The sequence below is a fragment of the Pelophylax lessonae genome (assembly GCF_965119305.1).
Source record: "Pelophylax lessonae genome assembly, chromosome: 1".
NCBI lineage: Eukaryota > Metazoa > Chordata > Amphibia > Anura > Ranidae > Pelophylax > Pelophylax lessonae.
The window spans coordinates 464,124,116-464,268,294 of NC_138768.1; the positions used below are offsets into that span (position 1 = coordinate 464,124,116).

General features: G+C 45.2%; 1 protein-coding gene across 2 annotated transcripts; it reads left to right on the plus strand.

Moving 5' to 3' along the window:
• Positions 1-26,254: 26,254 nt before the first annotated feature.
• Positions 26,255-95,885, plus strand: TLE5 (TLE family member 5, transcriptional modulator). Of its 2 annotated transcripts, none has more exons than XM_082269355.1 (7): positions 26,255-26,600; positions 39,795-39,892; positions 55,689-55,752; positions 70,141-70,185; positions 76,048-76,110; positions 76,338-76,412; positions 94,921-95,885. In XM_082269355.1, exons 1-7 carry the CDS (start codon positions 26,568-26,570, stop codon positions 95,137-95,139), a joined length of 597 nt encoding a protein of 198 aa, XP_082125481.1. In that variant the 5' UTR covers positions 26,255-26,567; the 3' UTR covers positions 95,140-95,885. The 2 variants fall into 2 exon arrangements, with proteins under 2 accessions (XP_082125481.1, XP_082125482.1); XM_082269356.1 differs by having other exon boundaries at positions 94,924-95,885.
• The last annotated feature ends 48,294 nt before the right edge of the window (positions 95,886-144,179 follow it).

The following is a 144,179-nucleotide window of genomic DNA, read 5'->3' on the forward strand; positions in this document are numbered from 1 at the left end:
AGCCGTAGTGAGGACATAAGTTAGGGGGTTATTGTCACTATATACTACAAAGCATGGACAGTAGTATAGGTAATCTCGGAACCTATCACATATGGCCCACTTCATTGCTAGGAACTCTAGTTTTCCCAAATGCATGTGATAGTTCTTCTCGGCAGGTGTGAGAGTTCTAGACCCGTAAGAAATTACCTTTAACTTTTCCTCTTGCTCTTGGTACAGCACAGCTCCTAGTCCTTCTTGCGAGGCATCACAGTGTAGAACAAAGGATTTGCTGTAATCCGGGTAACCCATCACCGGGGGATGAGTTAACACCTCAATAAGCCGGTACAGCACTACCTGGTGGTGGTCAGTCCAGACTATAGACTGATGAGAGGGTAGTTGACCTCTTAGCTTTGGTGATGGCTTCTTCTTCTTCCTGGACTGGCTAGTTGGTGCTGATGATGCAGCAGGTGTTGTATCCGCTGACAGTAATTCATAGAGAGGTTTTGCAATTCTGGAAAAGTTTTGGACATAAGGGCGATGGTAGGAAATGAATCCTAGTAGTTTCCTGAGTTCTCCAACAGTCTTTGGTTGGTTGTTCTTCAATGCCAGCACAGGCACAGTGTCTGCTGGATCCACAGAATGACCATCTTTGGACACGATCTTGCCCAAGAATCTGACTTTGTTTCGGAAGAGTTCACACTTCCTAGCTGTTAACTTGACTCCATGTTGCTGATATCACTGCAGTACCAGCCTGACATGCTCCACATGTTCTTGGAATGATCTGCTGTGAACAAGGTTGTCATCTAGGTACGACAGACAGATCTTATCCCTCAGTCCCTTTAAACAGGTTTCCATGCTGCGTTGAAATTCAGCTGGTGCAGAGCTAAGGCCAAAGAGTATTCTGATCCACTCATACAGACCCCAAGGTGTGATAAATGCAGTCAGTGGTCGACTGGATTCTTCCACAAATCCTTGATGGTAGGCTTTCCCTTGGTCTAGCACCGAAAACCATGAACTTCCTCCTAGGCTGTCCAGCATGTCTTGGATCCTAGGGATTGGATGGCGGTCAGGGATGGACTTCTGGTTCAATTCTCTGTAGTCACAACACAGTCTTAAACTACCGTCCTTCTTCCTTACGCACACAATGGGTGATGAGTATGGAGATTTTGACTCTGCAATCCATCCGCCGTTCAGTAGATCCTGCAGGTACTCTTTCACTTCTCGGTGCAGTGGTTTTGGTACAGACATGTAAGTTCTCCTAACAGGTGTGTTGTCTTTGAGGCGAAGTTGCAATTGTAGGGAAGGAATACATCCTACATCAGAGTCATCTTTGGCGAAAGCATTGCATTCCTCTCTTAACATCGCCTTCACTACCTGTTGATCCTCTTCCGATAGGTGTTCGATAGCCACTGGTGGATCCCAGTGTTCTCGATTAGCATCGCTTACTGGTGATTGACTTGTGTTTAGGTTATCCACTCGACCTTCTGGCCCTGGTCTTGATATTGGTGGCCGATGAGTTACTGAGTAAGTGGCCACACTCACTGATTGTTTCAGTTTCACCTGAGCTGGGTAAGTTGCCTTTATGGGCTCAAGGCACCCCATCCTAGTCTGACCTGATAAAATAATGTCCTGCTTAGTTGTGTTCCAAACCAGGATGGATAGTTTGGAAAATCGTCCCTTTTGGAGTGATACTAATATCTCACCTACATGCAGTCCATCAGGCCAATGATGGGCCTCATCAGGTGTAAACAAAACTGTCTGATATTGCAGTGCTGGTTTGGCGTGAGCCCTACACCTGAGATACGTCCCAGTGTTTGCCTGAATTCTTTGGCTCTTAGTACCAGTCTTTAGTGTAGCACCACCAGTTTCCCTGTGACTTGCTTGTAGTAGACTTACAAGGATCTCTGTTTTGGTGGTCAACAGTTCCAATGCTGTCCCTAGTAGGTCTACAAAACCTGGAATGCCCATTGCTAACTGAGGCCCTCTAAGTTCATGATCTCGTCGAGTTCTCGAGTCTTGGAGAAGTGTTTTCATCTCTATCATCTCTTTTTGCATCTGGAGTATCAGCTTTTCCAGTTCAGAGTTGCTCTTTGAAAACTGTTGGATGGTTGGGCTACTTGATCTTGTGTCGGCAGTTGTTGTCAGGACATCTGATTCCTGAGGACACTGTAAGACATTGGACTGACACTCTTTCCCTTTCATCGAATTGCTGGGCTGAGTTTTCTTTTGCTTCTGTTCCCTTTTCATCTCCATATTAGTGGCTTCATTTGTTTTCTCTATGAGCACCTCATCTGGAATGGACAGATCGTCTAAATACTGCTTTAATTGGAACTTGATGTGGTCACTTCTCAGTCCAGTACCCACTGACCTTAGGAATTTCTTTTGTATCAGCTCAGCGCTGAAGTGTTCATCCGAACCTTCTCCTTGTGAGACAAACAACAGGCGGTCCTTCAATTCAATAGCTCTGAACAGGAAATTCTGAGGAGTTTCCTTACTATTCCAGATGTTTATCAATTGTTGGTACAGTTCGGAAGCATTTTCCTCCTTGTAATGGCTTTTTAGGATTCTCCTAAGTTGCACTAGAGTCAGTCCATTCTTCTTTACCAGCATACCTCTGAGACTTAGGCCGGGGGCTAATGGCTTTTACCACAGCTTCCACAATCTCTGACTCGGGATACCCTTTTTGTAGTCCCATGTCGATCTGGTGCATAAGGTTTGTATAGGACAACTTGTCTTTCTGTTCCTTTTCACCTATCTGACCAGCAATCTTAAAGTCCTTCCTGATTGTCACCTCTGGCAAGTTACCATGGTGAAGTCTCTGAGTAACTGGAATAGGTTCTTGTTTTGAATGACTGTCATTTAAGTCCTTGCTTTTACTACTCAGCTCTTTTATCTGTTCCTCGATCATTCTGGAGGTTTCCTGGAACTTCTCCTGCATAGCGTGGTATTGTCGTTTCAAATTGGTTAATTGCTGTTCTAATTGGGGGTCTTTCTCACTGGTGTTTGGTGCTTCAGCATTGTCCCTCTTCTTCTCTAGCTCACTGACAAATCTCTTAGTTGCTTGGAGAAATTGTGTCACCGCTTCTTCACTTTCAGTCTCGATTAGTTCATCTATCACCTCATTGACTATCCGCATGTAGTGGCGTCGGGTTTTTCCTTTTGCCATACTTGCTTCAGAGGCCTTGATAAACTGGCAAGTTTCAATGAGATCACCGACTGTCATGTGAATCAGATGCCCACTGATTTCGTCTTGCAACTTTTCTACATCCATCTGTGTGCCATTCCCATGCAGCAACGGTTTAATAATCTTAATCTTCTCTTAGCTTCGCCACGGACAGCGTAACCACTCTCTTCCACTTCCGTGACCTTTGCGTTTTCTTCACCCGGTCCCTGATCAGGGGCGAATTTTGTTGCACATATGATGAAAGTATGGTCAATAATTCCAATGTGCGAAGGGATCGGACCGGGTGAAACCAGAATTATTTTTATTGAAAACGTTTCTGCAATGAAAAGGACATGAGTTTTATTCTGAGGGACACAGCAACTGCTATTCTGTTAATACATACTATTACACATCTATATATATATAATAATATCAACATTCTGATATACAGGAATAACGTCCTCATAGAAAATAACCAATTAAACATGTGCTGATATGTTGTTACTCCTTCTGCATCACAGTGGTCTCATAGTACAATCTAATATGAGATATGAAAACATAAAACTATAATAACCACATTCCTGGTACACCTGGTCATGTGAGGCGACAGTGTGACCCACTAACATTTGTGCAGTGTTATTTAATCACACAGTAGTGACAGGAGCCTTTACTGATCACAGGGATGTAAATTAAATCAATTTTGTCCTGTTTATAGTCTTAAATATACTCCTTCTTACCTGCAATGATAAGGACATGAGGTATGACTTTTTATTCTGAGGGACACAGCCACTGCTATTCTGTTTCCCCAGGAACAAAAGGTCTAACTTTTAGTTCCTCCCATGCCTTGCTTGCAGTTGAATTTTGTGCTGCCATCTACTGGTGGTTTCATAGAAATGCCATAAAACGGAAATGTGTTTTTTTTATGGGGTACCTGACATCCCTTGCAGATGCTTCCTTTGGCCGCAAGCTTTTTGAAGGCTGCTGTTTTAGAGGATCTGAACCTTTTTGAGGGTGTATTGTTTTTTTTAGGTGAGCTCCAATTGTTTTGGTTGAGCTCCTGTTTACCTGGTTGGCTACTGTTAGCCATGGGAATTTATTTTTCGCTGTTCCCACCCCTCATGTTTAACACTGCTTTGGGACGTCACAATGGTTAACCACTTAAGCCCCGGAAGATTTTACCCCCTTCCTGACCAGGGGGTTTTTTGCGATTTTTTACTGCGTTACTTTGACGGACAATTGCGCGGTCGTGCGACGCTGTACCAAAACGAATTTCACATCCTTTTTTTCCCACAAACAGAGCTTTCTTTTGGTGGTATTTGATCACCTGTGCGATTTTTTGATCATGCGCTATAAACAAAAAAAGAGCGTAATTTTTGCAAAAATAACAATATTTTTCACTTTTTTTTATATGAAATTCCCCCCCAAAAAAATGTAAAAATCAAAATTTTTTAACATTTTCGGCCAAATTGTTTTACGCTACATATGTTTGGTAAAAAAAATCGCAAAAAGCGTATTTGGATTGGTTTGCGCAAAAGTTATCGCGTTTACTAACAAAGGGAAAGATTTTTGTCATTTTTGGTGTTTTTTTTTTTTAACGAGTAATGGCGGCGATCTGCGATTTTTTTTGCGGTACTGCGACATTGCGGCGGACAGATCGGACCCTTGACTGATAATTTTGACACTTTTGGGGGTACCAGTGACATTACTGCAGTAATCAGTGCTATATATATGCACTGTTACTGCAAAAATGACACTGGCAGGGAAGGGGTTAACTGTATTGGACAGGGAGGGGTTAAGTGTGTCCTAGGGGCGTGATTCTAACTGTAGGGGGACAGGTCTCCTAGTGTAAAAACAAAGATCAACGGTTCTACATAGTAGAACCGTCTGATCTTCATTTTTACACAGGGGAGAATGACAGGCGGCTTGTTTACATAAGCCGCTCTGTCTTTCTCCCGCTGTACCGGCGATCGTAGTGTGACCGGCGTACATCGGGTCCACTGGTCACACGCCCACACTCCTTTGTGAACGAGCCGAGGCGGGCGCGCGCCGAGGCGGGCGCGCGCCGAGGCGCGCGCGCGCCCGCCCGCTATTGGCTCTAAAAGGAGTGACAGGCGAGCGACGTAGACCTACGTCACTCTGCTTGGCCGGGGCTGACTGCCGCAGTAAATATACTCAAAAATCCCATTTTTTTATTCATACTGTCAAAAGTCAGTGTCCCTGATCACTGTCACACCAGTTATATGATGTTGCTGTACTGCACTGGTGACAGTATGTAGAAATTTTTTTTTAAAAAAATTGTGCATTTTTTTTTTTAATTTCTTAATTTTTTAAAACATTATGACAAAACATTATGACAAAAACAATAAAACTTCAAAAGACCCACAATGCCTCTTACTAAATAGGGATGATCGAACAGTTCGGGTCGACCATCAGTTCGACCCGAACATTGGGTGTTCAAAATTCGGCCGAATTCCGAACTTTTTGCGGTAAAAGTTCGGAATTCGGTCACCCGAACCGCCCAAAATGCAATGGGACAGGAGGTGGGCTTTAAAAGCCCGTGATTGGCCCAGAAACATCAGTAAAAGCCAATGAGGGGGCAGGAGTCTGCTAGGAACGTGATTGGAGCGACTACGGGGACCAGAGGCCAATCAGGAGTGAATACGCCCCCCAGTATATAACATAGCCCCGCCTATCCTCTAGCACTGTAATACAGAGGCTTTGGAAGAGAGTGGAAGCATTTGTGTTTCTCCTGCTGTGTTAAACAACGTTGCTGCATAGCCGATTGCTTGTAAGTCTCGGTTCACACTTGTGCGATGCGGGAAGGCTGCGAATTCGCAGCCTGTTCCCGCATCGCAAACGCACATCTGGCAGTTCACACTGCCATATGCGATACGCAGGGGGTGTCAAATAAATGTTAACGACACTCCCAGTTTGATCGCATATCGCAGTGCGATCTGACAGTTCGCACAGGATCGGATCGCACAAGTGTGAACCACTGTGCGATCCGATCCTGATGCGGCTGAAAAAAAGGGTCTTGTGCGAGTTTGGTGCGGATACAGTGCGAATTCAGCCATACAAAGTGTATGGCTGAATTTGCATCCGCACATCCGATTGCATGTAATGAAGGAGCAGTGCGCTCAGAATTACATTTAGCAACAACTTTGGGTCGCATAGCAGTGTGCGTCTTGCAGGTGATTTTCACATCGCACAGTTGATAAAGCCTCAGTGACAACTATACATAAATTAAAAGTCATCACAAAAAAAATTATTATTTTTCTTAGAATTTCAGTAGCGCAGGGATGGTGTTACCCTCCTTTCATAAAGTGCAAATAAATAAAGTGCATAAATTGCATAAATAATCCAAAACATCCAACTAAGCAAGAACAGAGTCCTTCAAAAGTCTTTGTTTATGTAGAGCCAGAGCAATACACAGTGCCTTTAATGCAGGGTCATTGGTGTCAGTTATAGGAACCACCGTACAATGTCACCACCACCAGCTCTGGCACTACATAATCAAAGAGGCTTTATCAACTGTGCGATGTGAAAATCACCTGCAAGACGCACACTGCTATGCTACCCAAAGTTGTCGCTAAATAAAGCAGATGTGTGTGACGCAGAGTAGCAAAGCCTTTTGCAGTGGACTTAAAGCCTCAGTGACAAGTTAACGCCTGTTCTTGTTGTAAGCGTTAAGTCCACTGCAAAAGGCGTCACACACATCTGCTTTATTAGGAGCAAAAGAAAGGCGCGGTTAAGCAAAAAAGTCATTTTTGAAGGTTTGGCATGCTACAATTCTGGTTCTGGACATGCTACAGAGCTGAAACTTCACAGGTACACTTTTTAGACCCCCCAGACACCAAATCCAAAGAAATCTCTTTTTTTTTTTCAATAATTTTTTCAATAATTGGCTCTTTATCAAAAACGACAATTTTTAAGAACTTTTTTTTGCCTGATTCATAGTCCCTGGGGCATGACCCAGAACCCTAGGCACTTTTTAGGGGCATTTATTAGGTTTTAGGGCTTCAAAATTGTGTTTTTTTTAACCGAACTTTCGGGAAATTCAGGTGTTCTGGTCGAACCAAACTTTTCAAAAGTTCGATCATCCCTATTACTAAATACCTTAGACTGTCTACTTTTCAAAAAGGGATAATTTGGGGGATATTTCTACTGTCTCTGAGGGCCTCAAGAAACGAGATAGGCCGTCGGTACATCATGATTGATTGTTTTTTAGATGTATCATAGTTTGTGGACCCTATAACTTTCCTATAAACTAAATTATATACACTGATTTGGGTTATTTTTACCAAAGAAATGTAGCAGAATACATTTTGGGCAAAATTTTTGAAGAACAATTATTTATTTACAAACTTATTTTTGGGATTATTTAGCAAAAAATAAAAAACCCAGTGGTGATTAAAATGAGTAGTAAACTCTGTTCTACCACTTTTATGTACAGGCAAGCCTATAATAAAGCTTACCTGTAGGTACTGTGAATATCGCCTAAACTTGCACAGTTTAGGAGATATTTTGAGTGCAAGCAGACGGTGACATCAGCGGTGCATGCGCTCTGAAGGTCCAGCATACAGTGCCGGACCTTCAGAGCCCATGTCGTAGACTATGGCTCCTGCGCGCATGTGCGTGGGAGTGATGTCATCGCGCCTTCGGCCACTCATGAAGCCGGAGGACGCAAACTCAGAGCGAAGACTAGGGGAAGATGTCAGCCCATTTAGCAGTCACAGCGCACGGCTGAAGGGCTTTGTTCTAAAGTAAGTCTCCCATAATGTGCTAGTATGTGATGCATACTAGCACATTATGACATTGCCTTGCTGGGTTTTTTTCCCATCAACGGCAGTTTACTACCACTTTAAATACCACCAAAACACAGCTCTAGTTGTGTGAATAAAATGATAAAAATTTAGTTTGGGTACAGCGTTGCATGGTCGCGCAATTGTCATTCAAAATGTGACAGCACTGAAAGCTGAAAATTGTCCTGAAGTGGTTAAAGCGGAGTTCCAACCTTTACAAAAAAAAAGACCCCCATGATGGTCACCTTTTGATAATACAATAATACATTCCGGCAAATTTAGTAAGTGAACCCTTTTTTGTTATTTGTGTAAATTAGTAAGGCTTCATTCACACCTGAGCATATAATTTTTAGGCGTTCTTCAGGTGTTTTTTCGAGCGTTTTTTCATGTGTTTTTTTGCATGTATTTGGAGGCAGGCATTGAATCTGACCAAAAACACTTGTAATCTGCCAAAAAAGAAGCTCATGTACTTTTTTGAGCTGCAGGCATTTTGCATCTGGTGACAAAACACTCATATGTGAACAGGGGCCATTGAAATTAATAGGATTTAGCTTGTTGGGCGTTGAACAGGTGAGGTGAGAACAGGGCCTTAAGCGTTTTTGGTCAGATGTCAATGCCTGCCTCCACACACCTGCAAAAAATGCCTGAAAAACATTTTAAAAAAAGCCTAAAAATTATACGCTCAGGTGTGAATGGAGCCTTAAGTCCTGTACACACGAGTAGAAATTTGGCCGGGAAATTTCGTCCGACGACCGATCTACCGATTTTCGGCTTATTAGTATGGTGCTTCCGACAACTGACTCCGACTTTTCGGCTGAAAAAATCCTGGTGTGCAGGCTATATAATTTTTGTCGACCGTAAAAACACGTCCGATTTTTGTCTCATTAGTACAGATTTCGATGGGGAAAAATCTTATGAGCAAGACTAGGCATGCTCAGAGATGAAAGAACACAAAGAAAGCAATCCAACACATGACATCACTTCTTAAGTAGAATTCTGTGGGAAAATTCGTGTGCAGTCAAGAGCACATTCCAACCAACAGACACCACTCTGGAAAAAAGACTGACGACCGGTCGGCGGAAATTCGTTGCGTGTGAACAAAGCTTTACTGTTGCCTCCTAAGTAAGCGAGCTCCCATGTTCAGTGTGAGCATCTGGTAGCTCCTTCTGGGATACCCGATTTCGCGCATGCGTACACAGCGCGGCGGACTTGTTTTGCGAAGGTTGCCCATTGACTCCTGGGATTAATGGCACATGCATCCCAGGAGCCAGCGGGCAGCCGGATATGATGTACCTCCTGCTGTGGCGAGGTACAGGGAAGTCTATCTGTGTAATGGGCAAAACTGGTAATAAGAACTAAAAAAAAAAAAAAAAAAGCATTCCGATGATACATGGCAATGTAATCAGCAACACGGGGGGGGGGGGGGGTGGCAACTTCAGAAAATCGGATGGAACTCCACTTTAAGGCATCACCCTGATACCATTTTTTAAAGAAAGCGGTCAGCTTTCTTGCAAGAACAACTGATGAGGAGAATCCGTGTGACAATAGCGAATATTCATTCGCTATTGTCACACAACTGAATGGGTTCTGTGCACAGTGCTCTGCGCCCTGAGCCTACCCTTTTTTGAAGCCTATTAGAGCCTCTGGCTCTAATCACATGCTTAAAAAAAAAAATCCCCTATTGGAATCCATGCGTCCGGCGCCCTGCATGTAGATTAGGGGGCTGGACACATGGATAGAGGGGCGGCGCCCCTAATGGATGGGCCGCCACTGGTTCCCACTATATTACTTCCCCTTAAAACTGTTTTCTCACTGTCTCATTGAAATTTATTTAAAACAGGTATTTACAGTATAGTGCTGTCAATTTATGTAGGGCTTTGCATATATTGATTATTATCATATATTCTATATTTACATCAATCCCAGCAATTAATGAGCTTACTATCTAAGGTCCCTATCTTACATGAATACATACACCAACCTAGGCTGTAAAAACACACACAAGAGGGTGCAAACGCCTAGTGCATTACCCCCATAACCATTTATTAGAAACGCAACAAAACCAGGGGGGTTCTAAGTAATTTTCTAGCAACAAATACTGATTTTTCACTTGAAAACAACAACTGTCAGAAATAGGCCTGGTCCTTAAGTGCTTAATGTTTCCCTCATTCATCTTTTTTTTTTTGGCACCCCATTTTTTTGGCTGTGGCCTCTCCATACTCCCCCTCTAATCTCTTCTCCCCTTTTTTTACTCACTGTCCCCCCCGCCACCTTTTGCCTTCTGTTCTCTTAATGTCCTCCTTACTGCCTTTTTTCCTACCTCCCTGTCCATGCTTTTGCCTGCATCCAAGTGATGTGTGTGTTCCCACCATCTCAGCTTCATGAGTTGGACATAGCACAAGCAGTGAGTCAGGCAGTGAGTGGGGGTGGGTTAGAGCTCTGCTGTCCGGCTTTCAGGACATTTGATGGATGAGAGGTGGTAGAGCTGCAGAAGGAAGCAATGGGGAGTTGGGAGACATTACACACAAATAATAATAGACATTAATCATTCTCTGACAGTTGCCAGTCCTGGTCAGTGTAGTGTAATGGTCAGTGTAATGGTTAGTGTAGTGTAGTGGTCAGTGTAGTGTAGTGGTTAGTGTAGTGTAATGGCCAGTGTAGTGTAGTGTAGTGTAGTGATCAGTGTAGTGGTCAGTGTAGTGTAATGGTCAGTGTAGTGTAAAGGTCAGTGTAGTGTAGTGTAATGGTCAGTGTAGTGTAATGGTCAGTGTAGTGTAGTGTAGTGTTCAGTGTAGTGGTCAGTGTAGTGTAATGGTCAGTGTAGTGTAGTGTTCAGTGTAGTGTAATGGTCAGTGTAGTGTAATGGTCAGTGTAGTGTAGTGTAGTGGTCAGTGTAGTGTAGTGGTTAGTGTAGTGTAATGGCCAGTGTAGTGTAGTGATCAGTGTAGTGGTCAGTGTAGTGTAATGGTCAGTGTAGTGTAATGGTCAGTGTAGTGTAGTGGTCAGTGTAATGGTTAGTGTAGTGTAGTGGTCAGTGTAGTGTAGTGGTTAGTGTAGTGCAATGGCCAGTGTAGTGTAGTGTAGTGATCAGTGTAGTGGTGTAACGTTCATGCGTTTTTGTTTGTGGATGGATTTACAGCTGCAGAATTATTACACTCAGTAGCCTTGTAGAGAATCTGTTGAACAACATATCCAACTCTCAGGACTTCATCAACGTGTACAGCCTGTTATATACTATATATATATTAATAGATGTTTAATGGAGGGATAGAGTATATGAGGATATATAGATGAGAGACAGGCTATTGTATGGTGAGCACTAGAAGTAGTATAGGAGAGTTGCAGGTGATGGTAAGCAGATAGGTTCTGATGTCAAGTATAGTGCAGATGGTAAGAGGACACAGATGGAGTATACTTTAGACAGAGTAACCTAGTGCAAGGATAGTTCAAGGTAGTCCCAAGAGCTAACAGTCTTATGCAGATGATAGTGAATAGATAGATACAGATAGTCTTGGTAATTGCAGTAGATGACAGTAGGAGATTGGTTAGTAAGAATCCCCTGCGGGGTACTTATCACTTAGATAGGTTAGGAATAACAGTGTCCATTGGAGAGGGGTGATCCCGTAGCGAGATACGGAACACCAGCGAGGTTTCCGGCTTTAGTTCAGCAAGGAAGGTATGTCAGCAGCTCCGACTTCTCAGGCGTAGGTGCGATGAACATGTGGGTTTGAACGAGCGATGAGTGAGAGCAAACCGGCGATTGAAATAGCCGCTCATAGCGGCGCTCGGCAGTGATGTCATCCGGTCTTAAAGGTATATGCGTCCTTTGTTATACAAGATGGGACGCAATTAAGAGAGGAGAAATATGGAAACAAGGGTACCAGAGGTACCGGAACATTACAGTACCCCCCCCCCTTAAGGCCGGCTCCGGAAGGCCTCTAGAACTGTTTTTTCCGGATATTTCGAGTGGATTGCGAATCAGTCTAGGGGCATCTTGGGGCCCATAATTCTTCCATCGTACAAGATACTGGAGTCTTCTTCTATTGAAACGGGAATCCAAAATTTCTTTTATCTCAAATTCTTCTCCACCTTCCACTTGTACAGGAGGTGGAGGTGAGATAGTAGGCCTTATTCCTTGGTTAGGAACATGGGGCTTCAGTAGAGACACATGGAAGACAGGATGTATCTTGAGGTCTACTGGCAATGTGAGTTGTACTGCAGCTTTTCCAATAAGCTTCTCTATTGGAAAAGGTCCCAGAAATAGAGGTCCAAGTTTTTTACTAGGGATCTTTAGTCTCATATTTTTTGTAGAAAGCCAAACAAGATCCCCAATGGCATATTGGGGAGAGGGTTTCCTACGGAGGTCGTAGTACTTTTTTTGTTGGCTATGAGCATGAGATATGGTATTGTTTAGTAATCCCAGAGAATCCTTTATCTGGGCAAGATAATCAGATGCCACTGGATTACTTGATGGCAAGATACGTGGAGGAAGGAGTGTGGGATGAAACCCATAATTCAGGTAAAACGGACTTTGCTTAGTAGTGCTATGAGTAGCGTTGTTATAGGCAAATTCCGCCAGTGGGAGGAGATCTGCCCAATCGTCCTGTAGATGCGAAGTATAGCAACGCAGGTACTGTTCAATGCACTGGTTAACTCTCTCTGTCTGTCCGTTGGTCTGAGGGTGGTAGGGAGAAGTGAGGTTACGCTCTATTCGCAGTATCTGACATAGAGCTAGCCAAAACTTTGAGATGAATTGTGAACCACGGTCAGACAGCAGTGTTTTTGGAATACCATGTAACTTAAAGACATGTTTCACAAGTAATTCCGCTGTTTGTTTGGATGAAGGTAGTTTTCGGATAGGGGTGAAATGTGCCATCTTGGTCAGATGGTCCACTGATACCAAGATGGTGTTGAATCCTTTGGAAGGTGGTAGTTCCACTATGAAGTCTAAGGATACCACTTCCCACGGAACCTGGGGTATCGGTAAACTACAAAGTAATCCTGATGATTTCGTGTTGTCAATTTTAGACCTAGCACAGATATCACAAGATGAAACGAACTTTTTTACGGTTGTCTTCATGTCTGGCCACCAAAATTGCCTAGTGAGTAGATTGAGAGTTTTAGTCATACCCATATGTCCTGCCATAGGTACATCATGCGACAATTCAAAGATCTTGGTTGGCATAGTAGGGGGTATGTGTAATTTATCATTGTAGTAGAGGAAGCCTTCTGCGTCAGTAGTTAGTTGTGGTGGAGGTGAATCCAACCCTATGCTGTGCAAAATCTCCTCCTTCAGTGAGTGAACGACTCCGATAATACGTTCAAGTGGTATTATAGGAACTGAGGGAACCTCAGTGCAATCTTTCTCGGCTAGTCGTGAGAGTGCATCCGCTTTTTTATTTTTGTCTGCGGGTGTGTAAGTTACTAAAAAATTAAATCTCAGAAAGAATAACGACCACCGTACCTACCGGTGGGAAAGAGTTCTATTAGTCTGAAGGTATTGGAGGTTTTTGTGATCAGTATATATCAGAATTGGCAATTGAGTGCCCTCAAGTAGATGTCTCCAATTCTCTAATGCCAGTTTTATTGCTAATAACTCCTTCTCACCTACTGGGTAGTTCACCTCGGGGCTACTTAATGACTTTGAAAAGAAAGCAACTGGGTGAAGAGGTGAGGTGTTTGTTGGTCGTTGTGAGAGAACTGCTCCTACTGCCATATTAGACGCATCTACCTCCAAGATGTATTGAAGGGATGGGTCTGGATGGCATAGTATGGGGACAGTAGTAAAGTTTGATTTCAGCAGAGAGAATGCTCCATTTGCTTCTGTTGTCCAATTAAATGGTCTCTTCGTGCTTGTAAGTTGTGTGAGAGGTTTCACAATCGCAGAGAAGTTTTTAATGAATTTCCTATAGTAATTAGAGAATCCTAGGAACCTTTGTAATGCTTTTGCGAGTGGTTGGCACAGGCCAATCCAGAATGCAGGATATTTTGCTCATGTCCATTTTGATTCCACTTTTAGATATAATATATCCTAGGAATAGTACCTCGTCTTTATGAAACAAACATTTCTTTGATTTAACATATAAGTTATGTGCAAGTAGTCTTGACAACACAAGTCTCACATGTTTTATGTGCTCAGGTAAGGAATGAGAATAGATAAGTATATCGTCCAAATATACTACCACACAAACATCAAGCAAGTCTCGGAATATCTCGTTTATAAACCTTTGGAAGGCTGCGGGGGCATTACATAGCCCAAATGGCATTACAAGGTACTCGAACAGTCCGTATCTGGTTCTGAATGCCGTCTTCCATTCATCCCCTTTACGGATTCAAATTAAATTGTATGCCCCTTTTAGGTCCAATTTTGAAAAGAAAGAAGCCCCACGCACCTGTTCGATAAGTTCAGGAATAAGAGGTAAAGGATAACGATCCTTTATTGTGATGGCATTTAATTGTCTGAAATCAATGATAGGCCTAAGGCTAGAGTCCTTATTGTGGACAAAGAAGAGCCCAGCAGCAGTGGAGGAAGTAGAAGGTCGGATGAATCCTTTTGCCAAGTTTTCATCCAGATACTCCTTAAGGTGAGAAAGTTCATCCTGTGAGAGAGGATATACATGTCCGTAAGGCAACTTGCTATTAGGGAGCAGATCGATACAACAATCATAGTCCCTATGAGGAGGTAGCATTTGAGCGTTTTTCTCAAGGAAAACCTCCGATAAATCTTGATAACACTTAGGAATAATGTCATCTGGCAGTACAGACAGGATCCTATCATGTGTGGGGAGATTACACGTCGTCTCGCAATAGTGAGAAGAGAAGGCTAACGTTCTTGTTTTCCAATCGATGATTGGTTGATGTATGTGTAACCAGGGAAGTCCCAAAATGATTGGAAAATGTGGCGAAGTTAATACATCAAAGGTGGTGGTCTCCACATGAGACTCGTCAGCAGTTACAAGAAGTGCCTGTGTCTGACTGGTGATAGGACCAGAGGATAAAGGGGTACCGTTAATAAAACTAACGGAGACAGGTTTGGGTTTTGAAACAATAGGTATTTTATTAAGGGAGACAAAACAAATGTCAATGTAGTTTCCACAAGATCCTGTGTCAATCATAGCCTTAGTGGTGATCCTAGTTTGGTCCCACTGCAATGTTAATTGAACAAAAAGATAAGGATTAGAAAAGGAAGTTGTGAGTCCCCCTAGCAAGACATTTGAACACTCACCCTCTTTTCTGCGGACAAGAGGACAGTCGTTTACCAGATGATTCGGGGATGCGCATTACATGCAAAGATGTTCGGTTTTCCTCCTGGCACGTTCAGAAAGGGTCAGAGGTGGACGTATCATTCCTACTTCCATAGGAGTAGGGTCAGCAGGCAACATCCGAGAAGGACTGGAAAATGGTGAGCCCATCTTCTCAGCCTTTCTTTCTCGTAGTCGTCTGTCAATATTGATACTGGTCTGGATCAGTCCCTCTAGAGTGCCAGGTAAATCCGCTCGGGCAAGCTCGTCTTTAACGGCCTCAGATAGGCCGAGTCTAAACTGCGTTCGCAAAGATGTGTCGTTCCACCCTGAATCAGGGGACCATCTTTTAAAATTCGCCACGAAATCTTCAACAGGTCTCCTTCCTTGTTTTAGGGCCCGTAACTGGGTGTCAGCGGTACTCTGCTTGTTGGGGTCTTCATATAAAGTAGCAAGTTGTGCTAGAAATAAGGGATAAGAATTAAGGAGTGGATCATCCTTTTCAAAGAGAGCATCTGCCCAGGCCCGGGGTTCACCCGTTAAATAGGAGATGATGGTACAAACCTTAATTTGGTCAGTGGTGTAGGTTAGAGGTTTTAACAAAAAAAACAATTGACATGCGTTTTTAAATTCACGGAATTTGCTCCGATCACCAGAAAACACTATAGGTGGGTTTATCTTAGGCTCACGGGGCTGAGCAGCAGGAGGCTGTGTGAGACGGCCAAGCTGCTGTCTCAAGGTTTGATTGTCATTTTTTACCTCTGTAAGCGCATGGATCAATGCATCTACTTGCTGTTTTAATTGTAGTACATGAGTGGATAATTCTGCTGAATCCATATTTTTTTTAAAAGCTCGTTCAAACTGTAACGTTCATGCGTTTTTGTTTGTGGATGGATTTACAGCTGCAGAATTATTACACTCAGTAGCCTTGTAGAGAATCTGTTGAACAACATATCCAACTCTCAGGACTTCATCACCATGTACAGCCTGTTATATACTATATATATATTAATAGATGGGAATGCTTTAGGAACATATTGGGCAAAGGCATCTTGCAGTGCATTCCTATGGGAAATAAATTTAGAAGAGACAAAGCCAAACCTGGCTGGTTAAACCGTAGCTACAAAAAACTTATTAGGGGAAAAAAATTGGCCTTCAAGAAATATAAATCAGAGGGCACAGTATCGACTTTCGAGCAATACAAGGAGGCAAATAAGAAAAGTAAACAAGAAATCAAGATGGCTAAAATCAACTTTGAGAGACAAATAGCGGAGGATAGTAAAAAAAACCCAAAGAAATTCTTTAAATATATCAACAGCAAAAAAACTAGGGCAGAGCATATTGCACACATAATTAACAATGATGGGAGGATGGTTACAGAGGACACTGAAAAAGCAACCGTGCTGAATGCTTTTTTCTCGTCAGTCTTTACACAGGAAACGGAGGGGTACACTGACCATGACTGTATGGTTAGTAGTAATACACAGGACTTGCCACTATGGCTAACAGAGGGTGAAATCAGGGAAAGGCTGGATAAACTCAACACAAACAAATCACCAGGCCCGGATGGCGTACATCCGAGAGTACTCAAGGAACTCAGTAAGGTTATATCCAGACCACTGTTCCTGATCTTTGCTGACAGTATTAGGACAGGAGATGTACCAGGGGATTGGAAGAAAGCTAACGTGATTCCGATATTCAAAAAGGGCCAGAGGCATATCCCGGGAAATTATAGGCCTGTCAGTTTGACATCAATAGTATGTAAACTTCTGGAGGGGATGATAAGGGACTATATCGTAGAGTTTGCTAAAGACAACAACATCATCAGCAGTAATCAGCACGGGTTTACAAATGGGCGTTCTTGTCAAACCAATCTATTAACATTCTACGAGGAGGTGAGCTGTGAGCTAGATAGGGGGAGATCAGTGGATGTGGTGTACTTGGATTTCGCTAAGGCGTTTGATACAGTTCCCCACAAGCGCTTAATTTATAAAATAAGGTCTGCAGGTATCGACAGCAGGGTTTGCTCTTGGATACGGAATTGGCTTAAAGGGCGTGTCCAAAGAGTGGTAATAAACAGCGCATACTCAGACTGGTCTGAGGATGTAAGCGGGGTGCCCCAGGGCTCAGTCCTGGGACCAACCTTGTTCAATTTATTCATAAACAACATTGAGGTAGGGATCAGTAGTTCCATATCAGTTTTTGCAGATGACACAAAATTGGCCAGAGCAATAACTGCACAGCATGAAGCAGATATCCTACAGAATGACCTGGACAAAATTACAGAGTGGGCAACGACATGGCAAATGAGGTTTAACGTGGAGAAGTGTAAGGTTTTGCACTTGGGGACTAAAAACATAAAAGCACAATACACATTAGGAGGGGAACCCTTGGGGGAATCAAAAATGGAGAAGGATCTGGGAGTCTTGGTTGATGATAGATTAGGCAACAGCATGCAATGTCAAGCGGCAGCTGCCAAAGCCAGCAGAATATTAGCATGCATAAAGAAAGGGATGTATTCCAGAGATAAGACTATAATCCTTCCACTTTATAAAACTCTGGTCCGACCGCATCTGGAGTATTCTGTCCAGTTCTGGTCGCCAGTCCTCAGGAGGGATGTGTTGGAGCTGGAGAGAGTCCAGAGAAGGGCAACTAAACTAATTAGGGGATTGGAGGACCTTGACTATGAGGAGCGTCTACAATCGCTCGATTTATTCTCCCTGGAGAAGAGACGTCTGAGGGGGGACATGATAGCAATTTATAAATATCTTAATGGGGATCCCAGCTTAGAAAAAAAGCTGTTCATTCGAAGGGATTGCATGAGGACTCGAGGGCATACAATGCGATTAGAGGAGAAGCGTTTTAACCTCAGGCAACGTGGGGGGTTCTTTACTGTTAGGGCTACAAGATTGTGGAATTCTCTACCACAAGAGGTGGTTTCTGCGGGTAGTATGGTGGCTTTCAAAAGACTCTTAGACTTACATCTCAAGGATCAGAACATTCAGGGGTATGTGAGATGATTACAGCCACACACACCTACACAGGTTGAACTGGATGGACTATTGTCTTTATTCAACCTCACCTACTATATACTATATACTATAATGGAGGGATAGAGTATATGAGGATATATAGATGAGAGACAAGCTATTGTATGGTGAGCACTAGAAGTAGTATAGGAGAGTTGCAGGTGATGGTAAGCAGATAGGTTCTGATGTCAAGTATAGTGCAGATGGTAAGAGGACACAGATGGAGTATACTTTAGACAGAGTAACCTAGTGCAAGGATAGTTCAAGGTAGTCCCAAGAGCTAACAGTCTTATGCAGATGATAGTGAATAGATAGATACAGATAGTCTTGGAAATTGCAGTAGATGACAGTAGGAGATTGGTTAGTAAGAATCCCCTGCGAGGTACTTATCACTTAGATAGGTTAGGAATAACAGTGTCCATTGGAGAGGGGTGATCCCGTAGCGAGATACGGATCACCAGCGAGGTTTCCGGCTTTAGTTCAGCAAGGAAGGTATGTCAGCAGCTCCGACTTCTCAGGCGTAGGTGCGATGAACATGTGGGTTTGAACGAGCGATGAGTGAGAGCAAACCGGCGATTGAAATAGCCGCTCATAGCGGCGCTCGGCAGTGATGTCATCCGGTCTTAAAGGTATATGCGTCCTTTGTTATACAAGATGGGACGCAATTAAGAGAGGAGAAATATGGAAACAAGGGTACCAGAGGTACCGGAACATTACAAGTGGTCAGTGTAGTGTAATGGTCAGTGTAGTGTAAAGGTCAGTGTAGTGTAGTGTAGTGTAGTGGTCAGTGTAGTGTAGTGGTCAGTGTAGTGTAATGGTCAGTGTAGTGTAAAGGTCAGTGTAGTGTAGTGTAGTGTAATGGTCAGTGTAGTGTAGTGTAATGCTCAGTGTAGTGTAATGCTCAGTGTAGTGTAGTGTAGTGTAGTGTTCAGTGTAGTGTAGTGTAGTGTAGTGGTCAGTGTAGTGTAATGGTCAGTGTAGTGTAATGGTCAGTGTAGTGTAGTGTTCAGTGTAGTGTAATGGTCAGTGTAGTGTAATGGTCAGTGTAGTGTAGTGGTCAGTGTAGTGAAATGGTCAGTGTAGTGAAATGGTCGGTGTAGTGTAATGGTCAGTGTAGTGAAATGGTCAGTGTAGTGTAATGATAAGTGTAGTGAAATGATCAGTGTAGTGAAATGGTCAGTGTAGTGTAATGATCAGTGTAGTGTAATGGTCAGTGTAGTGTAGTGGTCAGTGTAGTGTAATGGTCAGTGTAGTGTAATGATCAGTGTAGTGTAATGGTCAGTGTAGTGTAGTGGTCAGTGTAGTATATTGGTCAGTGTAGTGTAATGATCAGTGTAGTGTAATGATCAGTGTAGTGGTCAGTGTAGTGCAGTGGTCAGTGTAGTGTAATGGTCAGTGTAGTGTAATGATCAGTGTAGTGTAATGATCAGTGTAGTGTAATGGTCAGTGTAGTGTAGTGGTCAGTGTAGTGTAGTGGTCAGTGTAGTGTAATGGTCAGTGTAGTGTAATGGTCAGTGTAGTGAAATGGTCAGTGTAGTGTAGTGATAAAATGTACCTGCCTGATATAGATGCTAAGCTGCGAATGTATCTATCGCATACCAAGGATGATGGTACTGTTGGTGGGAACTTGGCATTATAAAGGCCTACTCAAAAAAGAGAGAATTGCAGGGAATTGTGGTTGCAGCTGAATGGGAGAATTATTCCAACTCTGCTACTTTGGCATTAAGTTTGAAATTCCCCTTTGAATTTTCTGTAATTCTCTCTTTATTGAATAGACCCTATAATCTGATAAGTAGGCGGAGATTATGTGGAATGGGGGGAGCTTCGGGGAAGTGGGTGTGGTAAGTAATTGACAGCTGTGCTGCAAAGTGTCCCTGGAATTTTTTTTCAAATGTTGGCAACTATGCAAATCAGGGACAGTCCCTTGAAATCAGGAACAGTTGGGAGCCGACTCGAGGACATACAATGCGATTAGAGGAGAAGCGTTTTAACCTCAGGCAGCGGGGGGGGGGGGGGTTCTTTACTGTTAGGGCTACAGGATTGTGGAATTCTCTACCAGGTGGTTTCTGCGGGAAGTATGGTGGCTTTCAACGAACTCTTGGGCTTACATCTCAGGGATCAGGACATTAGGGGCTATGTGAGATGATTACAGCCACACACACCTACACAGGTTGAACTGGATGGACTGTTGTCTTTATTCAACCTCACCTACTATGTAACTATGTAACTATGTAGCTATGAAACTCCCTCCCCCTCCCTCCTGGATGACGTATGACAAGCAGTGCATGGAATTATGGGCAATGTAGTCCAGAGGGGCGGGTTGCCTTGATGAATTGAGCTGCAGACTCAGAATGTAATGGCCACATGCTAGGAGGAGATGAGTTTCTGTTTTAAAATTTAGCAAAAAAGGTTTTTTTTTTTTCTCCGTCACTGATGAACACTGATAGGGATAGAAATAGATAAAACTATGAGAGAGTGCAAGTGAAGTAATAAGTCCTGATGTGCTTACTTCACTTGCACTTTATTCAATCAGAGACACAGTCTAATGCACTATTGCACTTTACTGGGTGTTTATTGTTTGAATTGCACATTATTTATTATTTATATATGTATTATAGGTTATGTCATGGTATGTTTAGCACTGTTTTAATCTTTATATTAATTTAGCAGTGCTATCACATAGTTTTATCTATTTTTATCTTAAAGGGACACTAGCACCAAAAAATTAAATGTTCCAGTGGCATACCAAGAAGGAGAGCAGAGGAGAGCCGCGTCACATCTTCACACAGGATGGCTTCCCCTACTGTTTCAGCTTTAATTTGAATCGCCGAGTGCCGCTGTCACCCAAAGTCCCGCCTCCTTGTTTGACTCCTTTGATAGACAGCACACTTGTCCAATGGCGGGATGTGTGCTGTCTGTCATAGGTAGGAGTCGATCCAGAAAGCGGGACTTGTGTGACGCGGGAGCCTGGTGATTCAAATTAAAGCTGAAACAGTGGGGGACGCCGGCCTGTGTGAAGATGTGATGTGGCTCTCCTTTCTCTCCTCCGCTCTCCTCCCTGATCCCCGGCGCTGCATTCCTGGGCACTGGTGAGGCTGCATTCCTGGGCACTGGTGAGGCTGCATTGCTGGGCACTGATGAGCCTGCATTCCTGGGCACTGCTGAGGCTGAATTCCTTGGCACTGATTAGGCTGCATTGCTGGGCACTGGTGAGGCTGCATTGCTGGACACTGGTGAGGCTACATTCCTGGGCACTGGTGAGGCTGCATTCCTGGGCACTGGTGAGGCTACATTGCTGGGCACTAGTGAGACTGCATTGCTAGGCACTGGTGAGACTAAATTGCAGGGCACTGGTCAGGCTGAATTGGATGGGCACTGGTGAGGCTGCATTGCTGGGCACTGGTGAGGCTGCATTGCTGGGCACTGGTGAGGCTGCATTCCTGGGCACTGGTGAGACTAAATTGCTGGGCACTGGTGAGGCTGCATTGCTGGGCACTGGTGAGGCTGCATTCCTGGGCACTGGTGAGACTAAATTGCTGGGCACTGGTGAGGCTGCATTGCTGGGTACTGGTGAGACTAAATTGCTGGGCACTGGTGAGTCTGCATTGGATGGCACTGGTGAGGCTGCATTGCTGGTCATCGGTGAGGCTGCGTAGATGGGCACTGGTGAGGCTGCATAGATGGGCACTGGTGAGGCTGTGTAGATGGGCACTGGTGAGGCTGAATAGATGGACACTGGTCAGGCTGCATTGGCTGTGCATTGGTCAGGCTGCATTGGGTGGGCACTGGTCAAGCTGCACTCCTAGGCACTTGTCAGGCTGCACTGCTAGGCATTGGTAAGGCTGCATTGGATGGGCACTAGTCAGACTGCATTGGATAGGCCCTGGGCAGGCTGCATTGGATGGGCCCTGGGCAGGCTGCATTGGATGGGCCCTGGGCAGGCTGCATTGGATGGGCCCTGGGCAGGCTGCATTGGATGGGCCCTGGGCAGACTGCACTAGATAGGCACTGGTGAGGCTACATTGGAAGAGCACTGGTGAGGCTGCATTGGAAGGGCACTGGTGAGGCTGCATTGGAAGGGCACTGGTGAGGCTACATTGGAAGGTCACTGGTGAGGCTGCATTGGAAGGGCACTGGTGAGGCTACATTGGAAGGGCACTGGTGAGGCTACATTGGAAGGGCATTGGTGAGGCTGCATTGGAAGGGCACTGGTGACGCTGCATTGCTGAGCACTGGTCAGGCTGCATAGATGGGCACTAAAGGCAAAAAGAAACAAAGAAAGGGCGCACCGACCTAGCGCATTATCCTCAATAATAGGCTTTATTTATGCAACATATAAAATGGCTACTCACAACCAAGGGTAGAAAATAATCATATCAAGCTCAGTCGCTCCAGTGTCAGGAATAGTCCATGTGTTAGTCCATAATCCTGTTAAGGTGAAGGCTGATGCGTTTCGAGGCTTAGCCGCGAGTGGCTCTGAGGAAGAGGCTGAGCCTCGAAACGTGTCAGCCGTCATCTTAACAGGATTATGGACTAACACTGACTATTCCTGACACTGGAACGACTGAGCTTGATATGATTATTTTCTACCTTTGTTTGTAAGTAGCCATTTTATATGTTGCATAAATAAAGCCTATTATTGAGGATAATGCGCTAGGTCAGTGCGCCCTTTCTTTGTTTATTTTTGCCTTTAGTACTGTTGGACTACCCCAGTCCTTTTTGGGCAGCAAGACTCTAGCCATCCGAGACGCCATATGTGAGTCCCGTGGGGAGTGTGGTCGGGAAGCTTGGATTCTAAGCGCAGGAGAAGGGTGGTATCACCTTATTGTTTTGGTGCATAGATGGGCACAGCTGAGACTTGCATTCTTTATGTAGCTCACACCTGAACTCTGCACTTTTTCTCTATCTTATCTTCATAATATTTGGTAGTCATATCTCAAAAATTCTAAGTATCTTTTTTTTTTTTTTTTAAAGGAGGAAATGTGAGAAATAACATGTATAGCATACAATAATTCCATAAACACATAGCACATATACTGCATATATTATTTGAGGAAAATATACTTATACAATAGTTTACCATTTGCCAATAAAAAAAATATATGTCCGCGGATTTTATTTTAACCACTTGCCGACCGCCGCATGACTATTTACTGCGGCGGTCAGCCCCTCACAGGCAAAGTGACGTAATACTACATCGCTAGCCTGTGAGGCTCTAGGGAGCAAGCGCGCCACTGGAGGCACGCGCCCGCTCGCTCACGGAACCCCCCGCGCGTGTCACTCGCGATCGTCGGTTACACCGGGAGAAAGGCATGCGGCTAATGTAAACAAAGCCTCCTGTCTTTCTCCCCTGTGTAACAGCAGAGATCATATGTATCTGTATATGTATACATATGTGCTATGTAGGACCGTAGATCTGTGCTGTTACATCACAAGCCACATCCAATCACAGTTAGAAGCACGCCCCTAGGGACACACTTAACCCCTCCCTCTCCAATAAAGTTAACCCCTTCCCTGCCAGTGTCATTTTTACAGTAACAGTGCATATGTATAGCACTGATTACTGTAGTAATGTCACTGGTACCCCCAAAAGTGTCAAAAATGTCAGTCAAGGGTCCGATCTGTCCGCCGCAATGTCGCAGTCCCGCAGAAAAAAATCACAGATCGCCGCCATTACTCATTAAAAAAAAAACAATAAAAATGACAAAAATCTTTCCCTTAGTTAGTAAACGCAATCACTTTTGCGCAAACCAATCAAAATACGCTTTTTGCGATTTTTCTTTTACCAAACATATGTAGCAGAAAACAAATTGGCCTAAAATGTTAAAAAAAATTTGATTTTTACTTTTTTTGGGGGAATTTCATATAAAAAAATGTTAAAAATATTGTTATTTTTGCAAAATTGTCGCTATATATTGTCGTTTATAGCGCATGATCAAAAAACGCACAGGTGATCAAATACCACCAAAAGAAAGCTGTTTGTGGGAAAAAAAGGACATCAATTTCATTTGGGTACAGGGTCGCACGGCCGCGCAATTGTCTGTTAAAGTCACGCAGTGCCGAATTGCAAAATAGGCCCTGGTCAGGAAGGGGGTAAAATCTTCCAGGGCTTAAGGCTCCATGTACACGGGACGTTGTAAATGTTTAGGAGCAGTTGGGTGTTTTTTTCAGAAGCCCCTGAACCCACCTGCATGTTATGTTATCTTATCTGTCCATGTACATAGGCTCGTTTACAGTCATTTGCAGGTAGTTGAGTTCAGGGGCGTTTTTTGGAACGCAATTATTTGCGTTCGAACGTGTGTTTCCCGACGTTTCAAATGCAAAAACGGGACTAAACGCGATGAAGTACGTTCAGCCACGTTATACTTTTTTTTTTCTTCCATTCAAAATCAATGGTTCCCTATGGGAGCCTATTGATTTGAATGGAAGTCACACCGCAAGTCGGATCAGGATGATCCGACTTGCGGTGCTACTTGCGCTGTGAGAATCTGGAGGGGGAACTCCACGCCAAAAATGGGAAAAAAACTGCGTGGGGGTCCCCCCCAGGTTCCAAACCAGGCCCTTCGGGTCTGGTATGGAATTTGAGGGTAGCCCCATGCCGATAAAACGGCGTGGGGTCCCCCCCAGAATCCATACCAGACCCTTATCCGAGCATGCAGCCCGGTAGGGCAGGAAGGGGGAGGGGACGAGCGAGCAGCCCCACGTGAGGGGGCGGGGGTCTCCTGATGACATCACCTGGCGGCCACGCCCACAATGGCTATATAACAAGCTGCAGAAACCGGAGACCGGCATAATCACCAGAGACATCATCTGAGGAGGACCTGGAGGAAGAAGAAGAGCCGAGGGCAAAAGAGCAGAAGATTGGACAGCAGAAGAGTGGACAGCAAAAGAGCAGAAGACAAGAAGAGTGGAGAGGGAGAAGACCAGATGAAGATTTTTAATAAACTTTCCAAAACGTCTCCTGTTGTTAATATATACACTGCCTTTTATGGGGTGAATGGGTAGGGGTACAGCGTACCCCATACCCATTCACATAGGGAGGGGATCTGGGGGGCCACCCTTGTTAAAGGGGCTTCCAGATACCGAGAAGTCCCCTGCCCGCAGACCCCCACAACCACCGCCTAGGGTTGTGGGGATGAGGCCCTTGTCCCCATCAACATGGGGGCAAGGTGCTTTGAGGTGGGGGGTGCAGAGCTCCCCATGCCCCAAAGCACAAACACCCCCCCATGTTGAGGGCATGTGGCCTGGTATGGTCCAGGGGGGTGGGGCCGCTCGCTCGTCCCCTCCCCCTTCCTGCCCTACCGGGCTGCATGCTCGGATAAGGGTCTGGTAAGGATTTTGGGGGGACCCCATGCCGTTTTTTTTGGCGTGGGGCTACCCTCAAATTCCATACCAGACCCGAAGGGCCTGGTTTGGAACCTGGGGGGGGACCCCCATGCAGTTTTTTTCCAATTTTTGGAGTGGAGTTCCCCCTCAAGATTCTCACAGCGCAAGTCGCACCGCAAGTCGGATCATCCTGATCTGACTTGCGGTGCGACTTCCATTCAAATCAATAGGCTCCCATATGAAATCCGTTGAATGGAGGCAGAAAAAACGCTGCTAAAAGCAACGTGGCCAAACGTGCAATAACGCAAATGGAAAAAGCTACTGAAAGCACGTTTAACAGCTGCTTTTTCCCGGCGTCAGAACTAGCTTTGCAGCACGTTTTTTCTAACGTCCGGTGTACATGGAGCCTAAGTGGTTAAAAATCTGGTCACCTTATCGTAAACCAAATTTTTCTGCTTTTAAAAAATGCCAGTAACCTCAACTGCCTGTAAACTAGTATTAAACGACTGAGTGTACATGTACACATAAGAGAACATAGAGGAAAGTTCAGGAGCTGCTGAAAAAAAACCCGCCCAAGTTCAGTTGAGCAGCCATAGCATACATGAGGCCTTATAGAGGAGAACACCCCCCAGGTGTGAGCACACCTAGCACGCTGTGCCGCATGAGCGCCTCCACAGCTCCACCCCTTCTTAGCCAGCAGAGGGCGCAAGAGGCTCGCTTTAGCGGCAGCCGCCATTAAACAAAAGGATCCCCTGTGGGGGAAGAGTGCTGAGATCGAGGAGCAGAGCTGGGACAGGCCGGGGGTTTAAGGGGAGGGGAGAATCAGGTTAAAGATCGGGCCGAGCCGTGTGCGAAGAAGGTTGTGGAAGAGAGGCGCTGCAGGCCTACAGAACGGAGAAGAGCTAGTGAAGGCCTCGGGCTTGAGGGGGGCGCTGAGCCTCGTCACAAGCAGCGGGAAAGGCGGCTTTGGGGCTGCTAACGTAGAGACTCCGTGTCACATCCGCACAGACCCGGGCACACAGGGGATATGATGTTTCCGCAAAGCAATAGCCGACACTCGGTGAGGAGAAGGCCCAGCCAGCGTGCTGTGTTCTACATGTGATCTCATGGACTGCTCATGACGTGTACAAGGGAGAGAGCGGGGGCACACTACTAACCGAGCATGGGGCCCTCACCTACACCCAGTCCTTACAGGCCGCAGACACACAACTTTCCATACAGAGCAGGAAAGGCTTTGTCTGTATTTTATTTTACTGTGAGATTCCTCTTCACTTCCTGTCACAGAGATGCAACAGGAAGTGAGAAATCTCTACAAAGGGAGGCAGCAACTCTGCCCTGCTTCCACCACTATTATAGCTGGTTGGTTATTTTTTATTTTCTGGCCTAGGTGAAAGGCCTGCTGCCTCCTGGAATGTCCCCATCACATATTCCAGGAGGCAGGAGGAGCTCATCCACAGAGCTAGAGTGTGTCATCAGGAGGTGGGCTGCCTGAACCTGAGTGAGGAGGACCAAGATGGCGGCGTAGGACACAATCCTAAGCAGCAGGATGATGAGGATCCACTGGAGCGGGTGAGTTTGTGTTTGGAAGAGAACCCTGCTTTACAGGTAAGGGGGATTGTAGGGGGCTGGGGGAGTGATTGTAGGGGGCTGGGGGAGTGATTGTAGGGGGCTGGGGGAGTGATTGTAGGGGGCTGGAGGAGTGATTGTAGGGGGCTGGAGGAGTGATTGTAGGGGGCTGGAGGAGTGATTGTAGGGGGCTGGGGGAGTGATTGTAGGGGGCTGGGGGAGTGATTGTACTGGAGGAGTGATTGTAGGGGGCTGGAGGAGTGATTGTACTGGGGGAGTGATTGTAGGGGGCTGGAGGAGTGATTGTACTGGAGGAGTGATTGTAGGGGGCTGGGGGAGTGATTGTACTGGAGGAGTGATTGTAGGGGGCTGGAGGAGTGATTGTACTGGGGGAGTGATTGTAGGGGGCTGGAGGAGTGATTGTACTGGAGGAGTGGTTGTAGGGGGCTGGAGGAGTGATTGTACTGGAGGAGTGATTGTAGGGGGCTGGAGGAGTGATTGTACTGGAGGAGTGATTGTAGGGGGCTGGAGGAGTGATTGTAGGGGGCTGGAGGAGTGATTGTACTGGAGGAGTGGTTGTAGGGGGCTGGAGGAGTGATTGCAGGGGGCTGGAGGAGTGATTGTCCTGGAGGAGTGGTTGTAGGGGGCTGGAGGAGTGATTGCAGGGGGCTGGAGGAGTGATTGTACTGGAGGAGTGATTGTACTGGAGGAGTGATTGTACTGGAGGAGTGATTGTACTGGAGGAGTGATTGTAGGGGGCTGGAGGAGTGATTGTAGGGGGCTGGAGGAGTGATTGTAGGGGGCTGGAGGAGTGATTGTAGGGGGCTGGAGGAGTGATTGTAGGGGGCTGGAGGAGTGATTGTACTGGAGGAGTGGTTGTAGGGGGCTGGAGGAGTGATTGTACTGGAGGAGTGATTGTAGGGGGCTGGAGGAGTGATTGTAGGGGGCTGGAGGAGTGATTGTACTGGAGGAGTGGTTGTAGGGGGCTGGGGGAGTGGTTGTAGGGGGCTGGGGGAGTGGTTGTAGGGGGCTGGGGGTGTGATTGTACTGGAGGAGTGGTTGTAGGGGGCTGGGGGAGTGGTTGTAGGGGGCTGGGGGTGTGATTGTACTGGAGGAGTGGTTGTAGGGGGCTGGGGGAGTGGTTGTAGGGGGCTGGAGGAGTGATTGTAGGGGGCTGGGGGTGTGATTGTACTGGAGGAGTGGTTGTAGGGGGCTGGGGGAGTGGTTGTAGGGGGCTGGAGGAGTGAAGTTCCTATCTAGGTTTTAGAAAATAGAGATGGACAGAGGGCGCACCAGCCTAGCATTTTATCTTTAAAACAATTTATTGTAATTGACATGTATACACATTTTTATTTTTTATGTATACACATTATACTCCTATCTAGGTTTAATGCATCTGATTTTAGATTCCGGCCATTAGCTGTGAGAGGCATTAAAAACAATGGGAGACTGCTGACTCTCGCAACCACTCGCATGTAATGACTCGGGCACCGATCACATGCGATCGTACCTTGACATTAAGCAATCTATGTCCAGGGCTGATTGCTCTTTCATTGAGCAGTTGTTAGAGCCAGCGGCCCCCATTTGATTTCAATGGGTCTGCCTCTCGCACTCAATCGCGGGAGCCTCCTGCTGGGGTTCTTGCATCTATTTAGATGCACGTTGCATTTGCGGGTTACAATGCACCTTTCTGAATTTGGAGCGCCTTGCAGCAGGGGGTCCAGTGTCCGTATTCCCTCCCCCGTGCACCGTTTCATGCCGGATCACACTTGTGCGATGCGGGAAGGCTGCGAATTCGCAGCCTGTTCCCGCATCGCAAACGCACATCTGGCAGTTCACACTGCCATATGCGATACGCTGGGGGTGTCAATGAAATGTTAACGACACCCCCAGTTTGATCGCATATCGCAGTGCGATCTGACAGTTCGCACAGGATCAGATCGCACAAGTGTGAACCGCTGTGCGATCCGATCCTGATGCGGCTGAAAAAATGCCTCATGTGCGACTTTTGTGCGGGTGCAGTGCGAATTTAGCCATACAAAGTGTCTGCACATCCGATCACATGTAATGAAGGAGCAGTGCGCTCCGATATTACATGCGATCTCCGCACATGCGGAAGTGTGAACCGGCACTTCAAGTCCAAATTTTTGACTGAATTCGTAACTGAAACAGACCAGAAGACACACAGGACTTTCTGCAAGCCGCTCCGCAGCTGACATGGCGCTTTGTGAACCGGCTCCATTGAGAAATCCCCTTTTGAAAAAAAAAAATGAGAAAACCTGCATCCAATTCGCAACAGTGTGAACCCAGCCTTAAGCACCCCTTTACCCACTTGACCTCTGGAAGATTTACCCCCCTTCATAACCAGGCCATTTTTTGCACCGTTAAATTAACTGGCAACTGCACGGTAGTGCAATGCTGTACCCAAATAAGATTTGTCTTCCCGTCCCCCCCCCCCCCCCCCCCCAACAAATAGAGCTTTCTTTTGGTGGTATTTGATCACCTCTGTGTTTAATTTTTGCACTTTAAGGCCCCTTTCACACTTGTGCGACGCGATTTTACCACGATTTTTCGACGCGACTTTGCCGCGATTTGAAAGCAATGGCTATATACCTCAAAACGCATTAAAATCGTGCCAAAGTAGTGCAGGAACTACTTTGAAGTCGGTGCGACTTCAAAACGCACTGATGTGAATGGGTCTCATTGAAAATAATGGAAAACGACTTGTCATGCGATTTTGTGGGACAAGTCGCACTAATGTGAAAGGGGCCTAAACAAAAAAAACTGACAATTTTGGAGAAATAAACATTTTTTACTTTCGGCTGTAAAACATATCCATCAAAAAAAAAATCTAATTTCTTCATCAATTTAGGCCAATCTGTATTCTACATATTGGTAAAAAAAAAAAAAAAAAATTCTCTAAGCATTTGGTTTGCGCAAAAGTTATTGCGTCTATAAACTATGGTAAATTTCCTTTTTCTATTAGTAATGGCAGCGATCAGTGACTTCTAGCGGGACTGTGATATTGTGGCAGACATACTGACACTTTTTGGGGACCAGTGACACTAATACAGTGATCAGTGCTAAAAAAAAATGCGCTGTCACTGTACTAATGACACTGGCTAGGAAGGGGTTAACAGAGGCAATCAAAGGGTTACCTGTGTGCCTAGTCAGTGTTTTGTGTACTGTGGGAGGTGCTTTTACTAGGGGAACACATTTCAATGCCCCTGCTTGTTTACAAAGTCACACCGCTGTTCTGCCCCTGTACCAAACAATCGGCGGGTGTTGGCAGACATCAAGTCTACGGTACCCGCCGATCAGCTTCCGCTGTGTATAATCGCAGTGGGAGTGAGCCACTGGCGACGCATATTCCCATCCGCTACCTGGCAGATCCATGTATATACGTGATCTGGCACAGAGGAGCCACCCTGTAGCAGTAAGGCTGCTATAGGGTGGACCTTGTTTCCTTTCCTACCTACTTTCCATCATCGCCTGCCTACCTCCCTTCTCTCTTAACAATTAAACATTTATTGTTTTCAAATACTTTTTTTTTTTTTAATTTTTGAGAATTTTTTGGCCCTTTTATGTTTCCTGTATAGGTGCGAATGATGTCCCAGTCACCCTCAGCTTCCGGGGATGCCTACGTCATGTATCCCAGGAGGCCTCATGGTCAGTATTGAGCTCAGGCATATTCGAACGCGAGTTCAAACCCGCCTGAGCTGCTATCTCACCAGAAAGCTGTTATATTCGTCCGAGGCATTCCCTCTCCCTGCAGACAGACCTATATACGCCTTGGCTGTCTATGATTGGTTCTTGGCTTTGACAGCTCAGGCAGGTTCAAACTCGTGTCCAATAATGCCGGAGTTCATTGCTACTTGGAGTACTGTACAGCACGTGTACCGCATTGTTATCTGGGGACTCGCTGTTTCTTCCTCATTGATTTTGCTAGCCCTCTGAACACATGGTTTAAATAACTATTTTTATCTATTATTTTCAGTGAGGAAAGATTAGCTGGCTTCTCTGCTGTTTTATTAGAAACGTATGAAAAAAAACCGGGACAACAAGCAATGAAAGTTACCCCAAAAGTGCCATATTTGAGTAACCTGGGTATAAATAAGCTACATTAACCAAAAATTGCCAACAAATTATGAATCAAAATCAAGTTTATTAGAATTGTACCCTCATTACCATCTTGGTGACAACAGTTTCAGCAGACAGGAAGTGAGGGACACAGATACAATTCTGACACAGGTTCTTACCCTTTCCTTCTCTACCTAAAATGTGTTCGTCTGTATCTGTTGTTGGAGAGTTCTCATCACTTCCTGTCTGTAAAATTGTCAACCGGACAAAGTTATAGTCAGGGTCTGTAACAAAGTCCTGCAGAGCAATAAGTTGACATACTATTTAAAGAGGTTGTAAACCTCCCAAAAAAATAAATGCCTGAGGGACAAAGGCATAATGAGCTAGTATGCATAGCATACTAGCTCATTATTAAATACCTTAAAAGGAAGCCCCCCACAGCACCACCTGCACAACACTTACATGGCCGACATGTTAACCCGTCTTCCTTCCAGGTTGGTGTCCCCTGACCATCTCCTTGGCCAGTGCTGTGATGTCACTCCCGTGCATGCGCACTGGAGCTGCTGTTTACGGCACAGGGCTCTGAAGGAACAGCATGAGGGGCCGTTCCTTTAGAGCGCATGCGCCAGTGACGTCACTGGCTGAATGTAAGGTAAATATCCCCTAAACGGTACATGTTTAGGAGATATTTACAGTACCTATAGGTAAGCCTTATCATAGGCTTACCTATAGGTACAAGTTACAGAGGAAGCTTTACTTCCTCTTTAACCACTTGCCATCCCCCACAGTGATTTTACTGTGAGTGGGTGGCAACTGTAGGCTCAGCGACGTACTGGTATGTAGCTAAGCACGTGCGCACTGGCACCCCCCCTGGGGTGTGCAGCGGCATGATCCTATGACCACTGTGTCCTGGGGATACTGGATCACTACGCTTGGTACCCGGCCCGGGGTTATGTGGTAGCTATGACCAATCATAGCAATCACATGATATGGGAACAAATCAATCATGAATGGCTTCCATTCAGGATTGCTTGCCTACTATTGTGATGTGCTACAGCTAATTACAGATCACAATAGTAAGCAAGCTGTTTTGAATAAAAGCCATTCATGACAGCTAAAACTATTGCAGTGTTCATTCATGCTATAAGCAATAACGGTGTACAAAAAAAAAAAAATCCCTAATCATCCCTTTGGAGCACTACAGTGTCACTATGGTGATCGTGAACTACTCTGATGAGAGTATGCAAAAAAAAGAAATCTTAAAGAAAACAAATTTTAATACATTTTTTATTTAATTTTTTACATATTGTCAGTATTCCTGATCACCACCACACAGTCATATGACACTGTACTGCACTGGTGACAGTGTGTAAAAATAGTACGTTGTGAAAAATTAAACAAATTTACCCCTCATTTTCCAATAAAGTGCAAGAAAAAAATTACAACTTCAAAAAACTCGCCATGCCTTCTACTAAATATCTTGGACTGTCTACTTTCCAAAAGTGGTAATTTGGAGGGTATTTGTACTGCATTTTAGGGCCTCAAGAAATGAGTACATCAGAATCGATCAATTTTCAAATGTATATTCCAAAGTTTGAAGACTATCTCTCACGCAGACTAAATATAAACTGATTTGTTTTTTTTTTTAACCAAAGAAATGTAGCAGACTACATTTTGGCCTAAATTTATTTAGAAAGATTATTTGCAAAATGTTACAACAGAAACTTTTTTTTTTTTTTCAAAATGTTACTTTTTGGTTTATATAGCAAAGAATAAAAAGCCTAGTGATGATTAAATGCCACCAAATAAAACTATTTGTGTGAAAAAAAATATTAAGTTCATTTGGGTACAGTGCTGCATGACCGAGCAATTAAAATTTTTTTACTCCATTAGTAATGAGCTATTAAAGTCATTTTAAAGTAGCACAGTGCTAAATGGCAAAATATGTTTTGGTCATGAAGGGGGTAAAATTTTCAATATTTGTATGATATAGATGCACCGAAATTTCGGCGGGCGAAACAGATCGGCCGAACATGGTGTTTTCGCCATTTTGCCAATAGAGATTTTGCCACAAATTTTCTATGATTTTTACTGTGCTCCTGGTGTTTTTCATAGGTCATGTGACTTAAAAATGCAACACAGGTGCATTATTCATGCGTTTTTGCTGCATTTTCGAAGGGGAGGTGCGTGTTTTTTTTTTTTTTATTTATTTATTTTTTTTAAATTGAATAAGAATGAAGCAAGCAATATTTTGAACACCACAGCGGAAGTGCAACAGGCCAGTGTGAAGACATGCATAGAATTTAAAGGGATGCATATTTCTTAAGCTAAAGGTGGCAATAATGACTGACAAATTCATATTCATTTAAATTCATATTATTTACAAAGTCAAATATAATACAATCATATATATTCCTTTTTATTATTATAATTTCTCTTTTAGTCATTGACAGACACAGCTACTGTAATTCTTGTCCATTGGGTTTATACCGCCCCTGACAGGAGTAGGACACTAGGCAGAAAAAAAACTTTTGGCTACTCCCATGGGCAGTCCCAGGAGGTACATTCCCTCGCTCTGCTATAGTCACTCGGTTTTTTTTTTTTTCCTGCCTACTCAGGACCTAGTTCCTTGCTGGGTTCTTTGGTCCTGGCAATTTTTTATATAGAACATTTTTTCCTCTTGGATTTTTCCTGTGAGATCTTCTATCAACTGCCGGACTGGGCGACGGGCTGGATAATCTAGATCCAGTGGTCACCCCAGTCTGGCCAGTGAGCGCGCGCGCAGGCCTCAGCTCCACGCTAAGTCGACCGGTACATAGCCCCACTGGACGGGGGCTGGCCCTGTGAGTTGAGCATCTCAAAGTCGCATACGACCTGGCCTTGGCTTAAGTTGCAACTCCCCACCCCTCCCCCCATCCTGCCTGGATCTTTCCTGAGGCCTGGTCTCCCCGTTGTGGGTCCCTGTATGCCTTGTGGTGCCCCCATTTTGTTGTAACCTGTGGTGTTTTTTTTTTTTTTTGAAACTGCGATGGAGGCGCAGGTACCCTTTGGCACTCACAAGCCATCCAGAGCAGCAAAGGTGTTTCCTTTCCCCGCCTATTTAGATGGAATTTTGGCTAAAGAGTGGGGACGACCAAAATGAGCAAGAGTACCTTCCTTCCAAAGGCTACTAAGGGCAAGGGACCTTCCTTCAGCTCAAAAGAAGTATTTTTTTTTTTCGTTCCTCAGGATCAACTGACAAGGGCTCGAGGCCTTTCAGGGCCTCCTCTGGTGGATCCAATTTAACCTGGTCTGGCAAGCCGAGAGCAGGCTTACCAGGCCCACGGAAAAGGCTATTTCAGCATGAAGGTGTGCCCTCACCCCTATCTGGAGTGGGGGGATGTCTTTGATGGTTTCCGGACCTGTGGACTTCCCTGGTGCAAGACAAGTGGGTCCACAAAGTTATTGGTTCCGGCTACAAGATCAAGTTTTGCTCATGTTCCTTGTCTTGTCAAGGAGTGACTGTCCTAGTTGAGACTTCAGAACATTTTCAGGGTTTTTACTCAACCCTGTTCAGTCCGCAGGAAGAAAGGCGAAGTGCGTCCAATCCTGGACCTCAAGATGCTAAACTGCTTTGTGCGGGTACAGGAGTTCAAAATGGAGTCCATTCAAATGGCGGTGGCCCTGCATCATGGAGTTTTCCTCGCCTATATCGATATCAAGGATGCCTACCTTCACATTCCAAAATGTGCCAGTAACCAGCGTTTTCTCCTCTTTGCTGTGGGAGAGGAGCATTCTCGGTTTTTGGCGTTACACTTTGCTCTCGCCTCCGTTCCTTGGGTCTTCCCAAAAGTGTTGGCTCCAGTGTTATCCTTGCTACGTCAATGGGGGATCGCGGTACTGGGCTATTTGGAGGATGATCTTCTGCGAGCGGAGTCTCTGTCTGCTCTGGTGGAGAACCTGGAGTTCACAATACCAACTCTACAGGAGTTCGGCTTAATTCTGGTTTTTCAGAAGTCTGCCCTGGTTTCGGATGCTTTCTTTGGCCGCAAGGTTTTGCAGGCTGCTGTCTAAGAGGACTTGATCCTCTTTGAGGGTGTGTGGTGTGTTTTTTTTTTTTTTTTTTTTTTTTTTTCTCCACGTGGGCTCCATTTGTTTTCGGTTGGCTACTCTAACTATGTAAGATCAGGAGCCGTGTCTGTCAATGAACGAAAGAGAAAATGCGATTTACTGTGGACTTAACGTAAAATCCATTTCTCTGATATTCATTGACGGACACAGCACCCACAGTGACTATAGCAGAGAGAGGAGTATACCCCCTGGGACTGCCCATGGATGTTGCCAGAAGTTTTTTTTTTTGCCAAGTTTCCTACTCCCTGTCAAGAATGACAGGAGCTGTGTCAGTCAAACATCAGAGAAATGTTTTTTTACGGTAAGTAAAAAATCCCATGTTTTGGCACCAAAATTTTTATTTGGCGCATCTCTAATGTGTTTTTAAGAGAAGTATGGGGTTTGGAGGGTCTCCCCCCCCCAATTTATATTTACCTAGGTGGATGCAGATGCTGCATTTTATCCCCCAGGGCCTCTGCACTGAGAACCGAGTGATTGAACACCGCTATTCGCTCGGCTCTGACAGCTACCTGAACAAAGAGCTACTGCTGACTGTCAGTCAGCAGCTTTCTGCTCTGCCCCCTCCACACTCACTGGAGCGTTGGGCTGTGGAAGGGCGGGGAGTGGCCAGCTCAGGCTCTCAGTGGCTCGCTGAGAGGCTGAGCGGAATGTCGGTCCAGGCACCTGGCGGATCCTGACTCCGTGGTTGTGATGACGCGGTGCCTGGACCTACTTCTCTGACGTCAGCAAAGAGCTGACTTTAGCCCACTCTCTGCTGAAAACGGGTGACAGGAGTGCAGAACGAACTGCACTCCTGTGATCCATAGATGTACAGCCAAACAAACTTTGGCTGTACATCTTTAAACCCTCAGCCTCTAAAGAGCTTGTGTGATGTAAATAATACCAGTTAGGCTCGGTTCACACCTATGGGATGCGGGAACCCTGCGAATCTACTGCGGGTTCACGCATTGCATTCAAATTGCAGGCAGTTAACACTGCCACATGTGAATCGCTGGGGATGTCAATACAAAGTTAACAATACCCCCAGATCAGTTCGCGTATCGCAGTGCGAACTGACAGTTTGGACACGAATTGGATCACATTGGTGTGAACCACCATGCGATCAGATTCTGCTGCGGATCCAAAAAAGGGTCCTGTGTGTGTTCAGTCCGAATCAGATGCGAATTTATCCATACAGTCTGTATGGCTGAATTTGCATCGCACAGACATCGCATGTGATTTTCAGAGCAGTGCGCTCCGAATCGCATGCGATGTCTGTCATTGCTATAGTGTGCTCCGGGACTTAGGACTGGTACAAACTTAGGTTTTTTTTTTTGGGGGGGGGGGGGTAAATGACCGCTCCGATCAGAGCTGCTGTCCTAACTATTCAAAGTTGTACTGCGATCTCCCCTGCTGAGCTGTTGTTCTGAAGGGAAAGCCCCCCCCCCTTAGTTTCCTAAGGCCCCTTTCACTCTTATGCGACGCGATTTCGAAAGCAATGGCAAGGCTATATGCCTCAAAACGCATTAAAATCGTGGCAAAGTAGTGCAGGAACTACTTTGAAGTCGGTGCGACTTCAAAACGCACTGATATGAATGGGGCTCATTGAAAATAATGGAAAACGACTTGTCGTGCGATTGTGTGGTCCAAAATCGCGGGACAAGTCGCACTAGTGTGAATGGGGCCTAAACCAAAACTTTAAAAGTCTGTATGCACGGTCTGATTTGGACCGTCTGCCTTTTCTTTAAAATTTTTTTGTCTGACAAGCAATGTCACCCGTCTGTCTAGGGGAGGAATTCTTTTATGACCAAAAAACGTCAAGGTACATCTAAAACAGATGTCCAGATCAGTCAAAATTTCACCTGCGTTACTTTACCTGACAAATGCGCTGTCATGCAACGCTGTACCCAAATAAAATAGATGCCCCCAAATGGGTTTCTTTTGGTGGTATTTGATCAGCTGTGTGGTTTTTATGTTTTGCACTATAAACACACAGAAAAAAAACAGACAATTAAAAAAATAAATATACATATTTTTTACTTTGCTTTAAAACCTCTCTATAAATAACTTTATTTTTATTTTTTTTAACATTCTAATTTCCTTATCAATTTAGGCCAATATGTATTCTGCTACATATTTTTGTAAAAAAAAAAAAAAAAAACCCCCAATAAGCGTAAATGGATTAGTTTGCCTAAAAGTCTACAATTTTATATGGTATATATTTATTGAATTTTTTTTTTACTAGCAATGGTGGCGATCAGCGTTTTTTAGTGGCATTGCGACACTGTGGCAGACAAATCTGACACTAAGTGACACTTTTTGGGGACCAGTGACTCTAATACAGTGATCCGTGCTAAATAAAATTTTAAAATGCACGGTCACTGTACTAATGACACTGGAGGGGAAGGGGGTTAACATGAGGGGCAATCAAAGGGTTAAATGTGCTCCTAGGCAGTGCTCTCTAACACTGTGGGGGATGACCACAAGATCTCCATCTTCCATTCCCACAGAACGACGGTCTGCCTCTCATGAGAACGATTGGCGTGTCCTGGCAGACATCGTGTCTGCCAGACCCACTGATTGGCTCCCTCTGTGTCTTGCCGGCGCTTCCCCCAGTGCACTAAATCACATACAGGTACGTGATTACGCGCAGGAGGGCGGCCCTTCCGCAGTATTTCTGCCTGGGGCGATCCATAACGGGGGAAAACTGACAAGTGAAAATCGCAAAGATCTAAGTAGGCACCATAGGAAAATGTGATAGAAAAACTGCACAGATGTGAACAAGGGCTTAAACTGACCTTGCATTCTACAATCTGATTGTACCACTATGTAGTACATGGGCCTGTCTTATTGGATTCCAACTAAATGGTTTGTTTAGGTAGACCTCACATAATTAATTTTTAGTAAAAAATTCTTGTACAATAAGATTGGAATGTTTTCCCTTTTTTTTTTTTTTTTTTTTTTTTTTTTTTTTTTTTAGTTTGGGATTGATTTATAAAAAATTACTGTAAAATGTTAGTGTATGTAAAACTGAGCGTGTTGAGGCTGTACAGTAAGTTTGAGTAAGCCCAGGTTCACACTGGGGCCGTTTTGAAATCATGCGAGTTCAGATTTCAAGCTGGCATTTCAGTCCAACTTCGTGAGTGACTTCAGACATCTGTGCGGGTTCCTGGTCTAGATTAGGCTAGGCCTACGTTCACATTGGTCCGATTTGACATATCGGCAATGGCACTGTCTGCACGGATTCCCCAAAGTAATTTCTGTACTATTGCCTATTTTTTGGGGAGGGGGGGGGGGAATTTCCATAGACATCTGTGCAGGAACCCGCACAGATGTTTGTGAAATCGCCCCCGAAGTGAGGCTTGAAATCTTGTTCTGCTGATTTTGCACGATTTCAAAACGGCCCCTGGGCTAAATCACTATAAATAGAGGGATTTCCTTGTTAGTCATACCTGAAACCGATGAGCCTATTGGGAGATTTCTCCTCTCTTCCTCTTCTGGGGGTAGCTAAAAAATGTTTGATCTTTTAATTTTTTTTTTTTGTTTAGGTTACTGTAGCCAACAGGACAAATGAGCAGGATGAATTTCCCCTGTGGGGACCCCAAAAAAAGTGTGTGTATATACATACATGCATACATATACATACAGTGCCTTGCAAAAGTATTTGGCCCCCTTGAACTTTGCGACCTTTTGCCACATTTTCAGGCTTCAAACATAAAGATATAAAACTGTAATTTTTTTTTTTTGTGAAGAATCAACAACAAGTGTGACACAATCATGAAGTGGAATGAAATTTATTGGATATTTCAAACTTTAACAAATAAAAAAACTGAAAAATTGAAGTTTGAAATATCCAATAAATTTTGTTCCACTTCATGATTGTGTTTCTTCACAAACAATTAGGCCCCGTTCACACTGGGGCGATCCGACTTCCAGGGGCGACCTCCGAGGTCGCGGTGCGAGCAGCGCGCCGCGACCTTGGAGCGGCCGGCACGGACTTCATAACATTGAAGTCTGACGGTCGCTCCGGGTCGCCCCAAAGAAGCTCCGGACCCTTTTTCTAAGTCGGAGCGACTTGTGTCGCTCCTATTAGAACGGGTCCGCAGCTTCCCTATGGAAGGCGACCTGTGAGGCGACCAGGTTGCCTCACAGGTCGCCCCAGTGTGAACGGGGACTTAGTTTTATATCTTTGTTTGAAGCCTGAAATGTGGCAAAAGGTTGCGAAGTTCAAGGGGTCCGAATACTTTTCGCAAGGCACTGTGTGTGTGTAAAATATATATATTCGGTTTCATTTAGCTGTCTAGGAATGCTGATTTGCTAAAAGAAAGCTAGCCAGCTTTGTGCTAGATTAGGACCTGATTGTGGCTGGTTTCTTTCTTGTCTGATGAATCCCCCCACATTGGGTTAGGTATTTTTTTTTTTTTTTTTTCTTGCCCTTGTCACAATAGCTAGAAAAAAATGGTACAAAGATAAGAGCGGATTTGTGTGCATTGTCTGAAGTCTCATCTCTTCTCCCCAGGGCTCCTCTCACCTGCCCCAGCAACTCAAGTTCACAACCTCCGATTCCTGTGATAGGATTAAAGATGAGTTCCAGTTGCTTCAGGCACAATATCACAGGTAGGAATGGGTACAATCATAACCCTCAGACAATCTTTTTTCCCTCTAACATTAAACTATTATATAAGCTAGTTTCCAGTTGTCCAGCACTTTCTTGTACAACCTTGTGGCTATACATCATGTAGTACCACGCCCTGGAAGGGGTTTGAGCTTTACCTCTTGCAGTTTGGAAATTTGAACCTCTTCTCATGCACTGGACATTGTATGTACATATCTGTCACATCACCTTACTTCTGGCCAGCTGCCAAACCTGTTGTTTCTGTAATGAACTATTGTTCCCTCAGCCTAGGATTTTACACTATGCTCACCAATTTATTTTATGATATAGAGCAGATTATCCAAGGGTGAGGACAGATGCAAATTATTTGATCTTTTATGCTGATATTTATTCTGAATGTGTCTTAATCGTATGTAATCACTGATGATTTGAAGAGGAACTCTATTAAAGCTGATATTTTAAGTGTCATGTACACGAAGATTTACATGCTGAAAAGTCTTTTAGCGTAAACTTGTGGCACTTTCCTGCACCCAGGGAGCTGGGCACAACTGATAGTAAACTTGTAAATGCTGAAGCTCCTCTGCATTGGTGATTACCCACACATGCATGTTTCCGAAACCTATAACCTTTTCATATGTAAACATTTATGTGCATGAGGCCTAATTTTGGTTGGATACAATCAAGTTCATAACTTGATGCTGTAATTTTGGCGCTTTTAGTCATGTCATTCAGATGTAATTGGGAGTTGTGGTGGGTATTTTCCCTCAAAGGAGTCGCTGAGCATTTTAGAAGATAATGTGACTTGGAGAACACTGAAATATCAGTTTTGGGTTTAGTTGACTGCAGTCAGCTTGAAAAGGCCTTACATGTAAAGCCCCAGGTTTACCTTTTTTAATATAAATTCGTTTTCATTATTATTTGCAGCTTTTCTTTTAAAATGATCTCCAGTATGCCCCTAAACTAATGTAGGGAAGACTTTCATAACTGGCCAACATTACTCGCATTATAGTGCACACCAACCAGTCATGGAACTACAATGAGGAGGTTACAAGGGTCATGCTGCCATCCTTGCAAGAGCATCCTTCATAAAGATCTCCCACAATGCCCCTGCCCCCCCTGAAGTTAATGGCGCTATATAGATAGATAGTAAAATTGTTCTCCCTCTCCCTCTCCCTCTCTCCCACAGTAAGCCCTCCCACCTAGTACAGACCACTTAGTAAGCCCCCCTCCCTGCAGCCAGTCAGTAGGAAAGACCCTAGATGTCTCGTATGTAGGACTGTGCCCACCCACTCATGTCCCAGGAGCTGTAGGGACTGACTGCTGGTAACATAAAGAAAGCCATGTGCACTCACTTGTTGGGCCCCCTCATTGAACTTCTGCAGGCTGAAGTCCTGGTCCGAGAAGGTCCGGATAAGGAGTACGTAGACTCTTGTTCTCATCCAGATGAAGGGATTGGGGAGGCTGATCACCATCTTGTTGGGCGCCGACTGCTGTACTCCCGCCTGATACATCGCTGCTCCGCTGCAGCCGGGGCCAGGAATGGGAGCCGCACAGGCTGACATACTGAGCTCGGTCCCCTCAGACTCAAGCAGGGCACTCGGAGCGCCGTCCACACATCCTGTGCACATACTAATCCGTCCCCGGGAAACGCAGGACTCAGCTGAAAGGGGCCGCTTACTACTAGGAGCCCGGGGAAGGGGATTTCACCCGGCTGGCAATGCTTCAAGCGGCGCTGCGGCCGGCCAGGGTGCGTGTCACGTCACGTGTAGACGCGTCGATGCCTTTCACGCACGTCGACGATTTTTTGTAGTCGACGCGTCGTGGCAGCCCTACTGTGTTTCTATACACAGCGGTGGTTTGCCATTGAAAATAGCGGCGGCCAGAACAGTGGTGCCCTGTGAGCGGCCATTTTGGCAGTGGGATCCCCTCCTCACCCCCTGCTCCTGGATCTTTTCATTTCCTGATCGCCGCATGTGGAGTGCAGATTATCCTGGTGGTTGTAGGTCTCTTTTTCAGGTGGGGTTCTCTCCCTGCTGAGGATCACTTGGTGCTTGTGCCTGCCAGCTTGGTGGGGCTTGTCCCTTGCAGTGTTTTAACCCTTTTTTTTGTGGGGTCCCCCTGGTGACTCATGGAGTCATTGGAGCATATTTCCTCTCCTGATTCCCCTCTCTGAGGCTGCGGTGCCCTCCGGGTCCCAACCATCCATTGATGCACTGACTGTGGTCCTGAAATCCTTTGTGTCCCGCATGGAGGTGGTTTTCGGGAGACGGGATAGCAAAAAACATCCCCCGCCTTCCCCTGCCTCATCTGTCTCATCAGATCCTGAATGTGATTAGACCGCCATGGACGTGGGTCACCCTGTTGGGTCTGCAACCATGCGCCTGGAATCCTCTGATAGTGAGGATGATTCCTCCACGTCTGCAACCACGCATGGAAAGGCGCTGGTGAAGCACTGATTGTATCTGTGCGCGAGACCTTGAAGATGGAGGTGCAGGTTCCCTGTGGCAAACACAAGCCATCCAGAGCGGACAAGATTTTTCTTTTCCTTGCCTATTTTGACAGAATTGTGTGTGAGTGGGGATGACCAAAGCGTCCCCGTGAGGTCCCTAATTGCTTTACTACCCCCCCATGAGGAGTCTGTCCTTTAAGAAGTGGACTGTTCCACCAGTGTTGGACCCTCCGGTTTCCAGATTGAACAAGGCATCTCTGATTCCGGTTGAAGAGCCCCCGGCCTTTAAGGATCCGGCTGACTGGAAGGCGGAGGCTGTGGCCTGCAATATGTACACTCTGGCTGGTTCGGCACTGAGGCCGGTATTCACCATTGCCCATTGTCGCAAACACTAACCGAGTGGACTAAGCTTTTACGCCGTGACCTGGAGGGAAAACGGCTCCCCCCTGCCTTTGCTGAGCTGAGGGACCTGCTGGTCCAGGGGCTGCAGTTTGTGATGCCTCTTTGGCTGCGGCTCCCCTAGTGGCTTGGCTCTGTTTTTGACAGTGGTCCTTCAGCTTCTTCTGGATCAAATGCTGGCGTTTGCGGACCACACTTTTAAAAGGCCTTTACTGATCTTCCCTTTCAAGGAGATCACCTGTTTGGAGCTACCCTGGACGATATCCTAGAAGAGAATGTCCATCCAGGCTTGTAAGACCCAAAAGTCCACAGTGCTGTAAACTAGTCCAAAAGGTGCTCACACTCAGTAAATCTCCTCCACCAGTAATACCAGCCTCTCACCCAAGAGCTGTGTAAACACAGCATATAATGAAATCCACACACTGGCCTCTGGATGTAACACTTAGGATGGTGAGAAAACAGATATCCACTTTACAAAAATGGACTCCTTACTCTTGTCCTTACTCTTGTCAATCAGCAAATCGTGGTCCCCCAAAGGATGCAAAGAAGGCAAACCATAGCGTAATATTGTCAAAGCAGTCAACTTTATTATATAGGTTAAAAGCCTCTTACTTGCATACAGGAGATCACAGCGTATCAGCATAAACAGCCTGTCAGCACATCAGGTACACACAGAGCGGCTGGCTTCTGAGCGCCGCTGCTCTGACTTCTGACCGGACTGCGGTTGACGTCACGTACTCCTCCATCCCTCCGCACGCGTTACGTCCCTAGGGGCGGGACTTCTCAGCGGTAGAGTCCATTCGAATGGTTGTGGCATCCCTGCATCAGGGAGATGTCCTCACCTCTTTCGACATCAAGGATGCTTACCTTCACATTCCAATATGTACCAGTTGCCAGCGCTTCCTCTGCTTTTCCATGGGAAAGGAGCATTATCAGTTTGTGGCAAAACCCTTTGGTCTCACGTCTGCTCCTCAAGGTTAACACTTGTGAAGACCCGGGTGCTAGCTTTGTTACGTCAATGGGGGATCGTGGTACTGGGCTACTTGGAAAATCTCTCCTTTCCGGCAAGCGGAGTCTTTCTGCTCTGGTGAAAAACCTGGAGATCACAATACGAGCTCTGTGGGAGTTCGGCTGGATTCGTAATTTTCAGAAGTCTGCCCTGGTTCCGTCCATGAAGCTGGACTATCTGGGCCTGACTCTGCCTTAGCCAGAGTGCTCCTTTCTCTGGGCAAACTCCAGAAATTTCAGGCTGCAATTCGTCTCCTGCTGTCCAGCAGATGGTCATCCCTCTGGACTTCCATGCAGTTGCTGGGCCTGATGGTGTCTACCTTCAAGGTGATTTCATTTGCACAGTTCCATACGTGGTCCCTGCAAAGGGAGATTCTGACCAAATGGGGATAAGACTCCGCAGTCTCTGGGCAATCAGATCCAGCTGAGTCGGGGAGCGAAGGAGTCCGATATAGTGGCTTCGTTCTCTGGCGCTTCGGCTGGGCAAGTCTTCTTCCCCTTGTATTGGACAGTGGTCACTACGGTGCGTTCTAGCCCTCTCCGCCGTACACGTTCCTGGGGTGTGAAACTTGCAGGCGTTGGACCAATGGAGGTGGTCACTTCATCTGGAGGAGTTTCACCAGTCGTCTCCGGTGGAGCATCCATGAGGTGGATCTGTTTGGCTCAACAGAAAGGTGCAGAGGTTAGTGGCACGGTCACGGGATCCTCTGGCGGACAACACAGACGCGCTGGTGGCCAGTATCGTCTGATTTACGCCTTCCCTCCTCTCAGGGTTCTGTTAAGACTTATACACAGGATTGAGGCAGAAGGGATTCGTCATCTTCGTGGCTCCGGACTGGCCTTGCGGGGCTTGGTACGCTGATCTGGTGTGGCTGGTCAACGACATTCTTTGGAATCTTCCTCTCAGGGAGGATCTGCTATCCCAAGGACCGATCTTCCATCCTGCTTTAGTCGCTGGCTTTGACAGCTTAGCTGTTGAACGCTAGGTGCTGAAGGATAGAGGTTTATCTGAGTCGGTGATTCCTACACTGTTAAGCTAGGAAATCTACTTGTAGGAGGATCTACCATTGTGCATGGAGACGTACATTGAGTGGTGAGTCTCTTGGGGTTCATCCTCGCTCCTTCTCGATGGCTCGGATCTTGACCTACCTTCAACACGGGGTTGAACAGAAATTGGCCTTGAGTACCATCAAGGGCCAGGTGTCGGCTTTGGCGGTCTTCTTCCATCGACCTATGGCCACTTACTCCCTGGTGCATACCTTTTCGGAACCGGCTGCGTTATCCTGTCATTCACCTTACCTGGTGATTCAGGGATGAGGTGGTTCTTCACCCCTGTCCGTCGTTCCTTTTTAAAGGTTGTCTGATTTTTCATTTGAATGACTACCTTGTGTTGCCTTGTGTCCCAAGCCGAAACATCAGAAGGAAATTGTCTTGCATGCCTTGGATGTGGTCCGGGCAATTAGGGTGTACCTGGCAGCTATGGAGTCTTTTAGGAAGTCAGATTCACTATTTATGCTCATGGATGGGTTTCGAAAGGGCTGTGCGCTTCCTCTGCGATCATTTCCAGATGACGGTGATTCAGGCCTATTCCATCAGGGGTCAGATTCCTCCTTTTCCTGTCAAGACGCACTCTACTTAAGCGCACAGTGTCTCCTGTGCCTTTCGTCATCAGGTGTCAGTGATGCAGGTTTGAAGGTGGCCACCTGGTCGTTGGTGCACACTTTCACAAAGTTCCATAAAGTGGATGTGATGGCATTTGCGGATGCATCTTTTGGCTGCAAGGTTTTGCAGGCTGCTGTTTAGAGGACTTGATTTTTTTTTTTTTTTTTTTAATCGGGTGGGCTGCAATTTTGGTTGAGCTTATGTTGCCTGGTTGGCTACGGTTTAGCCTGGGGAATGTGTTTGTTTGCTGTTCCTACCCCTCATGTTTAGCACTCCTTTGGAACGTCCCAATGGTTATGAAGATCAGGAGCTGTGTCCGTCAATTGAACGAAAGAGAAAATGGGATCTCATTGTTTTAAATTTTTATATAGATTTTTTTTTTTTTGATATTCTGTCTATCCTTTTAAAATACACCTATTCTAAAAATATATTGATCCTTCATTTCTTTGTAAGTGGTCAAGCTTACAAAATCTTCAGGGGATCAAATGCATTTCCCCACTGTATATTCCTGTAGAGGCGCACAGACCAGTTTAGGATGGAGCCTGCACATCTGCCCCCATAGCAAGTTGTTTGCTATGGGGGCAGACTAATAGGAGTAGGAGTGAACAGTGCGGGACCCCAAAACAGGAGGCTCAGTGCAATTGCACAGAGCTGGTAAGTATGACGTGTGTTCTTTTTAAAAAAAATAAAAATTACACAATTATTTAAAGTGTATGTGAACCCTAATAATGAACTTATTTGTTCCCTTTATGTCATTAACATTTTACCATTGAAGTTTTTTTATATCTGTTAAGTGTAAAACAATACCAATTGATCTGCCAGAAATCAGGTTAGCTGATAAATTTCATATGCAATATATTAAATTTTTTTGTTTGTAGTTTAGCTTTGCTGGCTCTGTACAGCAGGTATGTTAGAACGATATAATAGAATACATTTCTATAATGCTGGAGCAGGAAAAAAGTGTTGCCCTTGGGAAATATTTGGGTTAACTTTCTAACCTGTGATAAAAATTCCATCTACATTGTGATTAGCTCTGTGGTTATTTCAAAGACAAAGTCGTAGATTCTTTGTAGATAAGTGTAATCAGTATTCCAGCTTATGTTTCTTGTTAGATTCATCGTCCTAACTTAAGTGTTTACTTGTTAAAATAATAAACTGGAGCATACCAAGTGCTTTTTGTTTTTAAAGTGCCTTTGTGCCCAGGCCATGGATATTAAGTTTATATGTGTATTACCAAACCATCCCTGACCTCTAGTTGCTTGTAATGCGAAGTAATTAAGGTGGTATTAAATTCTCTTTGCAAAAATAATTTATATCGTTCATTGGCGGACACAGCGCCTGATCTTAACCATTGGGTTATACTGCCCCCTACAGGGGTAGGACACTAGGCAGAATAAAAGCTTGACTACGCCTAAGGGCAGTCCCAGGGGGTATACTCCCACTGTGCTTTGTTTTTGTTTGGTTTTTTTTTTTTTTTTTTTTTTTTTTTTGTTTTTTTTTGTTTTTATGCCTACTCAGGAGTAAGAACCTAGCTCCTTGCTGGGATCTTTGGTACTGGCAATTTTTTTTTTTTTTTTTTTTTTTTTATAAATCCAGTGGTGTCACTCCAATCTGGCCAGCGAGCACGCACAGGCCTCAGCTCTGCGCTAAGGTTAGGTCGGCGGCGGCATAGCTCCTCTGGACAGGGGCTGACCTTGCGAGTTGAACGTTTCGCGAGGTCTCATACGACCTGGCCGACAGCCCCCCCCCCCCTTATTTAGATGGAGAGGAGGTTCTGTCTGAAGCAGTGCCCACCCTGTTCTTGATATGGTAAGTAGTAGTAGTCGTCGTCGTTCCCCTCCTCTCCCACTGGAGGGTTTTGGGGTGGACGTGGGCCTCTCCCTGGGACGGTTGGACCTCCTCCTCCTTCTCATGCAGCATCCCCCATCTCTCGGTCACTGCGGACCCTTATCACCTCATCTGCCCCCCCTTCCCCATGGGGTGGCCTCTCGGGTTTCTAGGTTAAACAAGGCCACTGTGATTCCGATTGAGGAGTCCCTGGCCTTAGGACCCGGCTGACAGAAAAGCAGAGGCTGTGGCCCACCATATGTACACTCTGGCTGGTCCGGCTTTTAGGCCGCTTTTTACTATTGCCTCAGTGTCGCAAACTCTGACCGAGTGGGCCAAGCTTTTATGCCCGGACCGGGAGGGGGAGCAGCTTCCCGCTGGTGGACCAATTGGTCCAGGGGCTGCAGTTTATCTGTGATGCCTCTTTGGATGCGGCTCCTCTGATTACAAGGCTATCTTAGCAGTGGTGGTCCTTAGGCGTGTTTTTTGGCTTAAATGGTGTGCTGTGGACCAGACTTCTAAGAAGGTCTTATCTGATCTCCCTTCCTAGGGGATCGCCTGTTTTGAGCTTCCCCAGATGACCTTAAGGGTCTCACGGGGTGGGAGAGTACCTTTTCTTCCGCAGGCTAGTAAGGGCAAGGAGCCCCGTCGTAGACGTGGTCCATCCTTCTCGGCTCATAAGTTTTGTCCCTCAGGGTCTCAAGACAAGGGATTAAACCCCTTCAGGGCCTCCTGGAGGATCCAAACGAACCTGGTCTGGCAAGCCGAGAGCGGGCTTGTCCAGACCTGTGGAAGGGGCGCCCTCACCCATATGTGGGGTGGGGAGAAAATGTCTGCTGGTTTCTGGACCTGTGGACCTGCCTGGTACAGGACAAGTGGGTCCAAGAAATCATACGGTCCGGCTACAAGATGAGTTTCGTTTATTTCCCTCCGGAAAGGGTTTTTTTTTTTTCCCCCTCGTTGCACCTGTCCCCAGACCGCTTACGGGGTCTCTTTGAGGCAGTGCAAGACTTGCTGAGCCAAGGGGTGATTGCCCCGCTTCCGAATTCAGAACTTTTTCAGGGGTTTTATTCAAACCCGTTTACAGTCCCTAGGAAGGAGGACAGGGTACGTCCAAGTCTGGACCTCAGGGCGCTAAACTGCTTTGTATGTCTGTTGAAGTTCGAATGGAGTCCATTCACACTGAAGTGGCATCCCTGCATCAGGGGGATCTTTTTACTTCTATCAACATCAAGGACACTTAATATTTCAATATATGTTGGTCACCAGCGCCTCCTCCGCTTTGCCGTGGGAGAGGAGCATTCTAATTTTGTGGTGTTAGTGTTACCCTTTGGTCTTGCCTCCGCTCCTCGGGTCTTCACAAAAGTGTTTGGCCCCGTTGCTGGCATTGTCAGTGGGGGGTGGCAGTACTGGGGTACCTGGACGATCTTCTGCTGCGAGCGGAGTCTCCATCTGCTCTGGTGGACAACTTGGAGATTACTCTGCGAACTCTGAGGGGATTTGGTTGGATTCTGAACCTTCAGGAGTCTGCTCTTGTTCAGTCCGCATATCTGGGTCTGACTCTGGACCCAGAAACTGCAGGAAGCAATTCAACTTCTGTTGTCCAGCAGACGGTCATCTCTTCGGACTTGCATGCGGGTGCTGGGCCTGGTGTCTGCCTTTTTGAAGGCAGTTCAGTTTGCACAGTTCCACACGAGATCTCTGCAAAGAGATTCTGGCCAAATGGGACAAGATTCCCGGTCTATAAACAATCTGATCCGGGTGAGCCAGGGTACAAGAGGTTCCCTGATCTGGTAGCTTCGTTCTCCAGCACTTCACCAGGGCAAATCCTTTCTCCCCCTGTAATGGACGGTGGTCACCACGAATGCCAGCCTGTCCGGTAGGGATGTAACGATATTACCGCTATCGCGGTTGTTACCATGGCCCGATATCGTCGTGGTGGGTGCACGGTTGCAGGCGGCAGAGCGGCCGCTCGTCTCGGAGTATTCTGACAGGTCTGTCTCGTCGGCTCCTGCTGTCTGTCACGGTCACTCATCAGCTCTATGCTGTGCTGCTACTGGCCGAGCGGCTGCCAGTTGGTTTGGAGCAGTGTGGGTGGGCGGGCTTGTGGGGCGGAGCCAGCGCACGCACGAGAGCGGCGGAGTCGGACTCGGCGGAGCAGCTTCCTTCCAGGCAGGCCAGGCACCACAGCGTGACAGCACGGCAAGAGCAAGACAGTCAGCACTGGATATTGTTTGATTCAGGAGTAAGTAACATATCAGTACAGAGCTCTACTCGCAGTACAGTTCTCTTCCCTCCCACTACAAAGCCTCCCCCCAGCTTGCCGCGCCCCCCCCCCCCCCACTAGAAAGCACTTCTCTCAACGTATACCCTCTTAAAAGCTCTTTCTACATTCCTCTCCCCCCCCCCCCACCCATGTATGGAGCTCCTTCCCCAAACCTCCCCCTAGTACAGAGCTCTGGCAGGCGATTGGGCTGTGCTGCCATGCTGCAGGGCAGGAACTGCTCTGTGGGCCGAGGAGAGGCATGCTGTCACTTGTAAACACAAAAGGCAGCACAGGCAGACAGCTTCTGTGTTTACAAGTGACAATGGTGAGAACAGGGCCAGTGTCAGAGGGGGCAGCATTGAGTACCACTGACTTCCAGCACAAAACAAGGCCTACTGACAGGAATGAAACTGCAGTCTCGCCTGTCAGTGAGGCACAAGGAGAAGGGAGCAGGCGAAGTGCTCAGCTTGCTCCACCCCCCTACCCTACATAGGGATTCTGCCCTCAAGGCACATGCCCCTTTTGCCACCAGTAAAAAAGTAACTAAAAAATGCCCCTTCTGATCCCATTCCTGATTCCCCTTCCCCAAACTGCTGGTCTACTGGTGGCCCACTTGAGATTCAAGTTTCACCTTGTTCACTATATTTCATAGTTAGTTACACAATTGCCTTTAGGCACCAAGTTCTGCATTGTGGAGAGGCATTCTGGAGAGGCAGCAGATATTTTCTTGGAAGGCCACAGAGGTTCAGAATGGCAGGGGAACAGGGGAACAGTCAGTTCTTGCATATGCTTTGTTACCTATACAGTAAAATAAACCTGTTAAAGTAGTGTTGACTGGCAAAAGCAGAATAAATGTCGGTATTTTTTCGCTGTTATCATTACAAACACTATCATGAGCTATTTAACAATACCGTGAGCTTTTCCACAATATCGCAATAAATATCGTACCGTGAGGTCAATATCGAAATTGTATTGTACCGTGAGATTTTGATATCGTTACATCCCTACTGTCCGGGTGGGGAGGTGTCCTTGGAAAAGATTCTGCTCAGGGGGCCTGGACACTAGAAGAGTCCAGACTGCCATCCAATTTATTGGAGCTCTGAACGATTAGACTTTGGGTCATTGGACGGATCATCTTCAGGGGTGTCCGATCGGACAATGCCACGGCTGTGGCCTATGTCAATCACCAAGGGGGGACAAGAAGTAGCTGGCATTCTAAGGTGGGCAGAACGTTTAGTTCCAGCCATCTCTGCTGTAAACATTCCAGGGGTGGAAATTGGCAGGCGAATTGCCTCAATCGACAGGCATTGGACCAGGGTGAATGGTCACTTCATCCGGAGGCATTTCATTAACTGTGCCTCCGGTGGGGTACGCCTGAGGTGGACCTTGTTGGCTTCTCGTCTCGACAGGAAGGTGCAGAGGTTTGTGGCACGGTCTTGGGACCCTCTGGCGGGACGCCACAGACGTGCTGGTTGCCCATGGGGGTCAGTAGCGTCTCATTTATGCCTTTCTTTTTTTTTTTTTTTTCCCCCTCTCAAGCTTCTGCCAAGACTTCTGTGCAGGATCAAGGCAGAAGAGATTCCGGTCATCTTATGCCTCGTTTCCACTGAGCGGATCGATTCGGGTCAGTTCGGTACGGTACGCTAATTTGAGTGTTTCCATTATGAAAGTGGCCCATACAACCGAACCAAACCGCACCATTCCTGGTCTTGCTTCAGATGTAGGGCCATAGGAATGGTACGGTTAGGGCAGAGCTACTGGCGTCACACGATAGATTCCACTGATTGGCAGACAGGAAAACTTCAATGCTCACGTCAAATGAAAGAGCAAAACAAACACCTCATTTGGTGTAAACCCCACATGGTCCCTGGTGGCCCGACTTGCAGTGGAAACGCTCACCTGAATAGACCGGACCATTCTAACCCTTCCAAACTGTACCAATCCGAACCGTTCCGCTCAGTGGAAACGAGGCATTAGTGTCTCCAGACTGGCCTTGCCGGTCTTTGTACGTTGATTTAGTACGGCTGGTCGCAGATGTTCCTTGGAGACTTCCTCTTAGGGAAAATCTGCTGTCCCAAGGGCCCATCTTCCATACTGCTTTAGTGGCTGGCTTTAACAGCTTGGCAGTTTAGTGACAGTGTAGCAGCCACTATTGTGTCGGGGAGTGTACTCTGTGTCACAAGCCACTTTCAAGGGTGCTATGTCCTCCATGGAGGGCGACTGACCCTCTTGCTTTTTGCGGGGTCTAATGGGGGTTGGTATTTGCGGACCTTCGTCTGGCGTCTCCTTGCGGGACTGAGATCAGCAGCCTCCCCTGCCTGTTATCTTTTCAGGGTGAGCTTATAGCAACCCTACTAGGTCTGCATCCACGCACTTTGATTGCTCGGATAGTGAGGATTATTCCTCTTATCGCATATGCGCATGAAAGGCACTGGTGGATACACTGATTGTATCGGTGCGGGAAATTTTAAACATGGGGGGGGGGGATGCTACTGCATCAGAGGTGGTCCCCTTGGTGTCTGCAGATCCTCTAAAAAGGCAAAGATTTTCCCACCTACTGTGACAAAATTGTCGTGAGTCAGTGGAGTTGTTCTAAACGCTATATGGCGGTACCTAAGCATTTTGATAGACTGTATATCTTGAAGTCTCTGAATGTTTATGCAGTTCCACTCAAGTCTCCGGGCTTAATAAAGCCACCCTATTTCCGGAGGGGGAGTCTCCAGTTTTTAAAAGATCCTTTTGGCAGGCTAGTCAAGACTTTGCCATATGTTTACTTCTGCCATATGTTTACTGTGGCCGGATTGGTCCTTGGGGCGGTGTTCACTATAGCATTGGTGTCCCAGGTATCAGTGGTGCAGGTTGCAAGGTGGCCACCTGGTTCGTCTGTGCACGATTTCACAAAATTTTACATGGGGGATGTGATGGCATCTGCGGATGCTGCCTTCGGCCGCAAGGTTTTGTGGGCCGCTATTGGAGAGCATTAGTCCTCTTTGAGGGTGTTTTTGTCAGCCAACCAGAAAACTGGAGCTCACCTATGTTTAGCTTTTGGGAAGTGTTTATTGCTGTGTTCTTCCCACCACACGTTGACACTGCTTTTGGGATGTCCCAAGGGTCAAGATATGGAGCTGTGTCCGTCAATGAAAGAAAGAGAACTGTGTTTTTGTCTTACCGTAAAATCCTTTCCTCTGATGATCCTTGACAGACACAGCGACCACCCCCCCTATTGAGTTGGTTTCTATGTTCTTCTGACACTGCTTGTTACAATACTGAAAACCTATAGCAGGAAGTGTGGATTATACCCCCTGGGACTGCTCTATAGCCGTAGTCCAACTTTTTTTTTTTTTTTCTGCCTAGTGTCCTACTCCTTTAGGGGGCAGCATAAACCCAAGGGTCAAGATATGGAGCTGTATCTGTCAATGAACATCAGAGAAAAATGATTTTACGGTAGCTACAGAGATGAATTGGAATAAGAATCCTCTTCCTCTGCCTCGTCACTTCCAGTGACCCTACGTCATGAAACAGCTGATGGGAGTCTCAAGTGCGCATGCGCACAAGACATTATCTTGGTTTGGTAAATTTATAACACAGCGGGCAGTTGACTGAGAGAAGGCGGGGCTGAGGTGGGACGGAAGACACCGCCACGTCATCTGCAGAGCTGAATAGAGGAGGCGGACGGAGGTGCGGCCGTGTAATAAATGCAGGACTTTAGCGACTCCTTATGTTTTATTATCTTTAGTAATTATCGTATTATTTATCCTTAGGATTTCATAACAATTAGTATTTCTATAATACAAAATAAGAAATACTAAATGTAATGACATCCTAAGGATAAATAATACGATAATTACTAAAGATAATAATGGATAAATAATACGATAATTACTAAAGATAATAAAGGATAAATAATACGATAATTACTAAAGATAATAAAACAGGAGTCACTTGAGCCCCCGTTCACACTGCGGACCCGTTCTAATAGGAGTGACACAAGTTGCTCCGACTTAGAAAAAGGGTCCGGAGCTTCTTTGGGGCGACCAGGAGCCGACCGCCATAGACTTCAATGTTATGAAGTCCGTGGCGGCCGCTCCAAGGTCGCGGCGCGCTGCTCGCACCGCGACCTCGGAGGTCGCCCCTGGAAGTCGGATCGCCCCAGTGTGAACGGGGCCTAATTGTTTGTGAAGAAACACAATCATGAGAAGTAGCGTCGCTTGCATGTGAACGGGGGCTAAGTCCTGCATTTATTACACGGCCGCACCTCCGTCACGCCTCCTCTATTCAGCTCTGCAGATGACGCGGCGGTGTCTTCCGTCCCACCTCAGCCCCGCCTTCTCTGTCAGCTGTCCGCTCTGTTATAATTTTGCCAAACCTCAAATGTATTCTGCGCATGCGCACGGACGAACCCCCATCAGCTGTTTTGTGATGCTCTGTTCCGGTAGTGACTAGGTCCGATTTTTTTTTTTTTTTTTTTTTTTTTTTTTTCACGGGTCCGACAATTTTACAACACCGGCATAACACAAGTGTCACAATTCTGCATTGCTTTCACTGCAGGGGAGTCTCCCCTTTTTAATTGAAGTTGTAGGTACAAGCAAGATCACCAGGTATTGACAATATTACGATATCAAAATAGAAACTATACAATGCAGTTTTCATTTTATTTACTTCAAACCAGCAACTGAAATGTATTATATTGCAGCTCATCAGTCCCTATATGGTGGTTGCATGGCTTTTTTTTTTTTTTTTTTTGCCTTATTCCACAGGTGCAGAAAACACCTGTTGATCTTGCAGTTGTCACTTCCTGTGAGCTTAACGGAAAGCATAAACTGCTTTCCTATCATTAAAGGGCAACTCCACTTGTGGGGGAAAAAAATATAGCTTGTGCATATGTTACACAAACTATCACATCATTTAAAGTTACTAAAAATAACCTTTCAATTGCAGCGCTTTTTTTTTTTTTTTTCTGTAAAATTCAATGCAATATGGCAAGCTAGAGACAATCTGTACATCATTGGTATACAGAACACCTCAAAAATGTAATTTTCTGCTTTGTGTGGGGCTCACTGATACAAATTGGATTTTAGGCAACTTCTGCAACAAATTCCATTTTTGGTGAGATGGCCCCCAAGGGTTATTGTACAACTAAAGGCAATACTTTTTTTTATTTTGGATGGAGTAAAGGGGAGTTGTAGCGCCTGTCACGGGCAACCCAAAAAAAGTCTTTCGCTTTTTATTTAGATAACGGTAAATGTAACAGGGGTGAACCCCTTTTGACAGGAATGAAAACGTGATGGGTGTTCTAATCCCCATCCACCTCTGTCAAAAACTAAAAAAAAAAAAATATATATATATATATATATTTTACACACACGAACATTGGGAGGGCAGCTAATTGTAATGAACTAGTCCCTCTCATTCAGAATACACATTCAAAGGACTTGGTCAAACAGCTTTCAGCTGTTTTGTCAAAGCAGAAACGGGTAGGATAAAAAGTTTGTTAAAATCCTTACAATGCACATTGATGATCCAAAGTGGAGTTGTTGAACAAGGGCAGACTTGTTTGACAGTGTGACAACCAATGCTGCTCCATAGTTAGTGAAGAAGTGAGTTTAACCCCAAATTATATTAGTATATTTAACAGATCATTAGATAAAAATAAATAAAAGCCTGGAAAACCAACAAATGCCACCTTCACATCGAAGGACAGTAGAGTACTGTATTAGGCTTTGTTGTGGTTAAAGTGTGTGTGTGTGTGTGTTTGTTTGTTTTTTTTTTTTTCTCTTCAATTAGAAGTTGCAAACAAGGCACTTGTCAGGCCCTGTTCACACCTGAGCGTTTATCAGCTCGTAAAAATGCTCATCTCTGAAGTCTCAAAATGCCCAACAAGAAAAATCCCATTCGTTTCAATGGCGCCTGTTCACATTTGAGCATTTTGTTGCCTGAAGCTCAAAGTACATGAGCTGCTTTTTTGGCAGATCACGTTTTGTTTTTTTTTTGTTTTTTTTTTTTTGGGGATGTCAATGCCTGCCTGCAAAAAAAAAAGTCTGAAAACGATACGCTCAGGTGTGAAATGGAGTCCTAATGTTTTCCTGTCTGCAAGTCATTTGGTATATGGGATGCAGTTTGCCACAGATATTACTAGTTTAGCTGTGCATCTCTACCGCCTCTTTAGCAGATTATTTTTATTTTTCAGTCTAAAATTGGAATGCGACAAGTTGGCCAGTGAGAAATCAGAGATGCAACGACACTACGTCATGGTAAGTTCTTTGGGGAGGGTAACTTGTCAGTTTTTGACCACAGATATTGTCACCTTAATGCTTGTAACCTAATATGCATGATTTTGTGTTAGATACTATCTTTGCACTAGAGTGGCATGTTCCCTCATTTACAACTTCTTACCTTTCCAACAATTAGATATATATTCTCAAAGCATCTGTCATAGAGAGCTGAGTTGATTGGGTGCTGTAGAGTCTTTTTTACGTATAAATAATCTTGGTGTTTGTGCACTTCATAAGTTGCATGGGATGACCTAGAAGCCATATACATGACTATCAATAAATTAAAAATGTAATAGTGCCTAATGTGTGGGGTTTTTTGTTTTTTTTCCTGAACACTGTTTTGTATGAATTCTGATTTGTTCTAAAATTTGCCCATGCATGTAAAAGTTTAGCTGCCTGAGACTTCTTGGCAGCAGGATCCTATCTTAACCACCTAAATACAGGGCACTTTTACCTCTATCCTGCCAAGGCCAATTTTCAGCTTTCAGCGTAGTCACACTTTGGCAATTGCGCGGTCATGAATTTTTTTTCACACACAGCTTTCTGTTGGTGGTATTTAATCAACACTGGGGTTTATTTTTTTTTTTTTTTTTTTTTGTTTGTCAGAAAATTTTGTAAATAAGTTAATTTTTTTTTTCTCCCTTCGCTGATGAGGCGGCACTGAGTGAAATCCCTTATGGGGACTGTTGAGGCTGCACTGATAATCAGGGCACTGATGATCCGTACCCTTTTTTACCTGTACAGGTTTCCACTGCGAGGGGATGCTGCTGATCGCCTCTCCTCTCCTCACTCTGTGTGAGGCAAGGTGAGCCAATTACCGGCACTTCCGTGTTTACATGTGATTGGACACAGCCAATTACATGGGTAAAGAGCCACGTCATCGGCTCTTTACCGAGATCAGGGTGGCACGGTGTCTAATCGCAGTGAGACTGGGGGCAACGTCCTCCCAGAACAAGAGGGGACCCATCATCCCCCCCCCCCCCCGCCATAAAATACCTAGTTTTGGCTAGTGTCAGAAACCCCTCACCACATGACTGCCCTAGTTTCTAGCAACAGACCACTGGGAACCAGCACTGCATCATAAGAGAAGGCAACATGCTCTCCCTCCATACCTGGGTTTTTGCAATGCTGGAAACAAAAAGTGGTGGGGGATTGTTGAGACGATCATAAAGTGGTTGGGGTTGCAGCTCAATAGACTGTTACCTTGTCCATTCAGGTCAAAGTGACAGTAGTATCTGTGTAAAGTACAAGGACCTCCCTTGTGAGGATCTTGGTCCAAACTCACCTGAGCTTTCCCACTAAGTAGCTGTTGCTGCATACGGACAGGATGGTTCAGACCAGGTTCTGAATATGCCTGAGCTCATCCCTACCCTTTATAGCACTGACAAAACACACTTATCACTAAACAAACTATACAGTCTATTAGATAACGGTTCACTGCCAAATTAACACTTTTGTTTTATCTGTCCTTGAAACAATGACTAAGCCCCGGTTCACACTTGTGCGTGTGCGGGGTTCGCATGTAATGTCGGAGCGCACTGCTCCGACATTACATGCAATCGGCTGTGCGGTGCGAGTTTAGCCATACAGTTTGTATGGCTAAATTCGCACCGCAGCCGCACCAAACACGCACAGGGACCCATTTTGGCAGCCGCATCAGGATCGGATCGCACAGCGGTTCACACTTGCGCGATCCGATCCTGTGCGAACTGCACGATCGCACTGCGATATGCGATCAAACTGGGGGTGTCGTTAAGATTACATTGACACCCCCAGCGTATCGTATATGGCAGTGTGAACTGCTGGGGGTGCGTGTGCGATGCGGGAACAGGCTGCGGATTTTCAGCCTTCCCGCACTCTCATAAGTGTGAACCGGACCTAACAGATTATTGTATGCAGCCTTATATCTAGGTTTGCTTTGTTTTTGTTTTCTGTTTGCTATTTCATCATAAATTAGTTTTCCATAGTATGCCTTGTTTCCATGAAGCCCTGGTTTTTAAAAATGTGTTTCTGACTTGGTGTGCACATTTCTGACCCATGGTAGTACTTGCTAAAGAGGCCAGCTTCTCTGGTGCCAAGAGTTTTGTGATCAATTTAGGAGGCCTTCCTCATTTTATCCCCTTGGAGAAGCTCTTTACTCCCTCAGTTCAGGGCAATTAGGTCTTTAATTATGTCTGCCAAGATGAAGCTGCAGATGGTTAGGCAGCCAGCAATGCTCCTGCTTCCCTTTAACCCCTGAGGGCAATTACAGAAACCTTCCTGTTTGTATATGGAGTAATGATCCTTCCCTCCTAAAATCCACCTCAGGGGACCATAACAATTCGAAGCATAAACAAGCAGAGCTTGTGTGCATAGATTGTTTGTTTGCTTATTTCTGGTTACTATCCTTAAAATGTCTTGCCAAAAGTGTAAGTCAGTTTGTCTTCATCAGAATGCTGGGAAGGAAGGGGTTATGTTGGATGGCTGTAGCCTTTCCAAGACATGGAAGCAGGAAAAACTGGAGGTTGAGTAGTGCATAGCTGCCTGCCAAAAAATAATTCCACCCCCCCCCCCCCTTCCCCTCTCAGCAGGTCTCCTGGCTTATCCCTCTCTTGTGGGGTTATGCCATTCATTCACTCTTCCAGACAGCTGCTTGTTACAGGATGGGGAGGGGAGAGGGCCAGGGCAGAGTGTAAATCTGCCTAAAAATCTTTCTGGGACTTGTAAGACAAAGAGGTCAGACACTAGGGAGGAGGTGAAGGGGGCAGCTTCCCAGACAGGGGATCATTGTATTTTAACCGTTTCAGACCAACAAGTTCCATTGGTGTATTTATTGTAAGTCAGAACTTACAACATTATGGTATAATATAATTGAAAAGGTAATTTCTCAGCAGCCCAGATTTAAACTCAAGTCAAAGCTGGCCAAAGACATGTATTTTTTTTTTTTTTTTTACCCACTGGGCTGAATTGGGGGGGGGGGGGGGGAGTATTGCGAAAGTATTCGGCCCCTATGAACTTTGCGCCCTTTTGCCACATTTCAGGCTTCAAACATAAAGATCTAAAAATGTAATTTTTTGTGAAAAATCAACAAGTGGGACACAGTCATGAAGTGGAACGAAATTTATTGGATATTTCAAACTTTAACAAATAAACTGAAATTGGGCGTGCAAAATTATTCAGCCCCTTTACTTTCAGTGCAGCAAACTCTCTCCAGAAGTTCAGTGAGGATCTCCGAATGATCCAATGTTGACCTAAATGACTAATGATGATAAATAGAATCCACCTGTGTGTGATCAAGTCTCCGTATAAATGCACCTGCACTGTGATAGTCTCAGAGGTCCGTTTAAAGCACAGAGAGCATCATGAAGAACAAGGAACACACCAGGCAGGTCCGAGATACTGTTGTGGAGAAGTTTAAAGCTGGATTTGGATACAAAAAGATTTCCCAAGCTTTAAACATCCCAAGGAGCACTGTGCAAGTGATAATATTGAAATGGAAGGAGTATCAGACCACTGCAAATCTACGAAGACCTGGCCGTCCCTCTAAACTTTCAGCTCATACAAGGAGAAGACTGATCAGAGATGCAGCCAAGAGGCCCATGATCACTCTGGATGAACTGCAGAGATCTACAGCTGAGGTGGGAGACTCTGTCCATAGGACAACAATCAGTCGTATACTGCACAAATCTGGCCTTTATGGAAGAGTGGCAAGAAGAAAGCCATTTCTTAAAGATATCCATAAAAAGTGTCGTTTAAAGTTTGCCACAAGCCACCTGGGGGAGACACCAAACATGTGGAAGAAGCTGCTCTGGTCAGATGAAACCAGAATCAAACTTTTTGGCAACAATGCAAAACGTTATGTTTGGCGTAAAAGCAACACAGCTCATCACCCTGAACACGCCATCCCCACTGTCAAACATGGTGGCGACAGCATCATGGTTTGGGCCTGCTTTTCTTCAGCAGGGACAGGGAAGATGGTTAAAATTGATGGGAAGATGGATGGAGCCAAATACAGGACCATTCTGGAAGAAAACCTGATGGAGTCTGCAAAAGACCTGAGACTGGGACAGATTTGTCTTCCAACAAGACAATGATGCAAAACATAAAGCAAAATCGACAATGGAATGGTTCACAAATAAACATATCCAGGTGTTAGAATGGCCAAGTCAAAGTCCAGACCTGAATCCAATCGAGAATCTGTGGAAAGAACTGAAAACTGCTGTCCATCCAACCTCACTGAGCTCGAGCTGTTTTGCAAGGAGGAATGGGCAAAAATTTCAGTCTCTCGATGTGCAAAACTGATAAACATACCCCAAGCGACTTACAGCTGTAATCACAGCAAAAGTTGGCGCTGCAAAGTATTAACTTAAGGGGGCTGAATAATTTTGCACGCCCAATTTTTCAGTTTTTATTTGTTAATTAAGTTTGAAATATCCAATAAATTTCGTTCCACTTCATGATTGTGTCCCACTTGTTGATTCTTCACAAAAAATTTAGTTTTTTTTAATATCTTTGAAGCCTGAAATGTGGCAAAAGGTTGAAAAGTTCAAGGGGGCCAAATGCTTTTGCAATGCACTGTATGTCGATCAGGGACAGCCGCACACACATTAAAATTTAGCGGGTCTCTGCTGAATCTTCCAAATTTCAATCTGTCTATTGCCAGGTTTAGTGTTGCTCTTCGTTGCATTTCTAAAGTGAACTTCTCCGTTTACCTCATTCTGCGGTGTCATAACCCCAAAGTTCTGATTGACAGCCCTCTGAGGCAATCAATCCTGTGTATACTTGAGAGTTGCAATAAGGAAGGGGGAGGCCTTGTTTAACCACTTAAGCCCTGGAGGATTTGGCTGCTAAACGACCAGGGGGTATTTTGCGATTCGGCACTGCTTGACTTTAACGGACAATTGCGCGGTCGTGCGACGCTGTACCTAAACGAATTTGGCGTCCTTTTTTTCCCACAAACAGAGCTTTCTTTTGGCGGTATTTGATCACCTGTGCGGTTTTTTTTTTTTTTTTTTTTTTTTTTTTTTTTTTTTTTATTTGATCACGCGCTATAAACAACAAAAAAGCGTCAATTTTGCAAAAATAGCAATATTTTTCCCTTTTTTTTTTATATGAAATTCCCCAAAAAAAATGTAAAAATCAAAATTTTTTAACATTTTCGACCAATTTGTTTTATGCTACCTATGTTTGGTAAAAAAAATCGCAAAAAGCGTATTTTGATTGGTTTGCGCAAAAGTTATTGCGTTTTACTGACTAAGGGAAAGATTTTTTTTTTTTAACGCGTAATGGCGGCGATCTGCGTTTTTCTTTTTTTTTTTTTTTTTTTTTTTTTTTTGCGGTACTGCGACATTGGGGCGGACAGATCGGACCCTTGACTGACATTTTTGACACTTTTGGGGTTACCAGTGACATTTCTACAGTAATCAGTGCTATATATATGCACTGTTACTGTAAAAATACACTGGTAGTGAAGGGGTTAACTTTATTTGAGAGGGAGGGGCTGTGTGTGTCCCTAGGGGTGTGATTCTTACTGTGATTGGCTGTGGCTTCAGCTGTATGCAGAGTGATCAACGGATCTACATAGTAGATCCATATGATCAGCTCTCATACAGAGGGGAGAATGACGGGCAGCTTGTTTACACAAGCTGCCTGACTTTCTCCCTCTCCCCCGCCGATCGCAGAGTGGCCGGCGGACATCGGGTCCGCCGGTCACACGCGCGGGGGGGGTCCGTGACCACGTGGGAGCGGGAGCGCGCCTCCGGCGGCGCGCGCCCGCTCCCTAGACCCTCACAAGCTAGTGACGTAGCCCTACGTCACTTTGCCTGTGAGGGGCTGACCGCCGACGTAGATCGGCGTGCGGCGGTCGGCAAGTGGTTAAGGAGAAAAATGTTATTTATCACAGTGATGGCCCATGTCATGTTTTGCATACATTTTAGAAAAAAATCAGGGCCAAATTGGCCTAATCCCATTTGAACTGTCTGTTTAATATGTAATCCGGCTGCATATACAGTAATGCACATACTGTGTTTTTGTAGTTTTTTTTTTTAATTACAAATTGCTGCTGCAATTAAAATACTGTTCTGACCATGCCTTGAATATTCAGACCACTGCTCTTCTAGATAACACAGCAGGTGGTTTAATGCTAGCAATACGCTGAACGAAAAATCGTTCAGACTCGTTTTTGAATAATGAACACTTGGTCGTGGGAGCAAATGATAGTGCCATCATGTAATGACTGCATTTTGAGCAATAAATTGTTCAATTGACACATCAGTTTTTTTTTTTTTTTCTTAAAGTAAACGTTTTTCGATTTGTGCCCATTAACTGGAGGAAAAATGAATGGTCCAAATTAGGTTTTTGAACAATTTTGCATCTAGTGTATGGGGGACCATTACATGCTTTCTGCACATTGCTTCAATCACCCGCACCTTTGCTTCCTTGATAGCAGCTCTGAGCAGGAGGCTTGTAGGACCACTGGAAACCTAGGCTGCTGTATTGTTTGTGTGAGAATCCAACTCTCCATCATGGGGAAAATCCAACATTACAAGGGTAATTTAACCTTTGCTGTAGCACATAGAAGAAAATAATAAAATCCGCAGAATTTATTACTGCAAAAGCAGCCTGACTGCATTAGTGTTGTAATCAGAAGGTTCAATTGGGCTTTAAAGCACATCTTTCACTGAACCATATCTTGTAGGTGGGTCATCAATAAAAATTATTATGTACTATACATCTTGCATTTGTGGAGTGTGCAGGTAATCCCTGGTTTTTGCTTTGAACTTCAGAAGGACCTATACTAACATTGCAGAACAGCATGTTGAATGAAGCATGGGTGGGGCCTTATGGTATTGAAATACAACATGTAATGCCCACATAGGGAGCCAATTTTTTTACTCGAGGAACCTTTGCTTGCTTAGAACTCAGATGGGATTGTACTTCGTTCTTCTTTCTTCCTCCATCCCTGGCCCCGCCTGCTGCAGGCAATTGTCAGACGGGGAGAGGAGAGAGCTGATGGCTCACATGAGTGGTGCTCGGCCCTCTGAAAACTTAAAAAAATATGCAATTCTTTACCAAACAGACATGGGCACACAGGACTGTTAAACAGACCAGACAGGACGGTATAAAGTGGCTTAACAACCACTTAAAGGGGAAGTTGAGATTACCTCCCCCTCCCCCCGCCCCTACCTGTGGACGCCTACGAGCCTGCCTAGGCCATCTTTATGTAGTGCAACAATTCCTTTTTTCAGATCCTCAGTTTTTTACCATGAGATGCTATGTTGAACATCCAGTGACCAGTATAAGAGTAAGAACGAAACCAAATTTAACACCTGCTCCCCATTTCTGCAGTGTTGTCACTTGAAAAGATATAATAAAATATTTACAAAAATGTGAGGGGTGTACTCACTTTTGTGTGTGTACACACACATAATTATTTGATCCCCCTGCAAACCCCCACCAAAAAAAACAAAACAAAGATGTTCTAAATGGAGTTGCAGTAAGAAGTTTGATCCCCTACCAGCCAACAATAATTCTGGCTCCCACAGACTGTGTACCACATGAGCACATACGGTAGCCAGATTAGTCCTGTCAATTTTAAGAACGTGCTCCTAACAACTCCTGTGTTTAAAAGTCAACTGTCCACATAATCTTTCTTCCATTCAAACCCATCATTGGCAAGACCAAAGAGCTGTCAAAGTACATCGGGGACAAGATTGTAGATGTGCACAAGGCTAAAGTGGGCTACAAGGCCATCAGCAAGAAGCTTGATTGGGAGACAACTGTTGGAGCTATTATTCGCAAATTGAAGAAACCCAAATAAACCATCAATCGCCCTCAGTCTGGAGCTCCATGCAAAATTCACCTCATGGGGTAAGGATGATCCTGAGAAAAGTGAGGGTTCAGCCCAGAACTACACGGGAGGAGCTTGTGAATATCAAGGCAGTTGGGCCCACAGTCACCAAACCATTGGTAACACAAAATGCCGCCATGGATTGAAATTCTGCAGCGTCCGCAAGCTCCCCCCTCCTCAAGAATGCACATGTACAGGCCCATCCTGAAGTTTGCCAATTAATGTCTAAAATGATTTAGAGAAGGATTGGGGAAAAAGTACTGTGGTCAGATTATACCAAAATTTAGCTCTTTGGTATTAATTGGCTCACCATGTTTGAGGAAGAAAAATGACCCCAGATTATGACCCTACATTAACACCATCCCTACAGTTAAGTACAGAGGTGGAAACATGATGCTTTGGGGATGTTTCTCTGCTAAAGGTACAGAACGACTTTGCTGCATCGAGGGGTCAATGGGATGGGGCCATGTATTGTAAAATCTTGGATGAGACCTTTCTTCCCTCAGCCAGAACACTAAAGATCGGTCATGGATGGGTCTTTCAGCATGACAATGACCCAAAACATACCGCCAAGGCAACAAATGAGTGGCTCAAGAAGCACATTAAGGCCATGGAATGGCTTCGCCAGTCTCCAGACCTTAATCCTATAGAAAAGTTGTGGAGGGAGCCGAACCTCCAAGTTGCCAAGTGACAGCCAAGAAAACTTAAGGATTTAGAAAAGATTGGTAAAGAAGACTGGACCAAAATCCCTCCTAAGATGTGTACAAACCTGGTAACCAAATACAAGAAATATCTTACCTGTGTGCTTGCCAACAAGGATTACTCCACCAAGTACCAATTCATGTTTTGCTTGGGGATCAATTAATAATTTTCTTGTGTGTGTGTATTGTAAATATAGTATTTTCTTTTTGCACACTGATTGCTTATATTGGTGAACTTCACTATTTTATAAGCAACCATGTTTGCTGAATGAAATACATTCATTCCTGTTAGTAGCTGTGATTGGCCTTGTCTGTACCATGTGATCACTGAGACCAATCTGAGATCAACACAATAAATGGCATGAATCGAAGCCACTCAGTTGTGTACAATTGTCATGCGATCTGCTGTGATTGGTCACAGTGATCACATTGTACAAGCAGCGGGCTGGTGCACTCATCTGTGATCTGGCAGGTGACAGATTGCACCGGAGTGCTGCCAGTGGCGAGCTCCTGGGAGGATATCCTATGACATCTACCCATGATAATAGGTCTTCCGTTGAGCTGTCATTTTATAATGGCTCTCGTGGAAAGCAGTTGAGCATGAACTAAATGGGAGAGATTCATCTCAGGCAAATGCAACTCCAGGCCATTGCATGGCGAATACAAAAGCCACAATAATGCATATCCAACATATAAGGGACATCAGCAATATTTAAAGTCAATGCACCATTATAGAAAAGATGAAGGGGTACAATTAGGTATGCAGTTATCCAGCGACCGATTTGAGAACATCTCCAATCCTTGGGAGCTTGTACCAAAACCTTAACATTTTTGTAAGTGGTGCACCACACAGCTTGAGGATTTGGAGTTTGAGTCGCATATATTTTTTCCATTGCTTAAGAGAAACGGGGCAATGTAACACATGGGAACCATTTGTGCATAGAAGATATGTTCTTTTGGTTTGGAGAATTTTACAAATGAAAAATAAATTGTGATAGTTATGGACACTGAGCACAAACAAACTCAAAAGTCGGTCTATTTAAAGCCCTAGTAGGTATTCGAAAAAGAGAAATAATATTTGAACTGGAGATATGAATAAAAAGTTTCTTAGGAGTTAAAGCCAAACACCAACTTTCTTTTCACTAGATGTGAATGGAAGGATCAGTCTTAGCATAGATCATACCTCTGTACCACGTTGCTTGGTTATCTGCAGATCTCCTGATATTCTGGGTTTTAGTTGTGGCTTTGTACCATGTGACACTCCTGTATAGTCTAATGTTGACAGAATGCCTTCCATAGCCACTTCCTGCTCCATCTCTAGCCTAGAACACACCCATCTGTAGTCTTTAAAACACTACAAATGATGTAGCTTCCTGCACAGCTCTGATGGTAGGTAGGATAGAATATATCTTAATTGGCATTCAGTCCCACCTAGTCACACTTACAGGAAGAGTCCAAACCTCTCAAGTCCCTCCTCTCAGATCCCAGCATCATTCAAAAAAGGAAAACCCTCCATATAATATACACAGCCTGCTGGGAAAGCTAGTTGTACTGATGCTGGGAGGGATTGAATAGACAGCCCTGGTACACATAGCACCACATGAAAGTCATGTGACTTCCAGCACGACTTTTAGGCTATCCTGATCGCACAGAAAATGCTTTTTCTTGCAGTTTGCCCTGTATTCGGAAACAGATGTAAACGAATGGTAACCTAAGCACGACATGCGTTGCCACGTTTTTAACACAGATGTGAATCACAGCACAGATGTGAAAGCAGCCTATATGGTAACCAAGTATGACGCACATTGCTACAGGTTTCCAAAACACATGGCAAAGCATGCATTTTCTTGCGGCTTGCTGTGCATTTGGATACACGCAGATGTAAACTAATGATAGTGCAAGCGCATTGCGCGTCTTCTAAATGCACAGAAAAGCATACATTTTCTTGCAGATTGCTGTACATTCAGAAACACTCAGATGTGAACCAATAGTAAAGCAAGCTTGGTGTGCTTTGCATTTGTATTTTTGAAAAACATGGCATGGTGGGCATTTTCTTGTGGTTTTCCTTGCGCTTGCAAATGCACAGATGTGAACGAATGGTAACACAAACTCGACACACGTTGCCATGTGTTTTTGGAACGCATGACAAAGCACATTTTCTTCGCTGGTTGCTGCGTGTTTTTACTTTGAATTGCAAAGCATGAGGGTTTTGTTTTTTTGGTTTTAATGCAAGTTGCTGTGCGTTATTATAACGCGCAGATGCAAACTAATGGTAATGCAAGCGAGCCGCACATTGTCAAGCGTTTTCGAAGTGCTCACTAAAGTGTGCATTGAGTTGCCTGCTCTCGGAAACACGAAGATGCAAACAAATGGTAACCTAAGTATTATGCGCCTTGCCGTGTGTTTTCAGAATGCGTGGCAAAGTGCGGGTTGCTGTGCTTGAGCGGCTACGTAGTTTTTGAAACTATTAACCAAAGGCCCGTACACACGATACGAAAATCGGAAAGGAAAATTTCGTCTGAACGATCTGCCGATTTTCGGATTGTTAGTATAGTGTTTTCGACAGCCGATTTACCAATTTTCGGACGACAAAAACTGGATGTGCAGGCAATAAAATTTTTATCGTATGTTAAAACAACGTCTGATTTTTCATTTTAATTAGTACAGTTTTCGTCTGAAAAAAAAAAAAATCGTAAGAGCAAATGAAAACGCATACAAAACAATTCAACACATGACATCACTTCTGAAATTGAATTCTGTCGTACGGGAATTTTCGCATGAAAGTAACCTTCACTTTCCACATGAGACTAGCATGCAACAAAAAACGGATGACTGATCGTTCCATAATCTGATCGTGTGTACGAGGCTTTAGTCTTTGCTGGTTGCATTTTTCAAATGGCAATGTCTCTAAATAGTAACTCAAACATGACATGCGTTGCTGCTCATTTTAAAAACACATGAAAGTGTGTGGGTGTTTGATGTGTTTTTTTTTTTTTTTTTTTTTTTTTAAATATTGCGGGTTGCCGTGCATTTGGAAACAGTCGGATGTGATGCGCAATACCACGCATTTTAGAAACCTATGGCAAAGCGTGTGTTTTCTTGCAGGTTCTCAAGCTTTCAGAAACGCACAGATGAGAATGCAGCTTAAACAGGAAGTGTGACATGCATTGCCGTGCATTTTAGAAAGGCACAGCAAAGTGTGTGTTTTCTGTTTGGGTTGCCATGCATTTAGAAACCTGCAGATGTGAACCCAACCCAGCCTATGTCACCGTGAGTGACGTGTTTGGTTTGTTGCAATGTTTTTTTTGTGTGTGGCATTGGCAAGCTGCATGAGTGCCCTCTTGGCAAGCAGCGGTGGGAGAAGGAGGATCAGGGCTGCTCTCTGCAAAACCATTACACAGATCGGAACAGTATGAGATGTTTGTTAAAAATAAAAAATTGCCTTTAAAATCATTTTCAATTTTTTAGTAAAAGTTCCTCTTCCTGCTTGTTCCTTAGTCACTGCACAGAGAAATGGATTTTCAGGCGGGGATAACGCAATTCCATTCCTCCCCAATCACCACCCACATGAAGGCCCAGAAACACCCACAGTAATCCTTGGACCCACACAAATTGACTCCTATAGCCTGCCCTGAAACTACAGAGGCTCAAAGCATGACAGGACATGTAGTATCAGGACTCGCAAAACAGATAAACAAAGTCAGAGAACTTGTAAATTCAAGCAGGAGTGACATTACAAACTCAGAAACCTTCTGTAAACAGCTAAAGGAGTTAAGTTACACGTCACGCACAGGAATATTGGGGTTGTGATACATTTTACATGCATAAGGCATCTGTTTTGGGGAGGAAAAGCTGGAGTTCTGGTTTAACCACCTAAGGACCAAAAGGTGTTTTTTTTTTTTTTTTTTCCCCTTAATGACCACGCTATAGGTAGCATTATAAAAGGAAAGTGCTTTATTTAAAAGCGCCTTCCATGCCTGGATGACAGGGGGTGTAGGCTTTTTCCAGGAGAACACAATCATTTTCTTAGCATAAAAATAAGTCAGCAGTGTACATATTGCTCTTTTGGACTTATAGCATCTACCAATCACAAGAGACATACTTCGATACTAGGTCTAATGCAGAGTAGGAACCTCAACACATTCCGCCACTTCCAGCCAAAACTTCTGTATGGGCTCCCATTCCCATAATATAATCTAGTTGAGACCAACCAAGAAATTTATATTCCATACATCGTCTGTCATCACTGTCCTTCTGGGGAAATATCCTTTCCCAAGCTGTTCTGCAAGGTTCAAGGACTCTGTGTATCTCTTAACTGCTTATAAATATTAGCCCATGCCTTATCCAAATCATTTCTTAGCATAGTTTCAATATCAGTCTCTTGCAATGTAATTGGTGAGGTACCAAATAGAGAATTGTATGCATGTCACAATTGTAGTATTGAAACAGATGGGAGTTCTGGCGATTGATGTCATGAAATTCACAAACTGTAGAAGTGTACCCTTCGTAACTACATCTGCTACCCTCTTAATCCCATATTTGGTCCATCTAATGGAATCTGGGAATTTTAAACAAGTGTGGAAACTTGAGGGTTATTCCACAATGGGTCACGAGATGATATTGCCTGTGTGCTTCCAGAGTCCGCCCTGTCTGCTACCACCCAAGCTCTGATTCCTCTCATAGAATTAGAAATGGGGTAAGGGGTCTGGAAGCCACTGAGCAGGAGATTGAACAGAGCCTAGTAGGAACCCACTATCGCAGTCTCCATTGCAACTGCTCATCATCCTCCGCCGGTGGCTAACCCTCCCAACCAGCAAATTTATTTATTTGATCCCGGGTGCCTGGCGGCAATCGCTCCGCAGATCAGCTTCGCGAATCGCCGTGTGCCCCCACGATCGCTCCAGAGAAGATATGTATGGGGATGGTGATTTGCGTAGCTGAGCCAGCTTGCTGCAATATATCTGCGGCGGGTGGTCGCCAATAGGTTAACCACACCACACACACCAATAGGTTAATCACAGGAACGCAGCTTATGGGTAACTGAGTTTGCAAGGTGGTGAAGTTGGAATAAAGCGGCCTGAGCCCAAGGCAGGGTAAACTATCCAGGAACACTGAGTATTTTATATAGAATAGATGGGGGGGGGGGGGGGGGAGAGAGACATGGTGAAGAGACAGAGTGTACTGTGGGAAGCATTTTATTCGAAACAGTGTCACAAATGGACACTTTTTAATAGTAATACTTGGTCCAGATGAGAGAGCACAGAGGAATATGGTAAAGAAATCCCATCTCTGTTTCTGACCACCTATTAGGAGCTTGAGTGGACCAGGAAGGGATGACACAAATGCAATGTTTAATACTTCAAGTGTTTATAAAGGCTCAAGGATAGATCAAAAACCACCTCTGTGCAGCATCTCCCCCCAGCCCCCCTAATACCTGAGCCCCATGCCGATCCAGCGATGTGCATAAGGGCCTCGGCTCTCAAGGGACTCTGCCTACTCACTCTTGCTTGCTAGGATCACTTGTCAAGTGATCCTTGCAATGGATTGCCATTGTTGGTGAGAAATGGATAATGATACTGTACTTCTTTAGCAGTTTGCTATAAGAAGCAAAATTTTAGGATTTGTTTTTGCCATTGTGAAATGATCAAGCTGTTACTGTACTCGGACATCATTTGGATATCATTTAGCACCATCTCAATGTATTTGACAAATATGTTTTCCTCTGTAGGTAAAGTAATGATTTCTGAAACCATTTTTTTCATTGTTTTGTTGTCTCTGTAGTTCATATTTATATACATCCATGTATTCTCTGATATTAACAATTTCTGTTCTCTTCAGTATTATGAGATGTCCTATGGCCTGAACATTGAAATGCACAAACAGGTAAGCACAATGCAGTGCCATTTAGGTACACATTTGTATTTTTCTGTATAATGCCTGCAATATGACCCACGATGCCTGCATTTTTTTACAATGACCTTGGGACTAGTCATGTCTATAACCTATTTGCCTGACGTCTTTCCAGCAAGCCTTTCTTGTTTTTGCAGGCCTGGGAACTTCCACTTAAGTAAGACACAAACCATAACCACCACAATAACCTGGCTGCACAGCTGTTCTGAATCAGTTGCATAGACTCCCAATCATCAAATGTGTTTGGATCACTTGTATTTAAGAGTTTTGCAAAATTCCACATCCAGCTTAGGATTTGGCTGAGCTCTTCCCTTTCTGTATGCTGAATTTTAGATTTATTGCAGTCTGAGCCCAATTATCAGGGAAAAGGTCTTCCTAAGTCCAAGTGCTTCTGTATTAGTAACTAAATTCCAGCTGCATTACTTCCAAACTTTACCCTGGAGACAATGTTTTCTTTACTTTTAGAAAGGATTCTATTGGTTGGTCTCTCTATTCCCCTTTTAGCACCCTATCATGTAGAACACATTAGTAAGTATCAGTTTGAATAATTAAGAAAACAGGCTGTGAAAAAGCTTGTTTTCAAAATGTGAACACCACTTTTTTGAGGGTGCCGCCCCTCCTCTTGCTTCTAGTGTATAAAATGTCACCCAATTGATATCTATGTATAATAGGAAAGTTCTTAGGAAAGCAAAGGGCACGTATAAATGGATTCTAACAAGAGTAGAATGGGCTCATCTGGATACTGAAAATGGTTCTGCAATAAAGAAATTTTGATGTTGAAGTTGACTTGCTTTAACCACAAATGTAGCCCAGATTGATGTGTGCAGTACCCAATGAGTGTGGGGGTCCTGAGATACTGTATTCTCTCAATACTGCATTCTGAGAACCTTTTGCATACTAAAAACTCCTTGACCATACTGTATGTGGGCCCTAAAGTATCAAAGTCCAAATTTTAGATTTCTGAAAGTCAGCAAATGCTTATGCTATTGCCAATGTGACAGACCTTGAACCTCCTGAAGCTTATTCGGGCATAGTGCTGCATTTATGGGTTGGGCAGGGGGATGCGTTCTCTCCCCATACTCCAAAATTGATGGTATTTGAGGATTGCAACAGCACTTTTAAAGATACAGCAGTATTGCTGCAGACATGAGCTGACTTTTTATGGCATTCTCGCTCGCATTTTCATTAGCATAATTACTTCCTATATACAGTGATAATTTGAAGTAAAGTGTGGCGATCGTTACTGCTACATATTTTTTTCTCCATTTAACAATTTACTGTCTGGGCCAATTTTGAAGTTTCTCCCATAGAGTAATTTCTAACATAGGGAGTTATTGAAATCCATGCTTTAATTACCATCTTCATTGAAATTGTTAGAGGGTTGGTGGGCTTTGGCACACCTAAAGTGTGTTTCACTGGGCTTCGTAGGAGCCCACTGAAGAAGCCTCCAGAGCAACTGCAGAGTTATAGGTGTCTGACATAAGCCAGTTGTGGGTATGCAAATCACGGTTAAACACTACATGAGAAAATCAGGGCAGGCAAGACCTCCCTGAGTCCAGGACCTTTGTAGTCTAGATGGCTGGAACCCAATAGAAAACTAGTAACATGGGAATTGAATAGTTTAAAAATTGATTTGGAGATCGATCGGGGAGTGGTGCAAAACATACAACAGTGGAGTAAACGGTTTTATTTTAAGAGAATTCATTTTCCCAATTAAGCTAAGAGGGAGGTTAGCCCAGGCTTTCAGTCTAGTCTTCGAGAACTGGAGAAGGGGAAAAGGGTTAAGTGTACACAAATTTTGACCCCTAGGTACTTGACCTTATCTGTCCACCGTAACGGGAGTGATGGGTCCGCTACCTGTATGGCGCCAGGCTCCACTGGAAGGATCAGAGGTTTATCCCAGTTCACCTTCAACCCAGACAAAGGCAAAATGCGATAATCGGTCCAATGCTGTTCTTAGGGAAGGCTCTGGATCCCGGGGGAAAAGGTTATTGATGCAATAAGCAAACTTTTCCTCCATGTATCCGACTATCGCAACAGATTGGCAAGAAGCCTCTTGTTTTGTCCCTGGATTCAAACAATCTTGATTTCAGTAGGTTTGCTGCAGTAGCAGTTGCACCAGTAACGTGCAAAGCGAGTGATCTCCGAGCCTGTTCCAGAGAAGGGTAAGCCACAGAAGGATCTGATGCAAAAAACACTTTAGCCTCACTCACTTGAGACTCAAGGTCCGCCAAGGTCATAAAACTGAACAATTGAGCCCCTATAATCAGTAGGAGGATAACATTGGCCATTGGGGTCAGTGACGACACGTTCAACTTTGACATTGTAGGGACTTATTTAATAGGATGGAGACCCCCCTGGCAATAACTGGAGTATGTGGCATGGAAGGAAGGCCTCACCCACGGTTTCCTGAAGGGGAAAAAAGTGGCTTGTGGGCTTGCAGGAATTTGAAAATTTAAAGCTTGCTTAAATCTATTGTTCAGACCCCCGCACATTCCATGTTGTCAATTTGAGCTCCATATTAAGGTAAATATTAGGGAATTAGCGAAAAAGGGGACTGGGAGTGGACCAACCATGCTGCACACCACACTTGGTGATCATCTGCATATTGCAAAAACAAATATGGATAAAATAAAGCAACCCCATGACTTGAGCACTTTGAGGAGTAAAAACGGTAAGCAGCAAGCAAACAATACCCTACCAACCAGCAAAAAGTAACGGAGCTGGTTAGTTCCATCCTTTAACAAGTAACTAGAAAGTCTAACTTCTAGAAGTGTAACAGAGTATTGAAGAGACAGGAAAACTGGTAATGGTGTAGTCAGTTTCTTATCTGGTAATGGTGTAGTCAGTTTCTTATCTGAAGACAGACTTGAGAAGACTCCTCCAAATCAGTGTAAACGTCGTTCATGCCCAACTCCCTCTCATAGGAGTAAAGATCTGAAGGAGATATGCTAGAAGAGGAAAAAATAACAAAAAAGCACTCCAGGCTAGCATACATGGATAAACAGTAATACAGAAAAGTTTTGCAGACCCTTTAAGCAGGCCTTATAATGTAGCTGTGGGTTCCTCCGTAAGGTGGACATAGTGGAAACAAAGCAAACAGAAAAAAAAGGAGTAAAACAACAACAAAAAATCTCCCATGGCTTCCAACAGCTATCTGCCATAAGAGAACTACCGTAGTGTTTAGATCCAGGACTCTGCATCTTCTGGGTAATCAAACTTTTTTTATTCCAGCATGAGTGACTCTCAGGCGGCTGGGGTACAGCATACCATAGGGCAATCCTTTTTCCTGACAGCGTCTGCAGACATCCTGGAATGTCTTTATTTTCCTCTGAAGTTCAGTAGAGAAGTCGGGGAAGAAGCGTATTGTAGTGTTTTCAAACTTTGAGTAGGATGTTTCCTGGCTTTGCTCAGGATGCAGTCCCTCTCCTGATTAGGATCCTCAAGGAATGGGAGTTGGGGGGGGGGGGGCTGTCCCCCAGGAGGGAGGGGGGGGGGCTGTCCCCCAGGAGGGACAGGATTCGCCCTTTCAATCACATGGTTAAAGCTGTCCCATGTAGACCATCCTCCATGCCGCCATCGACATCCTCCCTTCCACACTGAGATCCATGCCTCGCTTTCAGATCGCTCTACTGCAGGGTAGTCTTTCCGGTCACAATTTCAGACTGACAGCGGTGAGATCCAGCGGTGCGGAGGACGGTTTATATGGACAGCTTTACCCCGGAGGCCTGCCTACTTAGATTGGCCTCTTTTAATCATAAACCATGCCAGTTGCTAAATGTTGAACCTTCATTAAATGTAACCATATTGCTACAATTAGAGGCGCCTCTCCTCTTTTGTACACTTTGTTCCTGCTGGATTTTGCTTCTAATCCCCTTGTGAAGGCTGCCATTTGTGGATAGACATTTTATGGTTACACAACCTATCACATTGCTATAATCTTTTTATATGGACTATAAACTGAAGGACTTGTGAATACATGGTTGTGGAATGAATCATCTGAGTTTCCATTGGGTCTTGTGGGGAAATTCACTTTGCTGCAAGAGTGCTTTGGATTACAAGCATGTTTCTGGAATGAATTATGCTTGCAATCCAAGGTTAAAACAAAAACTGGTCTCCAGATTTATTAAAATGCATATATGCCTGGGATGTAGGGCATTTTAGGTTGCCAAGTTAGATGTTTAATATCTGTTAAAGCCTAATCTGCATAGATTTTGTCTTCCCTGGTTCCCCCTTTTCCACCCCAACGTAAGGTTTTTTCTTTTTTGTTTTTTATTTCTCCTATGCAGTCCAGAGAGATCATGACTGATAGAAGGGACTGTACATACCCTCCTGAAAAATATAATGGCATCCTGCATTTGTATTCCTCTTAATGCCTTCTGCACAAAAAAAGGGGATTGGAGAGACCAGACTTCCCCCCAAGGAGTCAACTAGGGACACCATTGTTGAAAATTCAAAAATGATATATTGTGTATGTATGTATGTGTGTGTATGTATGTATGTATGTATGTATGTATGTATGTATGTATATATATATATATATATATATATATATATATATATATATATATATATATATATATCTATCTCTATCATATTTTTTTTTTTTTTTCCAATATATAATTTTTTCATTTTCAACAACGGTGTCCCTAGTTGACTCCTTGGGGGTGGAAGTCTGGTCTCTCCAATCCCCTTTTTTTTGCAGTTCTATTTTTGTCAACGGCCACCTGTTGTCTGTCTGACCTCTTTCCAATTAGCTGATTGTGGTCCCACTTTATTATGGCCTTTGGGAATATGCTCTAGTCTTGTTGCTTCTTCTGCACAAGTCTAGAGTTTTTTAGGCATGCAGGCTTTTATTTTTTGGTTTTCAAGGTGCCTGTACATAAAGGCAAAAAAAAAAAACATGCACTGCAGATAATTTACAGAAAGTGTTGCCGGATAGTAAATTATGCATCATATGCAAGTATCCAAACAGCTTCCAGCCCTGATGCAAGCAATGGACCCTTACGTGGAGTTATGCAAATATCAAAATGTTTTGGTGGGTGTCTGTCTTGAGGAGTGGGTGTTTCTAGAAAGGCTGTATTTGCATGCAGTGCAGCCTTGGTAACGCCCAGGTGTGATCTCCACTTTTGGACTGAAAATTTGAAACCCAATGACTAAAAGGGGTGGACCAGTAAAAGTCATGCTGAGGTGGCAAGAGATTATGTCCACCAGGTAGCAAATGAGGTGGGCTCTGACTTTCTGTACTTTCTACTGCTCATCGTGAAAAGCTCACAATGTGTGTGGTAAAATCAAAGTAAGCAATTTCAGTGCAGGAGAGGAACCAGTAAAACGGTGGAAGACCTGAAGGTAAACCTAGAGTTTAACCTTAATGCTAACATTTTATAAGGTGATGTGTAGAAAATGGCTGAAAGATTGACACTTAAGTCCCAGTTCACACTGGTGCATGGCGGTAAACCCTGCGATTCAGTGCCGGTTACGGCATTGCACCTGAATTGCACACTAGTTCACACTGACATCTGCGAACCGCAGAGTTAATGAAACCCCCCAGATCGGTTCACAAACCACAGTTCATGCACACCCATGCGATCCGATTCCAGTGCGGACCAAAAAAGGGTCCTGCACCGTTTTGGTGCGAATGCGATGCAATTTCAGCCATACAGTTTTTGTATGGCTGAATTTGCATCGCACAGACAACACGTGATCTGCACAGCAATGCGGTGCGAATCACATGCGAGGTCTGTGATCACACGAGTGTGAACCCAGCCTTACAGTATTTCTCTTGTTGATTTCACCTTTTGTATGCATGGTATAACCATTTTTCTTTTCTTCCAGGCTGAAATTGTCAAAAGGTTAAATGGAATTTGCGCCCAGGTTTTGCCTTACCTCTCCCAGGAGGTATGTTACTGTATAGATAAGGGATAGAAAACTTTAAAACTTAAAAACAAATAGGCGTGATACAGTTCCTCTTCCTTTTTTATCTGGCTTTAGCTGAAAATGAATTAATCTAAATGTATGCGTTGCCTTGGTGTAGTAAAACATTTGTAAATTTGCCCTGGCTATATTTAATACATGCTTGATTATTTCAGTCTATCACCATACTGATCTTAATTCTCTCTTTGCAGCATCAGCAACAAGTCCTGGGAGCCATTGAGAGAGCAAAGCAAGTGACTGCTCCAGAACTGAATTCCATTATCCGTGTATGTTAATGTTTTCTGGATTGTGAGGCTGTTAAAAGGAGAAACATATAAACTTGTAGTGTTTGTTGATGGGGGGGAAGGAAATAAACTTGCATCCAGTGTGCTCTTCTCTTTACCTTGACGCGTCTGATACTGTATTACAAACACACTAAACTGGGCCCTTGTCCCTTTTTGTTATCATTTAATTATGTTAAAGGAGGTAGTCTTCACTTTTTGGGAATGATGCGACGCCTGGATTACATATTTTATACTTCTTATTGGGTAATTTCTTTTTGTAGCATTAGGAATAGAAGGCAATGTACCTCAAATGTAAAATGTTCGGACTAACAAAGCTTCAAAACTTAACTGCTAGTGTTCTAGCCTTCTACACTCCATACATTTCTATTGGCCTATCATTGTGATGGGCTGCCTTTATGCCTTGTGCCTAGTAGAAAATTGGACAAAAACACAGCTTTTTACAAAATAGTATGATCTGATTTTTGGTACACAGCTTCTCGTATGATACCAGAACAAACTATATTCGTTTTACTCAGTACAGTATTCGTCCAAAAAAAAAAATCAAGTGACCAAGACCACACTTGCTTGGAAACAAAAGAATACAATACATTACATCTCTTCCGAAGCTACAATCTGTCGTACAAGAATTTAAGTTAAACTCTTCATTTTCGGTAGACCCGCAAAAAAAATGATTTTGTCCAATACTCTTTGTGTACAAGGCGCTACTGGTCAGTAAGAATATGCAGGAAATGGGTAGGCATATTTCGACACTACCATTATGTGCCTGGGCTTTGACTGGTAGAATGGCTGTGTTGAGCCGAATAGCCAGGGACTTGGTGCCTGCATTTCATTTGAAGGTCAGGGTTGCTTTTTTACAGAAATTGGAAGTAAGAGGAGTAATGAAACTATTCTGTCCTGTTCCCATTTGTTGAGGGACACAAGATTCAGAAACTTTTGGATTCTACTGCCACCCACAGGAGGATTGACACTGGCAAAATAAAACCAGCCTGATGCCCTACCTCCAGCTCTACTGAGAAAATATTACCATAATTACCACAATTACCAAATATTACCACTTTTACATGGTGGTTAAGATGGTTTCTTTATGCAGTTATCCAGATTGGCTTATCCTCAGCATTCATTTTCAAGACTGTATCCAGAACCCGCCTGTCTGAAATGTGACCTTCAGGCACTGGGCTCTGTGTTATCTGCTTTCCGGACCTTTGTGTACGGTTAGCCATGGAGTGCTTTCTAGAGCCATGGCACAGCACCTGGTGTACCCCTGTCTCTGAAATCTTATGAGTAGGCCATGTGGGTGGCGCTTATGGAGCTTTTTCTTTAGAACAATTGGGTGCCATTATTCCTTTTTCCTATTTGTTTTCCCTAAAGTTAAAGTGCTGTGGAACGTGTAGTCTCACAAGCACATACTCTGCACTTTGTTCCTGCCATTCAGTGTGAGGTATCCCTTTCCTGCCAATGTACCAGTTTGCTAGAGACGGCAGTTAAGTTAGTTCTTGTTGCTGCCTTGCTTCCTGCCTTTTTTAACCTCTCCTGTTTTTAGCGGTAGGTTCTTGAGTACCCAAGATTTTAGCTTGTGTTCTGAGCCATGTTCTGCCAAGCAGTTTTACATATTGGATCCCAGTCATAAGGGGAGCAGTGCCATGATCGGGCCCTCCAGTGCATGGTCCTCCTAACCATTCCGGGGGTGGCCTGCAGAGTGTAAAGAATCCTTGTTAGATCATGTTGCCCCTGGGGGAGTCACAGGCAGCTGCCATTGCTTCCAAGCTAGACTGGGTCCTCTTTAAAATAGTTTCTGATATCCTGTACAGAGACTGGAAACCGCATCTATCTACACCACCTAAACATTTTCAGCCCAATGTCAAATTAAGAATTAAGCACTGGAGCATCTTCTACAAGAATCGCTTCTTAAGGATTTCAAAGATAAACATATAGATGTTTCAAAAATCTTGTTTTCTCTTTCATTTTACCCTGTTTGTTGACCGCTTGGAGCACTTGCTGGCTGCCCTACATTACTACCAAGCTCCTTTTAGCATTCACTAAGGCCCCTTTCACACTGATTTGGTGCAGTTCTCCCGCAGTGCAGGTGCAGAGCAATGTACCAACGGTTTTCATGTGGGTTAGCTGTGCTTTGCCATAGACTTTCTATTAGGCTCGTCTGTTTCGGTGTGCTTTCTGAAAGTGCACAAAAACCTCAGGACAGAGGAGCCAGTGGGACTGGTGACCATTTCAGTGACCCTTAGAAAATATGAATCCAGTGCCCAGTTTGTTAGTTTCTACACTACTTCTAAGACCAGGAAATGTTTACTTCCAGGCTGACTAAAACCATCTAGATCACCCAAACCTATAGATAATTTCTTTTAGCATGAAGGGACACCTGTCCCCACTGTTCCATAGTAAAGGAACACTTGTTAGATATTGCGACCATCTGGACAAATAGTATTGACTATGTGTTTAGTTTATAACAATTGTAAACCAGCTACTATATCCAGAGTTCCACTTGCCCTCTTCCCACTTCATGTCTTACATCCACCTTGGGTGACCACAGGTTAGCAGACCTTTCAGGTCTTCTGGATAGGGTGGGTATTGCCCCAATAACTGTCAGTTTTTGGGGACTTTTAATCCAAACCAAAAGGGGACGTTCATCCCATATTTGATATTCAGAAGCCTGTGATGGAGTTAACTCATCGCTTGGAGTATCCTAGATGCAACTCAAGTGCAAGTTTTTTTTTTTTTTTTTTTTTTTTTTTTTTTTTTTTTTTTTCCAGCAAGTTTTCAAACTCTGCTCCCAGACCGGTCTTGAGTCAATCAGCTCTTAAGCTTTTGCATGGAGTTATGGGACTGATGGTAGCCTCCTTCAAGATAGTCCTGTTTACTCAGTTCTACTCCAGGCCCCTGCAACCTGTGACATCTTGTCATTGTGGGACTAATTGAGTCTCTGCACAAACCTATTCACCGGTTACCGAGTACCAGGTTATCTTTGGCCTGGTGCATCATGAATCAAGTTTTGGAGTTGGGGGAAATACGTTCTTCCAATATTTTGGAGGATTTTCAGTGGATACCAGCATGCCGAGCTGGGTGGTAATCCCCATACATTTTGTTAAGGTAGGAGACTTGGAAGCCAGCAGAATCCCATCTCCTATTAACCTTTTGGAGCTCTGGGCAATTTGGTTGTCCCTACAAGGTTGTAAATTCTCACTGATGGGTTATCTAATCAGGATCCAGTCTTGTCACAGGTGGGCATAGCAGATGTGAACAACCTGTTTGAATAAAAAACTTTTTATAGGTTTGTCTCCATAGATTTTATGTGACTCTAATGCCCCGTACACACGTTCCGATAATCGTACGACGACTCTTTCACAAATTGTTGCATGGCACTAAAATCGAACCAACTCTGCGTACTTGCCATCATATTTTGTTTGTACGATTCTCTGAAAAAGTTTGTGTAGCTACGTATCAGAAATGATGTCATATACGTGTGACCCCCTGCGTTTTCCTGTTTCCGATCATGCGTGGCATTTTGTCGATCGATTTTTTAGCGGACGCTTACTGTTCTGATGAAACGATTGTCGTTCGCTAAGCTATTGTACGACAGAACTTTTCCTTTGTCCCTTCGGATTTTGGTGGACTAACTATCGTGATACGCTGTCGAAAGCTGTGTACTAATGATCAGATTATCGTGCGATAAAGTCGTAAGCGAGTTTAATCGTACGATTTATCAAAACGTGTGTACGGGGCATAATGGCTAGGATCAGTACAGCCTGATCAATGCTTTTCCTCTCTTGAAATGTATTCCTTGTCTGCCCTGCAGTATCAAGATGGAGGTCATTCTTTGATCTTTATAGCTCTGGATTGGTCAAGGTGGATGTAGTAATCCAACCTGAGATGCTCTGTGGGCGTTCTAGATCATCAGGACCTTCTGCTCCATTTTTTTTTTTTTTTTTTTTTTTTGCTGGGTCTGTTAGATTTTTGTATGCTGTTACCCACCACTCATTTGGACTGTTTTTGGGCATTCCATATGTCGGATTTGTGTGTCCTTCAATGAATAAAAGCTTACACAGGATTCTTTTTTTACTCATGATAAAATCCTTTTCTTGGAAGTTCATTATGGTCTTATGCTTAATTATCATAAGAGTATAGCATTGCTGAGTATGTGTGAGATGGAGATAGAGAGATCTTAGCTGCACGATTAATCGTTAAAAAAAATTGCGATCTGTAAAGTTAGCCTAATTTTCTTTGTATAATGTAAAAAGATGTTACGCTGAGAATCGTGATCTTTAAAGCAAAAAAAATTGTGATTCTCATTTTATCCAGAATCATGCAGCTCTAGATCTGGTAGGTCAAATATATTTGGACACCAGCACAATTTTTACTTTCATACTTACTTCTAACTTTTTGGCTCTGTATGCCACCAGAATAGAATTAAAATAACACTCGAAATGAATTTGAAGTGCAGATTTTCAGCTTTAATTTACGGGGTTGAACATAAATATAAAGTAGAAATTTTACCAACTGCAACCATTTTTATACAGTCCTCATTTTCAGGGGCTCAGGCTGAGGGGGTATACTCCCTCTCTGCTAGAGCCACTTTTTTTTTTTTTTTTTTCTTCTCCTACCTAGTTATGAGTAAGGACTTAGTTCCTTGCGGAGATCTTTTGGTCCTGGCAAAAACTTTTAAGAACTTTTCCTCCTGGATTTTTCCTGTGAGATCTACAATCAACTGCCGGACTGGGAGACTGGCTGGATAATCTAGATCCAGTAGTCACCCCAGTCTGTTCAGCGAGCGCGCGCGCGCAGACCTCTTCGCTAGGTTACCTGCGACAGCCCCACTTGAGGGGGGGCTGGCTTGCGAGTTAAACATCTCAGGTCGCATACGACCGGGTCTCAGGCCTGAGTCGCAGCGTTCCTCCTGGCCGACAGATGGGGGGGGTGGGGGGTGCGCCGCTAGTAACCAGACGATCGACTGTGCAGGGGGGGTTGTACCTAGTAGGGACTCTTGCCAGGGCCCCACATTCGGCCTGGTCTCCCAATCCTGGGTCCCTGTATGCCTCATGGTGCTGCCTTTTTGTTGTAGCCTGTGTGTTTTATACTCAGCCATGTTTGTGTAGTCCAGTGGCCATTTTACTGTGGTTTGCCATTGAAAATCGCGGAGGCCATGAGTGGAGCCCTGTTGGCGGCGATTTTGGCAGTGGGAGCCCATCCCCTGGTGCTGGATCATTTTACTTCCTGATTGCCGCACGTGTAGTACAGATTATCCTGGTGGTTGCAGGTGCTTGTCTCTGCGGGTGGCGAGTCTGGAGGGGTCCTCACTCTGCTGAGGATTGCTTGGTGCTTATACTTTGTGCCTGGTGACTGGGTGATGCTGGCAGCGTGGTGGGAGTTGTCCCTTAGCAGTGTTAGACTTTTTTGTAGGGTGCTGGTGACTCATGGAGTCTTTGGAGCACATTTCACCACCTGATCCCCTCTCTGAGGCTGCGGGGTCCTCCGGGTCCCAACCATCCATCCATTTGTGCACTGACAGCAGTCGTAGAGTCCCCTTGTTTTCTGGTTGGAGGTGGCTTGCGGGCTAACAAAAAAGCTCCCTCCGCCTTCCCTCTCTGTCTTATCAGATCCTGAATCTGATTTGGCCACCGTGGACATGGGTCACCCTGCTGGCCCTGCAAACACACGCCTGGAATCCTCTGAGGATGATTCCTCCACATCTGCGACCACGCACGAAAAGGTGCTGGTGGATGCACAGATTAAATCTGTGCGTGAGACTCTGAAGATGGAGGACGCAGGTGAAGCTGCGACTGAGGCGTAGGTACCCTTTGGCACTCACAAGTCATCCAGAGCGGCAAAGATGTTTCCTTTCCCTGCCTATTTGGTCGTCCCCACTCTTAAGTGACAATTCTGTCAAGTGTCCCCATGTGGTCCCTAAGCACTTTACGGGGCGTTACCCCTATGAGGAGTCCCTTCAATCTGGAAACCGGAGGGTCCACTTAAGAACAAGGCAACCATGATTCCAGTTGAAGAGTCCCCGGGCTTTAAGGATCCCGCTGACGGGAAGGCGGAGGCTGTGGCCTGCCATATGTACGCTGTGGCTGGTTCGGCAATGAGGCTGGTATTCACTATTGCCCTAGTGTCGCAAACCCAGTCCGAGTGGGCTAAGCTCTTACGCCGTGCCCTGGAGGGGGAACAGCTACCCTCTGCCTTTTGCCGAGCTGATGGACCAGTTGGTCCAGGGGCTGCAGTTGATCTGTGATGTCTCTTTGGATGAGAATCCCCTGATGGCTCGCCTGTTTTGGCAGTAGTCCTTCGGCGTGTCTTTTGGCTTAAGTGCTGGTCTGCTGATCAGACTTCAAAAAAGGTCTTGACTGATCTTTCTTTCCAAGGAGATCACCTGTTTTGGAGCTACCCTGGATGATCTCATTACAGGTCTCCCGGGGGGGGGGGGGGGGGGGGAGGTACCTTTTCTTCCGCAGGCTTCTAAGGGCAAAGAACCTCGTGGGCCTCCCTTCTCAGCACATATGTTTTTTCGTCCTTTGGGGTCGACTGACAAGGGCTCAAAGCCTTTCAGGGCCTCTTCAGGAGGATCCAAACAAACATGGTCTGGCAAGCCAAGATGGAGCTTCTCCAGACCTGTGAACAAAGCTCCTTCAGCATGAAGGTGGGCCCTCACCTGTATCAGGGGTGGGGGGACATCTTTGCTTGTTTCCAGACCCGTGGACTTCCCTAGTGCAAGACAAGTGGGTCCACAAAGTAATTTGTTCCGGCTACAAGATCGAGTTTCGCTCTTGTCCTCCGGCTAGGTCTTTTCCTTCCAACTTGCACCTGCCCCCCAGACCTTGCACTTGTCCCCCAGACGGCCTACGGGGCCGGTCTGGGGCGGTACAAGACCTGTTCCTTCAAGGGGTGATTGTCCCATGTTCAGACTTCGCAAAGTTTTGTCAGGGTTTTTACTCAAATCTGTTCTGTCCCAAGGAAGGCAAAGGGCATCCAATCTTGGACTTTGAACTGCTTTCAAAGCTAAACTGCTTTGTGTGGGTACAGAAGTTCAGAATGGAGTCCATTTGAGCAATGGTGGCATCCCTGTGTCAGGGGGATTTCCTCGCCTTTATCGGTTTATCAAGGATGCCTAACTTCACATTCCAAAATGTTCCAGTCACCAGCGTTTTTTCTGCTTTGCTGTGGGTGAGGAGCATATTCAGTTTGGTCTTGTCTCTGTTCCTCAGGTCTTCACAAAAATGTTAGCCCCGGTGCTAGCCTTGCTACGCCAATGGAGGATTGCGGTACTGTGCTACTTGGACGATCTTCTGCCAGCGGTGTCTCCCTCTGCTCTGGTGGACAACCTGGAGATCGCAATCCGGACTCTGTGGCAGTTTGGCTGTTTTCTTAACTTTCAGGAGTATGCTATGGTTCCATCCACGGAGCTTGACTATCTGGGCCTGACTCTGTCTTAGCCAGAGTGCTCGTTCCTCTGGACAAACTCTAGAAATTGTAGGCTGCAATTCCTCTCCTGCTTTCCAACAGATGGTCATTTCTCCAGACTTGCATGTGGGTGCTGGGCCTGATGGTGTCTACCTTCGAGGCGGTTCAGTTTGCACAGTTCATTATTACCCAGTCCCTGCAAAGGGAGATTCTGACAAAATGGGACAAGACTCCCCAGTCTCTGCAATATCATCTCATCTGGCTGAGTCAGAACTAGGGAGTCCTTGATATGGTGGCTTCGTTCCCTGACGCTTCGGCTGGGAAAATCCTTCTTCCTCCCCTTGTATTGGACAGTGGTCACTACGGATGCCAGCCTGTCCGGCTGGGGAGGCGTCCTCGACAAGCATTCTGCTCAGGGGATCTGAATGCTGGAAGAGTCCAGACTACCAATCAATGTCTTGGAACTCTGATCAGACTGTGTCTGTATTATTGGACGGATCGTCTTCAGGGTTGTCCAGTGCGCATTCAATCCGACAATGCCATGGCCGTGGCTTATGTCAATCAAGGTGGCACAACAAGTGTCCTGGCAGCTCTGGAGATGGCAGGCATTCTAAGGTGGGCGGAACAGTTCCAGCCCTCCGTCGTACATATTCCCAGGTTGAAAAATCGGCAGGCGTTGGACCACGGGGAGTGGTCCCTTCATCCGGAGGGGTTTAATCAGTTGTCTCCGGCAGTGGACGCCCGAGGTGATCTTTTGGCGTCTTGGCTCTAAAGAAAGGTACAGAGGTTCGTGGCTGTCAATGGATCCTCTGGCAGACGGCACAAACGTGCTGGTGGCCCCGTGGGGTCAGTATCAGCCGATTTACGTCCCCCCCCCCCCCCCCCCCCTCTTAAGCTTCTGCCCAGACTTTTACGCATGATTGAGGCAGAAGAGATTCCGGTCATCTTAGTGGCTCCGAACTGGGCTTGGTACCCCGATCTGGTGTGGCTGGTCGCTGACGTTACTTGGAAGCTTCCTCTCAGGGAGGATCTGTTGTCCCAAGGACCGATCTTCCATCCTGCTTTAGTCGCGGGCTTTGATGGCTTGGCTGTTGAATGCCAGGTGCTGAAGGATAGGGGTTTATCTGAGTAGGTGATTCCTACCCTGTTAAAAGCTAGGAAATCTACTTCTAGGAAGATCTACCATTGTACGTGGAAGACATGCATTGCGTCCAGTGCAGGCTCTGTTGCCACCTTGGGATCTTAATTTGGTGCATTCAGCTCTGCAGAAGCCTCCTTTTGAAAATATTCGGGAGATTCCCCTGCTTACGTTGTCTCAGAAGGTGGCCTGTTTAGTGGCTATCACTTCTGTGCGCAGGGTGTCTGAACTAGTAGTGTTACCCTTTTTTGTTCACCTTACCTGGTGATTCACAGAGATAAGGTAACCACCTTTGCCCCTGTCCGTTGTTCCTTCCTTCCAAAAGTTCTGATTTTTCATTTGAATGAAGACGTGTTGCCTTACCTGTGTCTCAGGCCTAAACATCCAAATTAAATTTCCTGCATGCCTTGGATGTAGTCCAGGCAATTAGGGTGTACCTGGCGGCTACGGAGTCTTTCAGGAAGTCACTCTGTTCTCTTGTATGGAGCTTGCAAAGTGTTGTCTGCTTCCTCTTCGACCATTTCCAGATGGATCAGACAGACGGTGGTTCAGGCCCATTCAATCAGGGGTCAGGTTCCTCCTTTCCCTGTCAAGGTGCACTCTACTAGGGCGCTTAAGGCCTTTTTGTCCTCAGGCGTCAGTGATACAGGCTTGCAAGGCAGCCACCTGGTCGTTGGTACACACTTTTTTGCAAAGTTCTATAAAGTGGATGTGTTGGCATCTGCGGTTGCTTCCTTTTGGCTGCAAGGTTATGCAGGCTGAGGACCCGATTCTCTTTTGAGGGTGTATTGTTTTTTCAGGTAGGCTCTGGTTGTTTGGTTGAGCCCCTGTTGGCTAATGTTTAGCCTTTGGAATTTTTTGGTTGTTCCCACCCCTCATGTTAACACTGCTTTGGGACGTTCCAATGGTTATGAATACAAGGAGCTGCTGTGTCCGTCAATGAACAAAAGAGAAAATGGGATTTTTGACTTAGCGTAAAATCCATTTCTCTGATCATTGACAGACACGGCACCCACCCCTCTGCGGAGTTGTTATTCCCCTGAGACTGCTTGTTACAAAAATGAGTGGCTGTAGCAAAGAAAGGGAGTATACCACCTGGGACTGCTTAGGGGTGTAGCCAAAAACTTTTTCTGCCTAGTGTCTTCCTCCTGTAGGGGTAGTATTATCCAATGGTTATGAATACCAGGAGCGGTGTCCGTCAATGAACATCAGAGAAATGGATTTTACGGTAAGTCAAAAATCCCATTTCTCTTTTGTTCACGGACGAACATGGCTCCATGTCTTCTAGACCATTGGGCTTGTGCTGATATCTCTTCTGGCGTAGGACTAGATGGAAACTTTTGGTTACGCCCCTGAGGCAGTCCTAGAGGGTATACCATCACTTCCTACTAGAACAGTTTTTTTTTTTTTTTTTTTATCTGCCTAGTTAGGAGCAAGGCCCTGGCTTTCTGCTTGGATCTGCGGTCCTGGCATTCTTTCTGTTTCTCTTTGGAATTTGTATACTTTTTCTTATTTTTGTTCCTGTGTGAACTACAATCAACCTGTTCCTGTGTGAATTGCAATCAACAGCCAGACTGGACGACGCACTGGTTATCCAAGAACCTTATGATCTTCCCAGGCCTGTAAGCGGGAGCCAACTATTATCCCCGCTAGGTTGGCCGTGACATAGCCCCACTGGAAGGGGGTTGGCCGGCGAGTGAAACCCCTCTTTAGGTCGCCTAGCACTGGTCATTAAAGCAGTCATGACCAGAGTCGTAGCGTACCTCAGGATGCAGCACCCCCAAGATGGCGCGGTGGACTGCTGAGCATAGCGCCCGCCTGGTGCCATGGTGTGAGGAATAGTGTACCCCCTACTTTCAGAATTGTTGGAGTGGTCGCGGGCCCTTCTTTTACAAAAAAAAAAGTTTGTTGTGTGGCTTCCATTAACCTATTGGCAATGGAGCCTCTGGAGTGTGTATCACCACCAGACGGCATCCCTGCAGTCACTTATGTTCATGGTAGATATGGTCCTGCAAAGGTGGCCTAGCAAGCGCCCCTGCCTTCACCTGTATCCTCTGCCTCCTCAGGGTCTAAGGTGGATTTGGCTGCCGTAGAGGAAAGTCAGCCCCCTGGGTCTGCGTCCATGCACGCTGAGTGCTCTAACAGTGAGGACGAGTCTTCCTGCTCTACAGCCATGCGTGAAAGCACTGGTGGAGGCTCGAATTGTCAGTGTGCCAAACTTTGAAGTTGGAGGACTCAGCTAATGCTGAGTCGGTGATGCCGGTGCAGTTTGGCACCCGCAAATCTTCCAAGGTTACAAAGGTGTTCCCCTTTTCCTGCCTATTGACAAGATTGTCACTAGTCAGTGGGGTTCCCCGAAATGCATGATTGGAATACCGAAGCGCTTCGCTAGGAGATATCCCTTTTGAGGAGTCTCTCCTGAAGAAACTTATGGTTCCACCGTCGAATACTCAGGTTTCCAGGTTAAATAAGGCTATGCTTTTGCCAGTAAATAATTCTCCATCCTTTAAGGATCCTGTGGACAAGAGAGCTGAGGCTCTGGACTGGTATCTTTTCACTGTGGCTGGTTCAATGTTGAGGCCAGTGTTTGCGATCACCTTGGTATCCCAGACCTTAACGTAATGGGCAAAAGTTTTACGCCAGGCTCTGGAAGGGGGTCAACACCCTACATTTGTGATGTCTTTGGATACAACCCCCTTGGCCAGCAGGGTATCTGACGGCGGTGATCCTTCACCACATGATTTTATTGACGTACTGGTTGGCTGACCAGGCTTCTAAAAAGATGCTGACCTACCGTTTGTAGGTGACCATTTGTTCGGTGCTTCTGTGGAAGAGATCATTAAGGGCCTTACGGGGGAGGTAAGAGTACATTACTTCCGCAGGTTTCTAAGGGCAAGGAACCTTGTTGTAAACATGGTCCTTTCTTCTCGGCTCACAAGCGGACTTTTCGTCCATCTGGATAGCAGGAAAAGAGTTTGAGAGCCACCCGTAACTTTGCCGAATGCTCCAAGAGACCCCGAAATAATAAGTCAAAAGCGGACACTTCTGGTTCCGCAGCCAAGCCTTCCCCAGCCTGAAGGAGCGCCCTCACCCGCATCTAGGGGAGGGACATGTTCGCCTTTTTCCGGATCCGTGGACCTTGTTAATTCAGGACAGATGGGTCAATGAGTTTTTTCAGTTACAAGATAGTTTTGGTCTCTACCTCTTTCCTTCCAACTTCAGCTGCAGGACCTGTTAGCACAAAGGAGTCATTGTGCCGTTTCTAGAGTCGGAACGTTCTCAAGGATTTTATTTAAATCTGTTTAGTTCCCAGGAAGGAAGGCAAGGTTTGTCCTATCTTGGATCTCAAGGCTCTGAACCACTTTGTGCGGGTTCAGCAATTTCGGATGGAGTCCATCCACACGGTAGTAGCTTTCCTTCATCAAGGGCATCTTCTGGCTTCTATCAATCTCAAGGACACTTAATCATATTCCAATCGGGTGTTCACAAAGGTTTTGGCCCCAGTTCTGACTTTGCTATGGCAGAAAGGGATTGCGATACTGGGTTACCTGGATGATCTGCTTCTGTAAGCAGAGTCTTCTTTGGCTCTAGAAGCCGACTTGGACATTACTGTGCAAACTCTACAGGAGTTCGGATGGACACTAAATTATCAGAAATCTGGGTTAACTCCGTCCACAATGCTGGACTACTTGGGTCTGACGATGGACTTGGCGTTGGCCCGGGTATTTCTTCCTCAGGGGACTGAAGCTACAGGATACAGTTTGGCTCCTGCTGTCCAACCATCAGTTGTCGCTCAGGGCTTGCATGCAAGTGCTGGGCCTGATGGTTTCCACCTTTTTGAGACTGTTCCGTTTGCTCAGTTTCATACCAAAGGGAGATTCTGTCCAAATGGAACAAGGATCCGGTGTCATTGGAAAAATCTGATCCTGTTGAGTTGGGGGTTGGAGGGCATCTGTTATGGTGGCTTTGCTCCCCGGCACTTCTTCATCTGGGGAAAATCCTTTCTTCCCCTATATTGGACTGTAATCACAACGGATGCAAGTCGGTCTGGGTGGCGGAGGTGTCTTGGGAGTGTACTGAGCCCAAGGTGTATAGACTTGAGAGGAGTCCAGATCAACATCCTGGAGATTTGGGTAATCAGGCTTTGTCTGTCTCGATGGACAGATTGCCTGCAGGGAAGCCCTGTGAGGATACAATCGGACAATGCTGTGGCATATGTCAATCAACAAGCAGTGCCCTGGTGGCCCAGGAAGTGGCCCATATCTTGAGGTGGGAAGAACTATATGTTCCGGCCCTTTTCTGCTGTGCACATTTTGGGGGTAGAGAATTGGCAAGCGGACTATCTCACTCGTCAAACGTTGGATCCGGGAGAATGGTCTCTTCACCTGGAGGTATTTCATCAACTGTGCCTTAGGTGGGGGTCCTCACCAATGTGGACCTGTTAGCCTCTCGTCTCAACAGGAAGGTGCAGAGGTTCGAGTCAAGGTCTCGGGATCCTCAAGCAGACACCCTGGTGGCCCCCTTGGTCAATATCGTCTGATTTTATGCCTTTCCTCCAGTACAACATCTGTCGAGACTGCTACACATTATCGAGGTAGAAGGGATTCCAGTCATTCTGGTGGCACCAGGCTGGCCTCGCTGGTCTTGGTAAGCAGGCCTGGTAAGGCTGGTAGAAAACGTCCCTTGAAAACTTCCTATCAGGGAACATCTTCTGTCTCGGGGACCAATCTTCTATTCTGCTTTACAGTCGCTGGCTTTAAAGGCTTGGCTATTGAAAGCTAGGTGCTGAAGGGCGGGGCTGTCTGAGTCGGTAATTGGTGTGAGTTTCAGGGGGGGGGGGGGTGTTCTCCCGTTCCTTTTCTGTGTTTCGCACTGTTGGAGTTTCTGCAACTGGGTGCAGAACAATGTTTTTTGGCTCTGGGCACTATCAAGGGCCAGATCTCTGCTTTGTCTATATTTTTCCAAAGGTCTTTGGAGACAAAGTCCTTGGTTCACACTTTTGTGCAGGGAGTTCGCCATCTGGCTCCTCCGGTGCGATCCCTGGTGCCTTCTTGAGATCTCAATTTGGTACCGTTGTTGCTTCAAAAGCCTCCCTTTTTAAAATATTCGAGAACTTCCTCTGCTCACTCTGTCGCAGAAGGTGGTCTTAGTCGCTATTCTGCACATAGGGTGTCGGAGTTGGCTGTGTTCTGTCGGTTGCCTTACCTGGTGATTCATAGGGACAAAGTGGTGTTGCGACCCTATCAGGCTTTTCTTCCTAATGCCCCATACACACGTGCAGATTATCTGCAGACTTTTGTCTTCAGATTTACCTTTTCTATGTAGTGCAAGGGCCTGCCGGATTGCATACAAATTGAAAGTGTTTAGGTTTGACCTCATATTATATGGTTTTGGTAAGTCTGCAGACAATCTGCACGTGTGTATGGGGCATAAGGCTGTCTGTGTTTCATCTGAATGAAAATATTGTGTTACCGTCCTTGTGTCCTAAACTGAAACGTCCTAATTGGGGTGGAGGGCTGTATCGTCACACTGCCGGTCCGCACTGCAGGCGGACGAGCAATCGATACAACAATCTGTCTACCAAAGTTTTTACCATCTAAATGTAAGTGCAACCGATAGTGCATTACCTTTTAAACATTTATTTAAAACAATTGGCTGCTCGGTTTCCTATTTGCATTTCATCTGGTTTTCCTGGTGCTATTGCAGAGTCTCCGGCTGATGCTGGAAGCTGCTGCTGGATCCCGGTGTGGTGCAGAAGTGGCGTTTTTTGTCCTTAGTTCGAAGCGATGGTTCCTGTATTGATGAACATCCCACAGTTTGGCTATCAAAGCTATGTTTCTATGAGCCCATTGATACTCTGTATCTGGTAAGCAGCTACCTTATTTTGTGCCCACTGGGGATCTGCACACAGCACTTGAGGGGTTAAATAAGTGAATTACCTTTACCCTGATTGCAGTCTGAAATCCTATGGACTTACCTGAAGATTTCTCATTCCAAGAGGCTTTTCACTTTGGACTTTTTCACCTCTCAGTGCTTTCTTTCTTTTATCATTCTGGTTTAATTGAAAATACGTTGTTTTTGCAACAATTTTCTCATATGTGCATATAATTTTTTTTTTTTTTTTTTTTTTGCAATCTGATTCATTTTTTGTGTCACTATATAGTTTATGTATTTGATCACTTTTTTTATTAGCGCACTTCCACATATTAGTCCTAAGGAAATTTGCTTTACATTCCTTGGATGTGGTCTAGGCGATTTTGGTGTATCTGGCGGTGACTGAGCCGATTCGGAAATCCGATTTTATTTTTGTTCTTACGGATTGACCTCCTAAGGGGCAGGCCGCGTCTACTGTGACCATTTCCAAGTGGATAAGGCAGACAGTGATGCAGGCCTATTCTAATAAGGGTCACAGGTTCCTCCTTACCCTGTTAAGGCGCATTCTACGAGGGAGCTCAGTGCCTCCTGAGCCTTCTGTCAGGTGTCAGTGGTGGTTCAGGTGTGCAAGGTGGCTACGTGATCGTCTGTACACACATTCACAAAGTTTCCTAATGGGGGATGTACTTGCATCTTCGGAAGCAGCTTTTGGCTGCAAGGTTTTGCAGACTGTGGTTGCAGAGGCTCTTGCTTCTTATGGGTGTAATTTTTTTGGTGAGCTCCAGTTGTTCTGGTTGAGCTTCTGTTTTGTTGGGAATTCTACGTATTGCTGTGTTCCCACCCCTCATTTTGACACTGCTTTGGGACATCCCAATGGTCTACTCTAGAAGACATGGAGCTGTGTCCGCCAGTGAACCTTGGAGAAAAGGATTTTATGGTAAGACAACAAATTTTTTTTTATTTTATTTTTTTTGAGAATCCTTTACTGGCAATGACTGCCTGAAGTCTGGAACCCATGGACATGACCAAAGACTGGGTTTCCAGCAGCAAGTAAGATACATGCTCAATTGGGTTAAGATCAGGTGCTCGACTCGGCCATTGCAGAGTTCTCCACTTCTTTTCCTTCAAGCTCCTGGGTTGCTTTTGCAGTGTTTTGGATCGTTGTCCATCTGTACGGTGAAGCACTGTGCAATCCACTTTTCTGCATTTGGCTGAATATGGACTGACAAGTCTCTCCAAATACTGCAGCTATAATCCGGCTGCTTCTGTCTTGTCACATCAATAAACACCACTAACCCAGTGCCACTGGAAGCCATGCATGCTCATGCCATCTATAGATTTTTATTAACTGCAGCAGGAGTGAACGGCAGCACAGAAGGTTTTTGACCTCAATGCATGAAGAGGAAAAACCTTGAGGCTTTACAGCCACTTTAAGCACAGTAATTGACGATCATGGAGTTTTTTTATCACATGTTGGTAGCGCAGGAGGTTCACACTATATCACTTTTTTGGTCTTCTGCTGAGCACTGCTTTGTTACAAAACGGAGGCATGCAAGGAGCCCAAGGGGTTCTACCATGCTGACATGTTTTATTTATTTTTGTGGCCAAATGTTCCTGTAGGTTAGGTTGGCAGTATACCCCGAAGTCTCTGAATCCTGTGTCTGTCAATGAATGCTAAGAAAAAGGATTTTACAGACTGCACAAAATTCCTGTTTCTTAATCCTACCTTAAAGGACAGATGATGAAGTAATTGTGTACATTGGGTTATGCTGCTGCTTTCAGGACATTTGACATTGGCAAACAAAGCTTTGAGGACAGTTTAGCGTAACCCATCTCACTCCTGTTGTATCTCCTCAAAGAATTCTCCCCCCAATATGTTCCCCACTGACACCGTAGGATCTCAACCTGTTGGTTCTTCAGAAACTTCTCTTTGAACCTCCTTGGGTATTTTCCAGCAGACAAATGACACTTGGGGTAGATTAAAACATGCCCCCCCATTAACTTGAATGTGGCGTGCTTGCCACCCGCCGACGCTAGAAGTTGGGTCAACTTTGCCAAGAGTGCAAAGCATCATGGCCACATCATCCTAAAACCTCCATCCACTGCCTATTGCAGCTTGGAGGGGGGTAAGTGGGTAGCAAAAATGCAACTCAACCGCACATTTTTTTGCCGCTAGCCCCCAAACCGCAAGTCTAAACTAGGCCTTGGTGCTCTGGGATGAGACAAGTACATACTATAGAGGGATATGCTTTGTTCATATTTCATTTGAGGTTTGCAACCATTTTAGGTCTTACCAGGAGAATGTTCAGTCAGATCTTGGCTATTGCTGGCCTTAATCAAAAGGTTAAAAAAAGGTTTTACAGGTGGCTCTGTATGTTTATCGCGTCCTCTCTGGTAATCGGTTAGTTTTCATGGGCCGGTTGGACTTTTGTTTGCTGTGTTGACCCTAATTGTGGATTGCTTTTAAACACACCAGGATGTGGTGCAATTATTTTTCAGTGTCAGTGTTACTAAACCTACAACAATAAAATCAGTCTGAATATACAGTAAAGCATGCTTGCTGTACTCACTGTGGAACTTAATGGGTTAATCCCTCTGCATTGTGTAAAAAGGCAGTTTGATCCTGACTTCTTTAGTCTACTCTGTCTTCTAAGAACTGAGCCCATGGGAGCAAGCTGCAGATGCTCAGATTGGTGTGTATTGCTAGAGGTTTTTTTTTTTTTTTTGTCTTGGGAGAGTGCATGTGATCAGCACAGGGCCAATCAGCACTGTCCAGACAGAGGCTCAGGGGTCTTGCAGCCTTTTGACAAGCAGGGGAGGATGAAAACTCCATACAAGCTTTACCCAGACACTGAAGTCTCAAGACTGCAATATACTGCTGGTGAGAAAAGGTATTTAGCAGTTTATATTTACTACGATGTACTGTGGGAGACTAGATATAGTGAATGCAGGTTCCTGGGTTTAGTAACACTTTAGGCCTATTGCACACAACAGCTTGAAAAAGCTCTGTACAGCTTTTGTATTTTAGATGGGGGGGGGGGGGGGGGGGGGAGAGAGAGAATCTATTTGTAATGTGTCTGTACACAAAAGCATGTAAACAAGCACAGCCCATTCCTCACTAAAGAGGAAAATATGCCTTTTTTTGGTTAGTAATTTACACCATGCGCACGTATAGTTCTAAACAACAATTATACAAGTTACTGATATTTAAGGAAAATAAACTACTGGAATCAAGCTTAACACACCTCTCTAGAGCAGGGAAAAGTAAAGGCAAACAAAAGGCATTCAAATTATCATTTGCATGCTGAACAGCGTGAGAATAAGTTTGAGCGAATGCATGTATACCAAAATACAAAAAAGTCTGAAAAAGTAGATGCTCAAAAAGGAGTGTTGTGGGCAAGAGGCCTTAATGTATGATTAAAGAAACACGAATCTTGACTTTCTGGAAAATTATTTTCTTAGAAAGTACACTGGTCCCTCTCCTCTGTTCCACTTCTACTATTGCTTGCTACAAAATGAGGCAAAATTGGAGTAGAATTTATACTAGACTGTCTTACAGCTTTGTTTGCCAGTGTTGAGTCTCATGAAGTCAGCAGCATAATCCATAATGTCATCCTGTGTTTTAATGTACTCGAAGCACAAATAAAAATCCTGTTTTTTTTTCCTGGTTTATTCCTTGGTTACAGTACTGTCACTAAACTTTTTTAAAAATTTTAGATCAGATGATCTGGCTTCATGCAGAGTTTCCTGATCTGCATACTGTTTCGGTTCAGAAATCTAGAAAGTGGTGAAGCTAGAGACTGCCAGTATTTTCAAAAGGAGGCAAGCAATGGAAGTATCCTTATTCCTTGAGACAATTACCTTCAACTAAAGTTTCCTGACGCTTTAATTCCATACATTCTCGGTTTCAGAAAAATATGAATGCATATTACTACATGACAGTGGGATGGCTACAGCTATTACATTTTCTTAATTAAAGGCTGGTGATGTTTTCTTTCTGTATTTCTGTTTGAGTAATGCTTTTGTAGCCTGGTTTAACTCCCTTTCTGATGTTTTTTACTTGCTTTACAGCAGCAACTTCAAGTTCACCAGCTGTCTCAGCTACAGGCTCTTGCCCTCCCTCTCACCCCTCTACCTGTGGGTCTGCAGGCACCCTCTCTGCCTGTCAGTGCAAGCAGTGGCCTTCTCTCTCTGTCTGCACTAGGTTCCCAAGGACATCTTCCCAAAGAAGACAAGAATGGTCATGATGGGGATCCTCGGCCTGATGACGACGGAGACAAGTCAGATTAAGACATAGAGGAAATTTAGATGGATAAAGGTGCAGCGCAGTGGTAACTCTAGCACTGTCTAGTGGAGTTACATTGTAGAGTATTATCCCAACGTGCACTGGAAAGCCTCTTTTGTCAAACTGTTAACAAAGCAAAAGACTGTCAGCCAGGAGGGCAGCTGTATATGTTATTGGACTATGAAAACCTATATATATTTGGAATGTAATGCAAATTGTATTGTAAATTTGGCTAATAATTTTACCAAAAGCACAAACTCACAATTTTTATACAAAACTCATGTCATCATATTGCTTTGGTTTAATACTTCAGTTTATGGACCATTTTGAGCTGTTTAAAGTATTTTGTGTGGCTTTTTTGCAGAACATATACTAAATATAACCTGGTTTGCCAATAATGTGCAACTCTGTAATTGCCTGTCTACTTATACAGATCATTCCTGGCAAATGGCAGTAGTAGTTTGCCCCACATTAATATATTTGGAAACCATTCTGACCACATGTGGCACAAAGTAGAGGTAGGTACTTTGGGTTGAATCAGCATGCAGCTAACAGTTTACTAGAAACCAATGGCAAAACAAGCTTTACTGGCTTCAGGTGGGCAAATCTGCTGCTGTTCACATTGAAATATTGCTGTGAGGCTGGCATTAACCCTAATGTAGTTGCTCCCTCACTAGCCCAAAACACTAGAGAATCTCAATTGCGTGTGCAATGTCACTGCTTCAAACATTGTGACTATTCTATAGGAAGTTGTAAATTGTCCCTTAAACTTACCATACACCTTACAATGTGATCAAATCACTCCTCTTTAGAAGTTTGCATAGTAGGGGATCCTACATAACTAGTAACAAACTAGGTGCATTGCTTTAATAAATCTAAAGGAAATGTAATATTCAGATTGTAGGATGTATGGCCAGCTTTGATTCTGACCCTTATGATCCCTTGTCTGACATAGCCCTTATACTGTGGTAGCCACTTATAAATATCAGTAGGAGAAAAAGTGAAGTGTCTGTTAGGGAGACTCCTGTTTTCTTCTAAATTCCAGTAGGTAAATAACATCTGAAGTCTGAATTATTGGTTTAGGCAGCTTCTCCATGTTTGTTCCTGAGGTTTTAGCCTTATGATTTGTTTATTGCCCAGATCAAGTCAATGTTTTAAAAAGGTGTTTTTACTTTTTAAAATCTCACAGAACAGAATTGGAGAGAGAAATGTCAGCTGTTGTATTTTGAGAAATTTAAAGCAGATCTATATATATTTTAAGTGTATACATCTTGTAGCACTAAAGGACATTCATTACCTCTCAAGAAAATCTCAATACTCCTGGGAATAAATGTTTTTTCTTTCTGTTTTTGCAGCAGGCTGGTGCGAGTTAACATTCAGGGTCAGCATCTACTGCATTGACTGAGTAAGATTCTGGCCCAGCGATGATGCAGTCAGACTTGTGCATCTAGTTCCTTTATACAGATTAGTTCCTAATGCAGCATCTTACTCTGGGACTTGCTTTAATAAAATACAGCTTGTCATGACTGGGGGGGGGAATGAAGATTGAAGAAAGTAGACTCTGATGTTCACCCAGTGTAAATTTTAGGCAAATCTTAGAGACCCTGCCTAACAAGTTTATTGAAAGGTGCTCATGGCCTGTGTTTTTCTGAATTCAGGTACACCTCTTTTGAAATTATACTGTTGCTGTGTACTCTAGCATACAACAAATTTAATCATACAGAGTTGGGAAGTTACTGAAAGATTCGGTTTAAAAATGGCCTTAATGTTGTTTAGGTTTCTACTTAGTATTGACACCTTTTTTAATTTTTTTTTTTTTTTTCCCGATTTCTAATTTGCTTCTGTCAGCTTTCACTGACTGTTTTGGTCGAGGACACTCCCGACCCATATTTTAATACTTGGTGAGCAGTTTGTATGAAACAAGCATATGCAGGTCAAGTGTCCATACATACTTGCACCTGATCAGAGACTCTAAGTAGTAAATGAAGGACAAGGATTACAGCTCTGGATGTTACACTTTTTAGGAATGGCAGTTCTAATTCTATTCTGGCATTTTACTTGTATACTGTACCTATTTTAAGTGCCATTTTGACCACCCTTCTACTGATGCCTAGTCTAACCAATTGATAGTTTTGAAAATCCTTTTGAAAAGCAATACAGATTTATTAATTCTTAGGATCTTAAATATGTGCTTTCCTATTCCCGTAGCTGCAAGCATCCTCTGTGCACCCCCTCTTCCCCTGTAATTATGACAATGCTGTTCACCTATGTAATGAGTGACTAGGGGAAAAATGGCTGCTAACGTTTTGCTTCCTTAGTCCCATCTCCTCCCCTAGCAAAGCTGATTCGACAAGGAAGGTGCAGCAGCAGCTTTTCGTCATCCTTGTGCTCTCCCATCTGTAGCAACGTTTATTGGTAGACTGATAACATTTTTGCAAAGCAAAAGAGCACAGACTGGCTGAATGCTGGCCCCAGTGTGAGAGCTGCTTCATATGGGGATTACAGTAAACGTACAGGTTTGGGTATTTATACTAGCCATATTTAGAAATACATTTTATTGAACATTCAACTGGATTTAAGGATGTAAAAAAGGAGAAAAAATTTAATCCATAGCAGTAATCCTAAATTATTAGATTACAAAAGATTTTAAAAGCCTGGTTGCTGCTAGTTACTGTGCATCCGTTTTTCTTGGATTGTTACTAAAAAATTAATGATCACAGGAAGCCTGATGCAGGGTAAGCGCACAAGTGATTTCTATGTGTTTTATGGTTGGTAATTTTCATACTGAAATGGTTAACGCCACCAAATGTTAAATGAACTTGTGGGACAATTGTTTATTGAATGGGCATTTGCTTTTTCAGTTGTACTGCCCCTGTGATTAAAGGTATAGTGTTATATAAGGGCATTCTCAGATGGGCAATCTGACATGCTGTGCATTTCTTAATAGAAATACACATTATGTTTACCCCTTGCTGAGCAGCATCAGCTCAATGTCAAAAAGAATAGAGAATAGAAACTACTCCTCTTTTCACACAAGCAAGAAAGAGAGCAGTCCATTTAAAATAAAATAAAAAATCTCTACCACCCCCCCACACCCCCCCCCATCTGCTATTGCCCTAGGTTGTATGTACTTGTTTAAGAGTTCCAGTTCTCCCAATTTGGTAAGCAGCAGTGATAGTCGTTTGTTCAGTAAAATCTTTAACCCTGTGTTCTGGAACGGTTTGCATTATTCAGTCTCTGCATAACAGCGCTGCATCTTTAATCCTGGCATTTGAAGGTTACATAATAAACAAAAATTTTTAACCCCCATTTGCCAATAATTTGCATGGCATTGTAGAAGGATAAAAGAAAAATGACAACCCTCCATCTATTTGTTAAGTAGCTTGTATCCAGACCAGGTGTGTGCTCTGTATATAGTCCTGTAGAAATGCTAAAGCACCTCCCTTTATATACTTCTATTTTTTTTCTTACGTTTTTGCTTTTTTTTGTCTGATCACTGACTGTGTTGGTATTCTGTGTGGAGGGTGTGACTGTGCCTTTTTCAATAAATCGTTTTCAATGCCTGCTCTGAACAAATGCCTCTTATTGTCTGCTTAGATCAGGGGTCTTCAAACTTTCTAAACAAAGGACCAGTTTGTCCTTTACTCTTTGGGGGAGAGGGGCTGGACTGTGGCCACTGGGAGTTGAAAGTGAGCCTGTGGTCAGGAGGTGGAATAGTGCTCCATCATTGTTCTTAGTGGAAGGATTAATGCCCCATAGTTTGTCAGTGCCCCATTGTTGGTATCTATAGAAGAAATATTGCCCCATCGGCGTCAGTGGAAGGAATAGTGCCCCACTGTTGGTTTAAATAGAAGGAATAGTGCCTCATCAATGGTGTCAGTGGGAGAAACGCAAAGGGCCACATCAGGTCTGCAGGTTGCGGTTTGGAGATCATTAGCTTAGATCGATATGGAGCAGTGAGGGCATACAAAATCAGCTAGCTCACAATATTGGCTTGTCTTTAAAATTGATGTATATTTTTTGGCGTGAGAACATTTTTCTACTATGTGATACATTTCCTACAAGTAGTTTGGTAGTTTCCTTATGTGTTCCTTAAAGCAGAAGCTTTAAAATTAAATAAAAAAAAAAAAATGTTCTTTAGCTAGGAACATACTCACCGGCCACTTTATTAAGTACACTTTGCTAGTATCGGGTTGGACCCCCTTTTGCCTTCGGAACGACCTTAATTCTATGTGGCATAGATTCAACAAGGTGTTGGAAACATTCCTCAGCGATTTTGGTCCATATTTACATGATAGCATTACATAGTTGCTGCAGCTTTGTCAGCTGCACATCCATTATGTGAATTTCCCATTCCACCACACCCCAAAGGAGCTCTATTGGATTGAGATCCGATGACTGTGGAGGCCATTGGAGTACAATTAACTCAATGTGTTCAAGAAACCAGTTTGAGATGATTTGAGCTTTTGTGACATGGTGCATTATCCTGCTGGAAGTAGCCATCAGAAGATGGGTACACTACTCCTAAAGGGATGGACATGGTCAGCAACAATACTAAGGTAGGCCGTGGCATTTAAACAATACTCAATTGGTACTAGGGGACCCAAAGTATGCCAAGAAAGTATCCCTTACACCACTAGCCTGAACCATTGATACAAGGCAGGATGAATCAATGCTTTGTCTTTCATTCATTGACTGATATAGCTCTTCATCTTCATGACCATAGGGCTATGCTGCCCCCTACAGGAGTAGGACACTAGGCAGAGAAAAGCTTGAGCAAAAATGTACGGTACTTAGGCCGGGGTCGGCACTGAGGACGGTGTTCACCATCACTCTGGTTTCACAAGCAATGACTGAATGGGCAAAGGTTTTACACCAGGGACCTGGAGTAGAAACTGCTCCCTCCTGAATTTGTGGAGCTGGCAGATCAAATGGTCTAAATGTAAATAATCAAATAAATATCAAAAGTAAATAAACATAAAAATTGCATGGATTCCAATAAATAGTTAAGCATGTGCTTTAAAGTGCATAAGTGACTTGGTATATGACATAGAATTTCAGGTATAAATATCAAATCAGCAATAAAAAAACAGTCCAAAGTAAACAGTGACTCTGTGCTCAAAATAATGTCCTTAGTGCATGAGTGACTTAGTGTATGACATATAGAATTTCAGGTATAAATATCAATCAGCAATAAAAAGACAGTCCAAAGTAAACGGTGACATTGTGCTCAAAATATTGTCCTTAGTGAAAGTGAATCTTCACAATTCGAAGGTGCAAGTGCTCTGGCTTGATTGGCTATAACATCGATTTCTTGTCCCGAGTGAATGAGTAAATTGGATCACTTACCAGATCTAGTGGGTCCTATATGCCATATGGCATTAAGACCATTCAGTCTTTGATGGCCCCCTGGGCCAAATGGATTCCCCCTTTAAGTGGTCCTATGGGCTGGTAATGGCTCCTCTAGGCTCCGGGGTATAACGACCCAATATAGTAGGGAAGGAGAAAGAAGGCTCCAAATAGCGTAATATTGTAAGGATTAAGTAGTTTATTACCCATACATTGGGTTCAGATTGTAAAAACAAACGTACACGATCACTGGTGGTCAGCGGTGCGGGCTGCGCGTCCTTCTCGCGGAATAACGGGCTGGCTTCCGGCTTGCGTTCCACCTGCGTGACGTGATGACGCTATGCGGTCCAATCTGACGCGTTTCGTCACTTCCGGTGACGTCCTCAGACTTTTTCTTTATACTGATAGCTTTTTATTTGTTCCTGCGCTTAGTCAGACTTCGGAAGACTACAGCATTTGCGGAGCTGGGAATCGCACTGGTTGTACTAGAGCCTTGCGGAATTCCAGCTTGCCATCGAGCGTTAGCAGGCTATGCGTACGCCCAGGCCTCGCAAACGACCTGTCCTCGGGGACAAAGCCTGCGGAGTGGCTACTTCTCTAGGATGTCTCAACTACGGTACGCCGCGTGTTGCTAGCGTCCTGTTCGGCTGACGGCACCCCCACCCAGAGTGGGAGGCTTTCCGTCAGTGGCACCCACGTTTTTGCTGGATCGGTGGGTACCATGCTACCCCTCTGTCTATGGCATTTTCTGTCTGTCGGGGGGTGTATGTGGGGCCTCTGTTATGGGGATGGCAGTCTATTTGGAGTCTGTTATCCCCCTCATGTCTGTCTGTATGGTTCCCGTGTGTCCCTCATGGTCCCTGCGGGGGCGCTATAGTGGTCCTGCCGCGGTGTGGGGGGTTTGCGGGGGTCCCTGTGTCCTTTGTGGTACTTGTGCTACGTTTTGGGGGTACAGACATGTTGGTGGGGGCTGCAGCGGTGTAAAATCGCGGGGCCGCCATTTCGGGTGTGGGCAGGCTGTTTGGCCTCATGTAAGGGCAGCAGCCATTTCCTCTGTAATGCTTGGCGCCCTTTCGGGCGCCATCTTTAGTGTGGGCATTGTGTTTCCCCATGTGCTTGGGGGCCATTTTCTCGGAGCCTCCCCCATAGACTTACATTGGCAACCATTTTCTTGTGGCTCAGACCTATGTTCGGCCTCTAGTGGCGTGACATAATTTCCTCTCTCCAAGCACTCAGATCAAGCTGGCAGCGTGGTATTGTATGGATACACTTCTGGGGGGCTTTTCTGCTGTTTTTTTAGGTTTGTATCTGTGCTGGCAGTTATATCCTTCAGTGCTTGGTAGCACAGACTAGTCACTAATTGCGGTGGCAACCGCCGCATTCGCCAATTTAAAGGGCCAGCGCCATAAAATTTCTAAGTGTGTTTTATGGAGTCCCAGGATAGCAAATTCCCCCCATCTCTGGTGGAGGGTTCAGGTACTCCTGAATCCTCTGCAATAGTCTCACTCACTGCTGCACTCGCGACTTTAGCGTCAAAAGTGGATTTGTTGATGTCTGAGCGGGCTTCTAAGAAAAGGCCCAGGCTTTCTCAATCTTCTGATTCGGAGCTAGATATGGTTGCCACGGACAGTGTACCCCCTGAGGGGTCTCAGTCGGACGGGGAGGAGGGGGAGGATTCCCCCTCCGGGTTGGCCAGAGAACATGCTGCAATGTCTGCGCTCATTAGCTCTGTTAAAGACAGGCTACATTTGGAGGATGAGCCCCACCCGCCGGGTAAGCGGTCTTCCTTTTGGGACCCGCAGAACCCAGAAGTCGGTTCAGGTGTTTCACTGTCCCGCTGAGTTTCACGAAACCGTAAATGAACAATGGCGCAATTTTGTGGTACCTAATCGGTTTCAGTACCGTTATCCCTTTGCGTCTCCAACGGATTTGCGCTGAACTGTGGCCCCCTAAGGTGGACCACACGGTATCCAGGTTAAATAAAGCCACTCTGATGCCCGCAGAGGATTCTCTGGTGTTCTGGAACCCGGCTGATAGGCGGGTGGAATCTCTTACCCGCCACTCCTATATGGTTGCGGGTTCCTTGATGAAACCCGCGTTCGCCTCAGTAAAGGCTGTGGTGGAGTGAACTAAGGTGCTTGTGGCTGATTCCGCCCCCCTGGCTACTCTGGAGATGGTGGACCAAATTATTCAGGCTGTTTTATACCTGTGTGACACGGCCTTGGATGAGGCCCCTTTAGTCTACCGCTTATCTGCGGTCGCAGTGACGATCCGTCGCATCGTGTGATTGAAAAGCTGGTCGCCGACCAGACTTCCAAGAAGACGGTGTCTGACATCCCTTATGCAGGGACTCGCCTTTTTGGGGACTCATTGGTTAAGGGGGTCACTGGGGGTAAAAGCACACTGCTGCCCCAGGTGTCCAGGGGCAAGTCTTTCCGCGGTAAGCGGGGCCCTTCCTTTAAACCTAACCAGGGGTCCTTTCGTGCCTTCAAGGCACAAGATACAGGCAAATCCTTCAAGGCCTCTGGTGGCCAGAAGAATTGGCCGGGCAAGCCTAAAGCCGCCCACACTGGCACGGCGGCCTGGTCTGCCTCGAACCCGAAGGGGTGCCCTCACCCGTTTCCGGGGTGGGGGGATGTCTGCGCTGTTTTCCCGGACCTTGACTGGCCAAGATTCAGGATAGATTGGTCCAGGAACTTATTCGGTCAGGGTACAAAATCTAATTCCGATCGCACCCAGCAGACAGATTCTTTCTCTCAAATCTTCATTTGACCCCAGATCGTTTCCGCGATCTTCAACGGGTGGTTCAGGATCTCCTCGCCCAGGGGGTGATAGTCCCGGTGCCACATCGGGACAGGTTTCGCGGTTTCTATTCGAATCTGTTCACGGTGCCCAGAAAGGAGGGCAAGGTGCGTCCAATTCTGGACTTAACGTTTCTGAACCGCTTCGTGCGGGTTCAAAAGTTCCGCCTGGAATCCCTCCGATCGGTGGTGGCCTCCCTGAGCCCGGGAGATTTCCTGGCTTCCCTCAACCTCAAGGATGCGTATTTACACATCCCCATTTACGAAGGTCCTCAGAGGTACCTCCGATTCGCAATCGCGGAGGAGCACTATCAGTTCTTGGCGTTGCCTTTCGGTCTCACTTCGGCTCCAAGGGTATTTACCAAAGTATTGGCTCCTGTCCTGGCCCTGTTGCAGGCGCAGGGGATTGCAATCCTTGGATATCTGGACGATCTCCTGTTACGGTCAAGCTCCAGTGCCACTGTTGCACGATCTGTCAACCACGGTTCAGATGCTCCAGGAGTTCGGGTGGACCATCAATTTTCAGAAGTTGACATTGTCTCCTTCTGTTCGCCTCCCTTACCTGGGGATGGTTCTGGACTTCGCCCAGGCGAAAGTCTTCCTGCCGGAGGACAAACTCTACAGAACAAGGTCAGGTCCCTCCAGGGACAAGGAATCCTCATCGCTCAGAACCTGCATGCGGTCCCTGGGATTGATGGTGTCAGCCTTCGAGGCGGTACCATTTGCACAGTTCCACACATGATCTCTGCAAGCGGAGATTCTGGCCAGGTGGGACAGGCATCCTCAGTCCTTGGACAAGAGGATATCTTTGAGCGGATCTTCTGTGGTGGCTCCAGTCTCCTGCTCTGACGGAAGGGAAATCCTTCCGGCCGTTGTTATGGACGGTGATCACCACGGACGCCAGCCTGTCGGGCTGGGGTGGCATTCAGGGCAATTTGTCTGCCCAGGGCACTTGGTCGGAGGAGGAATACTCTCTACCGATCAATCTCTTGGAACTGAGAGCGATCAGACTGTTTGCTCCGTTGGTCGGATCGGCTTCGGGGCCGCCCTGTGCGTGTGCAGACGGACAACGCAACTGCGGTGGCTTACATCAATCACCAAGGGGACACCAGGAGTGCCCGGGCGGCCAAGGAAGTGGCCGAGCTTCTGTCTTGGGCTGAGACGCAGGTCTCTGCGCTTTCGGCGGTTCACATTCCAGGTGTGGAGAACTGGCAGGCCGACTATCTGAGCCGTCAGACTCTGGCCAGGGGGAATGATACCTACACCCGGAGGTGTTTCAGATGCTGTGTGCGCGATGAGGATCCCCGGACGTGGATCTGTTCGCAGCTCGTAAACAAGGTGGGAAGGTTCGTGGCAAGAACACGCGATCCTCTGGCAGACGCCTCGGACGTGCTGGTGGTGCCTTGGAATCGGTATTGCCTGATTTATGCCTCCCCCCCCCCCCCCACCCTGATTCAGTTGTTGTCCAGGTTCCTTCGCAGGTTGGTCTCGGAACCGAGGTTGGTGATTCTAGTGGCCCCAGACTGGCCGCGCAGGTCTTGGTACGTGGACATCATGCAACTGGTCGTCGAGCCTCCTTGGCGGCTCCCACTACGGGGCGATCTGCTGTCTCAGAGGCCAATCTTCCATCCTGCTTTACAGTCGCTGGCTTTAACAGCGTGGCTGTTGAAAGCCAGGTCTTGAGAGATCGGGGTCTCTCGTCGGCGGTCATTCCTACCTTACTCAAGGCAAGGAAGGCCTCGTCCGGTAAGATTTATTATCGTACCTGGAAGGCTTATTTTGCCCGGTGCGAATTGCAGGGTTTCCATCCTCGCTCCTTTTCGGTGGCAAGGGTGTTGGCCTTTCTGCAATCTGGTGTGGACCAGCGTCTTGCACTGACGACTATCAAGGGTCAGTTATCTGCACTGGCCATTCTTTTCTAGCGCCCCTTGGCGTCGCACTCCTTGATCCGCACCTTTATTCAAGGGGTGCGTCATCTGGCACCCCCTAGGAGGGCACCCTTGCCTCCTTGGGACTTGAACTTGGTTTTGTTTGTTTTTTGCAACGCCCTCCATTTGAGAACATCCGGGAGATACCTATGCCTGCGCTGTCACGGAAAGTCGCTTTTCTGGTGGCGATCACATATGCTCGCAGAGTGTCAGAGTTCGGCGGCCCTATCTTACCGCTCTCCCTACCTGGTTGTTCATAGGGATAAAGTGGTCTTGCAACCTCATCAATCTTTCCTTCCAAAGGTGGTGTCTGATTTCCGTCTCAATGAGGACATTGTCTTGCCTTCGCTGTGTGCGAATCCTAAGCATCCTAAGGAGTTTGCCTTGCATTCCTTGGATGTTGTCTGGGCGATCAGGGTTTACCTGTCGTCTACTGAATCCTTCAGAAAGTCGGATTCTCTTTTTGTCCTTCCTGAGGGACCTCGGAAGGGTATGGCTGTGTCTGCGGCAACCATTTCTAAATGGATCAGACAGACGATTGTACAAGCTTATTCACGCTTATTCGCTTAGGGAACGGGCTCCGCCCTTCCCTGTCACGGCGCACTCTACCAGAGCGGTGAGTGCATCTTGGGCCTTCCGCCATTAGGCGTCGGTGTCCCAGGTGTGCAAAGCGGCGACCTGGTCGTCAGTGCATACCTCTACAAAATTTTACAAACTTGATGTTTTGACGTCGGCAGATGCCTCCTTTGGCCGAAAAGTTCTGAGTGTGGCAGTGCTTTAGGGGATACATGGCGTTTTTAGCCTGTCCCCTCCTGTTGGTGTTTTTTTCCCTGGTTATTTTGCTTGTTACACTGCTTTGGGACATCCCAGTAGTGAAGACTGTATGAGTGGGCGGCAACTGTCAGAGGACGTAAGAGAAAATATAATTTTTGTAAGAACTTACCGTAAAATTATTTTCTGAGTCCTATGAGGGCCGGTTCACACTTGTGCAGTTTGCGAGATCGCATGTAATTCGGAGCGCACTGCTCCTTCATTACATGCGATCTCATGTGCGGATGCGAGTTCAGCCATACAGTTTGTATGGCTGAATTCGCAGCGCATCCACAGCAAACTCGCACATGAGGCTTTTTTTAAGCCGCATCAGAATCGGATCGCACAGTGGTTCACACTTGTGCGATCCGATTCTGTGCGAACTTGCAGATTGCAACTGGGGTGTCGTTAACTTTTATTTGAGACCCCCTGCGTATCGCATATGGCAGTGTGAACTGCCAGATATGCGGATGCGATGCGGGAACACGCTGCATATTCGTAGCGTTGCTGCATCGCACAAGTGTGAACCGAGCCTGACAGTTGCTGCCCCCGCCCCTCTTTTGGGGTTCATGGACTATCTACTGCTTGCTACCAAACTGAATTGGGAATGCTGCTAGCAGGGGGGTATTGGACCAGAGGGAAAGCCCCCTATAGGTGTGTCTATGCAAAGTTTTTGTGAATGTTTCTAACAAAATCTTTTGCCTAGCTTACTCCTGTGGATAAGACCAATACCCAGTAGTGAAGACTGTATGAGTGGGTGGCGACTGTCAGAGGACTCGGAAAATAATTTTATGGTAAGTTCTTACAAAAATTCAATTTTTTGTTCTTCAGGCTCTCAGGACAGGGGATCTAAACCTTTCAGGGTCTCCAAAGGGAGTTCCAAGAAGACTTGGTCGGGCCAAGCAAGGGTCTGCCAGGCCTGGGGACAAAAACTCCTCTGCATGAAGGGGCGCCCTCACCAGTATCAAGGATGGGGGGGGGCCTCTTTGCGTTTTTCTGGACCCTTGGACCTTCCTAATTCAGAACAAGTGGGTCCACGAAGTCGTTCGATCCAGCTACAAGATCGAGTTTCGATCATACCCACGGCAAGGTTCTTTCCTTCCAACCTACTTATCCCCGGGTCGCTTACAGGATCTCTATGGGGCAGTGCAAGACTTGTTGTCTCAAGGAGTGATTGCCCCGGTGCCGATGTTGAAACGCTTTTAAGGTTTCTATTGAAACTTGTTTAAGTTTCCCAGGAAGGAGGGCAAGGTGTGTCCAATTCTGGACCTCAAGGTGCTGAACTGCTTTGTGTGTGTACAGAAGTTTTGAATGGAGTCCATACGCACGGTGGTAGCATCCCTACATCAGGGGAACTTTCTTGCATCCATCGACATCAAGGATGCCTAACTTCACATCCCCATTCGTATCGCCCATCCACGCTTTCTGAGACTTGTGGTGGGGTAGGAGCATTATCAATTTGTGGCGTTACCCTTTGCTCTCGCTTCTGCTACTTGGGTCTAGCATTACTGCGTCAGCGGGGAATCGTGATACTGGGGTACCTGGAAGATCTGCTTTTGCGAGCAGTCTCCGTCTGCCCTGTTAGCCAACTTGGAGATCACTCTGCAAACGCTGAGGGAATTCAGTTTGATTCTTAAGCTTTAGAAGTCTGCTCTGGTCCCGCCCACGGGCCTGGAATTGCTGGGACTGACTCAACCTTGGCCAAAGTGTTTCTTCCTCTGGCAAAACTTTAGAAGTTGCAGGAAGAGATTCAGCTTCTGCTGTCCAGCAGATGGTCATCTCTTTGGACTTTTATGCGGGTGCTGGGCCAGATGGTGCCTACCTTCGAGGCGGTTCCATTTGCACAGTGCCACATGATCTATGTAAAAGGAGATTTTGGTGAAGTGGAGCAAGGATCCTCATTCTCTGGACAACCTGATCATGCTGAGCCCGAGAACAAGGGGGTGGCTTCGCTCTCCGGCACTTCAGGGAAAATCCTTTCTTCCCCTGTACTGGACGGTTGTCACCACTGATGCCAGCCTATCCAAGTGGGGAGGTGTTCTCTGCATGGATTGTGCTCAAGGGATCTGGACTCAGGAAGAGTCAATGTATTGGAGTGATCCAGCTTTGCCTGGATCGATGGACAGTTCTTCTCCAGGGATGTCCAGTACGGATTCAATCGGACAGTATGGTATGTAGCCCAAGTGTTCCTGTGGACAGCGGACAACAGCCTGGTGCAAGGCTTTAGGAATCGCGGCCTGAGGCTGTGGGAGGACCTTTACTTAGGGAGTGATCTGGAGGAAATCATGGATTACAGGGGGTGCTAAACATCTCAGTGCTTGGGGCCCAGGAAGACTTGGAGGTTCTAGCTGTTCAGGAATTGGATCTGGAGATCTCAGACGGATGCTAGACTATCCTTAACAGCTGGGCAGGGCTGCCTTTGTCTGGAATAATGAGAAAGTACTAACCGACAGCTCTGAAATCCTGGAAGTGTCAGCAATGGGGCAGAGTAACAGTGTACTTTTGCCTTTCTCTGCCTGCAGCTGTGGAAGCGGATCTCTTATGGTGGATGCAGCAAGTGTTGACTCACCTTGAGAAACCTATTTCTGTACAGGATGAGCTTGGAGTGACTAATGCATCTGTCCAGCAACTGGATTGGGATCTGGAAGATGAGGTAACTGGCTCATCTCTCCAGCGGCAGTACGATGACCTGCGGGTGGAGAAAGCAGTCTCCCCTTCCCAGTAAGGGTCCATGCCCCTGGAAGACAGTTCCAGAGAGATACTGTCTCCGCAGCTGGATGGGTCTGCAGGAGACTGAGCAGTCGGCTCAGCTCCTAACCGACAGTCCAGGAGCCAGGGAGTGGAGGAAGCCATCCTCCCTCTCCAGCGACAAGCCAAGGTGAAGGGAGAAGAGGAAGCTGTCCTCCCTACTGAGCAGCAGATCCTCCTTCCAGGGGAGAAGGTGGATGTAATTTCCTCCCAGCGACAGATTAATGACTTGGGGAGGGAGGGCAACTTCCTCCACTTCTAACAGTCAGCCAGAGCAGAGGATGTGGGGTCACCATCTGAGGCGCTGGCAACAGGGCAGAGCGCCGCTGGCCTTTCTAGCACCTACCGTGTCTTTACGGCTCCAGGGAGTCAGGACAGTTGGCCCCTCTCCCTAGCAGCAGACCGAGTCCCGGCACAGAAAAGACCTCCCAGCTAAAGCGCTGGCAGCTAGACATGGGGTCCGTGACCTCTGCCCCACACCTACTGACTACCATTCTTCCCCGCAGCCAAAAATTGAGATCATGTGCACTGACTGTTGGTTCAGTCTGCATGACTAATGCATGTCCAGAGCAGTTGAAAGTCTGGGACTTGGTTAGTCTGCCGCGGGGGGGAGGAATGTAACAGACTGTAATCAGTAATCAGCATGGATTTATGAAAAATCGTTCTTGCCAAACCAATCTATTGACCTTCTACGATGAAGTGAGCAGCCACCTAGATAAAGGTAAGCCTGTGGATGTGGTGTATCTGGACTTTGCAAAGGCCTTTGACACCGTTCCCCACAAACGATTACTGTACAAACTAAGGAAGGTAGGTATGGATCAGAAGGTGAGTACCTGGATAGAGAACTGGCTCCAGGGGAGAGTACAGAAGGTGGTGATTAATGGGGAGTACTCGGATTGGGCGGGTGTGGAAAGTGGGGTCCCCCAGGGTTCTGTCCTGGGACCAATCCTGTTTAATTTGTTCATAAATGATCTAGAGGAGGGGATATCTAGTACAATCTCAGTATTTGCAGATGATACTAAACTAGGCATGCCAATATTTTCTATGCAGGATGTGGAAACCTTGCAAGCAGACCTGAACAAAATAACGGGGTGGGAAACTACATGGCAGATGAGGTTTAATGTTGATAAATGTAAAGTAATGCACTTGGGGGCCAGAAACCAGAAAGCAAGCTACTCACTAGGGGGGGAACCTCTGGGTGAGTCTAGGATGGAAAAGGACTTGGGGGTACTGGTAGACAACAAGCTTGGCAGTGGCATGCAATGCCAAGCCGCCGCAAGCAAAGCCAACAAAATACTGGGATGTATAAAAAAGGGGATTCACTCCAGAAATAAAGAGATTATTCTCCCACTCTACAAGACTCTGGTTCGGCCACATCTGGAGTATGCTGTCCCGTTCTGGGCACCGGTCCTCAGGAAGGATGTGCTGGAATTGGAGAAAGTCCAGAGAAGGGCAACAAAAATAATTAGGGGAATGGAGGACATCAGCTATGAGGAAAGACTACAAGCACTGAACCTTTTCTCTCTGGAGAAAAGACGATTGAGGGGGGATATGATATCAATGTACAAATACTGTACTGGTGACCCGAGCATAAGGAACAAACTATTCAGAGAAAGGAGATACAATAAGACATGTGGCCACTCACTAAAACTAGAGGAAAGGCGGTTTAACCTTAAAGTGCGTAAGGGGTTCTTCACTGTAAGAACGGTAAGGATGTGGAATTCTCTTCCACAAGCAGTCGTATCAGCAGGGAGCATTGATAGTTTCAAAAAACTTTTAGATGGACACCTTAAAGACCACAACATACAGGGGTATACAATGTACAGTTAAAAGCAAACACACACACACGCATCATAGGTTGAACTGGATGGACTGATGTCTTTTTTTCAACCTCACTAACTATGTAACCCAACCAGGACTGGGACTTTTTGGAGGGGACTATGGGCTAGCCTTCTACCCACTAACTGTGGCCCATGATGGAAACCGGTCAGAGGGATCGTGCAGCTGCACCTTCACCAGCTGGGGATATGGAACTCTTCTTGGGCAATTCTTATCTTGCCCAAGCTAGTCCTCAAGAGCTGCATCTTGCAGCATTTGCCCATTTTGCCTCGGCTACTACCAACTTTACATACATTTTTTATTTTTTTTTTGTTTACTTTTACTTTTTCCGACAAAGATGTGCCACTTGGTAACGTAGCTTTGAGCTTGACCTGGGGTGGGACGTTTAGAAACAAGGAGAGTATTGTACCTTATGTATCCGGGGCTTTGGAACTGTTTCTGGGCATCCTGGTGGGCACGCCACTCCATAGAAAAGAGAGACAGGGTGGGGAATTCCTGTGACTACTAGTCATACTGATGGATTTATCTAGGTGCCTAGCTGTTAATTAGATCAATGCTTAAAGGTTGCAATATCACGTTTTTACTCACATGTCTTATCTATGCTAATATCCTCAAGAGGGGAATGTCCTCCTGGGGGTATGAAGTATGTGTCTGTGTTTCATTAAACAGTTATTCCTTTGGTTTTACCTCAGCAACTTGTCTGCATATGATGCTTGAGGTAAAGGACTGGTATCAGCTATCGGTCTGCTGGAAAGGTTTGGTGCCAAAATCAGTAGCTCTCCTGCGCTCAAGTGGTATATGGGAAGGTGAGTGGTCTGAATGGTCTTTTTTTTTTAGCACAGATAAGGAGGTCTTGCTGCCCCCTCAGGACCAAGGGTATCCAAAAACACTGAAAGACAACAACAAGAGAAGGGTGCACCGACCTTGTACATTACCACTAATAAAGTTTATTAAAATCCAAATAGCATACATTATACTCACATACATAAGATGTATACATGCATGAAGGAAACGGGAACCAATCACCTCCAGAACACTTCTCTACTGCCGGCTTACGCGTTTGAGGGAGAGCCCTCTTCCTCAGAGTCAAAATTGAATTTTGGCTCTGAGGAAGAGGGCTCTCCCTCAAAATGCATAAGCCAGGTTATTGTGGACGCGATGATGCCATCATGCCATCCAGCAGTAGAGAAGTGTTCTGGAGGCGATTGGTTCCTATTTCCTACATGCATGTAAACATCTTACATTTGGGATTATAATGTATGCTACCTTAGAAAATGGACTGAGTTAAAAGTGACAAATCACCAATCTCAATCACCCAGCGCTTAGGTAGTCTTATTATGCAATGTACATATATAACAACAAATATAATTGATGAGAAAGAGCTGCTGCCTAAACATAAATACAAATCTGATTTGTATTAATGTATGCTACCTACTTAGATTTTAATAAACTTTTTTTTAGTGGTGTTGCACAAGGTTGTTAAGTGTTGGTGGCCAGGACTTGCAGTGGCATCACTGGGGGGGAGGGCGGAGGTGGCCATGCTCCCCCCCCCCCCCCAAACAGGATCCCGGCCACCTCCTGCCCTGGGATGGCAGGTTCTGTAAGCCCAGATTGCAGGTTCCTGGCAAGCAGTTCCCACCAGCAGTACCAGCTCTGGAGGACAGCTAGCAGCAGCTGACAGCCATACCCGCCTGGGGGACAGCAGCAGCCAGCAATACCTGAGGAAGACATTAAGATTGAGGTGCAGGTAAACCGCAGTGCATCTGTGTGAAAGCAGCCTTCGGCTCCTTTTACACGATCGGTCCGTTCGGGTCTGCCTGTTTGTTTTTCAGGTGGACCCAATCGGACCCTCCATTCACCTCTATAGAGCGGCAGATGTAAACTGACTTGTGTCTGTTTAAACCTACCTATCTCCAATCTGATACCCTTTAAAAAAAACAGAAGGGGATCCAACCCCTTCTGTCTGGGCGGATCTGATCGGAGAGCCCATAGAGTAGAGCAGGCTGTGTGGTCGTGTCTGCTCTGCATATGCTGAGTAGACACAGACCTGTCATCTGCCTACTCCGCTCATTATAGCCCGCGACCGGTTACCAAGTTGTTAAAGTGGCACTCGCTGCTCAAAAAGTTGGGGACCCCTGCTGTAGGGGCCTGAGTCCCCGGATGAAGAGGTACATTGTAGCAGCCTTCCCCCTTAGTTTCGCCGTGGTGTGTGGCCGAGGGAAACTGTAGCGCATCAGGAGACCCGCAGGAAAATCATGAAGTTAAGTGTTAAGACCCCTGCCACTTTCAGCACTGGTTGGCAGGTCTCATTATTCTTCCCTACCTCCTCTGCGCTGAGAGCATGGCATCAATACTAGGCTTTATTACTGCATAAACTGGCATCAATACTAGGCTTTGTTACTGCCTAAACTGGCACCAATACTCGGCTTTATTACTGCGTAAACTGGCACCAACACTAGGTTTTATTACTGTGTAAACTGGCACCAACACTAGGCTTTATTACTGCATAAACTGGCACCAATGCTAGGGGTTATTACTGCATAAACTGGCACCAATGCTAGGTGTTACTACTGCGTAAACTGCCACCAATGCTAGGGGTTATTACTGTGTAAACTGGCACCAATGCTAGGGGCTATTACGGCGTAAACTGGCACCTATACTAGGGGATATTACTACATAAACTGGCACCAATACCAGGGGCTATTACTGCATAAACTGGCACCAATACTACAGGCTATTACTGAGTAAACTGGCATTAATACTAGGGGCTATTACTGTGTAAACTGGCACTAATATTAGGGAATATTACTGTGTAGACAGGCACCATTACTAGGGGTTGTTACTGCATAAACTGGCACCAATACCACGGGCTATTACTGCATAAACTGGCACCAATACCAGGGGCTATTACTGCATAAACTGGCACTAATACTATGGGCTATTACTGAGTAAACTGGCATTAATACTAGGGCCTATTACTGCGTAAACTGGCAACAATACTAGGGGCAATTACTGGGTAAACTGGCACCAATACTAGGCGTATTACTGCGTAAACTGGCACCATTACTAAGGGTTATTACTGCATAAACTGGCACCAATACTAGGGGCTATTACTGCATAAACTGGCATCAATACTAGGGGTTATTACTGCATAAACTGTTTCCTGAAATTGCTTTAAACTACAAAGAAAAGCTTTCAAGAGTTTTCCTCTTTCTAAGGTCTGAAACAATACCTGAGAAAGAAAGGAAAACTCTTGAAAGCTTGTCTTTTAAGTGTTGGGTTAGTACAATAAAAAGGTATCATTGCATATTGCATTACTCTTGTATTTTGTAACTATATATATATATATATATATATATACACAGTGCCTTGCGAAAGTATTCGGCCCCCTTGAACTTTGCAACCTTTTGCCACATTTCAGGCTTCAAACATAAAGATATAAAACTGTAATTTTTTGTGAAGGATCAACAACAAGTGGGACACAATCATGAAGTGGAACGAAATTTATTGGATATTTCAAACTTTGTTAACAAATAAAAAACTGAAAAATTGGGCGTGCAAAATTATTCAGCCCCTTTACTTTCAGTGCAACAAACTCTCTCCAGAAGTTCAGTGAGGATCTCTGAATGATCCAATGTTGACCTAAATGACTAATGATGATAAATAGAATCCACTTGTGTGTAATCAAGTCTCCGTATAAATGCACCTGCACTGTGATAGTCTCAGAGGTCCGTTTAAAGCGCAGAGAGCATCATGAAGAACAAGGAACACACCAGGCAGGTCTGAGATACTGTTGTGGAGAAGTATAAAGCCGGATTTGGATACAAAAAGATTTCCCAAGCTTTAAACATCCCAAGGAGCACTGTGCAAGCGATAATATTGAAATGGAAGGAGTATCAGACCACTGCAAATCTACGAAGACCTGGCCGTCCCTCTAAACTTTCAGCTCATACAAGGAGAAGACTGATCAGAGATGCAGCCAAGAGGTCCATGATCACTCTGGATAAACTGCAGAAATCTACAGCTGAGGTGGGAGACTCTGTCCATAGGACAACAATCAGTCGTATACTGCACAAATCTGGCCTTTATGGAAGAGTGGCAAGAAGAAAGCCATTTCTTAAAGATATCCATAAAAAGTGTCATTTAAGGTTTGCCACAAGCCACCTGGGAGACACACCAAACATGTAGAAGAAGGTGCTCTGGTCAGATGAATCCAAAATTGAACTTTTTGGCAACAATGCAAAACGTTATGTTAGGCGTAAAAGCAACACAGCTCATCACCCTGAACACACCATCCCCACTGTCAAACATGGTGGTGGCAGCATCATGGTTTGGGCCTGCTTTTCTTCAGCAGGGACAGGGAAGATGGATGGAGCCAAATACAGGACCATTCTGGAAGAAAACCTGATGGAGTCTGCAAAAGACCTGAGACTGGGATGGAGATTTGTCTTCCAACAAGACAATGATCCAAAACATAAAGCAAAATCTACAATGGAATGGTTCACAAATAAACATATCCAGGTGTTAGTATGGCCAAGTCAAAGTCCAGACCTGAATCAAATCAAGAATCTGTGGAAAGAACTGAAAACTGCTGTTCACAAACGCTCTCCATCCAACCTCACTGAGCTCAAGCTGTTTTGCAAGGAGGAATGGGCAAAAATTTCAGTCTCTCGATGTGCAAAACTGATAGAGACATACCCCAAGCGACTTACAGCTGTAATCGCAGCAAAAGGTGGCGCTACAAAGTATTAACTTAAGGGGGCTGAATAATTTTGCACGCCCAATTTTTCAGTTTATTTGTTAAAAAAGTTTGAAATATCCAATAAATTTCGTTCCACTTCATGACTGTGTCCCACTTGTTGTTGATTCTTCACAAAAAATTACAGTTTTATATCTTTATGTTTGAAGCCTGAAATGTGGCAAAAGGTCGAAAAGTTCAAGTAGTTCAAGTATGTTCATATATATATATAATTATTTAGTTTTTTTTTAGTGGTATGTTATAGTAGAGAATATGAGTGCCCCCCCCCCCCCCTACCATCCCGGTAGGAGGCACCATTTGGTGGAGGTGCCAGGCGGTCTGTCACAGTTGTTTAAAGTTCCTTTAACCTGACAGGCCCAACCCTGCAACAAGCTCTCGCTTCTATTTCTGTCTTCCAAACTGCAGCTAACTGGACTGGGACAAAGAACAATCAACATGACCCTGTTTTTCAGGATCTTACTTTTACAGAACAAGTCTTCTTTCTGCACTTCTGTGTTGTGTAGATGTCTGGAACACACCATAAGACAAATATCCAGATTTGTTCTAATCTCCATTCACATGTGCAGAATCCTAAGACTAAAGGCTTGGACAGTGCAAGCTGCCTATAAAATTTGCCTCACAGAAGGTCCCTTCCAAGTAAGAAGTCTGTTGATGAGGCACTTGACCAAAAAGATTTCACAGGTGAGAAAGTTTTACTTCCTCAAAAGAAGATACCAAAACTACCCTCTTCAGGAGTTCCTGGCTCCTGAAACGTAGAGCTCCTACACGTTCTAATCTGCCTTTAACTTCAAATCCTAAGTTCAGTCTTTCCTGAAGATACAAGGACCCACAATCCTTCCCCAAAGCCCTTTTCACAATGATGGGGTGCCCTAACTCCAAAGAGTTAATTTTTTCTCTCTGGGTCGGAGACATCCCAGACCTGTGGTTTCAATTGGTAGTTTCAAAAGTCTATAAGACAGTTCAAAACTGTACTGCCTCACTGATTTCTTCTTTAGAATAAACCAAAATCTGCCTGAGAACTGCCAAAATTTGCAGAATTACCTGAACAACTAAGCCTGGACACTAGTGCTCTCAGATCTATTGAATTTGGCTGAAAGAGAAGAGAAATATATGCCCCTTCCTTTTGAAATGGTAACAGGTTTGAACGTATCTGTAGATGATATGGATTAGGACAAAATATTGACACATTATAAATTGTCCGTTTTATCCCACGCTCAAGGACGTAATTACCGAATCTCAGCTAGATGGTATCACTGTCCCACAATCTTACATAAAACTGACCATTCTATCCCTGAAACATGCTGCCATTGTTAACAGGCCCCTTGCACTGTGACCCACGCCTTGAAAACTTGCTCAAGGCTTATCCCTTTTTTGGGAAAATATTCTGCTTTTGTATGATACAGTGGTGGGGGTTAAATTCCAATAGAACCTCAGTTGTCTATTTTGCCAGACTCCTATAACCAATTAATAAAAAAGTTTGGCCAGACACTGCTTAACTGCTTCTTGATCTGTGATAGTCAGACATTGGTGACAAACTGAAGCTCCTTTGCTGGCTGAATGGGCTTGTGAAATAAATAACATTGATTATGTAGATTGCTTGGTATGATGATAAAACAGAATCTTACAATCTCATGTGGATGGTCTGATCTTCTTTCTGATATTCTTCAGACTTTGAATCCTTCATATCTCCTCCGGCATGACTGCTCAAACTTTTCGGAAACTTTCAGGTGCCTCGGTCTTGTTAAAATTTTATGCATTTTCCTTTTTTTTTATCGCTATTTCTTTCTTCTTTGCAGTCTTCTTTTCTTCTCCTTCACTTTGTAATATCAGGGTATCTTATCTGTTATCGAGAACAACCTCACAAAATTATACCATGGGCTTGATTTTTTACTTGATTCACGACTGTAGGAAAACTATCCTGTAATGTGATTGACTTTTTCCTATTACTGTATTTAATGCACAGTCAAGTGGCTAGGGGATAGGCAATTCAACTTCTATAGTATAGAAGTACATATTATGTATGTTATGCATATTTTCTGTGGCTCTGTGGACGCTTACATGCTAGAGGTGGTATCCTAGGACAACAAATATGGGTTTGCTCCCTGCCTTTCACCTCCAACCTTCTTGTGTCACTGCCCAGCTTAGCAAATCTCCATCAGACCTTTTTGAGTTCTTGGAATCAAGGCATCTAGTTCCTTTCAGTGGTTTTACTCAAGTATGCTCGCTGTTACCAAACCCAACTTTTTTTAACATTATCCAGAGTCGGCATCTACTTCTTGGAGTTGGGGGCGCTGTGATGACACACAAACTGCTGCCTGTGCAGTATTGTTCCCAAGTATCTTCCAGAGATCACAGCCCTACTGTATGTACCCTCCCATTTTGTCAGTAGCTACAATGTTATTATGACTGGGAATAAAGGGACTGAGAAAATGTTTTTTCTCTGTCGCTCATTGACAGACGGAGACTTCTTGATTAATATCAGTAGGGTTATACTGCCCCCTACAGGAGTAGGACACTAGGCAGAAAAAAAGTTCTGGCTACGCCTATGGGCAGTCCCAGGGGGTATACCCTTTCCCTTCCTGCTATAGGATGCCAGTTTTTTTCTGCCTAGTCAGGAGTAAGGACCTAAGTTCCTTGCTGGGATCTCTGGTCCTGGCAAGCCTTTTTTTAGATATTTTTTTTTAGCTAGTTTTTTTCTCCGGATTGTTCCTGTGAGATTTACAAGCAATTATGCCGGATCTGTGCAACGGGCTGGATGTCGAGATCCAGTGGTCACCCCAGCCGGCCTACGAGCGCGTGCAGGCCCTAGCTCCGCGCTGGGTCGGCCGCGACATAGTCCCACTGGACAGGGACTGGCCCCCGCGAGTTAAACGTCTCGCCAGGTCGCCTACGGCCAGTCTGAGCCTGAGTCGCAGCATCCTTTTTGGCCGACAGCCCCCCCACCTTGGTGGAGAGGGCTTCTGTCAGGAGTTGGCGCCCGCCTGTTCCGGTATGGTGAGTAAAATGTTCCCCCTCTCCCCCTGACGGGTTTTGTGGTGGACGCGGGCCCCTCCCTGGGATGGTCGGACCCCCACAATCCAGGGTTCCCCTCTGTCCTGTTACGCACCCCCACCTATCTGCCTATCTGGTGACGCCCAAACGATCGTGCGGGGGGGGGTTGCTACCTGTGTATTTCAGGCCCATCTGCCGATCGATCCTTGGGTAGGCACGAGGGGGGCCCCGGGGTCCCCTTTGGCGCTGCGGACCGCGCGGGGCCGCCATTTTCTTGTAGCCTACATGTGCTCTGCATGGCGGTGGCCATCTTGGTACACCCGGCTCATATGTCAGTGCATGGGTTCGCTGTATGGGAGTTCCTGGAGGCGTGCATGTTGGTGGAGCCCCTCCCCAGACCCGGCTGCAATACTCTGCAGAAGGATCGCTGCTGACCTCCCCAGACCCGGGCGCAATACTCTGCAGAAGGATCGCTGCTGACACTTGGGGGCGCTTTAGAGCTGGGCCTTCTGGTGCATCTGGCTGTGGGTTGGTGAGCCTTGGGGGTCTCTCTCTCTCTCTTTGCAGGGGGGGTCTCTAGTGCACGTTGCCTGGCCACTTGGGGGCGCTATAGAGCGGCGGGACGTTTAAAAAAAAAAAATTTCTCAAACTTTCCCCCTAGTGTAAAATGGACCCTGCTGAACATGAGTCCCTACCTGACCCCCTCGAGGTCGCCGCAGGGCCGCCGGGCTCCCGGCTGGATATAGATGCACTTCGGTGGTCCTGGAATCATTCGTGTCCTGGCTGGAGGTGGCCTTTAAAAGACAAGGTGCTAATAAACACCCTCCGCCTACCCCTTTCTCATCTGATGCCTCAGACTCTGGGTCTGCATCAGTCGCTGCTGACACGGGTCTCCCTGTTTGGTCTTCTGTCCCTTTTTGCCTTCGCTGCCTCACAAGCCTAGGCGTTGGTGGACGCACTGTTAGTGTCTGTGCGTGATATTGTTAGATGGGGGACGTGGCTGCGACTGAGGCGCAGGCTACATTGTTGCTCACGAGCCTTCCAGAGCAGCAAAGGTTTTTCCTTATCCTGCGTACTTGGACAATATGCTCAAACAAGAGTGGGACCATCCAAAACGTTCCTCTGGGGTTTGGACACTGCTCCCAGCCTGAGGGGGTGCTAGACGCTATCATTTTGCAGGGTCTCTCATTAAATAGTGGTCTGTGCCACCTACGGTGGATCCGCTGGTATGCAGACTGTATGGAGCTACTGTGATCCCGGTGGAGGTTCCCCCATCCTGTGAGGATCCAGTGGATCAGAGGGCGGAATCTGTGTCCCGCACTATGTTCTCTCTGGTGGGGCCTGCTTTAAGACTGGTGTTGCTTGGTGCCCTGGTGTCACACACATTGGCTGTATGGGCTATGCTACTACGCCGTGACCTGGAGGGGAGGCTACTCCCCCTTGCTGTTTCAGAGCTGCTGGACCAAATGGTGCAAGGGCTGCAGTTGGTTGTGCTCCTGCATTGGTCACTGCTCCCACGCTGGGCCGTTTGTCCTTTTGGGCAGTGGTCCTCTGGCGGATATTGTGGCTGAAGTGTTGGTCTGCGGATCAGCCTTGGATGATTGCTTCACTGATCTTTCCCTTTGGGGATCGTCTGTTTTGGACTTCCTTGGCTGACTTTTTCCAAGTCTCACTGGGGGTTAAAGTACCTTTCTCCCGTAGGCTACAAAGGGCGTGGACCCCAGTCGCTGATGAGGACCCTCTCTTTCAGCACACAGGGAGTCCTATCGTTCCCCCAGGGTCAGTCGATGGGGCAAAGTCCTTCAAGGGTCACTCGGGGGGTTCCAAGCGACCCTGGTCTGGAAAACGTGAATCAATTCTCTCCTGACTGTCGGCGCCCTTAGCCAGGGTGTTTCTTCCTTCGGACACACTCCACGAGCTACGGACTGCAATCAGCTGTTGCTGTCCAGCAAATGGTCGTCCCTTCGGGCCTGTATGTGTGTTCTGGGACTGATGGTGTAGTTCTTCGCGGCGGTCCTTTTCACTCATTCCACATGAGAATCCTCCAGCAGGACACCCTTCTCAAATGGAACAATAATCACATTTCCCTGGACAAATCCGATTCAGCTGAGCCTGGTGCCCAGGGAGTCACTGATATGGTGGCTTCAGTCCCTGATGCTATCTCCAGGGAGGTCCCTCCTTCTCGATTTATTGGTCTATGCTACCACGGATGTCAGTCTATCTGGGTGGGGAGGGGTTCTCGTGAATTTTCTGTTTAGAGAGTCTGGTCCCTGGAAGTGTCCAGGTTGGCCTTTTACTGTGCTGGCACTAGGAGCGATCAGGCTTGCCTGTTTCGATGGACCGAACTGTCAGGTCACCTGTGGCCAGGTGACAACTGCACCCTGTGGAGGCAGGGGCGCAGCGCAAGGTAGTGAACCCTATAGCAGACTGCTGCGGATGAACCGGAACGTGAACCCAAGATTCCCCAGGGCGCGGAGTCTAAGACCCAGCAGGTGTTCACCAGAGCCTCTAGTGGTGAGGATGGACTTCGCTGCAGCTGGGCCCAGGTCGCGGCCCCTGGGGTTCCCCAGGTCACGCTCCATAGGGAGTGAAGGGAAGCAGCCACTCAAGACACACAGAATGGTGAAGGGAAAGCCGAGTTAGGGGTAACAGGCAGACAAGGGTAGTCAAGGGACAGGCCAAAGGTCAGGGTAACAGGCAAACAGGAATAGTCAGAGACAAGCCAAAGTCGGTACACAGTGGAGTAGTTTCAAGCACACGGCAAACAGGAAACTAATACTGTTGAACAGCAAGGCAGGCCTGCAGTGCGCTGGTTAATATAGGCTTCCTGTGATGACCTAGGTGGAACAGGAAGTAGAGGTGATAAAAGCAGCCAGAAGGAAGAGTCTGGCCCTTAATGCAGACATGAGGAACAGGTAAGCTACCAGACATTATTGCATATCCATGACACGAACGTCTTTGGGATTGTCCAGTGCGCTTTCAATCGGACTATGCCACGCCCGTGGCTTGTGTCAATTGCTGAGGGGGTACCTTAATTGCCCCTGCGGCCTTGGAAGTGGCCGACATCCTCCGATGGGCGGAACTCTTGTTCCAGCTTTCTCCGCTGTTCCCTTTTCAGGAGTGGGAAATGGGCTGGCGGATTTCCTCGGTCGACGGACCTTGGATCTAGGAGAATGGTCTCTCCATCCGGAGGTGTTCCACCAGTTGTGCCCAAGTTGGGGCACTCCAGATAGGGATCTGTTGGCGTCCCGGATCAACAGTGATGTACAGCGGATTGTGCCCCGCTCCCGGGATTCTCGGGTAGACGCCGCTGACGCGCTGGTGGCCCCGTATGGTCTGTATCAGCTGCTGTATGCCTTTACTCCTCTCAGGTTACTACTGTGACTGCTTGCGGGATAGACCAATATGTTTAAGCAACCAGGGATGGAGACGCCTTGCTCACAGCTTGGTGCCTCATTTAAAGTCCCACCGTGCGATTTTCGTGCGTTTTTGGTGGATGCAGTTTTGATTTGACCTTAGTGTTTTCCGTAGAAAGGGATGGAGACCAATAGCATGACCTGCTTGTCTCACATAAAGTCCCAAAAAGGAAATTAGGGATTTCAAAGGCAGTGTGCTTTACAGGCCATGCCCTATACATAAAATCCCTTCCTATCTATATACTGCATCCACCAAGGGGATGGAGGTGTAATGCTTTTCAGCTGGTCTTTTCCAGTTTGCACCATGGGTATAACCTAATTATTTGAGTCTTTGAGACAACAGCCAGTCGTGGATGGGGATGGGTTGGGGGAGGTTGGGCTGTCTCCCTCTCACCTGTTCCCCCATCCACCCATTAGTGGCCATGTGCCTCCAGTGTGAGGACACAAAATTAGGAGTGTAGGACTGCAGATTTAAACAGGGTGCCGTGAAGTGGCTCTGCAGCTTTCACATGCGTTTGCAAATGTGTGTCAACTAAACCCCTGTTCTTTGTACCAAGAGACAGGTTTTATTTGGTTGGTGACAGACTGGAGGGTGAGTACATCAGACTGGGGGCTGGCTGACTTTCATGCACCTTTTACAATCCTTCAACCTCTTTTTTTTTTTTGCTTGCGGGATAGAGGTGGAAGGGATTCGGATCATTCTTGTGGTTCCAGACTGGTCTCGTTGGGTTGGTACGCCGACCTGGTTGGGCTGGTCGCGTACGCTCCCTGGGGAATTCCTTTCAGGGAGGACCTGCTGTCAGGGACCAATCTTCCATCCTGTTTTACGGTCGCTGGCTTTGATTGCTTGGCTGTTTATAGCCGGGTGCTGAAGAAAAGGGGATTGTCTACTTCAGTCATCCCTACTCTGCTCACACTAAGGAAAGCGACTTCTAGAACGATGGATCATCGTACGTGGAAGTCATATATTGCGTGGTGTGCGTCTGTTGGGGTTCCCCCAAGCTCTTGTTCCGTGGCTCAATGGTTTGCCTTTTTTCCACAGGGAGTTTCTCAAAGGTTGGCCTTGCGTATATCGAGGGTCATGTCTCGGCCTTGGCAATATTATTCCTCAGGCTATTGGCCATTTTTTCCCTGGTGCATACTTCATCCAGGTGGTGCGACATCTGCTATTTCCGGTGCGACCTCCGTTACCACCTTCGGACCTTACTTGGTGCTGTCGGTTCTTCAGAACCCTCCCTTTGCAAATTTTCAGGGGATTCCCCTGCTCGCTTTGTCCCTGAAGGTGGCCCCTTTTTCTTTGTGGCTATTACTGCTGCGCGCAGGGTGTCGGTACTGACGGCGTTGTCCTGTCGTTCTTCCTATCTGATGGTGCATAGGGATACAGGATACTTCGTCTGGAACCGTCCTTCCTTCCGAAGGTGGTTTCCGTTTTTTTCTCTGCATGAAGTCATCTTGTTTGCCTCCTTGTCCTCAGCCTACACATCCGAAGACTTGCATGCATGCTTTGGTTGTGGTTCGGGCATTTTGGGTGTACCTGGCAACTATTGACTTTTTTCGCAAGTCAGATTCCTTTTTTGTGCTTACGGATGGCCCTGGGAAAGGGTTGCCTGCGTCTGCTGCTACTGTTCCAGATGGATCAGGCAGACGGTGGTACAGGATGGTTCAATAAGGGTCAGGTTCCTCCTTTCCCGGTGAAGGTGCTTTCTGCTCAGGCGCCTAGTTCTTTCTGGGGTTTTTCGCCGTCCGGCTTCTGTGCTTCAGGTTGGCGAGGCGGCTACCTGGTCATCTGGTCCCACCTTTCCAAAGTTTTATAAAGTTGATGTGCTGGCATCTGCGGATGCCTATTTTTGCCGCAAAGTTTGCAGGCTGCTGTTTAAGGGGACCCTTAGTCTCCTTTGAGGGTTTCTGTTTCTCAGGTGGGTCTCGATGAGTCCTGTTTTACCTGGTGGGCTATGTTTAGCCTTATGGATTTGTTTCTGCTGTCCCACCCCTCATTTATGGCACTGCTTTGGGACGTCCCTACTGATATTAATCAATAAGTCTGCGTCTGTCAATGAGCGACAGAGAAAACTGGATTTTTGACTTACCGTAAAATCCTTTTCTCTTAAGCTCATTGACAGACGCAGTACCCGCCCCTCTGTTTTTTGAGTTGGGTTGGTATGATTTCTCTGACACTGCTTTGTTACAGAACTGGCATCCTATAGCAGGAAGTGAAAGGGTATATCCCCTGGGACTGCCCATAGGCATAGCCAGAACTTTTTTTCTGCCTAGTGTCCTACTCCTGTAGGGGGCAGTTTAACCCTACTGATATTAATCAAGAAGTCTGCGTCTGTCAATGAGCTTAGAGAAAGTCAGTTTGAATTGTGATGTAAATGCTCAGATTCAGTAAACCAGCACAGCAGTTCACAGCCTCAGGTCATTAGGTTATTATTTTTTTTTAAGTGCAACTGCTAGGCAGTATGAAAATATACTGTGTGCCCTGAAAAGCAGTGCAGCAGATCTATTAATGGCTTGTGCATTTCATAATAAGACCACTTTAAAGTAGTGTGTGCCAAAATCTATATTCTGTGTAAATGGAACATAAATGAACAGCTGAGGTTGGTACTCTATACGGCACATGCGTGCCCCCCAGTGATTAAACCACAATAACTTGAATCACAGTTGGTGACTTGGCATTAATCTAATGTTCATGGCATTAGTCTTATGTTCATGGAGAAGCTTTGTAATAGTTACTAGGCTATTGTCCTAAGGCTTCCTACCCTTATTCCTGCCTCCTTTCCCACTGTCTTGAAGGTTCGCAACCTTTCTTAAAGGGTAGGGTTTAGGCCCTGCCCAGCTCACAGCTTTGGCTGGCAGAGCAGAACCATTAAACCACAAGGCTGAGCGAAGGAATCCTCAAAGGGCTGGCAGTGCCTTCTCAGACCTCCTGATTAAGCTTTTTTTTTTTTTTTTTGGCAGGAAGATAAAAAATGTTTTAACCCTCTAATTTCCATTGCCTTCTATGTGGATCTGAAATAACTTATCCACCACTGTTATATACGGTGCCTTTAAAAAAGCATTCATACTCCTTGAAATTTTACTCATTTTGTCTTGTTACAATCAAAAATGTAAATGTATGTTATTGGGATTTTATGTGATAGACCAACACAAAGTGGCACATATTTGTGAAGTGGAAGAAAAATTATAAATTGTTTTCACTTTTTACAAATATCTGAAAAGTGTGGCGTGCATTTGTATTCAGCCCCCTTTACTCTGATACCCCATAATTAAAATTTAGTGGAACCAATTGCCTTCAGAAGTCACCTATGTAAATAGATTCCACCTCTGTGTAATTAAATCTCAGTATAAATACAGCTGAAGCCCTCAATAGTTTGTTAGAGAACCTTGGTGAATAAACAGCATCATGAAGGCCAAGGAAGAAAATTTGTGGAGAAGTTGAAAGCTGGGTTAGGTTATAAAAAAATTCCCAAGCTTTGAACATCTCATTGTATATCTCTCTGTTCAATCCATCTCTTTGAACATCTCACTGTTCAATCCATCATCCGGAAATGGAAAGAGTATGGTATGGTTTTTGGTTGTAACATGACAAAATGTGGAAATTTTAAGGGGTATGAATATTTCTTCAAGGCACTGTATATCTGTAATAAAAGAAACATAATAAATAACATAGGATTTAGATAGTTCTAAATAATCGTTGGTGATTGAAAAAGCTGTATGTAGTCAACAAGTATGACATTTTGCATACAGCTGTACATGTTCCATATTTTATTTCATAAGCTTTTTATTTTTTCCCAATTTGACATGCAGACTAAGCTGTACAGCAGGTGACAGTGGATACAAACTATAATACAGCTAGGGTGCTTACAGAGATCATCTTTTATTCAAATAGTTAAAAAAAACACTGTTGTTTTAACTGCTTAAGCACCCATTGTCATGATATAAATTATGCAGTTGAAATAACCTACCAGCATGTCTTTGGAGTGTGGGAGGAAACTGGAGTACCTGGAGGAAACTCACGCAAACACAGGGAGAACATGCAAACTCCAAACAGGTAGTGCCGTTGTTGGGATTCAAACTGACTACCCTAGTGCATCCTTGCATTTATTTATATACAGTTGTCTGAACACTATTTTTTTCACTATTATATTAGACTGCATACTGACAGTGTCATCACTGGGGGGGGGTCGGTAAGCCCAGATTGAGGGTTCTGGACCCGCCACCCCCAAGCATCAGTGTGAAGAACAGAGCCGGCACTAGAGGAAGCAGAGCCAGTACTTCCTGTATAGACCAGCTCCTGTCACAGGCAGAGTGATATCAAATGTACTTTGCCTCTGCCTGTGAAAGGAGTGATACAGGAAGTATTGTCTCTGCTCTCTGCTGCAGTACCCACCAGGCAGCACCCGCCAGCAGTACCAGCCCTGGAGGACAGCCAGCAGCAGCCACCAGCCGTACCCACCTGGGGGACAGCAGCAGCCAGCGATACTTGCAGGAATCCTGAGGAAGAAGTGAAGATTGAGGTCAGTTGAGGTGCAGGTAAATCGCAGTGCATCCGCGTAAAAGCAGCCTTAGGCCCTTTTAACACAATCGGTCCGATTGGGTACACCTATCTGTTTTTTAGGTGGACCCAATCAGACCCTTCATTCACCTCTATAGAGCAGACTTGTGTCTATTTACACCCGCCTATCTCCAATCCAATCTACTTTATTACTGAGTAAACTGATACCAATACTAGGCTTTATTACGGCTCAAACTAGCATCAATACTAGGGGTTATTACTGCGTAAACTGGCACCAATACTAGGGGTTAATACTGCATAAACGGGCACCAATACTAGGGGCTATTACTTCGTAAACTGGCACCAATACTAGGGGTTATTACTGCGTAAACTGGCAGTCCCAGCTGATGCCTAGTAAGGAGAAACGTGTTGGGAGAGCCGCCAAGCCATCACGCCACGTGGACCACGCTGCAGGCGACCACGTTTTGCTACAGGAACCTTGTCTTATCCATTTGATGCCATCTAAGTGCAATATTGCATTTAACCACTTTCCCACCGGAGGATTTTGCAGCTTAAAGACCAGACCCCTTTTTTCAACTTGGCACTTCGTGACTTTAACTGATAATTGCTCGGTCATGCAATGCTGTACCTAAACGAAATTTACGTCCTTTTTTTCTCACAAACAGAGCTTTCTTTTGGTGGTATTTGATCGCCTCTGCGCTTTTTATTTTTTGCGATATTAATAAAAAAAGAGCGAAAATTTTGCAAAAAAATGACATTTTCAACTTTGTCTTTTAAAAAATATCCAATATACTCAATTTATGTCATTTTTTTTTGCCAAAATATATTTAGCTACATGTCTTTGACAAAAAAAAAATCAATGAGCGTATTTTTATTGGTTTGCGCAAAAGTTATAGCGTCTACAAACTATGGTGTAAATAGTGAAATTTACGCAGCTTTAATTTCTGACTGCCAATCTCATTTCATGAAGTGCTAAAATGGCGGGGCAGTACAAAACCCCCCCAAACTACCACTTTTTGGAAAGTAGACATCCTAAGGAATGTCCTGACAGGCATGTTGAGCTCATTGAATATTTCATTTTTTTGTCACAGGTGTTTGAAAAATGACTAAAAAAAATTTTTTTTTTTTTTTTACACAAAGTTGTCATTGAAATGATATATTGCTCACACATGCCATGGGTATATGTGTAATTACACCCCAAAATATATTCTGCTGCTTCTCCTGAGTACAGGGATACCACATATGTGGGACTTTTTGGGAGCCTAGCTGTGTAGGGGTCCCCAAAAACAAATCACCACCATCAGAATTTCAAAGGGCGTACATTTTTCATTGCATTTTCTCACTACCTCTAACGGTTTAGGAGGCCCTGAAATGTCAAGATACCACAAAACCCCCCCAAATGACCCCATTTTGGAAAGTAGACACCCCAAGCTGTTTGCTGAGAGGCATGGTGAGTCCATGGAATATTTTATATTTTGCCACAAGTTTTGTGAAAATTACAATTTTTTTTTTTAATTTTTTTTTTTTACACAACGTTGTCACTAAAAGATAAATTTCTCACACATGACATGTGTATATGTGGAATGACACCCCAAAATACATTCTGCTGCTTCTCCTGAGTATGGGGATACCCCATGTGTGAGACTTTTTGGGAGCCTAGCTGTGTACAGGACCGCAAAAGCCAATCAACACTCTCAGGTTTTCTAATGGCGTAAATTGTTCATGTCATCTCTGCACTACCTGTCACAGTTTCGCAGGCCCTAAAATTCCAAGATAGCACAAAACCCCCCCAAATGACCCCATTTTGGAAAGTAGACACCCCAAGCTATTTGCTGAGAGGCATGGTGAGTCCATGGAATATTTTATATTTTGCCACAAGTTCCGGGAAATATATATATATATATATATTTTTTTTTTTTTTACACAAAGTTGTCAGTAAATGATATATTGCTCACACATGTCATGGGTATATGTGAACTGACACCCCAAAATACATTCTGCTGCTTCTCCTGAGTACAGGGATACCCCATGTGTGAGACTTTTTTGCAGTCTAGCCGAGTACAGGACCCCGAAAACCAACCTCCACTTTCAGGCTTTCCAAGGGCGTAAATTGTTGATTTCACTCCTGACTACCTATCACAGTTTCGGAGGCCCTAAAATTCCAAGATAGCACAAAACCCCCCCAAATGACCCCATTTTGGAAAGTAGACACCCCAAGCTATTTGCTGAGAGGCATGGTGAGTCCATGGAATATTTTATATTTTGCCACAAGTTCCGGGAAATATATTATTATTATTTTTTTTTTGTTTTTTTTACACAAAGTTGTCAGTAAATGATATATTGCTCACACATGCCATGGGTATATGTGAACTGACACCCCAAAATACATTCTGCTGCTTCTCCTGAGTACAGGGATACCCCATGTGTGAGACTTTTTTGCAGTCTAGCCGAGTACAGGACCCCGAAAACCAACCTCCACTTTCAGGCTTTCCAAGGGCGTAAATTGTTGATTTCACTCCTGACTACCTATCACAGTTTCGGAGGCCCTAAAATTCCAAGATAGCACAAAACCCCCCCAAATGACCCCATTTTGGAAAGTAGACACCCCAAGCTATTTGCTGAGAGGCATGGTGAGTCCATGGAATATTTTATATTTTGCAACAAGTTCCGGGAAATATATTATTATTATTTTTTTTTTGTTTTTTTTACACAAAGTTGTCAGTAAATGATATATTGCTCACACATGCCATGGGTATATGTGAAATGACACCCCAAAATACATTCTGCTGCTTCTCCTGAGTACAGGGATACCCCATGTGTGAGACTTTTTTGCCGTCTAGCCGAGTACAGGACCCCGAAAACCAACCTCCACTTTCAGGCTTTCCAAGGGCGTAAATTGTTGATTTCACTCCTGACTACCTATCACAGTTTCGGAGGCCCTAAAATTCCAAGATAGCACAAAACCCCCCCAAATGACCCCATTTTGGAAAGTAGACACCCCAAGCTATTTGCTGAGAGGCATGGTGAGTCCATGGAATATTTTATATTTTGCCACAAGTTCCGGGAAATATATTATTATTATTTTTTTTTTGTTTTTTTTACACAAAGTTGTCAGTAAATGATATATTGCTCACACATGCCATGGGTATATGTGAAATGACACCCCAAAATACATTCTGCTGCTTCTCCTGAGTACAGGGATACCCCATGTGTGAGACTTTTTTGCCGTCTAGCCGAGTACAGGACCCCGAAAACCAACCTCCACTTTCAGGCTTTCCAAGGGCGTAAATTGTTGATTTCACTCCTGACTACCTATCACAGTTTTGGAGGCCATGAAATGCCAAGACAGCACAACCCCCCCCCAAATGACCCCTTTTCGGAAAGTAGACAACCTGAGCTATTTGCAGAGAGGCATGTTGAGTATTTTGCAGATCTCACTTTTTGTCACAAAGCTTTGGAAATTGAAAAAAGAGGAAAAAAAATGCATTTTTCTGTTTTTTCTTCATTTTCCAAAAAAAATTAGAGCTGCAAAATACTCACCATGCCTCTCAGCAAATAGATTGGAGTGTCTACTTTGCAAAATGGGGTAATTTGGGGGGGTTTTGTGCCATCTTGGCTTTTTATGGACTTCAAAAGTGTGATAGGTAGTAAGGAGTGAGATCAACAATTTACGCCCTTGGAAAGCCAAAAGGTGCGCATTGGTTTTCCGGGTCCTGTACGCGGCTAGACTGGCAAAAAGTCTCACACATGGGGTATCATTGTACTCAGGAGAAGCAGCAGAATGTATTTTGGGGTGTCATTTCACATAAACCCATGGCATGTGTGAGCAATATATCATTTACTGACAACTTTGTGTAAAAAAAAATAAAAAAATAAAAAAAAATTTTTTTCCCGAAACTTGTGGCAAAATATAAACTATTCCATGGACTCACCATGCTTCTCAGCCAGTAGCTTGGAGTGTCTACTTTGCAAAATGGGGTCATTTGGGGGGGTTTTGTGCTATCTTGAAATTTCAGGGCCTCTGAAACTCTGACAGGTAGTCAGGGGTAAAATCAGCAATTTACGCCATTAGAAAACCTGAAGATGTGGACTGGTTGTCGGGGTCGCGTACACAGCTAGGCTCCCAAAAAGTCTCACACATGGGGTATCCCTGTACTCAGGAGAAGCAAAAGAATGTATTTTGGGGTGTCATTTCACATATTCCCATGGCATGCATGAGCAATATATCATTTAGTGACAACTTTCTGTAAAAAAACAACAACAAAAAAAATAATAATAATTTTCCCGAAACTTGTGGCAAAATATAAAATACTCCATGGACTCACCATGCCTCTCAGAAAAAAGCTTTGGGTGTCTACTTTTCAAAAAGGGGTCATTTGGGGGGTGTTTGAACTGTCCCGGCATTTTATGCTCAATCTTAGCCACACATCACCCACTCTTCTAACCACTTGAAAATCAAGCCTTTTCTGTGCCTTTTTGTTTACATGAAAAAATATTTTTTTTTTACTAGAAAATTACTTTGAACCCCCAAACATTATATATTTTTTTAAAGCAGAGGCCCTATAGAATAAAATGGTGGATGTTGCAAATTTTTTTGTCACACGGTATTTGCGCACAGATTTTCCAAACGCAATTTTTGTGAAAAAAATACATTTTTTTTTAATTTATTGCACAAATACACTATATAATTCCAATTTTTTTGGTAAAATTTAAAAGATGATCTTATGCCGAGTTCATAGACACCTAACATGACATGCTTTAAAAATTGCGCATGCCTGCGCAGCGGCAAAAACATACGTACATTTTTAAAAACCTTTAAAAGTCTCTACAGGTTACCACGTTAGACTTACAGAGGAGGTCTACTGCAAGAATTACTGCACTCGATCTGGCGATCGCGGCGATACCTCACATGCATGCTGCAATTGCGGTTTACATATGACACTAGACCACCGCTTGTGTGCGCCATTGCGCGCAAGCACCGGGGGAAAGGGGGGGGGCTCAATTTTTTTTTTTTTTTTTTCTTTTTTCTTTTGCTTTTTTATGTTATTTTGACACCTTTCCTTTCATTTTTTTTTTTTTAAATCATTTTTATTGTTATCACAGTGAATTTAAATATCCCCCATGATAGCAATCTGTGGTGACAGGTACTCTTTTTTAAAAAAATTGGGGTCTTTTAGACTCTAGATCTCTCCTCTGACCTTAACGCATCTGACCACACCAAAATTGGTGTGATAAAATACTTTCCCAATTTCCCAATGGCCCTGCTTATTTCTGGCGAAACAGAAGTCATGAAATGCTCGTAGCCTCCGGCATCTTAGGCCATAGAGATGATTGGAGCCATTCTCATCTCCAATTAGCTCTATGGTTAGACAATTGAACCACCGGCTGCACTCTCGGGTTAACCGGTGGGACAGGAGAGCCCGAGAAAAACCACGGAAGGCTGCGGAAGGCGGCGGTGGGGGGGGGGAGGCCCCTCCCACTGCATGTAAAAGCAGTCTAGCGGCCAATTACCTGCTAGGATTGCTTTTACATGTAAGCCGACCGCTGGCTGTAAAAAACGATACCAAGATGATGCCTAAATCTGCAGGCATCATCCTGGTATAACCACTCAAAGTCCAGCAACGTACCAGTACATTGCTGGTCCTTGTTTGGCATATAGGTTTTTTTTTTTTTCATGCAGCCTGTGGGCTGAACGGAAAAAAAGAGAACCTATCAGAAATCAGCACAGGAATAATGCGTAGTATTACTCATCATTAACCGCCCAAACAACCACCCACTGAATTTAATGATGGGTATACACGACACTATCCACGTATACCAAAATAGGATTTTAACTGCAGTGCTGAAATCAGAAAATCACCACAGCTGCTATCAGCAAAGGTATCCATATATGCTGAGCGCAAACACTGTTTGTGTCAGAATATATAAAATCAATGCGTGGTAGCCGACGAGTACCTGCTAGAGAAACAGGTCACAAAAGAATGAAAAAACAAAGGACATTAAAAAAAAGTACAGTAGGAAGAGTAGGACATATAAAATGACTGACACAACAAAAGTTTTTGGATTCTCATCATTAACCGCCCAAACAACCACCCACTGAATTTAATGATGGGTATACACGGCGCTATCCACGTATACCAAAATAGGATTTTAACTGCAGTGCTGAAATCAGAAAATCACCACAGCTGCTATCAGCAAAGGTATCCATATATGCTGAGCGCAAACACTGTTTGTGTCAGAATATATAAAATCAATGCGTGGTAGCCGACGAGGGACCTGCAAGAGAAACAGGTCACAAAAGAATGAAAAAACAAAGGACATTAAAAAAAAGTACAGTAGGAAGAGTAGGACATATAAAATGACTGACACAACAAAAGTTTTTGGATTCTCATCATTAACCGCCCAAACAACCACCCACTGAATTTAATGATGGGTATACACGGCGCTATCCACGTATACCAAAATAGGATTTTAACTGCAGTGCTGAAATCAGAAAATCACCACAGCTGCTATCAGCAAAGGTATCCATATATGCTGAGCGCAAACGCTGTTTGTGTCAGAATATATAAAATCAATGCGTGGTAGCCGACGAGGGACCTGCAAGAGAAACAGGTCACAAAAGAATGAAAAAACAAACTAAGGACATTGAAAAAAGTACAGTAGGAAGGAGAAGGACATATAAAATTACTGACACAACAGTTTTTGGATCCTTTTATTTTTCTAACTGTTTCTTGATTTGGGACTGCGATCTTCTGCGATCTTCTCTTCCAGCTTGGGTCTCTCAAAATGTCGATGGACATCCAACATCTTTCGAGACCCTGTGTTTATGTGCCCTACACTGTGTCGTGCTGTACCCTACGCTAATACTCCACTAGTGTATGGTAGCGCTCGAAACATTCCCCGATGCAGAGACCAGGTTGGTCAGGACATTTGGGACAATAATAACGGGTGTCACGCCTAAATCCGCGCCTGCTACAGACACGACATCTTTTTTGGGGGTATCTTTGGGTAGGGGTACTCGGGAGGACATAAGGAAAATGCCTCTCATGCAGCCGGCTCACTGCATCTGGAAGGGGAAGTTGGGCAGGCATGCCTCCTGGGTACAGGTAGGCAAGGATGATCTCTTCCTGGAATTCCCGGAAAGATCCAGTTCGTCCTGACGCCCTGTATAGGACAAAGGCGTTCAGCATAGCCAATTGGTAAAGGTAAACAGACACTTTTTTGTACCAGCGTCTGGCTTTACGGGCAACTAAATACGGCGCCAAAAGCTGGTCGTTAAGGTCCACCCCTCCCATGTTAAGGTTATATTCGTGGACACAGAGGGGTTTCTCCACAACGCCAGTTGCCGTAGTGATTTGGATCGTCGTGTCTGCGTGAAGGGAGGACAGAACATAAACATCCCGTGTATCCTTCCACTTCACCGCAAGCAATTTGTCCGTTTTCAAGCAGGCTCTCGCCCCCCGACTAAGACGGGAATTTACAAGCCGTTGGGGGAAGCCCCGGCGATTAGGTCGCACGGTGCCACATGCGCCAATTTGTAAATCGAGAAGGTGACTAAATAGTGGCACGCTTGTATAAAAGTTGTCCACGTACAAATGGTACCCCTTTCCGGATAAGGGTGACACCAAGTCCCAAACGATCTTACCGCTGCTCCCTATGTAGTCTGGGCAGTTGGGGGGCTCCACACAGCTATCTTTTCCCTCATAGACCCGGAAACTAACTGTATAGCCTGTGGCCCTGTCACACAATTTATACAGTTTGACCCCGTACTTGGCACGCTTGCTGGGGAGGTACTGTTTCATAGCAAGGCGGCCAGTAAATTTAATCAGGGACTCGTCAACGCAGACAACTTGTTCGGGGGTAAACAAGGCTGCAAACCGCTGATTGAAGTGGTCTATGAGGGGCCGAATTTTGTGGAGCCGATCGTATTCAGGGTCTCCCCGAGGACGACAGATTTCATTGTCGCTGAAATGCATGAATCGCAGAATTTGCTCGTATCTCCCCCTGGACATGGAGGCAGAGTACATGCGCATATGGTGAACTGGGCTAGTGGACCAATATAGCCGCAATTCACTCTGTTTAGTTATGCCCATGTGGAGGGAAAGGCCCAGAAAGATCTTAAATTCGGAAACCGTTATAGGTTTCCAGCCGAATTGTCTGGCAAGGTGTGAATTTGGGTTGGCGGCGATGAACTGTTGTGCATACAAATTTGATTGATCCACAATCGATCTGTAAAGATCTTCCGTGAAGAACAGCTCATAAAAGTTTAGGGGCGTAAAACCAGCTGTCTCCACGTGGATTCCAGGTTGGGCGGTGAATGGGGGAAGTACTGGCGCTGTAGTATCGGTGGGTTGCCAATTAGGATATGCCAGCGCATCAGGGAGGGCACTATGGGCTCTACGGGCCTGTCTACGAATACGCGGTGGCTGCGGGCCACTACTTGTGCTAGCCACCGCACCAGCTTCAACTGCACTTAGGGGACTCGCCACGTCACCAGGTCTTACTGCAGTGCTGGTTGTACTAGGTCCAGGTTGTACTAGGCCGCTGGCGCTTGCCAGGTCGCCAGAAAAATGAGCGGCACTAGTACCCACACTCTGCTCCATACGAGCACCCTGCGATTCCTGCATCTCAACAACTTCAGAATGGGGTCGGGTACGCCTGGGTCTAACAGGGACCCATCTGTCGTCGGAGCTATCTGTCAGGGAGCCGCTGCCGTCATCAGGTTCATATACTGACACTAATTCGGTCATTGTAGCTTCCCCTTCGCTATCAGATGACTCGGTCAGCATATAACTGAGAAGCTCTTCATCCCTGTACGAACGTTTGGTCATTTTGGCAACTAAATTTACTCGTACAGTGATGCGACTCACAGGTAATAAAAGCACCTGGTTGTCGAAGATTATTTCAAGCGCTACAAAAAAAACTGCTAATGCTAGCAGGGATCAGGCCTGACTCTGCTAACACAGCGGTTTTGTGTCTTGTGTTTTTTTGCAAGTGACAGTAATCTATTGATTACTACACTTGCCTGGGTGAAAGGGTTAAACGCAGGTGCTGGCCGGAATCAGTACTGATCGTGCAAACACCGCGTTTTGGGAACCCTAAACTATGGGGGCGCTAGTATAGTTCTGATCAGATCAGATATTGATCTGTTCAAACACTATACTAGAAAGGGAAGTGTAGGTGCGTGCGTGCGTGCGTGCGTGCGTGTGTGGCAATCAAGGGGTTACTTCTAAACTATGCGCTGGGGATCTGGGGGGGGTGGCGGGGACCCTAAACCTCCTTTGGGAAAGAAACTAGCTAGCTAGCGCAACCTCAAGTCACAATGACACCAATACAAAATACAGTAAAAACAGTATATTATGTGTGTATTAGTGCTAATGTGACAGAGGGTGTAGGGGTTAACGGGATGTGATCAGGGGGGGATCAGGGGTTTAAATCTTTATTGGAAGGGGCTGGCGGGTATCCTAAGGATAAAAGGAACGGTGGCAAGCGCTAAACCTGGTCACAAGTCACACTTATACAGGTATATAGAAAATGCTATATACTGTATACAGTGTGTGTTATGGCAGGGGGTGTAGGGGTGATCAGGGGGGGATCAGGGGATTAAATCTTTATTGGGCGGGTGGCGGGGACCCTAAACCTCCTTGGGACACAAACTTAGTCGCCTGCGCTAATTCTGATCACAATCACACTAATACAAAAATACAAAAACACTGTATATTACGTTTGTATTAGTGCTGATGTGACAGAGGGTGTAGGGGTTAACTAGCGGTGATCAGGGGGGGGTCAGGGGAGATCAGGGGCTTAAATCTTTATTAGGGGGGGGTGGTGGGTAATTCAAGTGGAAAAAGGGGGGTCGCAAGCGCTAGACCTGACCACAAATCACACTTATACGGGTATATAGCAAAATGCTATATACTGTATACGGTGTGTGTTATGGCAGGGGGTGTAGGGGTGATCAGGGGGGGGTCAGGGGCTTAAATCTTTATTGGGCGGGTGGCGGGGACCCTAAACCTTCTTGGGACAGAAACTTAGTCGCCTGCGCTAATTCTGATCACAATCACACTAATACAAAAATACAATAACACCGTATATTGCGTTTGTATTAGTGCTGATGTGACAGAGGGTGTAGGGGTTAACTAGCGGTGATCAGGGGGGGGTCAGGGGAGATCAGGGGCTCAAATCTTTATTAGGGGGGGGTGGGGGGTAATTCAAGTGGAAAAGGGGGGGTCGCAAGTGTTACACCTGTTCACAAATCACACTTATACAGGTATATAGGTATATGCTATATGCTGTATATAGTGTGTGTTGTGTCAGGTGCTGTAGGGGTTAATCGGGGGGGCGATCGGGGGTGAAATGTGCCTATCTAACTGTGTGTGGGTGTGCTTGGTGCAGTACTCACAGTAAGATGTGCTCTCCTCTCACGCTGGATCCAAAAAGACCGTTGTGGGGGGAGGGCACATCTCCTCTAAGCCTGTGTTTACATTTCACAGGCTTAGAGGGAGATCTGATTGGGCAGGACCGATCAACAGGTCCAGACCAAAAATGATTGGCCTGGACCTGATGACTGATCGGTTCTGAACCCAATCGAGCCATCGGTGTCGGCGGGCACGCGCGGGAGCGCGCACAGGACCGGCAGGAAGTAGCGACGTAGACCTACGTCACTCTGCCTGGCCGGGGCCGACTGCCGCAGTAAATATACTGTGCGCAGTCGGCAAGTGGTTAAATAAAGTGTTTTAATAAGGGTAACGCACTATTGGCCATTTTTCCTTTCCATCTTGGAGGAGCTTCATTTGAGACAGCTTTATCCAGCCTCGGTCCTTAAAGGAGAGGGATAGGCCCCTGGGAAGGGATAGACATCTATACCTTATGGTCAGGAGCTGACTTTGGGTACTGTCCACACTACCCATATACCAACAGAGGTTCCAGGCCTACCCTCTTTAGAATTCTGGTAAGAAGCCACGCATACCACTTGGGTGACACCATACAAGTTTTGTGCACAAGTGGAGGTTATAGTTTATTGTACCTGGCTCTTGTTACCAGTTGGTAAGGGGCAATCTTATTCACGCTTGTGTCACAGATTTGTCGTCTCACAGTGGTCTAATTGGAAGACACTTTTATTAAAAGACTCTTTGTGTTTTATCACGCTTATGCATTCCTTTGAGAGATTGTTTTTTTAAATGGACCTTTGATGTATTTATTTTTTATGTTTTTTATCACCACTGTGTGGTTCAGTATCACTATATGATTTATTGTGTTGGTTGTATACACTCTATGCCACATTGTAAGCACACTATTGCATGTTTTCACTGTTATTTTCACCTTTTCTAGTGCAGCTGCATATTATTTAGGTTAGCGCACCCTTATTCATTTTTTTATTACTGCATAAACTGGCACCAATACTATGGGCTATTACTGGGTAAACTGGCACCATTTCTAGTGGTTATTACTGCATAACCTGGCACCAATACTAGGGGTTATTACTGCGTAAACTGACACCAATACTAGGGGCTATGCATAAACTGGCACCATTACTGGGAGTTTTTTTTACATAAACTGGCACCATTACTAGGAGTTATTACTACGTAAACTGGCACCATTACTAGGAGTTATTACTACGTAAACTGGAACCAATATTACAGGCTACTACTGCATAAACTGGCAACATTACTAGGGGTTATTACTGCATAAACTGGCACCAATATTACAGGCTACTCCTGCATAAACTGGCACCATTTTTAGGGGTTATTACTGCGTAAACTGGCACAAATATTAGTGGCTATTATTGCATAAACTGTTTGCTGAAACTGCTTTAAACTATAAAGAATGGCCAAATTGAGATACACTGAGACACAGGTGGGCGACACCCCCACAGGTGTAATCACTTCCCTAATTTAGGTAAATATCCCTCTGAGAAGCATATATATGCACTCAGAGGGGAGTGTTCCACAACTTTTTCGCCATTGCGTCTGGGCTCACACCCGTGCTGTCCACAGACGGTTATACCTCCCTCATTGGGTAAGTTTAAGGCAATTGCCTTGGATACCTTCTTTTCTTTTCTTTTTCCCCCCAAAAAATGTGTGGGATTAACTTGATCCTATTGATTTATTTTTCCCCCTGTATTATTTGATCATAGGTGTTGATCCATCCTATCCTCTGTGCTCCTTGTGACCGCTATTGGGGTGCTGGCTTTGGGAGGTAAGCGACGGACAGCAGGTGCTCACAGGGCCGTGTTGGGGCCTGTTCCCCACTTTTTGCCTTGAACCACACTGCCCCCCCCCTTTTTTTCTTCCACTTCTGCAATTAAAGAGGGTTACACCAACTATTCTTGGCGACTGGGTTTACATACAACCATTCCTCTTTCACCCATTGGCTGAACGGTCTATGTGTATGCATCCTGCCATTGCTGTAAGTGGATGCATTTGTGTATTTTTCAATTTATTACTATTCCCTTCCTTTTTGTTTTGATGGAAAAATGGCCTAACATCTTTGCACACTTTAAAAAACGCATGTTTTATATATTTTTGTAGATATTGATGTGGTGATTACATGTTCTTTACACATTTCCCTGAAGAAGGAATCGCAATTCAGATTCCGAAACCTGTTGGACATTTACATCTGTATCAAGAACCAGTGATCCACACTCTTACATTGGGCTACATGCAATACTATTTGAACATATTCTTGTAACTATGTTCTTTAGTTTTTATTGAATTATGTGTTTTTGTTATTGTACGTATACATTTTAACATGTAATAATAAATGTTACTTTTTATTCTTCTTTTCTATTTTCTCATACTCTTTTACTACCTAGCCTCGTCCAGTTAAATTCCCCAGGGACACTTTTTTGGTTTCTTTCAAAAACTATAAAGAAAAGCTTTTAAGAGTTCTCCTCTTTCTCAGGTCTGAAGCTGAGGAACCTGAGTTGAATACCTGAGGAGGAAAACTCTTGAAAGCTTGTCTTTTAAGCCCTCATGCACACTGGGCGTCAGAAAAAAACGAGCTGCAGAGCCACTTCTAACGCCAGGAAAAGGCAGCTGTAAAAACGTGCTTTTAGTAGATTTTTCTATTTGCGTTCTTGCACATTTGGCCACGGGGAGGCCCCCTCCCCCTTACGTCATCGGTGACATAAGGTGCGGGGCCTCCCAGCCACGCCCCTAATGGCTATATATTAAGCTGCAGAGACCGGCATAATCACCGGGGACAGCGTCGGAGGAGGACTGGAGGAAGAAGAAGCAGAAGAGCGGAGAGGAGAAGGGCAGAAGAGCGGAGAGGAGAAGACCAGAGCGGAGAAGACCGGATGAAGATTTTTAATAAACTTTTTAAAATGTCTCCTGTCATTATTTACATACACTGCCTTTTATGGGGTGAATGGGTAGGGGTGCAATGTACCCCATACCCATTCACATAGGGAGGGGGTCCGGGATCCGGGGGCCCCCTTGTTAAAGGGGGCTTCCAGATTCCGATGAGCCCCCTGCCCGCAGACCCCCACAACCACCGGCCAGGGTTGTCGGGAAGAGGCCCTTGTCCTCATCAAAAAGAAAAAAACTGCGCTAAATATCTAAACCAGGTAGCAGCAACTTAAATGCGACAAACATATGGATAACAGAATATGGGAAAAGCTGCGCTAAGTGACATATATCATAAGTGATATGATCAAAAATAATAATAAATGTCCCAAAAGTCCCAAGATAATGAGTGATGGGTATATAGATAAAGTCCAAATCCAATGAATCACAAATGCAATCAATATGTGTAGATACTGCTTACCAGATGTAGCAGTAAGATGAGCATTAATGTGTAGAAAGCCAAGCCGGATAAGAGTCTGCAGGGGGATCCTCCCAGACGATAACCAACTCAGAAATGTGGATCGGAGAATGTTGCAATAAAAAATAAAATAAACATAGCGTAATACTGTATAAAAATAACACTAATATTATCTCCCGTGTAAATCCAAGGAAAATGATAGTGTGCACCACCACCAACACAGGCTGCTTACCAGAGGTAAGAATAAAAAGGTCAGAAGCAGATCATATATGGACAAATTGAGTTAGAAGAACCACCACCGTGCTCCCAATCAAATTACCAGATAAGTGCAGGCAAATCGTGTAGGTATCACGTCACTCGAATAGACAGGACCATCACCAAAAATCCCTGCTTACCAGATGTCAGCAACAATTTTGCATATGTCAAATCAGGGTAGCACTGATGAATGGCAGTCCACTAATGTATGCAATGAACGCTCCCTTTATCAGTGAGGCTGACCCGCACAGATACTCCGATGTTACATGGAATTAAATGATAAGAGGAGAGCCCATAGCGTAAAACCATTTAATAAAAAAATCGTGAAACAAAAGGATGCACTTACAGAAAGCACGTGTAAATAGCGCTGAATTGAAGCCGCCGGCCAGTCAGCTTCAAACACCCGCCTGAGCGTCTCGTAGAGGTGACGTCAGCACGCCGCGACCAAAGCCCCCCCTGCCCCAAAGCACCCCCCCCCCATGTTGAGGGCGTGTGGCCTGGTATGGTCCGGGGGGGTGGGGCTGCTCGCTCGTCCCCTCCCCTTTCCTGGGCTGCCGGGATGCATGCTCGGATAAGGGTTTGGTATGGATTTTGGGGGGGACCCCACGCCGTTTTTTCGGTGTGGGGCTACCCTCAAATTCCATACCAAACCCGAAGGGCCTGGGGGGGAACCCCACGCCGTTTTTTTCCCCATTTTGGCGTGGAGTTCCCCCTCAAGATTCTCACAGCGCAAGTCGCATCATCCTGATCCGACTTGCGGTGCGCCTTCCATTCAAATCAATAGGCTCCCATAGGGAACCATTGATTTTGAATGGAAGAAAAAAAAAAACGTATAACGTGGCTTAATGCACGTTAAGCAACGTTATTCAGCCTTTAGCAGCGTCAGACGTTTTTACAGCTTGACGCTGCAGCACCAGAACGCACAGGTCCTGGGTTTTTTTTTTGGAGCTGTAAAACGCCTATGCCACTTGGAGCTCCTAAAAGCTCTATGTGTGCATGAGTCCATAGAATAACATGGATGGGCGTTCTGCAGCTGCAAAAAAAAAAAAAAACGTCTGACGCTGCTAACAGCAGCTCCAAAAACGTCCAGTGTGCATGGGGGCTAAGTGTTAGGTTAGTACAATAACAAGGTATCATTGCATACTACATTACTCTCGTATTTTGTAACCTTATTTATATATTTTTTTTTTTCAAAGGCATCATATAGTGGTGAAAGTTAAGGCTACCCCCCCCCCCCACCCAGTTTTGACTGTGGTATCTTATATGCCCCCCCCCCCCTATATATTGTTCCTAGAGTCGCCACTGCATACTGACTATATATTGTTCCTAGAGTCGCCACTGCATACTGACTGCCATGAAGCTGCAGTGCGCAGGTTTATGCAAGAAATGAAAGATGAAGAGAGAGATGGATTTAATTATAATAATTAGTTTTTAACAGACTTTCAGAAGTCTGGCCCACTAGAAACAAGCCATGCTGAGGCAGAAAGGTAGGTGGATGACGTTGTGTGCCCAATCTCAGCCAATCAGAGGAGGCTCTGTATTCAATCACAAAGGACAGTTTCCTGTGAATTCCAGTGCTCATCCCGACTCGATTTTGTTACACAGCACTGAATACTGTGTGCATCTGATAATACTTTTTTCCATGATATTTTCTTGCAATAATGATTTTTTTTTTTTACAATTCTTAGACAATTTAATGCAACAAAACTAAGCAAAACACACTTTTTGTGAACAGTGTAATGTAAAAATTAATAGTGGTACTGCATATAAAAAGTTTGCATTTTATTCTGTAATTATAGTTTCTTTTTTATTTTTTCGCTTTTTAAAATGGCAAATGTGTACACATACTGTATGTTAAATGTATAAAAATATTAACAAGCAAAAAAACAATTGTATACTAGAAGTGGGTGTCTCAGAAGCAGGGCAGAGAGGCTGGATGTGCCACACACGTCCTATGTACAATGATTACATGTGTAGCATGCCCAAAGTCTGCAACTAGTAAACAGTACTTCCAGCAGGCACTTCTGTTAGTCAAGTAAGTAGTTCGTTTGGACTGAGTTTGGTCTGAACAAACTAATTTAAAGTGACAAATGTAAAGTTAGGCTTTAACCCATTTTCTTCCAATTCCGTACGTTGTATGGACCTGATAGTGTATGGACCGGAAGTGTGTGTATATCTGACAAGCTAACTGCTGAATGTCAGATGGAAGCTACAGATTGCTTTCAAACACCTCTGGTAATATATGCCCCCCATGTGTGTTACACCCAAACACTTAAAATCCCCCTCCCCAAAATTTTTGAGGCCCCCATCATTCCCATATGCATTCATGTATGAACATATATACTGTACATGCATGGAGTGCCTACGCACGAAAACATTGTTTCCACTACACATGTTACATATCTCTACACATGCTGGAGAGAGAGTATTATTTCCAGCACCACAGCTCCTGGTGACCTGTAGGGGCTTTTAAAGCATTGCCTATCAAAGATATAGGGTACTGTTGACATTTCACCTGAGCACACAATTTCAAGGTTTGACATTTTGGGTATCTATTTACATGGTGCAACCTCATTTTTTTATATTTTTCCACGAAAGTGGGGTTATGTGTCCTATAACTAACTACGTATAGTGTATTTTTAAGGAAATGTTGGGTTTCCTAAACTGTTGCCCTAATATCATGTAACCTAAAAAAATGGAACTACTAACATTTTATTTTGTGGGATGTATGCTTTCAGAAAATGTATATTGTTTGAGGGTTTTATGTAATCTTCAGGGCTAAAATTATATTTTATACATGTGCAAAAAATGCAAAAATGGCTCTGGCAGCGAGGGTTAAAGCAAACCAGTAGGCTTAGCTTAGGGTGACCAGACGTCCCTAGTTTCCACGGACTGTCCCTGGACCAAGTCTGTTCCCGGTTTTGTCCTTGGATTCAGGGCTGGATTAACATAGACAGGGCATCCCTGCTGGCTGAGAAACAGCCTGGTGGCAGGATGCAGAGGTGAGCCATGGATGAGGGGGCAGAATTGTCCCCTGTGCATAGAAAACCTCTGAACCCTGCACTTTATGCCTAACACCCTCCTGTATATTATGTAGTCCTGTGCCCAGCGCTCTGTGTATTATGTAGTCCTGTACCCAGCACTCTGTGTATTATGCAGTCCTGTGCCCAGAGCTCTGTGTATTATGTAGTCCTGTACCCAGCACTCTGTGTATTATGCAGTCCTGTGCCCAGAGCTCTGTGTATTATGTAGTCCTGTGGCCAGCGCTGATATGCCAAACGGCTCCTGAACAGCTCTCTCAGCCAATGGCTGAGAGCACTGACCAGAGTTGTCTGGCGAGGGGGTGAGCCCTTGTCAGAATACAATAGAACAGCAGGGGAGATCACTGTATTAACATCGGGCTGAACAAAAAAAAAACTGACAGCTTTTTTATTGGTTGAGCCAGATGGACTTGTGTGTTTTTTCAACCTGACTAACTATGTAGCTCAGGTCGAAGCCGCTGATATCCCAATATTAGTCCGTAGGATTCAATATTGAGTTGGCCCGTCCTTTGCAGCTATAACAGCTTCAACTCTTCTGGGAAGGCTGTCCACAAGGTTTAAATCAGAAAGATATATTTATTGGGTAAACCATAAGATACTCATTAAGGATGGTACATATATCAAATATGGCATAATAAAAAAAAAATAAAATACAGAACATAAGCAAGCACCGTTCTTGCATAAAACAATCAGCTTCAGAAATGTTACGCGTTTACATGTTTACATGTAAAAAAAAAAAGCACCACAACCATATGTACCCAAAATATTCTAATAAAGTCAGACATGAGGCCCAGAACTCTGGGCATACAGAATCTCCTCCAACAG

Coding starts and splice junctions, on each gene's coding strand:
- TLE5 (XM_082269355.1), top strand. CDS start 26,568: ATGATGTTTCCGCAAAGCAATAGCCGACACTCG. Junction 55,753..70,140: donor TGCAACGACACTACGTCATG/GTAAGTTCTTTG, acceptor TGTTCTCTTCAG/TATTATGAGATGTCCTATGG. Junction 70,186..76,047: donor ACATTGAAATGCACAAACAG/GTAAGCACAATG, acceptor CTTTTCTTCCAG/GCTGAAATTGTCAAAAGGTT.